General features: G+C 41.1%; 2 protein-coding genes and 1 pseudogene across 3 annotated transcripts in view; 2 read left to right on the plus strand and 1 right to left on the minus strand.

Moving 5' to 3' along the window:
* Positions 1-346: 346 nt before the first annotated feature.
* On the minus strand, positions 347-8,729 carry LOC131395285 (solute carrier family 22 member 10-like; annotated as a pseudogene).
* A 10,203-nt stretch (positions 8,730-18,932) lies between these two features.
* Positions 18,933-74,674, plus strand: LOC131394921 (steroid transmembrane transporter SLC22A24-like). Of its 2 annotated transcripts, XM_058526618.1 has the most exons (11): positions 18,933-19,334; positions 20,155-20,258; positions 25,783-25,937; positions 26,038-26,197; positions 27,669-27,677; positions 32,830-32,953; positions 44,698-44,813; positions 62,670-62,884; positions 72,923-73,031; positions 73,497-73,696; positions 74,610-74,674. In XM_058526618.1, the coding sequence occupies exons 1-11, from the start codon at positions 18,933-18,935 to the stop codon at positions 74,672-74,674; spliced, it is 1,659 nt and encodes a 552-aa protein (XP_058382601.1). The 2 variants fall into 2 exon arrangements, with proteins under 2 accessions (XP_058382601.1, XP_058382602.1); XM_058526619.1 differs by lacking the exon at positions 27,669-27,677 and having other exon boundaries at positions 26,038-26,211; positions 32,835-32,953.
* A 43,929-nt stretch (positions 74,675-118,603) lies between these two features.
* SLC22A8 (solute carrier family 22 member 8) overlaps positions 118,604-125,200 on the plus strand; it is a 17,780-nt gene continuing 11,183 nt past the window's right edge. Inside the window, exon 1 of the mRNA XM_058526621.1 lies at positions 118,604-118,963. Within this exon, the coding sequence (XP_058382604.1) occupies positions 118,631-118,963 (333 nt within the window). The 5' untranslated portion in view covers positions 118,604-118,630. The remainder of the gene's footprint in view (positions 118,964-125,200) is intronic.

Below are 125,200 nucleotides of genomic sequence, written 5' to 3' on the forward strand. Positions count from 1 at the left end.
TTGCCCTGATTTTTGCAGATTTATGATAGAGTTCATGACATGCTGCTCCATACATCAACCAGCTACATTCTAATTACGTGGTCTTCCTTGTTTCTGAATTATCTTGTCTATTAATATTTATTGATAAATTTGAAAATTTTTCAACTACTTCCCAAAATTTTGGATTGTTCATAGAATTGCATGTTCCCAGAAATCTTTTTAATTGCAAATTAGTGCCATAAATGTAAATGAGATTGATTTTTCCAGTGTATTGTCTTGGTAGTTTGTAGATATAAAGGAAAACTTCTGGGTTTTTTTTTTTCTTTCATATTTTTCTTTCCCTCACTAGTTAGCTCAGGAAAGCACCTTAAAATTTTGTCATTTTTATGTAGGAATCTTTTTTCATTTACTTTTCTTGAGAATTTTTTGCTGGAAAAACAAAACAGAAACAACCAATCAACAAACAAAAACAAACACTAAAAAAACAGAAAAGATAAAGATAAGGTTATCCTTATCCATGCATGACTATGAACTGATCCTCTAACCATCGGCTTTTTATAATCCAGTAAAATCCATGAGGGATTGACACTCATGCTGGAAAAGGCCTTACTGCATGTGCAGACCCAACAAAGCATTTTGAAAGTTGCGACTCTCACTGGTCTCTTTAGACCTCTCGTCAATGACACCTTTTGAAAGTCAAAACGTAGATTGAAAATCTTAAGGGGACTGCCCATTTGTTTTTGGTTGAATTGTGTCCCCCCAAAATTCATATGTTGAAGTCTTAACTCTCAGTATCTCAGAATGTGAGGTTACTATATTTGGAAATAGGGTTGTTGCAGATATAATTAGTTAAGATGAGGTCATACTGGAGTATGGTGGGCCTCTAATCTGATATGACTAGTGTCCTTATAAAAAGGGGAAATTTGGACACAGAGGCATGCCAGGGAGAATGCCATGTGAAGACTGGAGTTCTGCTGCCACAAGCCAAGGAACTGCCAGAAGCTAGGAGAGAGGCCCGAACAATACTTCTGTAGAGCCTTCAGAGAGATCGTGGGCCTGCCAACAACTTGAGCTCAGACTTCCAGGCTCCAGAGCTGTGAGAAAATAAATTTCTGTTGTTGAAGTCACTTGGTTTGTGGAACTTCATTATGGAAGCCCTAGGAAACTTATATGCCATTTGAATCACTTAAAAACACCTTTTACTGGTTTCTCATTTTCCCTATCCTCGATCTTTCCATTACTTGTGGCAGCAAGGCTACCTGAACTCACATTCACCTTAACAAGATTTATTTCCTTTGCTATGTTTTCAAAGAAAGTCTTTAACTCTATGTAATCTTACTAACATTATTCCTTCATTGGCTAACTCATTTTCCTCCCCTTTGTATCCCAGGTTCTTATGGATCTGAGAATCATGAAATACCATCACAAATGTGTGTCTCTCATGAGGGCAGGTAGTATGTGCCATCACAACAGAGCTAATTTTCATCTCTTCACCACTAAAACTACACCCTTCCTTCCAGGGGATGTCTAGAAGGTTTACTCACCCTTTTTCCACATCCCGGATGGTGTCAAGCAGAGGCTGATTCCTAGTTTCAGGCAGAAAGAGGACAACAAGACCACCAATGATGGGAAGGATTCCATAGATGATCCATGGCAAAGTGGGAAGATATACCATGAGGATCATTAAGAGGGGAGCCAGTGCTGCCCCATTCCTTCTGGTCACTATACCTAATCCTGAAGCTCTTGCCCTGAGGGGTAAACAACAATACATAATAATCTGGTAAAAATTCACACATGTAATTTGTGATATGTTGTTTTTACTTGATTATGAAAGACAATAGAACACAATTGTTAAATACATGGTCTTTGAGACAAACACTTGTTTCTGAGATTTGATCTATGATTTTCTAGCTGCTTTTGTTAGGTTGAAAGTGTGTTGAGACTCATTTTCATAATTTTAAACAGAATGTTACATATTGCAAGAACCATGATAAGTGGTCCAAAAGATTAATGAGATGACGCATTAAAGTACTGCTTGGCACAGTGCATGGCATAAATCAGCTTTCAATAAACCTTGGCTATAATTGTTGTTAGTATATTATTACCACTACTATCACAAATAATTGCTGTTATAATATACATGTCTTACTGTGTTTATACCCGCAATGTGTCAATTAGCTGAGGAAGTCCTGTTTTGGCCCTGGCAGAGCATACATAAACTCATACCTGAGGATGGAGGGGATTAGTTCAGCCAAGTGGACAGAAATACTGGAGGCAGAGGCAGCAGAAGAGCCGATTCCCACATTTGCCAAAGCCACAAGCAGGGTTTGCATTTCTGGAGACAGGAAGAACAACGAGACTAAGAAATCCTGGCTGAAGAAATCTGCGTCCACCAAATGTAGTCAGAAAAAAGACTATAGGTTATTTGTATGTTTGAAATATATTGTAGAAAATTTTACAGTGGCAGAGAGCATGGAGTAGTTGATAAACTGAGAAATTTGGAATTTCAACTTGGGTGGTAAAAAGCACTTAAAATTATCAGATTAATTGCAGCAGATCTCTTTGCATATCTGGGATTTGCCAGAGGAGAACAATTGGTAAGTCTGGCAGAAATGCACTTTTACTTATTCTGTGCAGCACTTGTTATATCCTTATTGTAGAAGGTAGCACCATCATGTGGACAATTACGGAGTCTAAGACTCAGCTCTAAACTCGAGGACTTTACAATTAAAGTGCGCAATTGAAAGTGATCAGCCACCCTGGTTTCCTGGGAATTAGAGGATTTTAGCAATGTGGGATTTTCATTCATAAAAGCAGGAAAGTCCCAGGTAAAACTGGATGATTCAGTCAACCTAGTGTAGATACAACATTGTCATGGGATGGGTATGGCATGATAGAGTAATCAAAGGACAGGACTACTCTGCTAGTGGACAGGCTGAAGAGAGGCTAGATCTAGAAGAATGTTGACCAAAATGGAAATTCCCTCCAGGAACATGAAAAGCATCTGGGTTATTCGACAGCCCCTATGATTCAGTGTTAAAAGTTCAAGACATTGGGCTGAGACAGTGAGAGCTCAAAGACTACCTGGAATAGGAAAATATTGCTCCCAAAGTGCTGTAGATTGATAAAGATTCCATAAAAGGGTATTGCATTTGTAAATCTGTAGTGAACAAAAGAGGAAAGACACGTGTCATAAGATTTAGAGCCTACATGCTGCAACTGATGATCATATTGACCCAGGCAGCCAATGATCAATGTACAGAATAAAGGCACACTCTGATTTGTATAATACTTCATTTTAAGGTGATAATTTCAAGTTATTGTAAATAATTGCACGACAATATATGAAAACGATACTCTTCCTGTCGTTCTTTAGTCTGAGTCCCTAAGAGTTACCAGTGACAGGGAAACATAACCTGACCCAATCACCAAACTGGATGGGATATAGAAGTTGAGTATAGAAGGATTAAAACTTGGAAATTAGGGAAAGAATTTTTCTGAGGGTTGTCAGTATGCTGGGAGTCCTCCCTCTTCTCCCTCAACCCCAATACTGTGAAGAAATTTCCCTTTGCTCAACTAGTGATTGAAGCTTCAAAGAGATTATCTATGTCCCCTTGATTTGTAAGCACAGTGTCCAGGGATATGACTCAATTCTAGGAGACTTAAAGTTCATATCTGACATCCTATGGTTAAGAGAAAATGTAAGAATTCAAGCAGACAAACATGCACCAACTGTACCATAGGAAATGGATCAAAGGTTCCCATTGGGGATTTACAGTTTACCCAGAAAACATCTAAAGGAAAGGAGTCCATTTGAGTAATCTACATCACCCAGAAAGAGCTAGATTTCAAATTTACAGCAGAAGAAACCACCATAGACCACAGTAATCCCAAGGCAGTAAGTCCTTTCTTCACCATTATCTCTTCTTTTTCTTTCTACTCTGATTGTCTATGATTCAGAAACCTGAGCCTGTAACCTAGCGAATAGGGGAAATGTGAAAAGCACAATGCAGTTAAGTGAGGAACAGTCTCCTAGGGTATGCCTACAAAGAGGGAAACAGTGCCATTTGATAGTAATTTTCTTAAGCTTGGCAGTGGGTGTATATTGTCCTGTGTGTTTTTTTTTTAAGTCTTCAAAATTTCCCCTCCTAATCCTACCAAAGTAAGTACTTATATTCCCCAAGAGATAATGGACAATGTTTTCTACAGAAGTCCCAGTGCTAACACTCCAGATTGGAAACAAATACATGTCCACCAACATTGAAGTACATGAGGCAATTGTAGTGTATTCATCTAATGGAATACTAAAACAGCAGAGAGAAAAACAACCTACTGCTACATAGAACAAAATGGATGAATCTTGTATGGATAAACTTGAGGAAAAGGGGCCTGTCACAGAACCATTTTATCATTTACATTATGTGAAGGTCAAGATCAGGCAACATTCCTCTTTGGTGATGGTGATCAGAACAGCTGTTAAGTTTTATTTGGCCAGAGAGTAGGCAGTGAGGAGGGAATGAGAGTGGGGCAGTGGTGGTGGTGCCGGCTGTTGTCATAGGGGATACATGAGGGGACCTTCTGGGGAATTAGGACTTTTCTATCTTGATGGGAACATTGGCTACATTTTACACATTGAAATATTCATTGAGCTATATATATTTATGAGCTCTTCACCTTACCGTTCGCATGATGTCCTTCAATTAAAATTGAAAGAAAAATATGAAGAAAATTAAATGCCAAAATGTATACTGTGAGGAAAGTTCTCAACATCAATCTCCAGTGAAGAGACTAATAGAGTGATACGACATAATAAAGTCTTCATTGTATAATCAGTCCCATGTTAGTCTTTTTATAACACTTTGATCATCTCCAAACCTAGCAATTATTTTCCTCTTTTTTTTTAATAATTTTATTTATTTATTTATTTTTCCCCCAAAAGCCCCAGTAGATAGTTGTATGTCATAGCTGCACATCCTTCCAGTTGCTGTATGTGGGACGCGGCCTCAGCATGGCCGGAGAAGCGGTGCATCGGTGCGCACCCAGGATCCGAACCCGGGCCGCCAGCAGCGGAGCACATGCACTTAACTGCTAAGCCACGGGGCCAGCCCTATTTTCCTCATCTTTTATGTCCAAATCAGCATCTCCCCCCACAACATTGTTATAACCTTTGAAATAAATAAATTCATATCTCTACTCCTTTAATGTTGTCATGCACTGTGTAAAGCCCACCTCAAAAAGAGCAGGAGACAGGTCCTTTTACACAAGTTGAGTGTGCGGAACAAGTCACACATAGTAGTTTCGGCCTGCGCTGCCTCCAGCTCCTCCTGCATGGTGGATCTCAAAACCTTCAACAACACCAACAAACATGTATCATTCATCAGCAGAGTGCCGGGCATTTAGTACACATGCAATCACGCATGTGAAAGTGACATGAAGGAAGATGTAGGGAGGTAAAGGAGACTCGAGGTAATTATTCAGCAACAACGATTTTTTGCAAATGAGGCCATAGGGGGATGCAGGGCACCCACGAGAGTGCATAGGTTATAGATTCAGATCAGGAAGTGAACTAAAGCAAGAGGTAGTTGCACAGCGCTCAGAGCTTCTCCTATCTGAGATCCCCATGAGAGACAGAAAACTGAGCTTGCGTTCTCAGCTAGCCGCCCTTGTTAGAGATGCGGTTTGTCTATCTCAATAAGGAGAAGGCAGATGTCAGTCTTCCCTCCAACCCAGTAACCGCCTTCCCCTTCTTGCTCACCTCCATGTTCAGGGTTTCTTCAGCATTCTTCACTCCATTTCTGTGTGCAGCTTTTCTAAGTTCCTTTAAGCCCTCATCTGGTTTGAGAGTGATAATCAGCCACCGGGCAGACTCTGTCAGCCACCTGATGAAAGAAGAGCTCACAAGTGCAGCCCACTCTCTCTTACTTATTTGTCACATGATTATCAACTACAGACGCTTTTTGCTTTCCATCTAATATGCACCACTTGTTGGGTTAGAAATAGAAACACATGTTCTATTATACAAGTACTAGGAAAGTACAAGAATGACCACCCCATGCAGTAGACCTTCATGGTTAGGAACACAGACTTTGGAGTCAAATTGCCTCTCTGCTTACTCAGCAAAAGAGTTTCCAAGAAGCTTATGAAGCTTAAACTTGAGAATCCCTCATATGCCTAATTCCCTTCCAAAGCTAGGCATGAGTTCTAGCAAATTTCTGCTCATAATATATATTATTTTAAAAAAAAAAAAAAAAGGAGGCCTCAAATTATGAAAGCTTAAATCCCAACAAAGACTGGAAGCACTCCTGCCACTACCAGCTATGTTGGTGACTTACTATACGAGTGAGTCACTTATTTACATCTGCCTCAGTTTTCTCATCAATAAAATGGGGAGATAGTGCCATCTTCCTTGTAGGGTTGTTGAGGATAGAGTGACACAATGGATGAGTCTGACATGGATTACACTCTCCTCTCTGAACTCATCTCGTTGTATTAAATCTGTAGTAATTTCTCCATGATTGATAAAGCTGACTCTCCCCTAGACTTGTTTTAAGTGTAGGGATGAAGTTATCCAAAAATAAATGTTTGTTAAAATTATTTAAGGGAGGAGGGAATGCTGAACACATGACGTAAATCACCCAATCTGCATGCTAGTTTTTAGTACTAGAGAAAATATGCTGCTACTTTTTCAAATAGCTATATGAATACATTTACTGCCTCTTCCTTTTATCCAATTTCATCTACAAAGATGAAAATTACCAAAAACTTCACCATAACTTGATTCATTCCAAAGCCAAAAAAGAATTAAAGGCATTTCTTTTTGAAATATTTGAGTCTATGTTTTATATTAAGGAAAATAATATTGGAATAACTCTATGAGCACTATCCTGGGTAAGACTTAAGAAGAAAGACAGTAAAAAATACCTAGAACTCCCAGACAGAAAGGTCAGTGCTACTCCATATTTTGCTTCTCAAATTGCACAGTGAAAAGATGAGAGACATGGGTTTTAGCTCCAGACAATAAGAAAGGACCCAAGGAATAATAAAATCAATATGTCCAGATTCAATATTCATTTTCATCCTGTGTTCCCATAATATACAGTGAGAGAGATGGCTCATACCTTGAGGAGAGAAAGATGACGAAGAACGGTACAGACACCACAAGCTGCAGGGTGCACCACTCTTGAAAGACAAAAGCCAGTCCTCCCAGGATTATCTGTCCCATACTAAAGGCACAGGACACCAGTGTTATTACCATGGCTTTAGACTGAGACCATGTCTACTATACAACTGAAAGAAAACCCAATTGGGATATTGATGTCAGGTAAAGGTGGAATTTATGGTCAAATTTAAGGCTTGGAAAATAGAGATCAAAATTATTGACTTACTAAACATACTGTTATTTGTGATGATGGCCATGGAGCAACAACCTGACTAGAAGCATAGTAAGCAGTAAATGATGAAAGTTGGAGCAAAGGCTGTGCGGGTCCCAGAGACGGTGAGCTGGAGCAAACAATATCTGAGAACCAACTTTCGGCCAAACGTAAGAAACAGAGAGTCAGGCTAGATTATGGGAGCAACAATAATTTGTTGTAAAAACTTAAGGCAATGAAAGCATATTCTGAAATTTAGACAATGTTTTAACAAGTGATTCTTTGTACCTGAAAGTCTGAAAATTCAAGAGCTAAATCAACAACAGATTGCTCCTCAAAAGTAATGCTCCCTCTTTATAATATAGGCTGACAATATCAAAACTTCATCATCCAATCACCGGGAGGTCTCTGACACCAAGTGACACCATATAAAAGAGACTACAGTGCTGGAAATTGTAATAGACCATAAGCATGCATTGCACTAACATATGTGTTTAGTACAGTAGAGAGTCTGTATAGTGTGTAGAACACAAGAAAGCTAAATGTGTACTTGAGTCTCTAGGGCCATACAGGCTAAGGCTGAACTGAGGCAGAAGAAACATCAGTGGAACAATGCATCAAAGTTTCATAAGGGTTGTGTAAGAGTGTTTCTTTGTTGAGTCTGGGTTTATAGGCCTCAAGCAGTGTGCTTTATCTAGAACAGAATATATGAACGCCACAACCCAGAGAGAGCAAATTATAGAAAGTTCTCAGAAGAAAGAATTATGTAGGATGGAGAATGAAAGGGAAAGAAGATGAAGGACAAATAAGAGAAAGGGAATTCTGTGTTTCATTTGATGTCAAGAAAAGAGGGCCTTGGTGAAGATGACTTGGAGTAAGCAGGATGTGCTAATCTATATACCCAGTCATGAAAACAAATGGACAAAGTTTGAAGGAGCAGACAACTCTTTCAGTCTTTACAAATGGGTTTTGGCAGGTAAAGACCTGCTTCTGGGTCCTCAGACTGATGGGACTGCCTCCAGGATCACAGTTGAGGGAGGGTGCAGCCGGGTCATAATGCCTGCCTCTGGGTCCATAGTCAGGTCTGGTCAGTGGGCCTTTAGTGATGGTATGGATGGGTGTGGTTCCTGCCAGGTCCTTGGAATGACAAGACTGCCTTGAACCCTGGTCACCACGGTTTGAGCATGGTCACAGGGTTATGTCAATGTCTACAGTAAGGTCTAAGAACAGTGGGTCTATTATCCAGGGCTTCAATGGTTGTGGCACCTCCCAGGCCCGTAGGTGGATGGAGCTTGTCATAGGATTGCAAACAAGTGAGGCTGGAACTGAGTCTACTGGGGGGTGGGCTGCTTCTGGGTCTGCAGCCAAGACCATGGTCATCGGGCCTGCTACTGACGTGCAGGCCTGCCTCCTCATCTCTGCCTTTCTTGATCTTGGGTTCCATTGACCTTTTGCAATCTTTAACTGGAATCCCAAGACTCCCACAAAGGCATTTTTGTCTATGGATGTCTGCCAAATCATTGTTTGTACATGGGGATGAGGGCCAGGGTCTTCCTATTCTACCATCTTGCTGACGTCACTACCCCATTTTCTTCTTCTTTCTTTTTCTGAGGAAGATTTGCCCTGAGCTAACATCTGTGCCAATCTTCCTCTATTTTGTATGTGGATCACCACCACATTATGCCCACGGAGGAGTTGTGTAGGTCTTCACCCAGGAACCGAACCTGGGCCGCTGAAGCAGAGCATAACGAACTTAACCACTAGGCCACAGGGGTGGCCCCTCTTCTATTTTAATGTAGATGTTTACAGCTATAGATTTCCCACTGAGCATTGTCTTCACCACAGCCCATAAGTTTTGGTATGTTGAGTGTTTGCTTTAATTAATCTCTGAATGTTTTCTAATTTCCTTTGTGATTTCTTCTTTGACTCATTGGTTGTTTAAAAGTGTTCTGTTTTATTTTCACATATTTGTAAACTTTTCAGTTTTCCTTCTGCTATTGATTTCTGTTTTCATTCTGTTGTAACCAGAGAAAATACTTCATATGATTTTGATGTTTTGAAATTTGATTCTTGCTTTAGAGTCTTGTATATGATCTAAGTCTGGAGAATTTTCCATGTGCGCTTGAAAAGAATGCATATTCTGCTGTCACCAGGTGGAGAGTTCTGTACACATCTGTTAGTTCTAGTAGTTTGTAGTGTCCCACAAGTCCTCTATTTCCTTATTGTTCTTCTGTCTGGATGTTAAATCCATTATTAAAATTGAGGTATTGAACACACAGAGACAGAGATTGGATTGGTGGTTACCAGAGGGGAAGGGAGGAGGGAGGAGAGCGAAAGGGATACTTCGGCACATGTGTGTGGTGATGGGTTGTAATTAGTATTCGGGTGGTGAACATGATGTAATCTATGCAGATATAGAAGTATAATGATTTACACCTGAAATTTATACAATGTTATAAACTAATGTTACTGCAATAAACAAAAAATTTTTTTTAAAAATTGAGGTATTGAAGTTTTCACCTGTTATTAGAGAACTATTTTGCCCTTCAATGTTGTCAATGATTGCTACATAGATTTGGAGGCTCTATTCTATGAGGCATATATGCTTATAATTGTTATATCTTCTTGATGAATTGACCCTTTTATCAACATATAATGTACTTATTTCTTGTAACAGTTTTTGACTTACTGTCTATTTTGTCTAATTTTAGTATAGCCATCCCAACTCCCTTTTGATTACTATTTGAATGGAATATCTTTCTGCATCTTTTCACTTTCAATCTACTTTCTGTTGATCTAAATAAGTCTCTTGTAGACAGCATATGTTTGAACCATGTTTTGTTATGGTTGGATCATGTGTTATTTTTCCATTCTGCAGATCTCTGGCTTTTGTTAGGAGGATTTAATCCATTCATATTTAAATCAGTTTTTCATAAGGAATTACTTACTTCTGCCATTTTGCTATCTGTTTTCTGTATGTCATACATTTTTGTCATTCACTTCTTCCATTACTGCCTTCTTTTATGTTTAGTTGATTTTTTTGTTGTGAATCCTTTTGAATCTTTTATTGCTTCCTTTTTTGTATATTATGAGATATGTTCTTTGCGGTTACCATGGTGATGACATTTAACATCCTAAATTTTAAACAGTCTAGCTTGAATTGATGCCAACTTAAATAGCATACGAAACTCCGCCCCTAAGCAGCTACCCCCCTTACGTTGTTGTTGTCAAAAATTACATCTTTACATATTCTGTGCCCACTAATATACATTTATAATTATTTTTAATGAATGTCTCTTTTAAAGCCTGTAGGAAACTAAAAATGGTGTTACAAATCAAAAATAGAGTAATACTGGCTTTTATGTTTGCTCACATATTTACCTATACAGATTATCTTTATTTCTTTTTGTGTGTGTGAGGAAGATTAGCTCTGAGCTAACATCCATTGCCAATCCTCTTGTTTTTTGCTGAGGAAGATTGGCCCTGGGCTAATATCCACGCCCATCTTCCTCTACTTTATATGGGATGCAGTCACAGCATGGCTTGACAAGTGGTGCGTTGGTCCACACCTGGGATCCGAACCTGCAAACCTTGGGCTGCCGAAGAGGAATGCATGAACTTAACCCCTACACCACTGGGCCAGCCCCCAGATTATCTTTATTTCTTAGTATAGCTTTGAGTTACTACCTGGCGTTATTTTATGTCCACTTTAAGAAGTTTCTGTTGTATTCTTTGCAGGGCAAATTCGGTAGTAACAAATGTCCTCAACTTTTGTTTATCAGAGAATATCTTAATTTCTCTCTCATTTTTGAAGGACAGTTTTGCCATAGATAGAATTCTTGGATAACAGTTGTTTTCTGTCAGCACTTTCAATATGTCACCCCACTGTTTTCTGAACTCATGGTTTCTGATGAGAAATAGATTGTAGATCTTATTAACAATTTTTTTATATGTGACAATTCACTTTTCTCTTTCTGCTTCCAAGATTTCTATCTTTGGCTTTGGCTTTTAAAAGAGTGATTATGACAGATCTAGGTGTAGAGCTTGTCGACAATACAATAAACATAGAAAAAAGCACCTCTCAGAATTCAACAATCTCTTATGATAAAAATAACTCAGCAAGAGAGAGGAGGTCAAGATGGCGGTGTAGGCAGCTCTGAACTCACCTCCTCCAGCGGACACAGCAAATTTACAACTACTCGTGGAAAAATTAACCCTGAGACAGAACTGAAAACTGGATAAGAGGAACTCCTGCAGCAAAGGACAATCCAAATTGAGGTAAAAGAGGCAGAAACTCCCTTCTGGAGAGGAAAAATGCCACCTTCACAAGCTGCAGCACCTCACGGCTGCCCAGGAGCAGCCCAAAGGTACACAGCCCTCCCTGGAGGTGTAGGGCCATGAGCCGAGGAGCGCCCCCGCTGTGGGCATTTTGTGGTCCCGGAACAATCGAGATGAGTGGCATAACATCTGACTTTGCCTGCTACTAAAACAATGGGGACTACCCCCAGAAAAGCTGGTTCACAAAGAAATTAAAACCAGCTCTTAAAGGGCCCACATGCAAACTCACCCATTTCAGAAAGCAACTTAAATCAGCAGAAAGAAAGGTGCAGAGTGCTTTCGTGTAAAGAGGCTCACCTAATGGGCCCTGAGTGCATATCGGTGAGAGGTGAGACCTCTCCAGGAACTGGGACACTGACAGCGGCCATTGTTGTGGCCTGGTGAGGGAGTGCTGATACAGACACCATTGGAGTTCTCCCTGGGGCCTGCTGGCCTGGGGTCTGCCCCACCCGCTAGAGCAGCAATTTGGTCCAGCTTGGCCAGGGACAGCAGCCCACCCTGGAGACTGGCCCCACCCAACAGCGGGCCCTCAGGCAACTTGTGGGCCTGCATAGATTGGTGACTGGATTCTCTGCAGCCTGGTAACTGAGCTGACTTCGGTGGGGCAGGGCGTGCACAAGGAGCAGGTGGATAGTGTAGGGCAGTGGTGGAGTGTGTGGGGCTCTGGCAGTGGAGAGACTGGGTCCGCTTCGGGGGGTCGGGGCACGGAGCAGGACTGTGTTGACTGTGTACCTGTGGACCTGTGGGCAGCGGGGCTTGTCAGCAGCAGAAGACTTGTGCTTCTCAAAGACCCACATAGGGGGTTTGCTCTGCCTTCCAAAGCCTGAAACAATTGGGTGCTCCCATGCCTGAGGCCAGCCCCACACAGCTGCAATCCTCAGAGAGCTGACAAGAGACCTAATAGGCTAGAGGCTTACAGCAATTGTAAGGCCCTGAGCCTAACAACCTGCCACACTGGTGGCCTACTCACTTAAAAGAAGTACTGCAACACAAATGTGGTATTAGAATTTGCAGCCAATTGTGCTGGGGCTCCCCACACCTGGTAAAGAGATTGAAGGGCCCACAACAACTATAAGCAACTGAGCATTACAACAGCTGGCCAGGAGCATAACTCGGCCTCCCTGGGCGCATACAGGGAGAGCAAACAGGCCACAACAGAAGGACACACGTAGCCCACATAGCGCTCACCCCTGAAACATTGAGAACTGAGGGAAGCACACAGCAGGCCCCCTAAGCCATCACTTACATAAGGTCACCTATCCAAGAGCAGGAGACATAGCTTACCTACCTAATACATAGACACAAGCAGAGAGAAAGAGGCAAAATGAGGAGGCAAAGGAATACATTCCAAGTAAGGGAACAGGACAAAACCACAGAAAAGGAACTAAGTGAAACAGAAATGAGCAACCTACCAGACAGAGAGTTCAAACAAAGAGTGTTAAGGATGCTCACTGATCTGGGGAGAAGACTAGATGAACTCAGTGAGAATGTCAACAAAGAAATGGAAGATATAAAAAACAACCAATCAGGAATGAAGAATACAATACTGGAAATGAGAAATTCACTAGAGGGACTCAAAAGCAGAGTAGAGGATATAGAAGAGTGGATCTGCGAGGTGGATGAAGACTAGAGGAAATTACCCAAGCTGAACAGGTAAAAGAGAAAAGAATTAAAAAGAGTGAGGACAGTCTAAGGGACCTCTGGGACAACATCAAGCGCACTAACATCCGTGTTATAGGTGTCCCGGAAGGAGAAGAGCGAGATAAAGAGGTAGAGAATCTATTTCAAGAAATAATAGATGAAAACTTCCCTAACCTAAGGAAGGAAACAGACATCCAGGTACAGGAAGCACAGAGAGCCCCAAACAAGATAAACCCAAAGAGGCCCACACCAAGACACATCATAATCAAAATGTCCAGAATTAAAGATAAAGAGAGAATCCTAAAAGCCACAAGAGAAAGTCAAGTTACATACAAAGGAAACCACATAAGACTATCAGCTGGCTTCTCAGCAGAAACCTTACAGGCTAGAAGAGAGTGGCACGGTATATATAAAGTGCTAAAAGGAAAAAACTTACAGCAAAGAATACTCTACCCAGCAAGGTTATCATTCAAAATGGAAGGAGACATCAAAAATTTCCCAGACAAGCAAAACTTAAAGGACATTGTCACCAAGAAACCAGTGCTACAAGAAATGTTAATGGGACTGATTTAAGGGGAAAAGAGAAGACCACAAATAGGAAAAATTATCTATTTCCATGATAAGAGGGTAATGGATACAAATGCACAAAAAACAGGTTAGATATGATATCAAAAACATAAAAGGAGGGAGGAGGGGAGTTAAAGAGTAGAGCTTTCAGACAGAGGTCAAACTAAAGAGACCATCAATTCTGTATAGAAGAAGAAAGGAACAGAAAAGGACTACTAAAACACTGAGAAAAAAACAAAGTTAAAAAATGGCAGTAAGTACATACTTATCAATAGCTACTTTAAACGTCAATGGACTAAATGCTCCAATTAAAAGGTATAGGGCGGCTGATTGGATAAAAAAAACAAGACCCATATATATGCTGCATACAAGAGACACACTTCAGACCTAAAGACACTCACAAACGGAAAGTGAAGGGTTGGAAAAAGATACTCCACGCAAATGGCAATGAAAAGAAAGCTGGGGTAGCAGTACTCATATCAGACAAAATAGACTTTAAAACAAAAACTGTAAAAAGAGACCAAGAAGGTCATTACATAATGATCAAGGGAACAATCCAACAAGAGGATATAATACTTGTAAATATCTATGCACCCAATGTAGGTGCAACTAAATACATAAAGCAATTATTAACAGACAAAAAAAGAGAAAGAGACAGTAACACAATACTAGTAGGGTACTTTAACTCTCCACTTACACCAACCGATAGATCATCCAAACAAAAGATCAATAAGGAAACATTAGCCTTAAATGACACACTAGAACAGATGGACCTGGTAGATATATACAGAGCATTCCATTCAAAAACCGAAGAATACACGTTCTTTTCAAATGCACATGGACCGTTCTCCAGGAATGATCACATATTAGGCCACAAAACAAGTCTCCATAAATTTAAGAAGATTGAAATAATACCAAGCATCTTTTCTGACCACAACAGTATGAAACTAGAAATCAACTATAGGAAGAAAATCAGAAAAGCCACAAATACTTGGAGATTAAACAAAATGCTACTGAAAAATGACTGGGTCAAGGAAGAAATCAAAGAAGAAATCAAAAAATACCTGGAGACTAATGAAAATGAAAATACGACATGCCAGCATTTATGGGACACAGCAAAAGCGGTTCTAAGACAGAAGTTTATAGTGATACAGGCCTATCTCAACAAACAAGAAAAACCTCAAATAAAGAACTAACAATACACCAGAGTAACTGGAAAAAGAAGAACAAACAAAGCCCAAAATCAATAGAAGAAGGGAAATAATAAAAATCAGAGCAGAAATAAATGAAATAGAGACCAAAAAAAAATAGAAAAAATTAATAAAACCAAGAGCTAATTCTTTGAAAAGATAAACCAAATTGACAACCTTTAGCTAGACTCACCAAGAAAAAAATAGAGAAGGCACAAATAAGTAAAATCAGAAATGAAAGAGGAGAAATTACAACAGACACCTCAGAAATACAAAAGATTATAAGAGAATACTAGGAAAAGCTATATGCCAACAAATTCGACAATCTGGAAGAAATGGATACATTCTGAGAATCATACAACCTTCCAAAACTGGACGAAGAAGAAGTAGAGAATTTGAATAGACCAATCACCAGTAAGGAAATTGAAACAGTAATCACAAACCTCCCCAAAAATAAAAGTCCAGGACCAGACAGCTTCCCTGGTGAATTCTACCAAACATTCAAAGAAGACTTAATACCTATCCTTCTCAAACTCTTCCAAAAAATTGAGTAGAGGGGGAAGCTCCCTAACTCATTCTACGAAGCCAACATTACCCTGATACCAAAACCAGACAAGGACAACACAAAAAAAGAAAATTACAGGCCAATATCACTGATGAACATCAATGCAAAATTCCTCAACAAAATACTAGCAAATCGCATACAACAATACGTTAAAAAGATTATACACCATGATCAAGTGGGATTTATTCCAGGTTGCAGGGATGGTTCCACATTTGCACATCAATCAAGGTAATACACCACATTAATAAAATGAAGAATAAAAATCACATGATCATCTCAATAGATGCAGAGAAAGCATTTGACAAGATACAGCATGCATTTATGATAAAAACTCTGAATAAAATGGGGATAGAAGGAAAGTACGTCAACATAATAAAGGCCATATATGCAAACCCACAGCTAATATCATCCTCAATGGTGAAAAACCGAAAGCTATCCCTCTAAGAACAGGAACCAGACAAGGATGCCCACTGTCGCCACTCCTATTTAACATAGTACTGGAAGTCCTAGCCAGAGCAATCAGGCAAGAGAAAGAAAGAAAAGGGATCCAAATTGGAAAGGAAGAAGTGAAACTCTCACTATTTGCAGATGACATGGTTTTATATATAGAAAACCCTAAAGAATCCACCAGAAAACTTTTAGAAGTAATAAACGAATATGGTAAAGTTGCAGGATGCAAAATCAACATACAAAAATCAGTTGCATTTCTATACACTAACAACGAAGTCGCAGAAAGACAAATTAAGAATACCATCCCATTTACAATTGCAACAAAAAGAATAAAATACCTAGAAATAAACTTAACCAAAGAGGTGAAAGAGCTGTACACCGAAAACTATAAAACATTGCTGAAAGAAATTGAAGAAGACACAAAGAAATGGAAAGATATTCCGTGCTCTTGGATTGGAAAAATTAACATACTTAGGATGCCCATACTTCCTAAAGCAATCTATAGATTCAATGCAATCCCTATCAAAGTTCCAACAACATTTTTCACAGAAATGGCACAAAGAATCCTAAAATTTATATGGAACAACTAAAGAGCCTGAATAGCTAAAGGAATCCTGAGGAAAAAGAACAAAGCTGGAGGTATCACACTCCCTGATTTCAAAATATACTACAAAGCTATGGTAACCAGAACAGCGTGGTACTGGCACAAAAACAGACACACAGATCAATGGAATAGAATCGAAAGCCCAGAAATAAACCCACACATCTACGGACAGCTAATCTTTGACAAAGGAGCCAAGAACCTACAATGGAGAAAAGAAAGTCTCTTCAACAAATGATGTGGGGAAAACTGGATAGCCACATGCAAAAAAATGAAAGTAGACCCTTACCTTACACCATACACAAAAATTAACTCCAAATGGATTAAAGACTTGAATGTAAGACCTGAAACAATGAAACTTCTAGAAGAAAACATAGGCAGTTCGCTCTTCGACATCAGTCTTAACAACATATTTTCAAGCTTCATGTCTGACCGGGCAAGAGAAACAATAGAAAAAATAAACAAATGGGACTACATCAAACTAAAAAGCCTCTGCACAACAAAGGAAACCATCAATGAAACAAAAAGACAACCTAACAATTGGGAGAAGATATTTGCAAACCATACATCTGATAAGGGCTTAATCTCCAAAATATATAAAGAACTCGTGCATCTCAATAACAAAAAAACTACCAACCCAATTAAAAAATGGGCAAAAGACCTGAACAGATATTTCTCCAAAGAAGATATACAGATGGCCAACACACACATGAAAAGATGTTCAAAATCATTAACTATCAGGGAAATGCAAATCAAAACTACAATGAAATATCACCTCACACCCGTCAGAATGGCTATAATTAACAAGACAGGAAACAACATGTGTTGGAGAGGATGTGTAGAGAAGGGAACTCTCATACACTGCTAGTGGGAGTGCAAACTGGTGTAGCCACTATGGAAAACAGTATGGAGATTCCTCAAAAAATCAAGGATAGAACTACCATATGATCCCGCTATTCCACTGCTGGGTATTTATCCAAACAACTTGAAAACATCAATGCATAAAGATACATGCACCCTTGTGTTCATCGCAGCGTTATTCACAATAGCCGAGACTTGAAAGCAACCTAAGTGCCCATCAAGGGACAAATGGATAAAGAAGATGTGGTATATATACACAATGGAATACTACTCAGCCATAAGAAACGATGAAATCCAGGTATTTGTGACAACATGGATGGACATTGAGGGTATAATGCAAAGTGAAACAAGTCAGAGGGAGAAGGTCAAATACCGTATGATTTCCTTCATTAAGTAGTAGATAATAACACCAATAACCAAACACATAGAGACAGAGATTGGATTGGTGGTTACCAGAGGGGAAGGGGGGAGGGAGGAGGGTGAAAGGGATAATTCGGTACATGTGTGTGGTGATGGGTTGTAACTAGTATTTTTGTGGTGAACATGATGTAATCTATGCAGAAATAGAAGTATAATGATGTACACCGAAAATTTTTACAATGTTATAAACCAATGTTCCTGCAATAAACAAAAAATTTAAATAAATAAACAAATAAATAAATAAAATAGTAAAAAGAAAGAAAAAAAATTGTTACAGAAAAGTACTATTTCCTTCCTCCCTTTTGAAATTTCCTCATTTCAAAAATCTTAATGTCACTCTCACCGGTATGATTTGAACTGAAGTGGAACTTCGGTTACCAAAAGTTAGTGTTTATGCACAGCATTCTACTTTGCTTTAATTTAACGAATGATAGTTTTCTTTTACTTTTAATCAAAAACCAATCCTAACCAAGAAAAACCCCTGTTCTCTGCTCTTTGCAGCAGAACATAATAAAGCAGTTTACTTTTGAGTCTCCAAACATTCCTTTTCTGAAAATACTAGCAGATCATCGAACAGGTGTATTTTAGGTTGTGTGGAGAACAGGTATATTTCTGCCTAAAGTACTGTTGACATCTCAGGTGCCTTTAAGGTCAGGATCATGCACTGAGTAGTCTTTTAAGCAGGTTTAGTTGTCAACAGCTGAAAGTATCTTTGCCAAATAATTATATCTGTGACGTTATTGAAACTATCTAGTTTCCTAACCTCAAAAGACTTGGGGGAAACTCCTCCCACCACTCTTCTGTAGTGGTGAGGTGCGGCCCCTGAGGAGAAAGTGATGTCAGGATCAACATGAACTTAGTTGACATAGTAAAAGGAAATAGTTTCTCCCTTTGAACTTATCTCTGTGAAGTCATTGTGCCTTCTCTTGGAGATCACTTGTGCAGCCTTGATGGCCTTTCAGGACCTCCTGGATCAAGTTGGAAGCCTGGGGAGATTCCAAGTCCTTCAGACTGCTTTCTTTTGTGTCTGCATCCTTATAGTATACCCTCATATGCTATTGGAGAACTTCACTGCAGCCATCCCTGGTCACCGCTGCTGGGTCCACATCCTTGACAATGACACTGTCTCAGCTAATGGCACTGAAATCCTCAGCCAAGATGCCCTCCTGAGGATCTCCATCCCACTGGACTCAAACTCAAAGCCAGAGAAAAGTCGTCGCTTCCTCCATCCCCAGTGGCAGTTCCTTCACATGAATGGGACCTTCCCTAACATGAGTGAGCCAGACACGGAGCCCTGTGTGGATGGCTGGGTGTATGACCAAAGCTCCTTTCCCTCCACCATTGCGACTGAGGTAAGAGGTCTCATTTAAGCCTTCTACTTATATGATCAAAGTGTTTAGAGCTAACACAACAGATAGACCTGCTTTATACTTTTAGTTCACAAGTGGATACTGTAATCAGGCTTTTCTTCATTTCTTCAGCAGATAGTAATTGCTTGTCTATACTCTGACAGTCAAGAGTATTAGTATTGAGTTTAATGAATTGAACAAACTAATCATGAACCTGTTATTACATCGTTTAATCTAGTGAGAAAGACCTATGATTTAAAAAGTATTGATATGCTAGGTCAGTGGTTCTCAACACTTATTGAAAAATTAGAACCTCTGAGCAAAGGATCCAGGCATCAGTACTTTTGAAGCTTTTCGAGTGGTTTGATGTGTGACCAGACATGAAGGTTACTGTAGAATTTGAATATAGACTGCTAAGTGAACTCAAAGGCAGAGCCCTTATGTTACCTGTCGGATGAAGGAAGCTTTCTTGGAAAAATGATGCTTGAGATAATATCTGAAGAAAGTGTGCAAGTTAATGCAATAAAGACAATTGGTGGTCTAAGAGGAAAATGAATAAAGATATATAGACACTTGGATACAGAGGTGTACAGATACAGATACCAAGGATCTAAGCAAAGAGAGAGTGAGCCAGCTGCATTTGCAGTATTGACATAAGTTCGGTATTTTTAGTGTGCGAGATGCTAGGGGCGAGTGGTTGGAGAGGGAGGCAGGACCCACACAGCAGAGGATCCTGTACATCATGTGTAGGAGTCTGGAGTCAGTTTCCACTAAAGGGTTTATACTCTTCTAAAAGTGCTGTGCTGCTTTCTTTCCCTTCCAGTGGGACCTGGTATGTGAATCTCAGTCACTAATATCAGTGGCTCAATCCCTGTTTATGGCTGCCCAGCTGCTGGGAGCTCTGATATTTGGCCATCTTTCAGACAGGTGAGTGTCGTCTCACTTTCTTCTGGGCTATTTATCAACTGCTGTATTCAATCCTTTATTTTAGAAATCTTTGCTGAGCTCTAACTGTGTGTTTTGCATTGTGTTATGTGCTGACATCTGTCTCTGACTCTAGGGAGCTACAACATCATAAGAGTGCTTGATACATGAACAGAAGTTATAGTCTGGTGTGTTAAACCTGCTCTTGTATTGCATGAAGGAGGGCAGAAAAGAACATCTAAATCAGACGCAAAGAAATTTCAGGGAGGGATTTTTAGAGCAGATGCCAGGATTTGAGGTTTACAACTAGGAGTTAGTTCAATGCAGGGAAAAGAGGAGGTTTTGAGGCAGAAAGTACCTACAGGTTCAAAAGTACAAATTTGGGAAACAGTATTATTGGCCTTGGCAATGCTCAGAACCACTTAGTCCCTGTAACATAAATGATTATGGACATTTCTAGACTGGTCAACATTGCATACCTGCAATGTACGTGCACATGTGCAGTGGGTAATCATCATTACCAAATCTGTGGTTTGCATAGCAATGTGGCAAGGATGGTATGGTAAAACATTGCACCTGCAACCTGGATGCTGATCCTTGCGAAATGGCTTTAATAGGTAACATTTGTAACCATGTAAAGTAAATCATACTAAGAACCTAAGATGACCTGGCTTGGGGAATGAGAGGTTTGGGACTTCCTGTGTCCTGGCAGGCCTCCTTCTGAAGGAGGCAGTCAACCGTTCTTGTCACCCAAGCAGGTTTCCCATGAGGGTACTGAGGGGATTTGTATGTCACCAGACACTCCCAGTCCAACTGAAAATTATGACCTTTGAGTTTGTCACAATTAAATATTATCTATATAGGTCTTTGGATCAGAGAGTTCGTTTCTCTCAGTGTTCAGACTCAGGCTTCTATACCATTAATTCAAATAGCACAATGAATGAATGTATAACGAATTAATGAATGAAGCAATCTAATGAAAAAAAATGTGTATAAACAAGCTTTCTTGGAGCAAAGGTGCAGGTTAATATCCACAGTAGAATGAAAAAGTAAATTGTGGTAGATTCATGTAAATTTATATTCAGCGATGAGAAAGAACAAACAATAGCCTCATGCAACAACATGGAAAAACCATTATACGACATAAGGATTATGTCTTATGCTGTATGATTATGTCATACACTGCATGTCACATACTGTATGTCACATACTATATGATTCCAGTTTTTACAAAGGTCAAAAGGAGGCAAACTAATCTGTAGTATTAAAAGTCATGATATTGGATAACTTTGGTGGGAGCGGTGATTAGGAGGAGGCACAAGATGTGCTTCTTGTGTGATAGCAATGTTCTATTTTGACCTAAAACTGCCTAAATGGGTATATTTATTTTGTGAGAATTAACAAACTTTTATGCACTGGATACGTGCACTTTTTTTATGTATCTTAAACTTCAGTGAAATGTTTAACAAGAAGTGTGAGAATGATGAGGATGTGACAGTTGGGTTGGGAAGACAGTTACGTAGGAGATAATAGTGGCAGCCAGAAGATGAGTTGTAAGAGGATTGATTTCAATGCCCAGGGCTCAGATTTGTCAAATGATCCTATCAGATCTTAACTAGTAAAGGATACTTTAGAAGATATTAAAAGAACCTTAGAAATTATCAAGTTCATCTCTCTATCAAATGAAGACAGCTCTGCAATTTTGACAACCACCTAGTTTCTGTTGGAAAACTTTTGAGAAAGGGTAGCTCACTCCTTTAAAAGGCACCACCTGCTCATATTTGATTCTTGTTAATGTGACACATTTCATCCACATACCGAGCTTATCTGTGCACTCTCAAACTTGAATATTTTTCTGTCTCTCTTACCCCAGGACCCAAGTGACACTCCAATGATATTTGTATGTACTTAGAATAAAATCTAAGTCCTGCGCAGATGAGATCTGGCCCTTGCATCCCTTCTCACTTCTTCTCCTACCACTGTCTGCCATTCCCTCTAGACTTCAAAACATCAAGCTGGTTCCACCACACAGCCCTTACACTTGCTCTTCCTTCTACTCCAAATACTCCTTTCCCTGCACATGGCTCAGCCTATACCTTCAGTTTCTCAAGTTCCAATATCACCTCCTCAAAGAGCTCTTCCCTGACTTTCTATCTAGTGATACCTCACCCAAGTTATTCTCATTCCATTTCCAAGCCTTTATTTCCACCCCCCCCAAAGCCCCAGTAGATAGTTGTATGTCATAGCTGCACATCCTTCTAGTTGCTGTATGTGGGACGCAGCCTCAGCATGGCCAGAGAAGCAGTGCGTCTGTGCGCGCCCGGGATCCGAACCAGGGCCGCCAGCAACGGAGCGCGCACACTTGACCGCTAAGCCACAGGGCCGGCCCTCCCAGCCTTTATTTTTTAAGGGAAAATTTATAACATGGCTTTTTAAAGGTCACACTTCTACATTGAGGAGTAGCAGGGTCCAGCTAGGAGGCTTTTGAAATAGTCCAGAGGAGAGGTGATAGGAGTAGAAATTGAAGAGGTATACGTAGAGATGATAAGATGTAACTGGATTTGGGAAATGTTTTAGAGATAGAGGCAATAAGACTTGCTGGTGGTTTAGATTACGTTTTACTATTGGGGGATGTCTACTGAGAGAAATAGATGTCTTCAACGGGAATATAGGCTTTTGGACTGAATGAATGAGTAAATTCTGATACCATTATACAAGGTGGGAGAGGACTAGGGTGGAAGAAAATTGGGGGAGAAAATAAACACATCTCTCTGGACTTCCTGACGTGGAGTTGCCTACTAAAAGTACATGTGGAGATGCAGGTAGACAGGTGTACATATGGATGTTAAGGTCACAGAAGAGGTCAAGGCTGGATATTAACTTAGGCTTTATTAGTGTATAAATATTTTTATAGTTATGAGGTTGGAAAAGGTAACTCAGGAAAGACATGCAGCTAGATACCAGTCACATCAGGTAGATTCAACCCCACCTAAAGCAGTAACTCACCAGGTGATCACCATTGTACATACCACGACTGGAGCTGTCCTTCTCTTACCTGGTTGCTCAAGTTTTCCAGGCTTAACTTCTTTCTTTGTCAGATTGCAAATCCACCCAAAGTTGTTCATTATGCATTCTGTATCGGTCTGTGCCTTCATTTCTTTTTCAGTAGCATCCACTTTTGCCCTAACCTAAAGTCTCATCATTAAATCATATCAAGACTGACACATCTTTTCATCATAGATGTTCTCCTTGCCTCCTATCCTTCCTCCTCCTCCAATCAAAAATGCACATGAAGCTTTTCTACTTATATTTATCAAACAGCATTTTCATCACGGCACTGCCATATGCTACCCCAAATGTCAATCAGTTGCCATCATAAAAGGATAGTGCTCACTGATGTTTCAGTCAGATAAGGTAGACTGAACCCCCTGGGTATTCATCTTTCAGGCAGTGGCTCACAGAACCAGCTCTATCCATGGTAGGACTCTAAAATCTGTGAGCGTGTGTAAGACCACAATGGACATCTTATGGTCAGGCCTGGAATTGGCATTACACTCTCTGCCACATCCAATTGACCCAGGTATAGGACCTGTGGTAACTACAATCAGCTTTAGGAAGCGTTGTGTTTGTGTGCCCTGAAGGAAGGAAAGGGGTGGTAAGACTGTACCAACTGTATTTTTAATGAATCAAAAAAGTTCAGTTAATCATCCTCATCATTCATGATGTAGTAACCTCACTAGCTTGGGCAAGGCTTCTTTCTTATATGTACATCTGTTAGTATGTATTTCCACTTGTCTCCATTCCCATGCTTCACCAGAGACCATTCTAATGTGTTTACTATTTATCTCTTATTTGTATATGCTATTATAAAACATGGACTATCATTGGGTATGCAGGTACAGATCTTCCTCAACTTATGGTGAGGTTACTTCCTAATGAACCCATCTTAAGTTGAAAATATTGTTAAGTCAAAAATGCATTTAATACTCCTAACCTACCAAACATCATAGCTTAGCCTAGCCTACCTTAAATGTGCTCAGAACACTTACACCAGCCTACAGGAGGACAAAATCATCTAATGCAAAGCCTCATGTATATCTCTCATGTAATTTATTGAATATTGTACTGAAAATGAAAAACAGAGTGGTTTTTCCGTTACCATGACAATTTTTTTTACTAGTAGCCTTTAATTTTTAGAGCAATTTTAGGTTTACAGAAATATTGAGTAGAAAGTACAGACAGTTCTCATATACCCCCTCACACACACAGTTTTCCATGTCATTAATGCCTTCCATTTGTGTGGTACATTTGTTTCAATTGATGGACCAATATTGATACTTTATTGAATAAATCCATTGTTTGCATTAAGGCACGCCTTTTGTGTTGTACCATCTTCAGGGCAAGTGGCTAACATCATGTATCCACCATTAGAAGAGTATCTCCCTAAAAGTGCCCTGTGCTCCAACTATTCATCTCTCCCTCTGAACCTCTGGCACCAGTACCGTAAGGATTTATTTAGGATATATAGACTCTCATTATACTTATTGTATTTTCATTTCTCAGTTTCCTAAATGTTCCCTTTCCATCATGTCCTCATGTCCCCATGTTCTGATTGTCCTTTTAAAAAAACAATTGATTCTATCATGAGTTCTCTGACACAAATATAGTAATGAAATATATGTTGTAGAAATACTCCAAAAGTAACATCTTTTACAAGACGTATGACTTAAATATACTATTACTAAAGTAACAAATGCTTCAGAGCAGGTGTCCAAAACCAAGATTTTTCCATATGTTAATACTACCAGGAATTTAGCATTAGCACATGTAGTTTTGTTCAAGTTGACTCCAGAAGGAGCCCCTTCCTTCCACTCTCTGACACATAAAATTCCCTTCCTTTTGTTTATTTTCCTTTCTTTATTCCTTATTCTCTGTCTCATCTCATCCTCTCCCCTATGAACTTTCTATCAGTTCCTGCACTGAATGCAATGGTTGCTGGGTTATCTTCTGTTTGAGCTGAAACATATTTCTCAAGGCCTTTAAACCCAGACACAGCTGAGAGTGGCTCTTATGCAATCTCTCTGCAATTTTGATGTGTTGTAATCCCACTCTTCCTCTCAAATACATTTAGCCTTTACCTTGATAATGTGGACCCAAGTAGAGATCTCTTGATTTCACTCCTCAGTGCTCTAAACACAGCACACAAATCCACTAACCTCAATGCATGTATTTTATGATAAACATTTGTGACAACTTTCCATTTTTCTTCTTTTATATGTGTCACACGGCCCAAGAGGCCTCCTGGTGATAGGTTGGTGAGAGAGTTTTGACAACGGTTCATTTTGACAAATAGGGAGGGTTACATCTGATTTCTGCTGTTGACTAATATAATTACTCTTCCAGGTCTCAAGTGCAATGTTTCACTTGTTAAACATTTACTCTAGATTTCAAGATGTGTCAACTTTTGTCAAGTTTTCCACATATTATCTTTGTTCCTGAATAATCCATCTGGTTCACTATTTCTTAGGTTTGGACGGAAAATGGTGTTCAGATGGTGCTTGCTCAAGTTCGCCGTTGTTAACACCTGTGCAACCTTTGCTCCCACCTTCCTCGTTTACTGCTCATTACACTTCTTGGGAGGGATGTGTATCATCACTATTGTGGCAAACTGTTTCATTATCAGTAAGTCAGAATTTTGAGCTTTTGTTCTCTTCATGCCTTTAGTTGACCTTGAAATTGCCCTTTGTCTGAAATTATAATTATTGTCCATGTTTTCTTCCAGTGTCAGAGTGGACAGGGCCCAAATCAATAGCTTTGATGGCAGGGATAATAATAAATTTCTGCAGTGTTGGACAGACACTCCTGGGAGGACTGGCTTTTGCCATTCGAGACTGGCGCACACTGCAACTGACAATGTCTATACCCTTTTTCGTCATCTTCTTGCTCACCAGATATGGACAATCTCCATATTAATTGCCTGTAATGGAGGCTGTGGTTAGAACAGAGAGGAGAATTCTGACACTTGGGATCTGTTTGTTCCCAGGTCCGGTCCTGAGCTATGGTCTTCATTAGTACCCACTGTGACACTTGAGGGGGAAAAAAAGGAATGTAATGACATGCTACCTAGGCGGTTGGCATTTTTTGGTCATCATTGTTACATAGTAGACACAGAATTATCATGAAATCATTTTTTTTTTTTTTTTTTTGTGAGGAGATCAGCCCTGTGCTAACATCCGCCAATCCTCCTCTTTTTTTGCTGAGGAAGACGGCCCTGGGCTAACATCCGTGCCCATCTTCCTCCACTTTATATGGGACGCCGCCCAGCATGGCTTGCCAAGCAGTGCGTCGGTGCGCGCCCGGGATCCGAACCAGCGAACCCCGGGCCGCCGCAGCGGAGCGCGCGCACTTAACCGCTTGCGCCACCGGGCCGGCCCCATGAAATCATTTTTTTTTTTTTTTTTTTTTTTTTTTTTTTTTTTTTTTTTTTTTTTTTTTTTTTTTGTGAGGAGATCAGCCCTGAGCTAACATCCGCCAATCCTCCTCTTTTTTTGCTGAGGAAGACGGCCCTGGGCTAACATCGGTGCCCATCTTCCTCCACTTTATATGGGACGCCGCCACAGCACGGCTTACCAAGCAGTACTTCGGTGCGCGCCCGGGATCCGAACCAGCGAACCCCGGGCCGCCGCAGCGGAGCGCGCGCACTTAACCGCTTGCGCCACCGGGCCGGCCCCATGAAATCATTTTTATTAATAGAAAATAACATACCCACTTATTTATGAAGCAAATATACTATTTTCTTAACTTTGGAAAGCATTGTGCAATTGAAATGATTTGAGGGCTTTTGTTGTTGTAAGGAAGACTGGAGAAAAGTAAAAGACAACAAATTTATCTTCATAAATATTTGAAATTAGAAGAGCATATTTTCTCTAGCACTAAGAATTGGCATGGGGGTAATTTCTGCAAAAATGACAGAATAAGGACCTCCAAAAATCAGTTGCTCCATAATAGGGAAAAACAACTGGCAAAATTTGTCAGAATAAACATTGTCAGAACTGTGGAAATGAACTAAAGACTTGTAGGAAATCATGGAATCTTTTGTTCAAGAAAAGTGGATAAATTCCAGTAAGAACTGCGAGTGTTAAAATGTTTTAACATATCCTAGTCCCATTTCCTACTCCCCAGCTACGCTGCAACCTTGAAAAATGATGACTTACATTCTTAGTAAAAGAGAGAGAAGAACAAAGCTTGAGTTATTTCAAAGCTTCATTCACAAAGAACTGTCACTATTTGACCTGCCTGCTGGTTTCTCTAAGATCCTATTTGGAAAGCAGTCTGTATTTGACCAACAGGAAAGGCCTCTCCCCACGGGGCATTTGCTGTGAATATGTACTGGCAAGTGCTTTGAGGTCACAGGACAGCTGAGTTGATGGATACAATTAGGGAAACAACAAACTAACAAAAGTTAAAATGAGAAGCTGAGGAACAAAATATCTATAGTGGCTTTGAAAACTCCAACTATTCCTTGGAGTCTAGAAGGTCATGTGCATGTGTAGGGCTGTGTGCATGAAAGTCTAGGGAATGCCCTAAGCTCTCTCCTCTGGATGACCTGGAGGCTCTGTACAAGCAGTAAGTGAAGGCAAAGTCAGGGACCAGATGCCTGGCTGAGTGTTGAAGGCATGCCCCAACATGTGTTCAGAGCCTCTCAGGAAAGTCTGAGACCTTTATTGGTTGCAGGTCACTAATTCATTAGCTGACCACTAAGCTAACCAAGTGCTGACTTCGGTGGCCATACATGAAAAAGGATACAGATTTTACACAATTTTTCACAAAAGGTCATTAAACAAACTACAACAAGCAGCGGCAACAATAACAAACACTGAAAAAGGGGGAAGAATCTGATTTCCAGAGTTGCCACATCATATTCTTTAAAAGATCCAGTTTTCAACAAAAGTTCTGAGCCATGCAAAGAAACAAGAAAGTGTAATTCTTTCACAGGAAAAAGAAAAGCAATCAACATAAACTGTACAGGAGAAAACCTAGATGTTGGCTTATTAGACAAAGGCTTAAATCTGCTATATTAAATAATCTGAAGACTTAAAATAAAATATTAACAAAACTTAAAGAACTAAAGGGAAGTATGAGAAGTATGTCTCATCAAACACAATATGAGGGAAGTTGGAAATTATAAAAAGGAACAATTGAAATTCTGGAGTTGAGATGTACAATAACTGAAGTATAAAATTCACTAGAGGGTCTCATCAGCAGATTTGAGCAGGCAGAAAATAAGCAATAAATTTAAAGAGAGGTCAGTTGAGATAATCCAGTTCAAAGAACTAAGAAAAAGGAAGAAAATGAACAGAACCTCAGATACCTGTGGGACTCAATCAGGTGTACTGACATATGCATAATGGAAGTCCCAGAAGGAGAGGGCAGAGAAAAGGTTAGAAATATATTTGAAGAAATAACGACTGAGTGATTTCAGTAAGGTGGCAGAATAGGAAGACCCAGCCCTTGATCTCCCCAAGAGAAATGCCAATTTAACAGCAATATATGGGCCAAAAGACCTTTATGAGAGGTCCAGAATCCAGTTGAGAGTTTTTAGTACCCCAGATGAGCACAAAACTGAGAACAGCCACAATGAAACAGGTAAGAAGGACAATTTCACTTTACTGGCATCCACACTCACCCAAAGCCAACATGGCTCAGCACTGAGAGAGAACACCTCAGCCTGTGATTTCTCCCTCAGGGGAAAGAGAAATGGGAGTGTGCATCCAACACCCCACGCCTTTCAGGGAACTGGCTAACCTCACATGGGCACTGACAGAAACAGCATAGTTCAGACACCTAGGGGCAGATAAGAACAAAGAAAAGTGGTGGATTATTGCTGCTGCCACAGCACTGAGATATTGAGAGAAGGCGCATAATCCTGAGGCATCTCCCATGGGGGGAAGGTAAAAGATGGAGCATGCACATCCATAGAAAATGTTTAAGAGTCTCCCAGAATTTCTAGCCAGGCTGATTAGTAAAGATATTTCCTTGTCAAAGTCAGTCCATACAGACTGAGATAGACGGCTCTTTCTTCAATGCAAAACTCCAAGGAATACAAAGAATAATGGAAATAAGACACAATCAAAGGAATAAAAAAAAACTACAGTAACTGAACCTAAAGAAGTTTAAATCTATGAATTTCCTATATAACAGTTCAAAATAATCCTCCTAATGGAGCTTAATGAGTAAAGATTTCCTGTTACATATAGACAACTAAATGAAATCAGGAAAACAATACATGAACAAAACCAGACTATCAACAAAGAAATAGAAAACAAAACAAAAGAACCAAACAGAAATTCTGGTGCTGAAAAGTACAATAACTGAAATGAAAAATTCGAAGAGCTTCAAGAGCAGACATGACAAATTGGAAGAAAAAATTGGCAAACTCAAACACAAGCTACTTGAAACTATCCAGTGAGAGGATCAAAAAGAAAAAGGAATGAAAAAGAGTGAAAAATGCCTAGTGGACTATGGGGCATCATCAAATGAACCAATATATGGATTGTGGGAACCTCAGAAGGAGGAGAGAGAGAAAAACAGAAAACTTATTTAAAGAAATAATAACTGAAAATTTCACAAATCAGGGAGGCAAATGGACATCCAGATCATGAGGCCAAAAGGATCCCAAATATTAAAAATCCAAACAAGTCTACACAGAGACACATTGTAATCAAATTGTCAAAAGTCAAACACAAAGAGGCAATTTTGAAAACAGCAAGAAAAAAGTGTCTCATCACATACAAAGAAGCCTCAATAAGGCTATACACAGATTTCTCAGCAGAAATCTTGGAGGCCAGAAGGGAGTGGAATGATATAATCAAAATGCTGAAGCGAAAAAAACTGCCAACCAAGAGTAACATACCCAGCAAAACTGTCCTTCAAGAATCAGAAAAATAGAAACTCTCCCAGACCAGCAAAAGCTGAAGGAGTTCATCACCACTACACCTGCCTTAAAAGAAAGGCTAAAGATACCTTCTACTACTTGAAATAAAACAGCACTAAACAGCAACACAGAAGCATTGGAAAGTATAAAACTCACTGGAAAGGTAAATACAATAAAAAATACAGAACTTTAATACAATAATTTTGGTGTGTAAATTACATTTCATTTTCATTTAAAAGTAAAAAAGAGAAAATTTTTGTTTGTTTGTTTTAAAGTTTGAAAGCCCTGAAAACAGTTTTCTAATTGTTTTGTTGAGGTCATATTGGCTTATACCGTTGTATAAATTTCAGGTGTGCATTATTATATTTAATTTCTATATTTCTGTATAGATTGCATCATGTTCACCACCAATAGTCTAGTTTTCATCTGTCGCCATACATATGTGCCTCTTTACCCCTTTCACCCTTCCCCTTCTCCCTTCTCCTCTGGTAACCACTAATCTGTTCTCCTTACCTATGTGTTTGTTTATCTTCCACACATGAGGGAAATCATACAGCATTTCTCTTTCTCTATCTGACTTATTTTTCTTAGCATAATATCCTAACAGTCCAACCATGTTGTCACAAATGGTGCAATTTTGTCTTTTTTATGGCTGAGTAGTATTCCATTGTGTGTGTCTGTATATATGTATATATATATATATATATGCCACATCTTCTTTATCCATTCATCCATTGATGGGTACTTGAGTTGCTTCCACATCTTGGCTATTGTGAGTGATGCTGTGATTGTACATAGGGGTGCATATATCTTTTTGAATTATTGATTTCATGTTCTTTGGATAAATACCGAGTAGTGGAATAGCTGGATCATACAGCATTTCTATTTTTAGTTTTTTTGAAAAATCTCCATACTGTTTTCCATAGTGGCTGCACCGGTTTGCATTCCCATCAGCAGATATCAGATAAGGGACTTGTATTTGGCATACATTATGAAAACTTACAAACCAACACTAAAAATCAAATAACCAGATTAAAAATGTGCAAATGATATGAATGACATTTCTCCAAAGAAGATATATAAAAGGCTAATAATCACATGAAAAGTTGATCAACATCAACAGTCATTAGGGAAATGTAAATCAAAGCTACAATGAGATATCACTTCATATCCGCTTGACTGGCTATTAGAAAATAACACGCGTTGGTGAAGATGTGAAGAAATTGGAACCTCATACTTTTCTGTTAAGAATACAAAATGATTGGGAAATAGTTTCACAGTGCCTCAGAAACTGAAACATAGTTACCATAAGACCCAACAATTCTACTCCTACAGCCAAAGAGTTAAAAACGGTGTTCAAACACAAAAAATTATTGAATGTTTATAACAGCATTATTCATAATTACCAAAAAGTGGAAACAACCCAAAAATGTCAATCAACTGACAAATGGGTAAGCAAAATGTTGGAATGTTACTCAACTATAAAAAGTAATGAAATACTAATACATACAACCACATGGATGAACCTTGAAAACATTATTTTCAGTGAAAGAATACAGCTACAAAAGATCATATATTGAATGATTCCACTTGTATGAAGTATTCATAATAGGAAAATTCATAGAGAAAGAAAGTAGATAAATGGTTGCCATGTGCCGGGGGAAAGAAGGAATGAGGAGTGAATGCTAACAAGTATAGAGGGGTTTTTGAGGGGATGATAAAAATGTTCTAGAATTAGGCACTGCTGATGGTTGCAGAACTTTGTAATTATACTAAAAACTACTGAATTGTGCACTTTAAAATGATTAATTTATGGTATGTGAATTTTATATCAATAATCAAAAACTGGAATGCAAATGGATGATTTATACCATTTGTTCATTACTCAATGTTCTCTATAATTCCTTTAACAAACACTTATTGATGGCCAAATACATCCTTCTCCTTAGGACGACCAGCCCAGTGGAGGAGGCATATTTGGTTAGACACGACTCTACTACAGGGAAATGGCTAAAGATTTAATACAGTAAGATGAGTTAAAGGGGAGAGTATATTCCATGTCAGGTTTATCCATTATCTCATTTTGTCCTCATAAGAATTCTAAAGGTATATGACACTTCTGTCTCTGTTTTCCAGCTGATAAATCTGAGGCAGACACAGGATAAGTAACTTGCTCATGTAGGAAGTTTCCAAAATACACGGCAGAAACAGAAGTTCAAAGTTTGTAGGACAGACACTTACATAACTTGGAGGCCCTTCTTTAAGAAAAATAATACAAATTATGAATACAAATTTACTACGGCTCCTCTCCCCTTGAAAGGGGCCTACAAACATGAGAGATGTTCCAAATCCACCTTCATGTGCTTTTTGATAAATCTAAATGGGGTAAGTGGTGGAGCTGCTCTGACCCTGGCTCCACAGCCACATTCCTAATCACGCCCCGTACACTGCCTGAGGATGTCTCCTGATGTTGTCCTGTGATTATTTGTTTTTCCTAATGAAAACATGAGTTTCCATTGAAGAGTAAAACTCAAGCATTGGTCTGTATTAAATGGAAGGGGAAAGGAATCTCAGGTTAAAGGTCATGTGAAAGATAAGCAATTGAATAATTACTGCACTTACGTTGTCTTTTTTCATCAGGTGGCTGGTGGAGTCTGCACAGTGGCTGATTGTTACCCACCAGCTAGATGAGGGCTTAAAGGAGCTTAGAAGAGTTGCAGATATAAATGGAAAAAAGGATGCTGGAGAGACCCTGACCATTGAGGTAACCTGGAAAGGGATCTGGTTATTGGGGTGAAATGAAGATACGATCTGACAATCACGCTAGTCTGGGTTCCTGTGGTGACTACCAAGCGAGAACTAGAATGCTGTGAAGGGGTCTTAAACTCTCTCCTGGTTCCCTATGGATTCACCATTGCAGAGGGAGGGGCATTGAAAAAAAACTTATCTCACCTTTCTCATGGATTTGGACACAGATATTGCAAGTCCCTGGCAGCAGAAGTGCACTTATTGGTAAATAACAGTCAGTTGCTCTTACCCTATTCATGTAAGGGAAAGCAATCAAACATAATTCATTTCTCACTATTTCACTAACTCATGGTCTCCTTTAGGGAAAATAAGAATGGGGGAGGGAGAAGGGCAAAAGGGATAATTTGGCACATGTGTGTGGTGATGGGTTGTAACTAGTATTTGGGTGGTGAACATGATGTAATCTGTGCAGAAATAGAAGTATAATGATGTACACCTGAAGTTTATACAATGTTATAAACCAATGTTACTGCAATAAACAAAAAATTAAAAAAAATAATAATAAAAAAAGTAAAACTCACATCAATATACACTAAAAAAGAAAAAAAGAAAGTCAATAAAAGGAAGTTAATTCACCATGCAGAAGATAGCATTAAAGCATAATATTTTAACTTTCATGCATTTATTCAATAATTCAATAAATATTTATTGAGCAACAAATATAAGCCAAATACTGTTCTACACAGTGTGGATATGGCAGTGAAATAGATAAAAGTCCTTTTGCTTTTGGTATTTACAATCTCTTCATTAGAGAGTACCAAGATTGTGCCTGAGTAGGAAAGCTTCTGAGAAGTCTTTATTTTTTTGAAGTTTCTCTCCTCATGCTGGAAGCCAGCTTCTGACATGGCTCATTCAAGCACTTTCTTACTCATTTAGAAATACTTATGTACCTACAGTGTACCAACATGGTGCTAGGTATCAACAAGGAAATAAATCAGAGACTCTGCCCTCACGAAACTTACATTTTACTGTGAGACACAAAAATTAAGAAATCGTAATATACAATAGGTGCTCTGACAAAGTTGTATGCACAGTGTTGTTGAGAGAAGATAGAAAAAGTATCTACTCTAGCTTTAGTGGGCCAGGAAAGGATTAGGAGCTAGCTGGTAAAAAGGAGGAGGAAAGGCATTTTTCAGGCATCACATGAACTGGTTGGTAGAGGTACAACTGACAGAAGCCCATATCAGCCCAGCAGGAGAGACAATGGCCTTTGGAAGAAAATGTTAGTAAAGACAAACCAAAACTTTCTACCTTCTGGCTCCAAATGATTCCATTTCTCATATGCAAAATAAATCGACACCTGCCTGATGTCCCCAAAAGTCTTATTGCATTATAGCATATGCTCTAAGTCCAGAATTTTAACATTTAATTGTGGTCCAAGTGTGCAGGAGACTCTTTATACGTAGCTCTTTAACTATAGCACCTTTTATTTATAGATCTGTGAAACTAAAGAGACAAGACACCTGTCCCCAACACATACAATGATGATACAAGCATGGGATAACTACTGTATACCTTCTTCAAAAATAGGGGAAATGGGGAGTGACGTCAGCATCATGGCGGAGTGAGCTTTCCCGTGAATTCTTCCCCCACAAAATACAACAAAAGTAACAGCCACAGACCAACAATGGAATCCCAGACAGTCAAAAGCTGGAGCGGAGGGATCCACACTGCCGCACATCTGAGAGCGGAACGTGCTGGGCCCCCGGAGGAAGTGGGGAGAGGTAAGGAGAACTCCGCTCCCTCCCCATCAGATCAGCAATCCGGTCCGCGCGGCTCCCAGAGAGGGGGGAGGGGCGGCCCTCGGCGGGAAACTGTAGCTCTTCGGGCGCTCTCAGCCAGTGGGAAACTCCCGCACAGAGGGCTCAGAGGAGCCACAGGGCTACCATCAACATCTGAGCAACCCAGAGAGCGGAAAAAGAGGGGCAAACGAGAAGCCTCCCACGTCAGGGACCCAGAGGGCAAAAGAGAGAGCTCCCCCCTCCCCGCAACCCGGAGTCTGCAGCTCGACCAGATCTAGCGGTCGGAGGCAGACCTGAATAAACTGGACTGGACCCGTGGATCGCAGTGGGGAAAAGAAATAAAACAAAACAAAACAAAACTGCGGATCGCAGCAGAAAAACTGGGGCAGAGCGCAGGGGGCTTAGACTACACAGCCCTTTACCACCACACAATGGCGGCAGGTGGAAGTTGCAACCAGAGACTTCCAGGATGAGGAAAATCAAAACCAACACAGGAACCACAATGCAAAAATATATGAAATCACCAGACCAGAAACAAAATGACAAGCACCCAGAAATCAACCCCGAAGACACAGAAATCCATAAACTAAATGACAGAGATTTCAAAATAGCTATCATAAAAACACTCAACGAAATACGAGACAACACAGACAAACAATTAAATGAGATTAGGAGTTTCTTCACAAAAGAGATTGAAATCATAAAGAAAAACCTATCAGGGCTGATGGAGATGAAGAACACAATGGAGGAGATAAAGGAGAATCTGGAATCTTTAAAGAACAGAGCTGACAATATGGAGGAAAGAATTAGTACTTTAGAGGATAGGAATACAGATATACTCCAGATGGAAGAAGAGAGAGAACTAAGACTAAAAAGAAATGAAGAAAGACTCCGAGAAATATCGGACTCTATTAGAAAATGTAACATAAGAATTATAGGTATTCCTGAGGGAGAGGAGAGGGAAAGAGGAACAGAGAGCCTATTCAAGGAAATAATAGCTGAAAATTTCCCAAATCTGGGGAAGGAGCAGGAAATACCAGTAAGCGAAGCCAACAGGACTCCTATATATATTAACAGACAAAGGCCTTCACCACGACACCTAGTGGTAAGGCTAGCCAGGGTCAACGACAAAGAAACAATATTAAGGGCAGCTAGACAAAAACAAAAAATAACGTACAAAGGAACTCCCATCAGGCTCTCAGCGGATTTCTCAACAGAAACTTTTCAGGCTAGAAGAGACTGGAATGATATATTCAAAATACTAAAAGACAAAAACTTTCAGCCAAGAATACTCTATCCAGCAAAAATATCCTTCAAATATGATGGAGAAATAGTAACTCTCCCAGATAAACAAAAGCTAAGGGAGTTCATGGCCACGAGACCGCCACTACAAGAAATACTCAAGAAGGCCCTCAGGCCTGAAAACAAGAAGAGAAAGGGAACACAAAGCTTGGAGTAAGGAGAAAAGTAGGTAGACAAAATCAGAGAAATAGTAGATCTTTACCGGAATAGGTTAGCAACCACTTAAATACTAAACTCAAAGATCAAAGGAAGAAATTCACCAAAAATAAATTTAACCTCATCACTGTAAACACACAGCCACAACACAAGATAGAATAAGGTATAACAAGAGCAACTTAGAAGGGGAAGAGGAAAGTGACTGAATTGACTTAGTATAAGGAAATAGGAGGCTATCAGATAATGGACTATCTCATACAGAAGATTTTTCGCCCAAACCTCAAGGTAACCACTAAACAAATAATCAAATTAAAACCACATATGATAAACAAAGAGAAAACTAGAAGAATCATAAGACAGAACAACCAAACTGAATTGGCAGTCCAAAACAAATGGGACAAGAAACAAAGGAAATGCAAAAGAACCAGAAAATAAGTGACAAAACAGCAACATTCAACCCTCATATTTCAATAATTACCCTAAATGTAAATGGATTGAACTCTCCAATCAAAAGATACAGAGTGGCAGGATGGATTAAAAAGCAAGACCCAACAATATGCTGCCTTCAGGAAACACATCTTAGCACTAAAGACAAGCACAGGCTCAGAGTGAAAGGATGGAAGACAATACTCCAAGCTAATGGCAAACAAAAGAAAGCAGGTGTTGCCATACTCATATCAGACAAAGTAGACTTCAAGATAAAACAGGTTAAGAAAGACAAAGAAGGGAAATATATAATGATAAAAGGGACACTCCATCAAGAAGACATATCACTTATAAATATATATGCACCCAACATAGGAGCACCAATGTACATAAAACAACTATTAACAAACCTAAAAGGAGAAATCAACAACAACACAATAATAGTAGGGGATCTTAACACCCCACTTACAGCAATGGATAGATCATCCAGACAAAAAGTTAATAAAGAAATATTAGACTTAAATGAAAAACTGGACGAGATGGACCTAGTAGACATATACAGAGCACTCCACCCAAAAACAGCTGACTACACATTCTTCTCAAGCACGCATGGAACATTCTCAAGGGTAGACCATATGTTGGGAAACAAAGCAAGCCTCAATAAATTTAAGAAGATTGAAATCATAACAAGCATCTTTTCAGACCATAAGGCTATGAAACTGGAAATGAACCAGGAAAAAAAAAACTGGGAAAGTGACAAAAATGTGGAGATTAAACAACATGCTACTGAACAACCAATGGATCATTGATGAAATTAAAGGAGAAATCAAAAACTATCTGGAAACAAACGAAAATGATAACATGCCATATCAAACCATATGGGACGCAGCAAAAGCGGTCCTGAGAGGGAAACTCATAGCGATACAAGCCCACCTTAACAAACAAGAAAAAGCCCTAATAGGCAACCTTAAATTACACCTAACAGAACTAGAAAAAGAAGAACAAACAAAGCCCAAATCCAGCAGAAGGAGAGAAATAATAAAAATCAGAGCAGAAATAAATGATATTGAGACCAAAAAAACAGTAGAAAGAATTAATGAAACAAAGAGTTGGTTCTTTGAGAAGATAAACAAAATAGACAAACCCTTAGCCAGGCTAACTAAGAAAAAAAGAGAAAAGGCTCAAGTAAATAAAATTAGAAATGAAAGAGGAGAAATTACAACGGATACCATGGAAATACAGAGGATTATAAGAGAATACTATGAGAAATTATATGCCAACAAATTGGACAATCTAGAAGAAATGGATAAATTCTTAGACTTATACAACCTCCCAAAATTGAACCAAGAAGAAATGGAGAATCTGAATAGACCAATCACAAGTAAAGAGATTGAAACAGTAATCAAAAACCTCCCAAAAAATAAAAGTCCAGGACCAGATGGCTTCTCCAGTGAATTTTACCAAACATTCAAAGAAGATTTAATACCCATCCTCCTCAAACTATTCCAAAAAATAGAAGAAGATGGAACACTTCCTGAATCATTCTATGAGGCCAACATCACCCTGATACCGAAACCAGACAAAGACAATACAAAGAAAGAAAATTACAGGCCAATATCGCTGATGAACATTGATGCAAAAATCCTCAACAAAATATTGGCAAACCGAATACAACAATATATTAAAAAGATCATACACCATGATCAAGTGGGATTTATACCAGAGACGCAGGGATGGTTCAACATCCGCAAATCAATCAACGTGATACATCACATCAACAAAACAAAGAATAAAAACCACATGATCATCTCAATAGACGCAGAGAAGGCATTTGACAAGATACAACATCCATTTATGATAAAAACTCTCAATAAAATGGGAATAGAAGGAAAGTACCTCAACATAATAAAGGCCATATATGACAAACCCACAGCTAACATCATACTCAACGGGGAAAGACTGAAAGCCATTCCTCTGAGAACAGGAACGAGGCAGGGCTGCCCACTCTCACCACTCCTGTTCAACATAGTACTGGAGGTTTTGGCCAGAGCAATTAGGCAAGAAAAAGGAATAAAAGCAATCCAAATAGGTAACGAAGAAGTGAAACTCTCACTATTTGCAGATGACATGATTGTATATATAGAAAACCCTAAAGAATCTGTTGGAAAACTGTTAGAAACAATCAACAACTACAGCAAAGTTGCAGGGTACAAAATCAATCTACAAAAATCAGTTGCATTTCTATATGCTAATAATGAACTAACAGAAAGAGAGCTCAAAAAGATAATACCATTTACAATTGCATCAAAAAGAATAAAATACCTAGGAATAAATCTTACCAAGGAGGTGAAGGACCTATACAATGAGAACTACAAGACATTATTGAGGGAAATCTACGATGACATAAAGAAATGGAAAGATATCCCATGCACGTGGATTGGAAGAATAAACATAGTTAAAATGTCTATATTACCTAAAGCAATCTCCAGATTCAATGCAATCCCAATCAGAATCCCAATGACATTCTTCACAGAAATAGAAAAAAGAATACTAAAATTTATATGGGGCAACAAAAGACCCCGAATAGCTAAAGAAATCCTAAAGAAAAAGAACAAAGCAGGAGGCATCACAATTCCTGACTTCAAAACATACTACAAAGCAATAGTAATCAAAACAGCATGGTACTGGTACAAAAACAGACACACAGATCAATGGAACAGAATTGAAAGCCCAGAAATAAAACCACACATATACGGACAGCTAATTTTCGACAAAGGTGCTAAGGACATGCAATGGAGAAAGGAAAGTCTCTTCAATAAATGGTGTTGGGAAAACTGGACAGCCACATGCAAAAGAATGAAAGTGGACCATGTGCTATCGCCATTCACAAAAATTAACTCAAAATGGATCAAAGACCTGAAGGTGAGACCTGAAACTATAAAACTCATAGAAGAAAATATAGGCAACACACTATTTGACATTGGGTTTAAAGGAATCTTTTCGGATGACATGCCTACCCAGACTAGGGAAACTAAAGAAAAAATAAACAAGTGGGACTTTATCAGACTAAAGAGCTTTTATAAGACAAATGAAATCAGAATCAAGATGAACAAACAACCAACCAGCTGGGAGAGAATATTTGCAAAACATACATCTGACAAGGGGTTGATCTCCATAATATATAAAGAACTCACACAATTGAACAACAAAAAAACAAACAACCTGATCAAAAAATGGGCAGAGGAAATGAACAGACACTTCTCCAAGGAAGATATACAGATGGCCAATAGGCACATGAAAAGATGCTCAACATCACTAATCATCAGGGAAATGCAAATCAAAACAACACTAAGATACCACCTCACGCCCGTTAGAATGGCTATAATCACCAAGACAAAAAACAACAAATGTTGGAGAGGATGTGGAGAAACAGGAACCCTCATACACAGCTGGTGGGAATGCAAATTGGTGCAGCCTCTATGGAAAACGGTATGGAGATTCCTCAAAGAATTAAAAATAGAGATGCCCTATGATCCAGCCATCCCACTACTGGGAATCTATCCAACGCACCTGAAATCAACAAGCCAAAGAGGCTTATGCACCCCTATGTTCATTGCAGCATTATTCACCATAGCCAAGAAGTGGAAGCAACCTAAGTGTCCCTCGACTGACGATTGGATTAAGAAAATGTGGTATATATATACAATGGAATACTACTCAGCCATAAAAAAAGACAAAATCGTCCCATTTGCAACAACATGGATGGGCCTGGAGCGTATTATGTTAAGTGAAATAAGCCAGAAAGAGAAAGACAAACACTGTATGATCTCACTCATATGTGGAATATAAACCAACACATGGACAGAGAAAACTGGACTGTGGTTACCCGGGAAGTGGGGGTGGGGGGTGGGCACAAGGGGTGAAGGGAGTCATATATGGGGTGATGGACAAACAAAAATGTACAACCCAAAATTTCACAATGTTAGAAACCATTAAAATATCAATAAAAATCAAAAAAAAAAAATAGGGGAAATGTGTGACACAAACTAGTCCAGGGATATTCTGAAATCCAGCTAAGCAAATGTTAGAAATTACTTAAGTCTTAAGGCATGGAGATGCTTCCATTTCATAAAAAATAGAAAGCAATTCGCTCTCAGATCCACCCTCTTTGCTGTTGAATCCAAACCCTGAGTTTTCTTTGCTCTTTCATGAAAGATAGAACACATTTGCAGCTGAATAGTATTCTCAGCCAGCTTCCCACCAGTTGAATAATGGGGACTCCACGGCCTTTATCCTTATATACTCTGTCCTTTTCGGTCAACTTGGCAGTTTCTTTTTCTGATAAAGATTTCTCAAAAACGTTGTGGACCTCCTGTGAATCTCATTGAGGTTTATTTTATCAGACAAAACCTCCACCAACAAATATCCTTGACATAAGCCCTTCTCTACCTTGGGCTCCTGCTGAGATGGCTGAGAGACAATGCACCTCAGTATCCTAGAGGCCCTATTGTTTGGTTGAGAGGCACATCCTTAATCTCTTTAAAGGGCCCTTTTTGTTTCTGAATAATACACTGGCCCTTTGATCTTTCTGTGATCTTGAGAAGAGTTACACAGTCACGTGCTGGACTTGATCTCTAGACCAAGCTTTATCTCTAGGCCCTGTTTTACTGACAGTGCTCCAAAGCCACTTCTTAACCTAAGCATCATTTGCCATCTGGAGAGGCTGAGAATATTCAAAACCATCAAGTCCTAGTTCCTTTTTGTTTAAAAGTTTTTCCTCAATTTATTTTTCTTCTCTTGCATTTTCTTATTAACATCAAGAAGAAATCAAGAGGTAACTTCAATACTTTGATTGGAAATCTCCTTAGCTAGAAAATCAAGTTCATCAAGTACAGGCCCGTTTTCCACAGAACTGCAGATGATGATGTTGTTAAATTTCTGCTGCTATGTAGCAAGAATTCCATGCCCTCCAGTTTTTAATAACAAGTTTATCGCTTACTACTGGGCCCTTAAAACACCCTGCTCGAAGTACAGATTTTTTTAACTATCTTACAAAGCAATATAGGCTTTCTCAAACACAGTTCTCAAAAACCCTCCCAGCCTCCATCCACGGCTCAGTTCAAAATCCACTCTCAAATTTTTAGCCATTTGTTAGAGTAGCACTCCATTCCTAGTACCAACATTAGAATTAGTAATTGCTTGCTATGGAACAAATTACCTCAAAATTTAGTGACTTAAAACAGGAATCTGGGTAGGGATTAGCTGGGTTTTCTGCTTGAGGGTCTCTCACAGTTTGCAATCAAGGTCTTTGCTGGGGCTGTGATATCATCTGAAGATTCCACTGGGGAAGGATTTAGTTTAAAGCTCACTCATGTGATTGTTGTAAAAGATGCAGTTCCTCTTAGACTGTTGCTCATATGTGTCTCTCCAACAAAACAGGTGTTTCTTTAAAGTGTATAGACCAAGAAGGCAATACAGGGGATCTAGCAAGACAGAGATCACAGTTTTTCATAACCCACTCATGGGAGTGGCAGTGCATCATTTCTGTTGTATTCTATTTATTAGAAGCAAGTCACTACATCCAACCCATACTCAAGAGGAGGGGATTACATAGGAGTATAAATACCAGAGGTGAGGATCAGCGAGGACCATCTTTCAAAGCTGCCAACCATAGCTTTCCTATGAAAAAAAAAATCTGCTTTATTCAACTTTATATTCTGTTCACCGTGATCTGGGACCCTTAGAATCTAAACCCATATATACTCTCCTGCTGGGATATATTAGCTTCCTATTTAAGTACTTTGTGCATACAGGCCCCTTTCCTACTTTAACAGACCAAACACTTCCCAAGCAAGATTATATTTTTTCTTAAATCTAGTTATTAGTCTGGTAGGAAACAAATGGTGACAGATCATGGGAGTGGGGGGCATCTATTTATTTGCAAAGCATAAACCTCTGCAGCATTTTAAAGCAATGCAGAAGCACTAGCTTTTAACAGGGAGGAATGGTCTACTTTTCAGACCAAGAAATACAAGGGAATGTGAGGATTTCAAAAAGATCAAATGCCTCAACTCAGATATACCCATCCCAATATTAGAGTCCTACTTCCTCTCAGTTGGGGCCATGACCTTGGCAAAGGAAACCAGCCAAGTTTCAGATTTTCAGCTTCCCTAAAGCTACTCTTAAAATAAATCCTGGGGCTTGATCTTTGGTGTTTTCTACCCCCACCTGTGGGAGATGAGGGTCTCTTTATATGCATCCTCTGGGTTTTACGTTTCATTGTATATCGGTAGCCAATCACCATCAGTCTTTCATTGTCTCTCTTAAATGCATTGATGGCCCCTCACAACAGCCATCCAATTCCAAAGTCCTATTAATTATTATTTTTCTTTAAATCCTCAACATCATGAATCACACACATGCCAGTGCATTCTCTTCCACCAGTATTCCACCATTCTCTTCCACCTGTTCACCACCAGTGAAATTTTTAGTAATCATATCACAACTGCATGCTCCAACTACCACTAGTTATAGCATATTCATTGGATGATCTAGTTCTAAATTCTCATTGTAGCATTGACTTATTTGATCACTCCCAGCCGGTAACAGTGGAGCTAAGGTCCAGTTCCTCAGGAACTGGGAAATCTGAGATTTGTATACAGGAGGTTTATTGGGGAGTGCTGTCAGGAACAATATCTGTGATGAGTGAGAGCACAGGAATGGGCAAAAAAGAGAAGTCAAAATCCAATGCAATTGCAACAGAGGCCCCAGATGATCCTGGAAGGAGCTCTGGGGCTGGGATAGCCCATCAGATTTTCTCTGCCTCAAGGTAAGGAGGCCTGGCTTTCATGTGCCTGAGTTTGCCAGCCATTGGATGAGGACAGAGGTGTGGCCTGGGTGAAGAGGATATCTTCATCTAAGGGCAGTTCCCAGAGAGGGCCACAACTGAGAGACATCAGCCATCAACATTCCTAGAAGTTGGAGAAGTGAGTGCCTTAGTTCTGAATGGGAAATCTTAGCAGCATACAACAGCATCCACTAAATCAGGGATTAGCAAACTTCAACCTGTGGACCAAATCCAAACTAACACCTGTTTTTGTAAGTAAAATTTATTGGAACATAGCCAAACCCATTTGTTCATGTATTGTCTATGCCTGCTTTTGTGCTACAGTATCATAATCCAGCAATTGTGATGGAAACTATTGCCTGCATAGCCTAAAATATTTACTTACTGGAACTATACAGGAAAAGTCTGCCATCCTCTGCACTAAATCACTGAGGTTTGGTATAAGAAATCATTTATTTTGAAAAATAATAAGCTCCTATTCCTCTGCTGGATACATTTAATATCTACATGTGTGACTTCAGGCAATCCTTAGATAATCCCTGTGAGAAAAGTGCTAATTTCATTTTTTAAATGATAAGGAAACTGAGGCCCTGAGATACTAAGTAACCTATCAAGCAGCAGGGCAAAAATTCCAAGCCAGGTTTGTCCAACACTAAAACCAACTCCTTTCCAACCACTCTACTACACCTTTCATAGCATCTGGCCCAGGCACAGATCATACTCCGACAACATATCCCCTGCTATTTTCTCTGCCTTTAACATTATACACTCCAATCATGAAGGGAGACAGCATGCCTGGCATGCCTACAAAAGATTGCTCTGAACAAAACCATAAAGTGGACCCAGTTTTCAAGAAAGGCTTTGCCTTAGAAAGGTGGACAGACTCTACCTCTAACAAGGGTAGGACAAGTCTTTCATGTCCTGTGGCTAGGAAAGAAACCTCTCCTTAACAAGTACCTTTTCATTGGTTCCATTTTAGAATGTAAATCATTTTGTCAATGTTTTTTCCTCTCCCCAGCTCAGTATTTAAAGCTCCCCGCCTCCATCTTGTATAATCTCCTGAGTTCCTATTTCTCCCTATGCCTTTTGTAATTCTCCACACACAATAGATTGGTTAATGCCCATGTTTCCCGCTAGATGGAAGCGTCCATCTCATCCTTTAATACTTACCACCATACCTAGTACTTATTGGCATCTCATAAATACTTATTGTTATTTTTGTTGAAGTTTGTGAAATCCACCATGAGGGAGGAGTTGGATGCCAGCCAGACCAAAGCATCACTTATTCATTTGTTCCGTACACCCAAACTGCATTTAAGAGTCTGTTGTTTGTGCTTTGTGAGGTAAGCTCCATTTGGTAATGGTTAATTTTTTTTACCTTTTTATTTATTGCGGTATAATTGACATATATTATATTAGTTTTAGGCATACAACATAATGATTCTATATTTGTATATATTGCAAAATGATCACCACAGTAAGTCTAGTTAACATTCGTCACCATACACAGTTAGAGAATTCTTTTTTCTTGTGATGAGAACTTTTAAGATCTGCTCTCTTAACAGCTTTCAAATATGTAATACAGTATTATTAACTGTAGTCACCATGCTGTACATTATATCCCCATGACTTATTTATTTTATAACTGGAAGTTTGTACCTTTTTATGCCCTTCACTTATTTGACCTACCTCCCACCCCCTACCTCTGGCGACCACCAATCTATTCTCTGTATCTATGAGCTTGGCTTTTTTTTTAGATTCCACGTGTAAGAGAGATCACACAATATTTGTCTTTCTCTGTCTGACTTATTTCACTTAGCATAATATCCTCAGAGTCTATCCATTTTGTTGCAAATAGCAAGATTTAGTTCTCTTTTATGGCTAAATAATATTCCATTGTATGTATGTATATATATATACCACATTTTCTATATCCATTCATCCATCGATGGGCACTTAGACTGTTTCCATATCTTGGCTATTGTAAATAATACTGCAATGAACACAGGAGTGCATATAGCTTTTCAAGTTAGTGTTTTGTTTTCTTCAGATAAATACTCAGAAATGGAGTTACTGGATCATATGGTAGTTCTATTTTTAATTTATGAGGAACTTCTATACTGTTTTCCATATTGGCTGCATCAATTTACATTCCCTTGGTAATTATTAACTGTAAAATACTAGAGATGCAAATTCATTCCTTCTTTCAAAAAAATCAGCAGCAGCATTATGGAGGATAGATTAATATGTAAGGGAAGAGCAAATGTTATAAAAGGATATGTTTTTAAGTGCCACATTTTAAGACAGCCTAATATTAAGAGAAGACTCAATGGGACCTAACTACATAGACAGAAGTTATGAAGATCATATTCCAGCACAAAGTTCATCCCTGGAGATATTGATGCTGAAAAGTTTTACCAAGAAACACACTTTGACTTTTTATCTTTTTAACTTTTTACTGCTGGAAAATTTACAAAACAATGCACTAATCTTAAGTGTTCAGCTAGATCAATTTTACAAATGTATAAACCTATGTAACCAATACTCAGACAAGCACAATTCCAGCATCCCTAAATGATCTCTCAGTCTCCCTCTCCCCCGAGTTAATACTTGTCCAAAGGTACCAACTATTTTTAGCTCTATCCCCATAGATTACTTTTATTTGTTCTTGAATTTCATATAAGTGGGATTATACTATGTGTACACTTTTAATATATGTGAAATTCATCCATTTTGTTTTTTTAATTATTATTTTATTGAGGTTATATTGGTTTATATCAGTTTCTTACAGACTGCATTGTGCTCACCACCAATAGCCTAGTTTTTATCTGTCACCATACATATGTGCCCCTTTACCCCTTTCACCCACCCCCCCAAACCATTCCCCTCTGGTAACCACTAACGTGTTCTCTTTATCCATGTGTTTGCTTAACTTCCACATATGAGTGAAATCATACACTGTTTGTCTTTCTCTGTCTGGCTTACTTTTCTTAACATAATACCCTCAAGGTCCATCCATGTTGTTGCAAATCGGACAATTTTGTCTTTTTCCTTGGCTGAGTAGTATTTCATTCATTATATACATATATACCGCATCTTCTTTATCCGTTCATCAGTTTGTGGACACTTGGGTTGCTTCCATGTCTTGGCTGTTGTGAATAATGCTGCAATGAACATAGGGGTGCATAAATCTCTTCATATTCTTGATTTCTTGTTCATTTGATAAATACCAAGAGGTGGGTTAGCTGGATTGTGTGGTATTTCTATTTTTAATTTTTTGAGAAACCTCCATACTGTTTTCCATAATGGCTGCGCCAGTTTGCAATCTCGCCAGCAGAATATGAGGGTTCCCTTTTCTCCACATCCTTTGCAATGTTTGTTTTTTGTCTTGGTAATTATAGCCATTCTGGAAGGTGTGAGGTGATATCTCATTGTAGTTTTGATTTGCATGTCCCTAATAATTAGTGATGTTGAACATCTTTTCATGTGCCTGTTGGCCATCTGTATATCTTCTTTGAAAAAAATGTCTGTTCATATCCTCTGCCCATTTTTATTTTTTTTTTATTTTTTTTTTTTGTGAGGAGATCAGCCCTGTGCTAACATCCACCAATCCTCCTCTTTTTTTTGCTGAGGAAGACGGCCCTGGGCTAACTTCTGTGCCCATCTTCCTCCACTTTACATGGGACGCCGCCAGAGCATGGCCTGCCAAGCAGTGCGTCGGTGCGCGCCCGGGATCCGAACCAGCGAACCCCGGGCCGCCGCAGCGGAGCGCGCGCACTTAACCGCTTGCGCCACCGGGCCGGCCCCCTGCCCATTTTTTGATCAGGTTGTTCACTTTTTTTGTTGTTGAGTTGTGTGAGTTCTTTATATATTTTGGAAATTAACCCCTTGTTGGATATGTGATTTGCAAATATTTTCTCCCAGTTGATGGCTTTTCTTTTCATTCCGTTCATGGTTTCTTTTGCCTTGCAGAAGATTTTTAGTCTGATGTAGTCCCATTTGTTTATCTTTTCTATTGTTTCCCTTGCCTGAGTAGACATGGTATTCAAAAATATGCTGCTAAGACCAATGTCAAAGAGTGTACTGCCTATATTTTCTTCTAGGAGTTTTACGGTTTCAAGTCCTACATGCAAGTCTTTAATCCATTTTGAGTTAATTTTTGTGTATGGTGTAAGGTAAGGGTCTACTTTCATTCTTTTGCATGTGGCTGTCCAGTTTTCCCAACACCATGTATTGAAGAGACTTTCCTTTCTCCATTGTATGTTCTTGGCTCCTTTGTTGGAGATTAGCTGTCCATAGATATGTGGTTTTATTTCTGGGCTTTCAATTCTGTTCCATTGACCTCTGTGTCTGTGTTTGCGCCAGCACCATGCTGTTTTGATTGCTACAGCTGTGTAGCATATTTTGAAATCAAAGATTGTGATGCCTCCAGCTTTGTTCTTTTTTCTCAGGATTGCTTTGGCTATTTGGGGTCTTTTGTTGTTTCACATAAATTTTAGGATTCTTTGTTCTATTTCTTTGAAGAATGTCATTGAGATTCTGATTGGGATTGCACTGAATCTGTAGATTGCTATAGGTAATATGGACATTTTAACTATGTTTATTCTTCTAATCCATGAGCATGGAATATCTTTCCATTTCTTTATGTCTTCTTCAATTTCTTTCAATAATGTCTTATGGTTTTCATTGTATAGGTCATTCACCTCTTTGGTTAAGTTTAGTCCTAGATATTTTGTTCTTTCTGTTGTGGTTGTAAATGGGGTTGTATTCTTGACTTCTCTTTCTGCTAGTTCATTGTTAGTGTACAGAAATGCAGTTGATTTTTGTAAGTTGATTTTGTGCCTGCACAAACCAGCTCTTAGTTTCGCTGATCCTTTCTACTGTTTTTTGGTCTCTATTTCATGTATTTCTGCTATAACTTTTATTATTTCCCTCCTTCTGCTGCCCTGCCCTGTAGTTGTTGATTATTTCTAATAGTTTTATGGTGGATTCTTTAAGGTTTTCTACATATAGAATCATGTTGTCTGCGAACAGCGAACTTTCGAACTTTCGCTTCTTCCTTTCCAATTTGGATACATTTCTTTTTTTTTTCTAATTTTTTGTTTATTGCAGTAACATTGGTTTATAACATTGTATAAATTTCAGGTGTACATCATTATACTTCTATTTCTGCATAGATTACATCATGTTCACCACATAAATACTAATTACAACCCATCACCACACCACATGTGCCGAATTATCCCTTTTGCCCTCCTCCCTCCCCCCTTCCCCTCTGGTAACCACCAATCCAATCTCTGTCTCTATGTGTTTGTTTATTGTTGTTATTATCTACATTTCATTTCTTTTTCTTCCCTACTTGCTCTGGCCAGAACCTCCAATACTATGTTGAATAAGAGTGGTAAGAGTGGGCACATTTGTCTTGTTCTTGTTCTCAGAGGGATGGCTTTCAGTTTTTCCCCATGGAGTATGATGTTTGCTGTGGGTTTGTCATATATGGCCTTTATTATGTTGAGGCGTTTTCCTTCTATAACCATTTTATTGAGAGTTTTTATCATAAATGGATGTTGGATCTTGTCAAATGCTTTATCTGCATCTATTGAGATGATCATGTGATTTTAATTCCTCATTTTGTTAATGTGTTGTATCACATTGATTGATTTGTAGATGTTGAACCATCCCTGTGTCCCTGGTATAAATCCCACTTGATCATGGTGTATGATCCTTTTAATGTATTGCTGTATTTGATTTGCCAATATTTTGTTGAGGATTTTTTGCATCTATGTTCATCAGCAGTACTGGCCTGTAATTATCCTTCTCTGTGTTGTCCTTGTCTGGTTCTGGTACCAGGGTAATGTTGGCCTCACAGAATGAGTTAGGAAGCATTCCATCTTCTTCAATTTTTTGGAATAGTTTGAGAAGGATAGGTATTAAATCTTCTTCAAAAGTTTGGTAGAATTCTCCAGAGAAGCCATCTGGTCCTGGACTTTTGTTTTGGGCGAGGTTTTTTATTACTGTCTCAATCTCTTTGCTTGTGATTGGTTTATTCAGATTCTCTATTTCTTCTTGATTCAGTTTTGGGAGGTTGTATGAGTCTGAGAATTTATCCATTTCTTCTAGGTTATCCAATTTGTTGGCATATAGTTTTTCATAGTATTCTCTTATAATCCTTTGTATTTCTGTGGTATCCATTGTAATTTCTCCTCTTTCATTTCTAATTTCTTTTATTGAGCCTTCTCTCTTTATTTCTTAGTGAGTCTGGCTAGGGGTGTGTCAATTTTGTTCATCTTTTCAAAGAACCAGCTCTTAGTTTAGCTGATCCTTTCTACTGTTTTGTTTTGTTTTTTTTTTTTTGGTCTCTTTCATTTATTTCTGCTATAATTTTTATTGTTTCTCTCCTTTTGCTGACTTTGGGCTTTGTTTGTTCTTCTTTTCCTAGTTTTCTTAGGTGTAGTTTAAGATTACTTATTTGAGATTTTTCTTGTTTGTTGAGGTAGGCCTGTATTACCTCTAATTTCCCTCTTAGTACCAATTTTACTGCATCCCATAAGAGTTGGTATGTTGTATTTTCATTTTCATTTGTCTCCAGGTATTTTTTTATTTCTCCTTTGATTTCTTCATTGATCCAATGGTTGTTCAGTAGCATGTTGCTTAGTCTCCACATATCAGAGTGGCTTTCCCGGCTCTTTTCTTGTAATTTATTTCTAGGTTCATAGCATTATGGTCAGAAAAGATGCTTGATATGATTTCAATCTTCTTAAATTTGTTGAGTCTTTCCTGTTTCTCAACATATGGTCTAACTTTGAGAATGTTCTGTGGGCGCTTGAGAAGAATGTATATTCTGCTGTTTTTGAATAGAATATTTTATATACATCTATTAAGTCCATCTGGTCTAGTATTTCATTTAAGGCTACTGTTTCCTTGTTGACTTTCTGTCTGGATGATCTATCCATTGATGTAACTAGGGTTTTGAGGTCCCCTACTATTATTGTGTTGGAGTCAGTTTCTCACTTTAGTTCTGTTAATGGTTGCTTTAAATACTTTAGTGCTCCTGTGTTAGGTGCATATATATTCATAAGTGTTATGTCCTCTTGGTGGAATGTCCCTTTTATCATTACATGGTGCCCCTCTTCGTCTCTCCTTGTCTTTTTTATCTTGAAGTCTACTTTGTCTGGTATAAATATGGCAATACGTGCTTTCTTTTGCTTGCCATTTGCTTGGAGTATCGTCTTCCATCCCTTCACTCTAAGCCTATGTTTGTCTTCAGAGCTGAGATGTGTTTCCTGTAGGCAGCATATTGTTGGGTCTTGTTTTTTTATACATCCAGCTGCTCTGTGTCTTTGATTGTAGAATTCAATCCAGTTACATTTAGAGTGATTATTGATATATAAGGACTTAATACTGCCATTTTATCTCTTATTTTCCAGTTGTTCTATATTTCCATTATTTCTTTTCCATTGTATTTCTGACTGCCAGTTCAGTTTGGTGGTTTTCTGTGATGGTTTTGTCAATTTTCTCTTTGTTTATGAGTTGTGGCTCTGCTCTGATTTTTTGTTGAGTGGTTATCATGTGGTTTGTATGAATGTTCTCATAGATGAGATAGTCCATTTACTGAGAGCCTCTTATCTCCATTAGCCTAAGCAGGTTCCATCCCTTTCCTCTTCCTCTTCTGAGTTATTTTGTCACAAATTGTTCTTTTTTGTATTGTGAGTTTGTGACTAAATTAAAGTGTTTATAGTTATTTTTGATGCTTTCCTTCCTTTTATCTTTTATGTTGTAATCAAGTGTTTACTAACCTATTCTGATATAGAGCTTCAATTTTCTGATTCTATCTATTTATCTCCTTGCTCAAGGTTTTGTAAACCTTTACTTTTTAGTTTCAGATGGGAGGGCTCTTTTCAACGTTTCTTCTAAGGCAGGCCTAGTGGTGATGAACTCCCTCAGCTTTTGTTTATTTGCAAAAGCTTTTATTTCTCCATCATATCTGAAGGATAGTTTCACTAGATACAGTCTCTTGGCTGCAAGTTTTTATCTTTCAGTATTTTGAATATATCATTCCATTCTCTCCTAGTCTATAAGGGTTCTGCTGAGAAATCCACTGAAAGCCTGATAGGAGTTCCTTTGTAGATTATTTTCTTCTGCCTTGCTGCCCTTAATATTTTTTCTTTGTCATTGACTTTTGCCAGTTTTAATATTATATGCCTTAAAGAAGGTCTTTTTACACTGATATAATTAGGAGTTCTATCGGCAAGTCCAGTTCCTTACCCAGGTTTGGGAAGTTCTCAGCAATTATTTCTTTGAACAAGCTCTCTGCTCCTTTCTGCCTCTCTTTTTCCTCTGGAATAATTATAATCATTATGTTGCTTTTCCTAATTGAGTCAGATTTTTTTTAAGAATTTCTTCATTTTTTATCAATCTTAGTTCTCTCTCCTCCTCTACCTGAAGCATTTCTATATTTATGTCCTCTAAATCACTAATTCTGTCCTCTATAACATCAGCTCTATTTTTTATGGTTTCTAGATTATTTTTTATCTCATTAATTGTGTTCTTCACATCCAGAATTTCTGTTTGGTTTTTTTTCAGAGCTTCAATCTCTTTGGTGAAGAATTCTTTTTGCTTATTAATTTTATTCCTGAGCTCATTTAACCATCTTTCTGAGTTTTCTTGTAACTCATTGAGTTTCTTTATGACAACTATTTTGAATTCTCTGTCATTTAGATTGTAAATTTCTGTGACTGCAGGATTGGTTTCTGGAGACTTGTCATTTTCCTTCTTCTCTGAAGTGTTAACTATAGTTCTTCATGTTGTTTGATGAATTGATCCTTTGCCAGTGGCACATTCCACCTGCAGCTGCCGGGGCATGGGCAAGAGCTGTGTTTTCTGAGCCCACTCTGTCTTCTAGAAATTGTGCCAGTAGGGTTGCTCAGCATTTGCACAGGCTTGCCTCAGCTGCTTGACAGGTCATACATGCACGTGCAGGCAGGACCTCTGTGCTCCATCAGCAGGTCACTCTCTACAGGTGGGACCACTGCACTTGGCAGGCAACCAGCTGAGCTACTGCACTAGGTGGGAGGGTAGGGGTGCTTTCGCTCATGCACGGGCTGGCTCTGCACTCACAGGCAGCTTGGCTGAGCTGCTGTGCTTGGTGGGCGGGGTTCCCTCACAGGGGCTGAGCTGCCACTACTCAGTGAGGAGCATTCCCAAGGGTTGGGCTGCTGTAGCATGGTGGGCACTCCCGTGACACATGCCACCATTCTAAAAGTGTTGGTGCACAGGCCAAACTACCCCTGCCTCCTCTTACACTCACACCGGCCACTGTCTGAGGACCTGCAATCAGGATCAGTGCCGCTGGAAAGGGGGAGGGGTCCACTCACCCAGTTCCACCACTTCCCATGGATCCGATCCACCCACCTTCAGCTGCCTGGATTTCTCAGGCCTCCCATTGTGCTATGTATGGAATCCTCTGTTGTTTAATGAATGTCTATTTAGTTGTAACTTAGAGGGGTGAGACAAAGGGAACAACTCACTCTACCATGATGCTGACATCACTCTCCCCATTTTGTTTTGCATAGCAGTGATTTATTCTTTTTCATTGCTGATCTTTTTCCCTCATATGAGTATACCATAAGTTATTTATCCATTCTGCTGTTTATGGATTTGGATTTTTACCACTTGTGGGCTATTATGAATTCCTGGGAGTAAGGCATGTGTATATTTGTATGTTGGCTACAAACAATATTCCAAAGTGGATATACAGTCCTACTTCTGTATCCTTAGAGGAATGGTTCCAGGACCACCACCTCCCCACTGTGAATACCAAAATTATCAGATGCTCAAGTGCCTTATATAAAACACATAGTATTTGCATATAACCTACACACATCCTCTGTGTACTTTAAATTATCTAGAGATTACATATAATAACTAATACAATGTAAATGCTATGTAAATAGTTGTTATACTGTATTGTTTAGGGAAAAATGACAAGAAAAAAAGTCTGTACATGTTCCATGCAGACACAGCCATTGTGGGTCTTTCAATCCACAGTTGGTTGAATCCCTGGCTGCCAAACCCATGGATACAAAGGGCCGACTGTACAAAGACACACTCCAATAAGCAAGTATAAGAGTTTTGGTTATTCCATATCCTTGCCAATCCTAATTATTCTGAATTATTTGAATTTAGCTATTTCAATGGCAGTATATGGCATCATATTGTGATTTTAATTTGCATTTTCCTAATTGCTAATGATATAGAACATCATTTCCTGCCTGGATTTTGTCCATTTTTATTAAGTTGTCAATTTTTTTCTCATTTATGTCTTTTTTAGATATAAATTCTAAACTTCTTCCCAGTCTATAGATTACCTTTCTACTCCCTAATGGTGTGTTTTGATGCACTAGAGTTTTTATTTTTCATAAAGTTCTATTTATTAATCTTTTCTTTTATGGCCAGTGAGTCTGGAATCCTGTTTAAGAAATTTTTGCTACTCCAAATTTATAAAGATAGTCTCCTATGTTTTCTTTTCAAAACTTTTTTCACCTTTCTTGTTTAATCCTATGATCTGTCTCAAATTAATTTTTGTATAGGATTTGAAATTTGAAAGAGGTTAAGGTTCCTTTTTTCCCAGATGGATTGTCAATTGATTGACCATGATTTATTGAAAAGACTGTCCTTTCCATATTGAATTTCAAAGATACTTTCATTATAAATCAGATGACTGTATGTAGGTAGTTTCTGGACTCTCTATTCTGTTGAATTGTTACTATTTTGGCCTTAAATGTTTGTAATAATTCAAGAGTGAATCCATTTGGGTCTGAAGTGTTTTTATTGATATATTGTTAATTATAGATTCAACTTCTCTAATGAGATAGGAATACTGAGAATTTCTACTTCTATTTGTGTTAATTTTGTCAACTTATTTTTTCAAGAAAATTGCCCATTTGATCCAGGTTGTCAATTTTTTTGGCATAAAATTGTTCACAATATTGTCTTTGTATCTTTTAGAAAACTGTGAAATATAGAGTATTATCCTTTTTTTATTCCTGATATTGATAACAAGTGTTTGATTTTTAATCCACCTTGCTACGAGTTTCTGAAGTTTAATCATTTTTCCCTCATATGTACTATTATATGCTTTCTATTTCATTGATTTATGCTTTTATCTTTAGTATATCTTTGCTTCTACTTATGGGGTTTCTTTGCTTGCGTGTGTGTGTATCCATAATATCCTAAGGTAAGGAAGCTTAGTTCATTTCTTTGCAAGCTTCCATCTTTTCTAATAAATGCATGTAAAATTATAAAGCTACCTGTTAACATTACTCATATGTTTTCAGATGCTGTTTTGTTTTCACTCTAAATCAGTTCAAAATAATTTCTGATTTACAATTTGATACCTTTTGAATTTACAATTTGATACCTGCAATTTGATCCATGGTTATTTACAAATGATCTACTTACTTTCCAATTACCTGTGGACATTCTAGTTATTTTTGCTATTGATTTCTACTTTCATTCCTCTCTGTTTGGTTCTACCTTAAGTCCCCCATATGATTTTATTCATTTGACATTTATTGAGAATTGATTAATGACCCACAATATAGTCAATTTTGGTAAATATTCAATATGAAATTTTTTATTGATGTTTTAATAGTTTATAACATTGTGATATTTTGGGTTGTACATTTTTGTTTGTCTGTCACCATATAGATGTCTCCCTTCACCACTTGTGCCCATCCCCTACCCCCATTGCCCCCTGGTCACCAAAATACAGTTTTCTCTGTCCATGTGTTGGTTTATAGTCCACATATGAGTGTGATCATACAGTGTTTGTCTTTCTCTTTCTGGCTTATTTCACTGAACATACCCTCCAGGCTCGTCCATGTTGTTGCAAATGGGATGATTTTGTCTGTTTTTATGGCTGAGTAGTATTCCATTGTATATATATACCACATCTTCTTGATCCAATCATCAGTTGAGAGACACTTAGGTTGCTTCCACTTTTTGGCTATAGTGAATAATGCTGCAATGAACATAGGTGTGCATAAGCCTCTTTGGATTGTTGATTTCAGGTTCGTTGGATAGATTCCCAGTAGTGGGATGGCTGGATCATAGGGTATTTTTATTTTTAATTCTTTTAGGAATCTCCATACCGTTTTCCATAGAGGCTGCACCAGTTTGCATTCCCACCAGCTGTGTATGAGGGTTCCTGTTTCTCCACATCCTCTCCAACATTTGTTGTTTTTTGTCTTGGTGATTATAGCCATTCTAACAGGTGTGAGGTGATATCTTAGTGTTGTTTTGATTTGCATTTCCCTGATGATTAGTGATGTTGAACATCTTTTCATTTGCCTATTGGCCATCTGTATATCTTCTTTGGAGAAGTGTCTGTTCAGACACTTCTCAATATGAAATTTTTAAAAATAAGTTTTCTACAGTTGTTGGTTGTAGTGTTCAATATATGGAAATTAGTTCAACTTGGTTAATGATCTTGTACAAGACTTCTAAATCCATATTGAACTTTCATCCTCATCTTTTGTCAGTAACTTAGAGAGATGTTTTTAAATTTTCAACTATGATTGTAGATTAATCTATCGTTCATATTAATTTTATAAACATTTGCTTCAAAAATTTTGCAGCTATATTATTAGGTGCATATGAATGTAGACAATATATCTTCATGTTGGACTGAAGATTTTTAATTTTGCCCCACAAATTTTAAAAACTGAAATAACTTGTCCTCAGATGATAAAAAGTAAATTCTTATAACATCATTATCATTTGTCTCTATAATACTTTTATTCATGGGAACTATTACCTATATAGAACAGTGGAATAATTACTCTGAAAAACTATCCTTTCATTTCTGCAATCCACTTCAGCTTCTACCACTTCAGCTGGGGAGAAAATAGAGTGGATAAAGCAGCTATAGTCATCTGGTCCTTGATAAAGTTTCTACATCATAGATTAGAAGACTACCAACCAGGCTGCCTTCATGCACTAAAGGCTGGAGTCCCTGCCAGTGGTAATATTATAGTCAACAGAAGAAACTAGATGAGTTTTGTCCATGTGTGTTTGCAGGGAGAATAATCATTGGTCATGGCACCATTATGATAGTACAATACTTATCCTCATCATCATCATTGCCATCATCATCATCACCAGATTCTTAGTAAAAAATAATAAAATGTGCAAAGGCATTGTGCTATATGTAGAGGATACAAAAGGCATTGAGATCTGCTCTCTGCACTCAAGAAACTTAAAACAGAAAAGGGAGCATTGGGTTTTTGTTTGCTATTTCTTTATCTCTCCATATATTGTCTTCCTTTTCATTCAAAAACTTTATATAAACTGACCTTTTGCCTCAAGTGAAAACTGGCTGGCAAAGAAGATTAAGAAATCAAGAATATTCATTATTGAGTGACATCATCAAGATGGCAGAATAGGAGTCTTAAGTCCTCATGCACTCTCGGGAACACCAATTTTGAAAAACACCCCATGGACAAGAATACCTTTGTGGGAGCCCAAGAGGCCAGCAGAAACATCCAAGGACTCCATTAGAGCAAAAAAAAATCCAAGAATAGATGCATGGAAGAGAACAAGAAAAATAGTTTCACTTTATCTGTGTCACTCCTCCTCAAAGCATCTCAGCTTAGTGGCCAAGAGAAAACTCCTGAGCCCGTGATTTCTCTCTTGGGGGCAAGTGAGAGTATAGTGAGTGCCAAGCTTCCCTGGCCATGCAGGTTTCTGCCCAAGAGACCCACTTCTTCCTTGCCCTATCTCAAACACTGCAGAGATTGGCATGGCTGAATAGTCTGGGGCAGCTAGGAGCACAAAGAAGGGGTAGTGGCTCACAGCAACCAGAGCAAGGAACTCAGCAAAGGACCACAGAGTTATCTAACCTCCTTGTCAACTCCACCAAGAGGCCCACCCACAAACTGAGTAGAATGCACCACCTGCAGAGCCCTCCAACTAACCCACATGCTACGCTAGCACTGTGCATGTCCAACTCTCCCTTGTAGTCAACACCTCATGTGCACCACTGCAGACAGCACACATGAGCCTCTGCCAATCATGCATGAGCACATACAGACAGCAAGCTTGACTCAGATGAATTGAGAGAGCACACAACCTTGACCATTTCAGGGAAAATAAACACTTCAGGGAAAATAAACTCTCAGTATCTGGCCTGGCTTTTCAGGAGCAATAGAAGGCGTATGAGCCTAAAATTAAGCAGAGAATGGCAGAATGGAAAAAAAAATAAGATCTAACTATATGCTGCCTATAGGAGACTCATTTCAGCTTTAAGGACACAAATAGACTGAGAGCAAAAAGATGGAAAAAGATATTCCATGCAAATGGTAAACAAAGAAGAGTCTGGGTGGCTATATTTATGTTAGACAAATAGACTTGAAGTCATAAACTATTTAACGAGACAAAAAAGATAATTTATAATGATAAAGGGGACTATTCATCAAGAAGATAACAATTGTAAATATATATGCACCCAACATTGAAATACCTAAACATAAGAAGTAAATATTAACAGAATTAAAGGAAGAATTAGACAGCAATACAGTAAGAGTAGAAGTCTTCAATACGCTGCTTTCAACAATGGATAGATCATCCAGACAGAAAATCAATAAGAAAATAGTGGACTTGAATAACGCTATGTATCAAATAGACCCATAAGACATATACAGAATAGTCCATCAAACAGGAACAGAATACACATTCTTCTCAAGCACACACTGAATATTCTCCAAGATAGATCATATTAGGCCATGAAAGAAATCTTAAAAAATTATAAAAGATTGAAATCATATCAATTATGCTTCCAACCGTAATGATATGAAACTAGAAATCAATACAGGAAGAAAACAGGAAAATTCACAAATATGTGGAAACTAAACAGCACACTCCTGAATGACCAATGTGTCAAAGAAAAAATCAAAAATTATCTTGAGACAAATGAAAGTGGAAACACAGCATACCAAAAGTTATGGGATGCAGCAAAGGTAGTTTTAGGAGGGAAGTTTATAGCAATAAATTCCTATGTTAAGAAAAAAGAGAGTTCTTAAATAAACCACCTAACTTTACATCTGAAGGAACTAGAAAAAGGTGGACAAACCAAGCCGAAAGTTAGTAGAAGGTAGGATATAACACAGAGCAGAGCACAAATAAATGAAATAGAAACTAGAAAAAAATTTTTAAAAAGATCAACAGAACTAAGAGCTGGTTTTTGAAAAGATTAACAAAACTTTAGCTACAAGAAAAAAAGAGAGAAGACTCAAATAAATAAAATCAGAAATGAAAGAGGAGGCATTATAACTGATACCACAGAAATATAAAGAGTCATAAAGGGCTATTATGAACAATTACACGCCAAGAAATTGGATAACCTAGAAGAAAAAGATAAATTCCTAGAAACTTACAACATACCAAGACTGAATTATGAAGAAATAGAAAATTTGAACAGAACAATGACAAGTAAGGCGATTGAATAGGTAATCAAAAATCTGTCATCAAAAATTTCCCAGGATCAAGTTGGGGGGTGGGCACAAGGGGTGAAGGGGTGCATTTATATGGTGACTGACAAATACTAATGTACAACTGGGATCTCACAATGTTATAAACTATTATGACATCAATACAAAATTTTTTAAAAATATTTCCCAGGATCAGATGGCTTCACTGGTGAATTCTATTAAACATTTAAAGAATTAACACCATTTCTCAAACTATTCCAAAAGACTGAAAAGTAGAGAATACTTACCCTGGTACCAAAGCCAGACAAAGACACTAGAAGAAAAGAACTACAAGTCAATATCCCTGATAAACATATTCAAAACTCCTCAATGAAATATGTGCGAACCAGATTCATCACATTAAAAGAATCATATATCATAATCAAGTGGGATTTAAACCTGGGATTCAAGGATGGTTCAACATATGCAAATCACATAATGTGAAACACCACATTAACAGAATTAATAATTAAAATCATACAACCACCTCAATAGACACAGCAAAAACATTTGACAAAACTCAGCATCCTTTAGTGATAAAAACGCTCAACAAATTAGGTATAGAGGGAACTCACCTCAACACAGTAAAGGCCATATATGATAAGCCCTCAGCTAACATCATACTCAGTGATGAAAGCTGAAAGGCTTTCTTTAAGATCAGGAACACGATAAAGATGCCCACTCTCACCACTTCTAATCAACACAGTACTGGAAGCCCTAGCCAGAGCAATTCAAATCAGCAAGAAAAAAAAGTACATACAACCTATAGAATGGAAGAAAATATTTGCAAACCATATATCTGATAAGGAGTTTATATCCAAAATATGTATGAAAATCAAAAAACTCAGTAGGAAAAAAAAAATAATAATAACCTGATTAAGAAATGAGTAAAGGACCTAAATAGACATTTCTCAAAAGAAGACCTATAAATGGACAATAGGTGTATGAAAAGGTGCTCCATGTCACTAATCATCAGGGAAATGCAAATCAAAACCACAATAAGATATCACCTCATACGTTAGAATGGCTATGATCAAAATGACAAAAGACAATAAGCGTTGGAGAGGATTTGAAGAAAAGGGAACCTTTGTGCACTGTTGATAGAAAAGTAGTTGGTATAACCATTATGGAAAACAGTGTGGAGTTTCATCAAAAAACACAGCCACCTTATGATCCAGCAATCCCATTTCTGGTTACATATCCAAAAGGATTGAAATCAGTATCTTGAAGAGATATCTGCACTCACTTTTTATTGCAGCATTATTCAAAATAGCCAAGACATGGAAACAGCCTAAGTGTCCATTGACAGATGAATGGATAAAGAAAATTGGTATATATATACAATGAAATATTATTCAGCTTTTAGAAGGAGGGAAATCCTTCCATTTGCAACAATACAAAGGAACCTGGAAGATATTATGCTAAGTGTAATAAGCCAGACACAGAAGGACAAATACTACATGATCTCACTTATATGTGGAATCTAAAAGAGTAGGACTCAAAAGCGGAGAATAGAATGGTGGTGGCCAGGAGCTGGGGGGAGGAGGAAATAGGGAAATGTTGGTCAAAAGTTAAAAAGTTTCAGTTATGCAAGATGAATTATGTTGTAGAGATCTAATGTACAACATGGTGACTATTGTTAACACTGTACTGTATACTTGTAATTTGTAAAGGATATAGATCTTAAGTGTCCTTACCACACACAAAAAAATGATAACTATGTGAAGTGATAGATATGTTAATTAGCTTGATTGTGGTAATCATTTCACAATGTATGTGTATATCAAAACATCACCATGTACATCTTATGTATATACAATTTTTGTCAATTATACCTCAATAAAGCTGGAAAAAGAGAATACCCATTATTTAGCCTAGTATTATTTAAAATTTTTTAAATATAGATGGATTATTTAAGGCATACAAAAATAATAAAGTTATAGTAATAATAATCAATAAAATAAATATCTATCCACTTCCAAGATTAAGAAATACAATCTAACCAAGACAATTGAGGTCTCCTGTAATCCTCCTTAGGCATATATCCATCACTTTTTTTACTGGCATACTATATTTTATCACTCCCAAGCCTTTCATTATACTTTTCTACATTGGTATTTATCCCTAAGTAATATGTAGTATTCTTTCTTTCATATTTATAAAATGTACACATAAATTGTATCTTTTTCTAAAACAAACTTTTTTTAAATTTTGTCTATGATTATTATCACAATAATTCATGTTGAATAATCAGAATACAGAGGTCATACAAAAAAGCATAATCCTCTCCTCAAACCTCCTCAACTTTCTTTTTAAAGCTGCTCTGTGGCGCTTTCCCTATCCCTAGATGAAACCTCTGACAGGCCACATAATGCATACTCTCCTCATCAACGAAAACCTCCCATCCTTTCACTCACAAGAATAGCCTCATTTTAGTAATTAATGTATTTCAGCCAAGTACAAAAATTAAACCTCAGATCTTCATTCAGAATTATAGCCTCTCTATCTCCCTAGTTCAGGCCTGCCTTGGAAGGCTTGGGGGTTGAGAAGGCAACAGGGAAAGATACTGTTGACTCTTCCTCCATTTAGTTGTGTTGTGGTTCCTCTCCACCCCTCTAACTTATGGCCCAGGTTTCTGAATTCCACATACTCGGAGTTGGGGAAGGAGACGAGTTAATGGGAAGGAAAAGTCTGAGCATTGCCAAATGTTGGAAGCTGGACATGGTAGATGATCACAGCAGACTCCTTTCCTTGGAGTGCTTGTATGTAGGTTCTCTTGAGGCTTCCACTGGAACCATTTGGCATTTCACTCCATTTCCTGTGATGTAAGAAATGCATTTTTCTCTAGCTCCTACATACATTTTCTCTCTAGGCCCTGCAAATTTTGTCATGCATTGCCCTATCCTTGGTCACTTGTCCCATCCCAAGCCCTGTCGCCTTCCCTCTTCTCACACAGAAATTAAAATGACCCAGACCCACTCTCTCTTCTAAAGCCTAAACTAATCTGTGAGCAAATTCATGCATCCTTGCCTATGTTACTGGAGGTATACTTAGATGCCAGCCTCTTTATTATAATAGCCAATTGCTTATAGCTCTTAGATTACTCAGGGAAATTGGGCCACTGTACTCTTAAATCCAGGAAGCACATGTCGAGCTCTCCCCTTTAGTGTCCTTGAAATCTCACTTACTCAGATTAGGTGAAGAAGAAGGTCTCCACACTGGAGAGCAAAGAAGAGAGGCTCACACAATGCTGGACCTCTGCAAAGAAACTATTCCCTGATTTCTAACATCTATGCTATCTACATTCAACCCTTTATACCCTGCGGTTGAGTGACAAGCTCAGATTTCACATTACTTTTTTGCATGGGTGGTTTTCTAACTTTCACTAGAATATGTGTGTATTTGCCATCTTTTCTTGAGACCTCAGTAAAAACTACAATATAAAGAGCCCATTTTAACATCATGTTCCACAATAATTTTATGTTAATTGAAGATCATTGCCTTAAAAATAAATGTTCTATGAACAGGATGAACTTTTTTCTGTAACACTGACCACAGGCCACCTGGGCCAATATTGTCATCAATTGTAGGACTTGTCCTAGATATCTGAGGGAATGTGTCTTAGGCTGTATATCTTATGAAATATGTCTTTACTCCATTTATTCACTGCAGAATGGCAACCTCTTTACCATTTTTTGGCCTGCTGCTCAATCTGCAGCACTTGGGGAGCAACATTTTCCTGTTCCAGATTATCTTTGGAGCTGTCACCTTCGCAATCAGATGTGCTGTTCTTTTAACAATGAATCATATGGGTCGTCGAATGAGCCAGATGTTGTCCTCGTTCCTGGTAGGAATTTCCATTCTGGTCAACACCTTTTTGTCCCAAGGTGAGAGAGACAGGGGTTTGGAGAAAGGAAGTGGTTTCCCCCCATTCCTCAGGAATTACATTGGTCTTACCAACCTAATGCCAAAATAATGGCGGTATCTACTGAAAGCCAAAGGATTTCCTGAAGTCAATATGAGGGTTTAGAACTGATTCTGACAAAAAGTTGTTAGCAGGACTTAGGTTCTTACAGAACAAATGTCAGCAAGAAGTGGTTCAGACACATGCTTCTCTACATCACATCCAAGATGAATCTGGGCATCAGTTCCAATTATTCCTAAAGTTTCTTTAGAACAAGAACTGACAGGGGCGAACTCAAGATGGCGCCGTAAGCAGAGTCGGAAGTCACCTCCTCCCATGGACACAGCCAATTTATAACTACTTGTGGAAAAATTACCCCTGAGACAGAACTGAAAACTGGATAAGAGGAACTCCTGCAACAACGGACAATCCTAATTGAGGTGGAAGAGGCAGAGACTTCCTTCTGGAGAGGAAAAACACCGCCTTCACAAGCCACCAGCTTCACGGCTGCCGGGAGCAGCCCAGAGGGACACAGCCCTCCCTGGACGTGCGGGGCCCTGAGCCAGAGAGGGCCCCCACTGTGGGCATTTTGTGGACCCAGAACAATCGAAACCAGCCGCATAATATCTGACTTTGCCTGCTACTAAAACATTGGGGAGTACCCCAAGAAAAGCTGGTTCACAAAGAAACTAAAACCGGCTCTTAAAGGGCACGCGCGCAAACTGACCCGTTTCAGAAAGCATCCTAAAATCACCAGAAAGAAAGGTGCACAGTGCTGTGGTGAAAAGAGACTCACCTAATAGGCCCTGAGTGCATCACAGTGAGAGGTGAGACCTCTCCAGGGACTGGGACACTGGCGGCGGCCATTGTTGTGGCCTGGTGTGGGCGTGCTGACACAGACACCATTGGAATTCTCCCTGAGGCCTGCTAGCCCAGGTCTGCCCCACCCGCTAGAGCACCGATTTAATCCAGCTCAGCCAGGGCAGGCAGCCCACCCTAGAGACTGGCCCACCAACAACAAGCCCTCAGGCAGCTTGTGGGCCTGCATAGATTGGTGACTGGATTCTCTGCAGCCTGGCAACTGAGCTGACTTGAGCGGGGCAGGGTGTGCACAAGGAGCAGGTGGAGAGTGTGGGGCGGTGGTGGAGTGTGTGGGGCTCCCGCCGTGGAGAGACTGGGTCCGCTTCGAGAGGTCGGGGCGCACACACGGGGCAGGACTGTGTTGACTGTGTGTGTGGACCTGTGGGCAACAGGGCTTGTCAGCTGCAGAAGACTTGTGTTTCTCAAAGACACACATAGGGGGTGTGCCCCACCTTCCAAAGCCTGAAACAATTGGTGCTCCTGTGCCTGAGGCCAGCCCCACACAGCTGCAATCCTCAGAGAGCTGACAAGAGACCTAATAGGCTAGAGGCTTACAGCAATTGTAAGGCCCTGAGCCTAACAACCTGCCACACTGGGGGCCTACTCACTTGAAAGAAATACTGCAACACAAATGTGGTATTAGAACTTGCAGCCAACTGTGCTGGGGCTCCCCACACCTGATAAACAGACTGAAGGGCCCACAACAACTACAAGCAACTGAGCATTACAACAGCTTGCCAGGAGCATAACTCGGCCTCCCTGGGCGCGTACAGGGAGAGAAAACAGGCCACAACAGAAGGACACACGTAGCCCACATAGGGGTCACCCCTGGAACATTGAGAACTGAGGGAAGCACTGTGGAAGCCTCGTAAGGCATCACTTACATAAGGTCACCTATCCAAGAGCAGGAGACGTAGCTGACCTACCTAATACGTAGACACAAGTATAGGGAAAGAGGGAAAATGAGGAGGCAAAGGAATACATTCCAAGTAAGGGCACAGGACAAAAGCCCAGAAAAGGAACTAAGTGAAACAGAAATGAGCAACCTACCTGACAGAGAGGTCAAACAAAGAGTATTAAGGATGCTCACTGATCTGGGGAGAAGAATAGATGAACTCAGAGAATGAATAGAGAATGTCAACAAAGAAATGGAAGATATAAAAAAAAACAATCAGAAATTAAGAATACAATACTGGAAATGAAAAATTCATTAGAGGGACTCAAAAGCAGAGTAGAGGATACAGAAGAACGGATCTGTGAGCTGGACGAAAGACTAGAAGAAATTACCCAAGCTGAACAGGTAAAAGAGAAAAGAATTAAAAAGAGTAAGAACAGTCTAGGGGCCTCTGGGACAACATCAAGCGCACTAACATCCGTGTTATAGGTGTCCCGGAAGGAGTAGAGCGAGACAAGGGAGCAGAGAATCTATTTCAAGAAATAATAGATGAAAACTTCCCTAACCTAAGGAAGGAAACAGACATCCAGGTACAGGAAGCACAGAGAGCCCCAAACAAGATAAACCCAAAGAGGCCCACACCAAGACACATCATAATCAAAATGTCCAGAATTAAAGATAAAGAGAGAATCCTAAAAGCCGCAAGAGAAAGTCAAGTTACATACAAAGGAAACCCCATAAGTCTATCAGCTGACTTCTCAGCAGAAACCTTACAGGCTAAAAGAGAATGGCATGATATATTTAAAGTGCTAAAAGAAAAAAACTTACAGCCAAGAATACTCTACCCAGCAAGGTTATCATTCAAAATGGAGGGAGAGATCAAAAATTTCCCAGACAAGCAAATATTAAAGGAGTTTGTCACCAAGAAACCAGTACTACAAGAAATGTTAAAGGGACTGATTTAAGGGGAAAAGAGAAGACCACAAATAGGAAAAATTATCTATTTCCATGATAAGAACGTAATGGATACAAATGGACATAAAAGAGGTTAGATACGATATCAAAAACATGAGGGAGGAGTGGAGTTAAAGAGTACAGCTTTCAGACAGAGGTTAAACTAAAGTGACCATCAATTCTGTATAGAAGAAGAAAGGAACAGAGAAGGACTACTAAAACACTGAGAAAAAAACAAAGTTAAAAAATGGCAGTACGTACATACCTATCAATAGCTACTTTAAACGTCAATGGACTAAATGCTCCAATTAAAAGGCATAGGGTGGCTGATTGGATAAAAAAACAAGACCCATATATATGCTGCATACAAGAGACACACTTCAGACCTAAAGACACTCACAAACTGAAAGTGAAGGGATGGAAAAAGATACTCCATGCAAATGGCAATGAAAAGAAAGCTGGGCTAGCAGTACTCATATCAGACAAAATAGAATTTAAAACAAAAACTGTAAAAAGAGACCAAGAAGGGCATTACATAATGATCAAGGGAACAATCCAACAAGAGGATATAACACTTGTAAATATCTACGCACCCAATGTAGGTGCACCTAAATATATAAAGCAATTATTAACAGACATAAAAACAGAAATAGACAGTAACTCAATAATAGTAGGGGATTTTAACACTCCACTTACACAAACGGATAGATCATCCAAACAGAAGATCAATAAGGAAACATTGGCCATAAACAACACACTAGAACAGATGGACCTAGTAGATATATACAGAGCATTCCATCCAAAAACCAAAGAATACACGTTCTTTTCAAATGCACATGGAACATTCTCCAGGATTGATCACATATTAGGCCACAAAACAAGTCTCCATAAATTTAAGAAGATTGAAACAATACCAAGCATCTTTTCTGACCACAACGGTATGAAGCTAGAAATCAACTATAGGAAGAAAATCAGAGAAGCCACAAATACATGGAGATTAGACAAAATGCTACTGAACAACGACTGGGTCAAGGAAGAAATCAAAGAAGAAATCAAAAAATACCTGGAGACAAATGAAAATGAAAATACAACATGCCAGAATTTATGGGATACAGCAAAAGCGGGTCTAAGAGGGAAGTTTATAGCAATACAGGCCTATCTCAACAAACAAGAAAAATCTCAAATAAACAATCTAACAATGCACCTAAAGGAACTGGAAAAAGAAGAACAAACCAAGCCCAAAATCAGTAGAAGAAGAGAAATAATAAAAATCAGAGCAGAAATAGATGAAATAGAGACCAAAAAAAAATAGAAAAAATTAATAAAACCAAGAGCTTGTTCTTTGAAAAGATCAACAAAATTGACAAACCTTTAGCTAAGACTCACCAAAAAAAAAGAGAGAAGGCACAAATAAGTAAAATCAGAAATGAAAGAGGAGAGGTTACAACAGACACCTCAGAAATACAAAAGATTATAAGAGAATACTATGAAAAGCTATATGCCAAGCAATTCGGCAATCTGGAAGAAATGGATAAATTCTTAGAATCTTACAACCTTCCAAAACTGGATCAAGAAGAAGTAGAGAATTTGAATAGACCAATCACCAGTAAGGAGATCGAAACAGTAATCACAAACCTTCCCAAAAATAAGAGTCCAGGACCAGGCGGTTTCCCTGGTGAATTCTACCAAACATTCAAAGAAGACTTAATACCTATCCTTCTCAAACTCTTCCAAAAAATTGAGCAGGGGGGAAGCTCACAACCTCATTCTACAAAACCAACATTACCCTGATACCAAAACCAGACAAGGACAACACAAAAAAAGAAAATTACAGGCCAATATCACTGATGAACATCGATGCAAAAATCCTCAACAAAATACTAGCAAATCGCATACAACAATACGTTAAAAAGATTATACACCATGATCAAGTGGGATTTGTTCCAGGTATGCAGGGATGGTTTAACATGCACAAATCAATCAACGTAATTCACCACATTAATAAAATGAAGAATAAAAATCACATGATCATCTCAATAGATGCAGAGAAAGCATTTGATAAGATACAGCATCCATTTATGATAAAAACTCTGAATAAAATGGGGATAGAAGGAAAGTACCTCAACATAATAAAGACCATATATGACAAACCCACAGCTAATATCATCCTCAATGGTGAAAACCTGAAAGCTATCCCTCTAAGAACCAGACAAGGATGCCCCCTGTCACCACTCCTATTTAACATAGTACTGGAAGTCCTAGCCAGAGCAATCAGGCAAGAGAAAGAAAGAAAAGGGATCCAAATTGGAAAGGAAAAAGTGAAACTCTCACTATTTGCAGATGACATGATTTTATATATAGAAAACCCTAAAGAATCCACCAGAAAACTTTTAGAAGTAATAAATGAATATGGTAAAGCTGCAGGATACAAAATCAACATACAAAAATCAGTTGCATTTCTGTACACTAACAACAAAGTAGCAGAAAGAGAAATTAAGAATACCATCCCATTTACAATTGCAACAAAAAGAATAAAATACCTAGGAATAAACTTAACCAAAGAGGTGAAAGATCTGTACACGGAAAACTATAAAACATTTCTGAAAGAAATTGAAGAAGACACAAAGAAATGGAAAGATATTCCGTGCTCTTGGATTGGAAGACTTAACATGGTTAAGATGTCCATACTTCCTAAAGCCATCTATAGATTCAATGCAATCCCTATCAAAGTTCCAACAGCATTTTTCACAGAAATAGAACAAAGAACCCTAAAATTTATATGGAACAACAAAAGACCCCGAATAGCTAAAGGAATCCTGAGAAAAAAGAACAAAGCTGGAGGTATCACACTCCCTGATTTCAAAATATACTACAAAGCTATAGTAATCAAAACAGCATGGTACTGGCACAAAAACAGACACACAGATCAATAGAATAGAATCGAAAGCCCAGAAATGAACCCACACATCTATGGACAGCTAATCTTTGACAAAGGAGCCCAGAACATACAATGGGGAAAAGAAAGTCTCTTCAACAAATGGTGTTGGGAAAACTGGATAGCCATATGCAAAAAAATGAAAGTAGAGCCTTACCTTACACCATACACAAAAATTAACTCCAAATGGATTAAAGACTTGAATGTAAGACCTGAAACTGTGAAACTTCTAGAAGAAACCATAGGCAGTACGCTCTTCGACATCACTCTTAGCAACATCTTCTCAAACACCACGTCTGACCGGGCAAGAGAAACAATAGAAAAAATAAACAAATGGGACTACATCAAACTAAAAAGCTTCTGTACAGCAAAGGAAACCATCAACAAAACGAAAAGACAACCTAACAATTGGGAGAAGATATTTGCAAACCATAATTCTGATAAGGGCTTAATCTCCAAATATATAAAAAACTCATGCATCTTACCAACAAAAAAACTACCAACCCAATTAAAAAATGGGCAAAGGACCTGAACAGACATTTCTCCAAAGAAGATATACAGATGGCCAACAGACACATGAAAAGATGTTCAAAATCATTAACTATCAGGGAAATTTAAATCAAAACTACAATGAGATATCACCTGACGCCCGTCAGAATGGCTATAATTAACAAGACAGGAAACAACATGTGTTGGAGAGGATGTGGAGAGAAGGGAACTCTCATACACTGCTGGTGGGAGTGCAAACTGGTGCAGCCACTATGGAAAACAGTATGGAGATTCCTCAAAAAATCAAGGATAGAACTACCATATGATCCAGCCATCCCACTGCTGGGTATTTATCCAAAGAATTTGAAAACACCAATTTGTAAAGGTACATGCACCCATGTGTTCATTGCAGCGTTATTCACAATAGCCAAGACTTGGAAGCAACCTAAGTGCCCATCAAGGGACGAATGGATAAAGAAGCTGTGGTATATATACACAATGGAATACTACTCAGCCATAAGAAACGATGAAATCCAGCCATTTGTGACATCATGGATGGACATTGAGGGTATAATGCAAAGTGAAATAAGTCAGAGGGAGAAGGTCCAATACCGCATGATTTCCTTCACTAAGTAGTAGATAATAACAACAATAAACAAACACATAGGGACAGAGAGTGGATTGGTGGTTACCAGAGGGGAAGGGGGGAGGGAGGAGGGTGAAAGGGATAATTCAGTACATGTGTGTGGTGATGGGTTGTAATTAGTATTTGGGTGGTGAACATGGTGTAATCTATGCAGAAATAGAAGTACAATGATGTACACCTGAAATTTTTACAATGTTATAAACCATTGTTACTGCAATAAACAAAAAATTAAAAAAAAAATTGCAACAAAAGGAATAAAATACCTAGGAATAAACTTAACCAAAGAGGTGAAAGATCTGTACACTGAAATCTATAAAACATTTCTGAAAGAAATTGAAGAAGACACAAAGAAATGGAAAGATATTCCGTGCTCTTGGATTGGAAGAATTAACATAGTTAAGATGTCCATACTTCCTAAACCCATCTATAGATTCAATGCAATCCCTATCAAAATTCCAATAACATTTTTCACAGAAATAGAACAAAGAATCCTAAAATTTATATGGAACAAAAAAAGACCCCGAATAGCTAAAGGAATCCTGAGAAAAAAGAACAAAGCTGGAGGTATCACACTCCCTGATTTCAAAATATACTACAAAGCTATAGGAACCAAAACAGCATGGTACTGGCACAAAAACAGACACACAGATCAATGGAATAGAATCGAAAGCTCAGAAATAAACCCACACATCTATGGACAGCTAATCTTTGACAAAGGAGCCAAGAACATACAACGGGGAAAAGAATGTCTCTTCAACAAATGGTGTTTTGAAAACTGGATAGCCACATGCAAAAAAATGAAAGTAGACCCTTACCTTACACCATACACAAAAATTAACTCCAAATGGATTAAAGACTTGAATGTAAGACCTGAAACTATGAAACTTCTAGAAGAAAAGATAGGCAGTACGCTCTTCGACATCGGTCTTAGCAACATCTTTTCAAGCACCGTGTCTGACCCAGCAAGAGAAACAATAGAAAAAATAAACAAATGGGACTACATCAAACTAAAAATCTTCTGTACAGCAAAGGAAACCATCAACAAAACGAAAAGACAACCTAACAATTGGGAGAAGATATTTGCAAACCATACATCTGATAAGGGCTTAATCTCCAAAATATATAAAGAACTCATGCATCTCAACAACAAAAAAACTACCAACCCAATTAAAAAGTGGGCAAAAGACCTGAACAGACATTTCCTCAAAGAAGATATACAGATGGCCAACAGACACATGAAAAGATGTTCAAAATCACTAACTATCAAGGAAATGCAAATCAAAACTACAATGAAATATCACCTCATGCCCATCAGAATGGCTATAATTAACAAGACAGGAAACAACATGTGTTGGAGAGGATGTGAAGAGAAGGGAACTCTCATACACTGCTAGTGAGAGTGCAAACTGGTGCAGCCACTATGGAAAACAGTATGGAGATTCCTCAAAAAATCAAGGATAGAACTACCATATGATCCAGCTATTCCACTGTTGGGTATTTATCCAAAGAACGTGAAAACACCAATTTGTAAAGGTACATGCACCCCTGTGTTCATTGCAGCGTTATTCACAATAGCCAAGACTTGGAAGCAACCTAAGTGCCCATCAAGGGACGAATGGATAAAGAAGCTGTGGTATATATACACAATGGAATACTACTCAGCCATAAGAAACGATGAAATCCAGGCATTTGTGACAACATGGATGGACATTGAGGGTATAATGCAAAGTGAAACAAGTCAGAGGGAGAAGGTCAAATACCTTATGATTTCCTTCATTAAGTAGTAGATAATAACAACAATAAACAAACACATAGAGACAGAGATTGGATTGGTGGTTACCAGAGGGAAAGGGGGGGAGGGAGGAGGGTGAAAGGGATAATTCGGTACATGTGTGTGGTGATGGGTTGTAATTAGTATTTGGGTGGTGAACATGATGTAATCTATGCAGAAATAGAAGTATAATGATGTACACCGGAAATTTTTACAATGTTATAAACCAATGTTACTGCAATAAACAAAAAATTAAAAAAATTAAAATAAATAAATAAATAAATAAATAGAACAAGAACTGACCACTTGCCCTTTGGCCAATCACAGTTTTAATAGGTATCATGGAGGGGCTAGGCCTTGCAATTATATCCCACATTGGGGACACAATGTTCTTACTTCCTCTGTCTAGGACTCACTGATTTTTAAGGCTTCTGTAACATGCCTACTTCCTCATCCCCATACATTCACTTTTGAGGCTGGCATTAATTCACCCTAAATGCAAAACCTTTTTATGAGACGCTTCTTGACTTCAATGAAATAAAAATCACTTGTCTTCAGGCAAAGAAGTGCACAGTAGAAACCAGGGAAGAGGCTAAAATTAATATGTCTCTTCATCTGCCCCTAAACAAGGAATAGATTAAGAGGCTAATCCAGCCTCTCTTAGAATCTATTTTACTAAATTAACAGAATGATCATAGGTAATGACCTTGGGAACTTGAATGGTCACCATGCTTCACCTGTCTCCCAGAGTAGGAATGTAATTTGCAGGATCCCAGATCGGGGGATGCCAGTCCTCCTCCTGAAGCAAGTCTGCTGCCCTATAGGCAAGCCCTTTCCATTGTTATAAAGTCCTATGTGCATTGTTTTTATTGAATAAAAAGTGCCTTTTTGAATTTTCAGTGTCAGTGCTTCCCAGTATGACATGATTTACTTCCAAACGGAAGTCCTAATGCTGTTTTTTAATCCTGAATTATTCTAGAGCTTGTTTCTCTTCACACTGTCTGCTCCCAAATAAGTCCAGTCTTTTTATTACTGTATGGTGGAACACCTGTCACTAGTCAAAAATTGTTCCTACGTCTTTAATTCTAAACTTCTCAAGACATAGGTCATAAACTCCTCAGTTATTATCCACATATAGTCCTATGTTCTGTAGAGAGGGCACACAAAATATTAGACAGAAAAAATAATATTTCCTGACTCTCCCTACCCACTCCTTTACTGGCAATACTCAAATGTGCAAGGAGAGTTGAAACAACTGGTTTGATCCTTTCATTCAGTGTTGAAGCCCTAACATCCTACAATCTGCATTTCTCAGTTTATCAACCATTCTATCATCTCTGGCATGTCACAGTTTGTCTACCATATAGTTCACACTTGCAAACCCTTCCAATAGGATGTTTTTATGGTTATTTGGGGTTGATAGATTTATTCAGCCAAGATTTCCTGACTCTCCCTGGTCTTCCTCTCCAGAAATGCAGACACTGCGTGTGGCTCTAGCAGCATTGGGAATTGGCGCTGCTACTGTCGCTTTAACTTTTTCTTCCATCCACCACATCGAACTTTCTCCCACAGTGATCAGGTACACGAGCTAATAGATCATCTGTCTGGTTGCAAAACAACTTTCTGAACTAATTGACATTTATTGCGGGGGTAAAACTGAGGCTGCTTAGGTGTCAGAAGAACGAGTTGTAATAGGGGAATCAAGACAGCAACTGAGAGCCAACAATTATGAAAGATGACTTTATGCCTGGTACTGTGCCAAGTCCGTTCATTCATCGCCTCATTTAATCTTAAGAACCACTCTATAGGATTGGTGCTATAGGTACCCCTATTTTAATAAGGCTGAAACTGAGGTTTAAAACAGTTACCAACATGATACTGTCAATCAGAAAACAATAGAGGTAAAACTTAGGGTTTGCCACCAAAGCCCATGTGTTTAATAACTCTGCTGTATTGTCCCCCAGAATAAAGTGAAAACGATAAATAAGAACTTACATGGATAAATTTTTTCAATATTTTCTTCATGTCGTTATTTGCACCCTAGGTCAATAGCTGGAGGGGTTAATGCAATGTTCAGCAGGATTGGGGGAGCCCTGGCTCCCCTCTTGGTGATCCTAAGGGTGTATTCCCCCCACCTGCCCTGGATACTCTATGGAGCCTTCCCCATCCTTGCTGGTCTTGTTGTCCTCTTCCTTCCTGAAACCAGGAATCAGCCTATTCCTAACACCATCCAGGATGTGGAAAAGAAGTGAGTAAACCTTCCAGCTGTCCCCAGAGAGGGGAGGGGCTCTGTGATAAGGAAGACAAAGGACCATTTGGGGCCCTCTGTCCTTCATGCAGGCTCAGACCTGGGCTATTTCCACTTGTGTCCATATCCTTTAGTTCCATAGAAGCTTCACAATGGTGTCAGACTCCTCTTTAGGCTCTCTAGATCCCACAGACCTCCTAGCACCAGTAGGTTCAGTGGTGAAAAGGCAAAAATTAGTCCTATTGTGAATGGTACATACTCTCTGCCTCTCATGGGAGACACAGACTCCCGATGTTTTTTCATAAATCTGCTGAGACCCAAATGCCTCTTTCTCATCTGCCTAGTTTTATCACCAATCATCCCAATGAGTGCCTGATAAAGTATGGTGAAGGGAATGAGATTGCTTCATAAATACAAACCTGAGTATTGCTTTGGTCAAGGAAGAATTTTGGGACTGGAGCATAGAATAAGATCCTTCTTGCAAAGATGACAGTGTATCTAGAAGCAGTGGAACTTGCTGGGATACCTGTGAGATTGAGTTAAATTTTCTGCCACAGGTAATGGAAGTTTTGAGGAGAGAGGGAAATTAAGAAAACAGGAAAACCGAGTTTGAAATGAGGAAAAATGAGAAAGCACCCTTAAAAATTTCAATTCTCCCTTTGAATTTCCTAAGATGTCATTGGTCAGAGGTGTAAAGAGACAACGTTGAGAGTAGCAGGATCCCATCTGCTTTCCCAGGATGCCCGGGTCTCAGGGTCTTTTCCAACACAACAGTGTCAATATCTCAGGGGTCCTGGGTTACAAAGCTGGTGGGTAGAGGATCACCTTGTCCTCGGGCATGCAGTCTGGATACACTTATTCTATATCTTCTTTGCTTCTGATTTTCTTATTTTTTGTATTTCTTTTTTCACAACAGAAGAGTTTCAAGAGAAACAAAGCAAAAAGATATTTCCATGAAAGTAACCCAATTTTAAGGAGTTCCCAAGAGCTAATCAAAATCAGAGCAAAATCAGGGGGAAAAAATCAAGATTTCTCCTTTATACCTGAAAAACTAGCCAAAAATATATTACACTATTAAAATTATAGCACTAAATATCAATTTTCCTAAAACAATTTATGTGTTTAAGTAATTTCACAAACAATCGTTTCGTTTGGGAATAAGTTGCAAAATGAGTTCAAGATTCATCCAAAAATTAATAATATTCAAGATAAAGATTTAGAAAAAGGAGGATCGTGGAGAGACAGTGGAGCTGGCTGCTACGTGATGAAGCATATGCAGGACTTTATGTAAAACTGCAATCATCAAACAGCAACAGCGGATGCACCCACAAATCAGAATAATTCCGTAGACACATCCAAGTCTGAATAAACACTTAATATATGACCTTCTGGTACCCAAATCACTTAACAAATTGAAAGATTATGTAATAAATACCATTACTTTGTTCTTTAGAAATAAATTCACAAAATTTTATTGCTTTTCCTTTGCATTTTCTCTGGCTTCATATTTTAAACAATTAACATGAATCATTTAAAAATACTATAACTACTGTGAAGTATTAAAGGGCAATTGACATGATTAATGATTTCAAAATGTATATGTATAGTGTACATACGGACACTGTTTGATAAATATCATTATAAATAAGACTATACTTCAATACAAAAATGAGCAAAGAGCAAGAACACATAATTTTCAGAAAAGAAAAGCCACATGAATAGTAATTACATGAAAAGATGCTCAAATTTAATAGTGATCAAAGAAATATACACTAAAATGAAATACCAACTTTGATTAGCTAAAGCCGCGAAGACTTAAATGCACTATTCATTCTTGGAGTTGGTGAAGTGCAGTGAAATGGATACTAATTCAGAGCTGGAGGAGGTATAAAGTAAACCATGTTATAAAGCTGCTAAAAAACTGTGGCATTCTTATCACAAGCTTCAATACAATCTTTATTCATTCAACAAACAGTTATTGAGCTTGTACACCCTGCAATGCTAGTTCTCGTCATCTGTCAATAGAGAAAGTTTCCTTTTCATTATGGATGCCCTTTTTTTCTTTGCCTTATTGCCCTGGTGAGAAATGCCACCACAATATAGAATAGAAGTGGCGAAAGTGGAAATGTTTGTCTTTTTCCTGATCTTTGGGGGAAAGCATTCAGTATTTCACTAATTACTATGATATTTGTGAATTTTCTATAGATTCCTTTAAACAGTTTGAAGAATTCCCTTTTATTCCTACCATGCTGAAAGTTTTTATCAAGAACAGATGCTGTAATTTTCCAGACATGTTGAGATGATCTTTTTTTTTGCCTTTGTAGTGTCCTAATATGGAAAATTATAGTGATTCATTTTCAAATGTTAAAGCACCTTTGTGATTCTGGGATAACTTCTGTTTGGTCATGATGTATTGTTCTTATACAACGTTAGGTATGGTTTTCTAAAATTACGTTGAAATATTTTGTATCTATATTCATGAGGGCTATTGGTCTGTAGTTTATTTTTCTTGCAATATTTTCATCTCATTTTTGTATCAGAATAATTCTGGCCTCACAGAAATAGTCTCAAAGTGTTTTCTCCTCTGAAAGAGTTTGTGTAGATTTGAATTTATTTCTCCTTTAAATTTTTGTAGAATTCACCTGTGAATCTATCTGGCACTAGAGGGTTGGTTGGTTTCTTGTTTTGTTTGGTCTTGTTTTTTTAAGAGGGTAAAGGGAGTTTTTTAACTACAAATTTCATTTCTTTAGTAGATGTGTAAGGCTCTTCAGGTTACCTATTTCTTCTTCAGTAATTTTTCTTCTCATTAAGTGTCATATGTTCCTACTTATTTGCTTGCCTGGTAACTTTTTATTTCATGCTTGACATTATGATTTTATTCACTTAGATGCTTGAATTTTTTTGTATTCCTACAGATATTCTTGAACTATTCTGGGATATGTCTCAGTTACTAGGAAGTAGTTTGATTCTCCTGGGTCTTGTTTTTCAGCATTCTTAAGCAAAACATAAAAGCATTTAGTCTATGGTTAAACACCCCTCACCACTACTGAGCTAAAATTCTTGTGAATACTTTATTCAACGATCCCTGAATGATGAAGTTTTCTGTTCTGCCTAGAAGGAATAGGCACTATTCCCATTCTGATGTGAAATCCAGGCACTTTTAGCTCTAAACATTTAAGTGGGTCTTTCCTCAGCCATGGATATTTTTCTCACGTACATGTGCCAATCACTATTCAGCTGGATACTTGAGGGGGGCCCTCTGCTGAATCCTTGTGATGGACCCTATGCAGATCTCTGGAGCTGTCTCTTTGTGTAGGTCTCTCCTTTCTGTAGCTGGATGCTCTACTTCTAGCCTTGTGAACCTCCCAAGGCATGAGCAAAAGTTTTCCTGACAATGAATTTCCTAACTTTAGCGTCTTTTTCAATCTGGATAGGCTGAGAATTCCCACAGTTATCAAGACCTGGCTTCTTTGTGTTTAATAGTCATTCCCTCTATTTATCTCTCTCCTCTCACATTTTATTACGAGCAGCAAAAAGAAACCTGCAAGTAACTTAAACACTTGGCTTGGAAATCTCCCCATCTGTATATCCAAGTTTGTCATACAAATACTGCTTTCTACATATGATGGGACACAATGCCACTAAGCTTTCTGATACTACATATGAAGGATCCTCTTTCCTTCAGTTTCCAATAACATGTTCCTCATTTCCTTCTGAGTCCTCATCAGCAGCGACTTTAATGTCTACATTTCTACCAACAGTCTGTTTATGAAAATTTAGGCGTTCTCCAGAATTGCATAGGTTTTTCCTACCATGCTCTTCACTTCCTTATGATTCCTACCATAAGTATCATTAACATCCATATTTCAACTAACACATCTAGGCTTTTTCCATCATGTTTCTCAAAATTCTTGCAGCCTCTGCCCACTGCACAACTAAAGCAAGAATATTTTTAAACAAATTGATAAAACACTAATTTAATGCAATATGAAGTGCAATATGTTAAGATGTCTTACACTGATGTTGATAAAAGTATGTGTGGAGCACAAAAAAGGGTTAGTTGGATAAATTTACAGAGCTGGTGAAAATGTAAGATATTTAAAGCTTATGACTGGTAATTTTATTGCTTATAGCAGGAACTTTGCAGAAAATATTTGAATCTATTGGGTGTTGTTGAATTAGACTTTCTCTACCATGTGCTAATTTTACAAAGGCTGATCTATGTATTATCATGATAAATCAATTTCATTAAAATTTTTTGAGCTCAGGGCCAAGACTGAAATTTTTCTGAACGAAAAGAAAAACATCCTCTATTATCAAACACCATATAGCTTTGGAAGTTAGCTTGTCCTGAAGACTTGGTAATGTTTATTAATTAGTTCAACCTGAAATTACAAGGTGAAACATCACTTATAGGTAAATTTTATACTGTAATAAAAGTAGAGTCACTGTAGTGATAACTAATGTTGGTTGAATCACAAGCAATGCCAAGCTACTTTAGGTGCTTCCTGTGCTGTCAAACGTTAAAGCACGAAACAAAAACCGTATTTCCACACAAATTTGCAGCAGATGTATTTTCCAAATTTAAAGTATAACTCAGTAGCATTTTTCACACCTTGTTGCAAGTGCTAAGGAAATTTCTATATTTAAATATCCATTTAACTGTGAAATTGAGGAGGAGCTTCCACCTAATCTAATATCAAGAAAACACTTGAATAGAATTGTATAAGTGCCTTCCAAGAAATACATATGCTCAATTAAAATCATACGCTTATGGATTAGTATCAATATTTAGCAGTATCTACCTGCGTGAAAAGACAGTTTCAAGATGAAACACACTAAAATCTCATTACAGATCATCGTTAATAAATAACAGTTGCAGGACTGGCCTGGTAGCATAGCGGTTGGATTCCCATGCTCCACTTCGGCGGCCTGGGGTTCTCCGGTTCAGATCTTGGCTGGGGACCTACTCATCGCTCATCAAGCCATGCTGAGGTGGCATCCCACGTAGAGCAACTGGAAGGATGTATAACTATGACATACAACTATCTACTGGGGCTTTGGGGAGAAAAAAGGAAAAAAGGAGGAAGATTGGCAACAGATGTTAGCTCAGGGCCAACCTTCCTCAAAAAAATTTTTTTTAATAAATAAATAACATTTGCAGTTGATTTTGACGATAGGTAAAACTAACTTTGAAGCCTAATTAAGTGAAATGTTACCTCAAAAAAAAAATAAAGAATTCCATTCTTCTCATTGTAGACCTGTATTACAAACACTTGTACTCAATTACTATTATTATATTTTGAACTTTGTCAATCTAAAAATTTGGAAATTTGTTTTATCTCTAGTTATATAAGTACCTATATAATATCTTCAATTTTGCGTCTTGGCCTATAAATCCTAAGCTATTTACTACAAAAGTACATTTGCTACACCTTACAGGAGACACTTGCCGGTCCCTGGTCTACAGCAGTGACTCTTCAAGTTTGAGCTTTAAATCTCCTACCTCAGAATCACTTATTGAACAGAAGCTTCATTATAACTTGTTCCACAGGTGATTATTATGAAACTAAAGAATGAGAACTTCTTATTTGCAAGATAAAGTCCAAATTCTTTTATATATTTACTTTTTAAAAATCCTCTCTTCTCCGGTTACGTATGCCCTTAAGTTTCTAGCTATGTTAAATATGTAGTAATTCCACAATCATTCCATGTTCTTCTATTCTTGTAGCCATAATTGTGTACTTGTTATTTACTCTACCTAAAATTATCTTTTTCCACTGCTTACTCCCACTATCCCTCCTTAACACATGAGGATCTACACATTCTCCATATCTGACTGAAATCTCATCTCTGCAGTTAAGACTTCCCTGCTTTTATCCCGTTTTCTCAGTAGCATTAAGCACTCTCATTGATTCTTCCACAGCACATTGGGCATCCTCCATATGTGACACTTATGATATTAACTCTTTCTCTTTTAATGGAGTAGGAGACCAGTAAGGACACTCAACATGTTCTGTATATCACTGGGTTCCTAGCACTAGCACAGATGAGGTTCTCAAAAAATGTTAAATAGGGGCCCGCCCCATGGTGTAGCAGTTAAGTGCACGTGCTCTGCTGCTGGCGGCCCAAGTTCGGATCCCAGGTGCACACAGATGCGCCACTTGTCAGGCCATGCTGTGGCAGCATCCCATATAAAGTGTGGAGGAAGATAGGCACAGATATCAGCCCAGGGCCAGTCTTCCTCAGCAAAAAGAGGAAGATTGGCATGGATGTTAGCTCAGGGTTCATCTTCCTCACAAAAAAAAAAATGTTAAATAAATGAAAAGTAAAACAGAAGATATACATTGTTTCATCTGAAGAAGTATTTCTCCATTGCCTCTTTTCCTTTCCCCAAATCCATTCCCCAATTTCCAAAAACATAAAATCCTTCTGAACACCTGATTAGATCTCCATTGCAGTAGATCTTCAATTACCAAAATTACTGTTTTATATACAAAATTCCACCTTGATTTAACTTAACTCAGGGTTGTTTTAACCAACTCTTTTAACCAAATAGAACACTAACTAAGCAAAATATTTTCTCTTCATTCTTCCTACAAGAAAATCACATAGCAGTTCAAATGTGAGTCAAAATTCCATTTTAGGGAGAAATTACTACATACTATTAAACAAACATATTTTAGTTTATTTAATTAGTACATTTAACTGCAAGTCCACGCTGTCTTCTGGTGTCCCCATTGAGGTCAGAGACATTTCCAGAGGAAGTGGTTAAGAAGTGTATTTTTCAATAGTTGGAAGTAACATATTAAATAATTACATCTGTGACTTTATTGAAAAATGTGTTTGCCTGAACCAACAAAAACCTAGAGAAACTGCTAACAGCACTTTGCTAAAATGGTAGGGAAGGGAACATTCAGGAATAAGCAGTGTTAGGCTCAACATTGATTTAGTCTGACTTAGTGGCGAGAAATTATTTTCTGTCTCCATAAAGTCATTCTGTCTCACCCGGGATCACTTATTCAAAGTCAATGGTCTTTGAAGAGCTCCCGAGTCAAGCTGCAAGCCTAGGGAAATCTCCAATCCTTCAGATGATTTCCTTATTACCTCAAACATGATAATAGACTCTCATTCTGTTGGAGAACTTCATTGAAGCTATGCCTGGTCATTGCTGCCAGACGCACATCTTCAACCATGACACCCTTTGCTAATGGCACTGGTATCCTGATCTCAAATGCTCTCATGTGAATCTCTATCACACAGAACACAAACCTAAGGCCAGACGAGTGTCATCATTTCCTCCACCTGCAGTGGCAGCTCCTTCATCTGAATGGGATCTTCACAAACAGGAACACGTGAGATCTGTTAAATAAGAAACCAGACAACATCCCACCCAGATCAGTTAAATAAGAAACTCTGGGCATGGGGTCAGAGATTTGGATTTTTTTAATTTACCTAGGTATTTGATGTATGCCAAAGTTAAGAATCATTGTGCTAAATAACAGATAGAAACATAGCAGGAGTCCTAAAATAATGTACATGGATTGGAATGGCTTCCTGGAAAAAGTTACGTTTAAGCTGACATTTGAAGGATGTTTATCCATTATTAAAGTATTGAGAGTTGGTTGGGTAAAAATCAACAGGAATGTTATTCAGATAAGAGACCCATGTTTTTTGAAGGTTCATAGGCAGGAGACAGCCTGGAGCATTTGAATAGTGTATAGAAGTTCAGTATGTTCAAAGTGTGGGATGACAAGGGAGAGTGGCAGGAGATGGATGTGGGAGCTCTAATGTATCCCACCTGCCTCCTCTGTGACCTCACCACATCACACACTCCCTCACTCCTTGTCTACCTCTGTCTCTCTTCTCAGTCCTTTCCCTTAGCCTATAAACATTCTTATGAGTATTTTGTTCTAAAAACAAAATAAAAATAATGATGTAGATGTGCTTTGACCCTCTCTTTCTTTTCTCACCCAAACTTAATTAGAATATTAACCTATGCCCTCTACCAGTTAACCTAGTAACAGCTAGCCCTGGGAACATATTATCTTAGGAATAGGGCTGTTCTAGCCAACAGTGCTGGGGCTCCCCACATCTGATAAAGAGACTGAAGGGCCCACAACAACTACAAGCAGCTGAGCATTACAACAGCTGGACAGGAGCATAACTCAGCCAATCTTGGTGCCTACAGGGAGAGCAAACAGACCACAACAGAAGGACACACGTAGCCCACATAGGGGTCACCCCTGGAACATTGAGAACTGAGGGAAGCACACAGCAGGCCTCCTAAGGCATCACTTACATAAGGTCACCTATCCAAGAACAGCAAACGTAGCTGACCTACCTAATACGTAGTCACAAGCACAGGGAAAGAGGCAAAATGAGGAGGAAAAGGAATACATTCCAAGTAAGGGAACAGGACAAAACCCCAGAAAAGGAACTAAGTGAAACAGAAATGAGCAACCTACCCGACAGAGAGTTCAAACAAAGAGTGTTAAGGTTGCTCACTGATCTGGGGAGAAGAATAGATGAACTCAGTGAGAATGTCAACAAAGAAATGGAAGATGTAAAATAGAACCAATCAGAAATGAAAAATACAATACTGGAAATGAAAAATTCACTAGAGGGACTCAAAAGCAGAGTAGAGGATACAGAAGAACGGATCTGTGAGCTGGACGAAAGACTAGAAGAAATTACCCAAGCTGAACAAGTAAAAGAGAAAAGAATTAAAAAAGAGTGAGGACAGTTAAGGGACCTCTGGGACAACATCAAGCGCACTAACATCCGTGTTATAGGTGTCCCGGAAGGAGAAGAGTGAGACAAAGGGGAGGAGAATCTATTTCAAGAAATAATAGATGAAAACTTCCCTAACCTAAAGAAGGAAACAGACATCCAGGTACAGAAAGCACAGAGAGCCGCAAACAAGTTAAACCCAAAGAGGCCCACACCAAGACATATCATAATCAAAATGTCCAGAATTAAAGATAAAGAGAGAATCCTAAAAGCCGCAAGAGAAAGTCAAGTTACATACAAAGGAAACCCCATAAGGCTATCAGCTGACTTCTCAGCAGAAACCATACATGCTAGAAGAGAATGGCATGATATAATTAAAGTGCTAAAAGGAAAAAACTTACAGCCAAGAATACTCTACCCAGCAAGGTTGTCATTCAAAATGGAAGGAGAGATCAAAAAGTTCCCAGACAAACAAAAATTAAAGGACTTTGTCACCAAGAAACCAGTGCTACAAGAAATGTTAAAGGGACTGATTTAAGGGAAAAAGAGAAGAACACAAATAGGAAAAATTATCTATTTCCATGATAAGAGGGTAATGGATACAAGTGCACAAAAAAGAAGTTAGATATAATATCAAAAACATAAAAGGGGGGAAGGGGGAGTTAAAGAGTAGAGCTTTCAGACAGAGGTCAAACTAAAGAGACCATCAATTATGTATAAGAGGGGAGGAAAAGAGAAGGACTACTAAACCACTGAGAAAATAAAAGTTTAAAAATGGCAGTAAGTACATACGTATCAATAACTACTTTAAACGTCAATAGACTAAATGCTCCAATTAAAAGGCATAGGGTGGCTGACTGGATAAAAAAACAAGACCCATATATATGCTGCATACAAGAGACACACTTCAGACCTAAAGACACTCACAAACTGAAAGTGAAGGGATGGAAAAAGATACTCCATGCAAATGGCAATGAAAAGAAAGCTGGGGTAGCAGTACTCATATCACACAAAATAGACTTTAAAACAAAAACTGTAAAAAGAGACCAAGAAGGTCATTACATAATGATCAAGGGAACAATCCAACAAGAGGATATAACACTTGTAAATATCTACACACCCAATGTAGGTGCACCTAAATATATAAAACAATTATTAACAGACATTAAAACAGAAATAGACAGTAACACAATAATAGTAGGGGACTTTAACACTCCAGTTACACCAACAGATAAATCATCCAAACAGAAGATCAATAAGGAAACATTGGCCTAAACGACACACTAGAACAGATGGACCTAGTAGATGTATACAGAGCATTCCATCCAAAAACTGAAGAATACACGTTCTTTTCAAATGCACATGGAACATTGTCCAGGGTTGACCATATATCAGGCCACAAAACAAGTCTCCATAAATTTAAGAAGATTGAAATAATACCAAGCATCTTTTCTGACCACAACAGTATGAAACTAGAAATCAACTATAGGAAGAAAATCAGAGAAGCCACAAATACGTGGAGATTAAACAAAATGCTACTGAACAACGACTGGGTCAATGAAGAAATCAAAGAAATAAAAAAATATCGGGGGACAAATGAAAATGAAAATAAGACATGCCAGAATTTACGGGATAGAGCAAAAGCGGGTCTAAGAGGGAAGTTTATAGCAATACAGGCCTATCTCAACAAACAAGAAAAATCTCAAATAAACAATCTAACAATGCACCTAAAGGAACTGGAAAAAGAAGAAGAAACCAAGCCCAAAATCAGTAGAAGAAGGGAAATAATAAAAATCAGAGCAGAAATAAATGAAATAGAGACCAAAAAAATAGAAAAAATTAATAACCAAGAGCTGGTTCTTTGAAAAGATAAACAAAATTGACAAAGCTTTAGCTAGACTCAGCAAGAAAAAAAGAGAGAAGGCACAAATAAGTAAACTCAGAAATGAAAGAGGAGAAATTACAACAGACACCTCAGAAATACAAAAGATTATAAGAGAACACTAGGAAAAGCTATATGCCAACCAATTCGACAATCTGGAAGAAATGGATACATTCTTAGAATCATACAACCTTCCAAAACTGGATCAAGAAGAAGTAGAGAATTTGAATAGACCAATCACCAGTAAGGAAATTGAAACAGTAATCAAAAACCTCCCCAAAAATAAAAGTCCAGGACCAGACAGCTTCCCTGGTGAATTCTACCAAACATTCAATGAAGACTTAATACCTATCCTTCTCAAACTCTTCCAAAAAATTGAGGAGGGGGGAAAGCTCCCTAACTCATTCTATGAAGCCAACATTACCCTGATACCAAAACCAGACAAGGACAACACAAAAAAAGAAAACTACAGGCCAATATCACTGATGAACATCGATGCAAAAATCCTCAACAAAATATTGGCAAACCGAATACAACAATATATCAAAAAGATCATACACCATGATCAAGTGGGATTTATACCAGAGACGCAGGGATGGTTCAACATCTGCAAATCAATCAACGTGATACATCACATCAACAAAACAAAGAATAAAAACCACATGATCGTCTCAATAGACGCAGAGAAGGCATTTGACAAGATACAACATCCATTTATGATAAAAACTCTCAATAAAATGGGAATAGAAGGAAAGTACCTCAACATAATAAAGGCCATATATGACAAACCCACAGCTAACATCATACTCAACGGGGAAAGACTGAAAGCCATTCCTCTGAGAACAGAAACGAGGCAGGGCTGCCCACTCTCACCACTCCTGTTCAACATAGTACTGGAGGTTTTGGCCAGAGCAATTAGGCAAGAAAAAGGAATAAAAGCAATCCAAATAGGTAACGAAGAAGTGAAACTCTCACTATTTGCAGATGACATGATTGTATATATAGAAAACCCTAAAGAATCTGTTGGAAAACTGTTAGAAACAATCAACAACTACAGCAAAGTTGCAGGGTACAAAATCAATCTACAAAAATCAGTTGCATTTCTATATGCTAATAATGAACTAACAGAAAGAGAGCTCAAAAAGATAATACCATTTACAATTGCATCAAAAAGAATAAAATACCTAGGAATAAATCTTACCAAGGAGGTGAAGGACCTATACAATGAGAACTACAAGACATTATTGAGGGAAATCCACGATGACATAAAGAAATGGAAAGATATCCCATGCACGTGGATTGGAAGAATAAACATAGTTAAAATGTCTATATTACCTAAAGCAATCTCCAGATTCAATGCAATCCCAATCAGAATCCCAATGACATTCTTCACAGAAACAGAAAAAAGAATACTAAAATTTATATGGGGCAACAAAAGACCCCGAATAGCTAAAGAAATCCTAAAGAAAAAGAACAAAGCAGGAGGCATCACAATTCCTGACTTCAAAACATACTACAAAGCAATAGTAATCAAAACAGCATGGTACTGGTACAAAAACAGACACACAGATCAATGGAACAGAATTGAAAGCCCAGAAATAAAACCACACATATACGGACAGCTAATTTTTGACAAAGGTGCTAAGAACATGCAATGGAGAAAGGAAAGTCTCTTCAATAAATGGTGTTGGGAAAACTGGACAGCCACATGCAAAAGAATGAAAGTGGACCATGTGCTATCACCATTCACAAAAATTAACTCAAAATGGATCAAAGACCTGAAGGTGAGACCTGAAACTATAAAACTCATGGAAGAAAATATAGGCAACACACTATTTGACATTGGTTTTAAAGGAATCTTTTCGGATGACATTCCTACCCAGACTAGGGAAACTAAAGAAAGAATAAACAAGTGGGACTTTATCAGATTAAAGAGCTTTTCTAAGACAAATGAAACCAGAATCAAGATGAACAAACAACCAACCAGCTGGGAGAGAATATTTGCAAAACATACATCTGACAAGGGGTTGATCTCCATAATATATAAAGAACTCACACAATTGAACAACAAAAAAACAAACAACCCGATCAAAAAATGGGCAGAGGAAATGAACAGACACTTCTCCAAGGAAGATATACAGATGGCCAAAAGGCACATGAAAAGATGCTCAACATCACTAATCATCAGGGAAATGCAAATCAAAACAACACTAAGATACCACCTCACGCCCGTTAGAATGGCTATAATCACCAAGACAAAAAACAACAAATGTTGGAGAGGATGTGGAGAAACAGGAACCCTCATACACAGCTGGTGGGAATGCAAATTGGTGCAGCCTCTATGGAAAACGGTATGGAGATTCCTCAAAGAATTAAAAATAGAGATGCCCTATGATCCAGCCATCCCACTACTGGGAATCTATCCAACGCACCTGAAATCAACAATCCAAAGAGGCTTATGCACCCCTATGTTCATTGCAGCATTATTCACCATAGCCAAGAAGTGGAAGCAACCTAAGTGTCCCTCGACTGACGATTGGATTAAGAAGATGTGGTATATATAGACAATGGAATACTACTCAGCCATAAAAAAAGACAAAATCGTCCCATTTGCAACAACATGGATGGGCCTGGAGCGTATTATGTTAAGTGAAATAAGCCAGAAAGAGAAAGACAAACACTGTATGATCTCACTCACATGTGGAATATAAACCAACACATGGACAGAGAAAACTGGACTGTGGTTACCCGGGCTGTGGGGGTGGGGGGTGGGCACAAGGGGTGAAGGGAGTCATATATGGGGTGATGGACAAACAAAAATGTACAACCCAAAATTTCACAATGTTAGAAACCATTAAAACATCAATTAAAAAAATATAATAAAAAAAATCCTCAACAAAATACTAGCAAATCGCATACAACAATACGCTAAAAAGATTATACACCATGATCAAGTGGGATTTGTTCCAGGTATGCAGGGATGGTTTAACATTCACAAATCAATCAATGTGATACACCACATTAATAAAATGAAGAATAAAAATCACATGATCATCTCAATAGATGCAGAGAAAGCATTTGACAAGATACAGCATCCATTTATGATAAAAAAAAAAAACTCTGAATAAAATGGGTATAGTAGGAAAGTACCTCAACATAATAAAGACCATATATGACAAACCCACAGCTAATATCATCCTCAGTGGTGAAAAACTGAAAGCTATCCCTCTAAGAACAGGAACCATACAAGGATGCCCACTCTCACCACTCCTATTTAACATAGTACTGGAAGTCCTAGCCAGAGCAATCAAGCAAGAGACAGAAAGAAAAGGGATCCAAATTGGAAAGGAAAAAGTGAAACTCTCACTATTTGCAGATGACATGATTTTATATATAGAAAACCCTAAAGAATCCACCAGAAAACTTTTAGAAGTAATAAACGAATATGATAAAGTTGCAGGATACAAAATCAACATACAAAAATCAGTTGCATTTCTATACACTAACAACGAAGTAGCAGAAAGAGAAATTAAGAATACCATCCCATTTACAATTGCAACAAAAAGAAAAAATACCTAGGAGTAAACTTAACCAAAGAGGTGAAAGAGCTGTACACGGAAAACTATAAAACATTGCTGAAAGAAATTGAAGAAGACATAAAGAAATGAAAAGATATTCTGTGCTCTGGGATTGGAAGAATTAACATAGTTAAGATGTCCATACTTCCTAAAGCCATCTATAGATTCAATGCAATCCCTATCAAAGTGCCAACAACAATTTTCACAGAAATAGAACAAAGAATCCTAAAATTCATTTGGAACAACAAAAGACCCCGAATAGGTAAAGGAATCCTGAGAAAAAAGAACAAAGCTGGAGGTATCACACTCCCTGATTTCAAAATATACTACAAAGCTATAGGAACCAAAACAGCATGGTACTGGCACAAAAGCAGACACACAGATCAATGGAATAGAATCGAAAGCTCAGAAATAAACCCACACATCTATGGACAGCTAATCTTTGACAAAGGAGCCAAGAACATACAAGGGGAAAAGAAAGTCTCTTCAACAAATGGTGTTTCGAAAACTGGACAGCCACATGCAAAAAAATGAAAGTAGACCCTTACCTTACACCATACACAAAAATTAACTCCAAATGGATTAAAGACTTGAATGTAAGACCTGAAACTATGAAACTTCTAGAAGAAAACATAGGCAGTACGCTCTTCGACGTTGGTCTTAGCAACATCTTTTCAAGCATCATGTCTGACCGGGCAAGAGAAACAATAGAAAAAATAAACAAATGGGACTACATCAAACTAAAAAGCTTCTGTACAGCAAAGGAAACCATCAACAAAATGAAAAGACAACCTAACAATTGGGGGAAGATATTTGCAAACCATACATCTGATAAGGGCTTAATCTCCAAAATATATAAAGAACTCATGCATCTCAACAACAAAAAAACTACCAACCCAATTTAAAAAATGGGCAAAAGACCTGAACAGATATTTCTCCAAAGAAGATATACAGATGGCCAACAGACACATGAAAAGATGTTCAAAATCACTAACTATCAAGGAAATGCAAATCAAAACTACAATGAAATATCACCTCACGCCCATCAGAATGGCTATAATTAACAAGACAGGAAACAACATGTGTTGGAGAGGATGTGGAGAGAAGGGAACTCTCATACACTGCTGGTGGGAGTGCAAACTGGTGCAGCCACTATGGAAAACAGTATGGAGATTCCTCAAAAAATCAAGGATAGAACTACCATATGATCCAGCTATTCCACTGTTGGGTATTTATCCAAAGAACGTGAAAACACCAATTTGTAAAGGTACATGCACCCCTGTGTTCATTGCAGCATTATTCACAATAGCCAAGACTTGGAAGCAACCTAAGTGCCCATCAAGGGACGAATGGATAAAGAAGATGTGGTATATATACACAATGGAATACTGCTCAGCCATAAGAAACGATGAAATCCAGGCATTTGTGACAACATGGATGGACATTGAGGGTATAATGCAAAGTGAAACAAGTCAGAGGGAGAAGGTCAAATACCGTATGATTTCCTTCATTAAGTAGTAGATAATAACAACAATAAACAAACACATAGAGACAGAGATTGGATTGGTGGTTACCAGAGGGGAAGGGGGGGAGGGAGGAGGGTGAAAGGGATAATTCAGTACATGTGTGTGGTGATGGGTTGTAATTAGTATTTGGGTGGTGAACATGATGTAATCTATGCAGAAATAGAAGTATAATGATGTACATCTGAAATTTATACAATGTTATAAACCAATGTTACTGCAATAAACAAAAAATTAAAAAAGAAAAAAAAGAAGAAATAGAAAATTTGAATAGACCAATCACCAGTAAGGATATCAAAACAGTAATCAAAAACCTCCCAGAAAATAAAAGTCCAGGACCAAACGGCTTCCCTGGTGAATTCTGCCAAACACTCAAAGAAGACTTAATACCTATCCTTCTCAAATTCTTCCAAAAAATTGAAAAGGAGGGGAAGCTGCCTAACTCATTCTGCTAAGCTAACACTACCGTGATACCAAAACCAGACCAGGGCAACACAGAAAAAGAAAATTACAGGCCAATATCACTGAGGAGCATAGATGCAAAAATCCTCAACAAAATACTAGCAAATCAAATACAATAATACATTAAAAAGATTATACACCATGATCAGGTGGGATTTATTCCAGGGATGCAGGAATGGTTCAACAACCACAAATCAATCAACATGATACATCACATTAACAAAATCAAGAATAAAAATCACATGATGATCTCAATAGATGCAGAGAAAGCATTTGAAAAGATATAGCAGCCATTTATGAAAAACACCCTGAATAAAATGGGTGTAAAAGGAAAGCACCTCAACATACTAACGGCCATATATGACAAACCCACAGCTAATATCATCCTCAATGGTGAAAAACTGAAAGCTATCCCTCTAAGACCAAAAACTAGATAACTTCCAATTTCCCCACTTTATTTAACATAATATTGGAAGTCCTGGCCAGAACAATTAAGCAAGAAAAAGAAATAAAAGGGATCCAAATTGGAAAGGAAGAAGTAAAACTGTCACTATTTGCAGATGACATGAATTTATATATAGAAAACGCTAAAGAATCCACCAAAAAACTTGTATAAATAATAAATGAATACAATAAAGTTGCAGGATACAAAATCAACATACAAAAATCAGTTGTGTTTCTATACGCTAACAATGAAGTAGCAGAAAGAGAAATTAAAAATACAATCCCATTTACAATTGCAACAAAAAGAAAAAAATATCTAGGAATAGACCTAACCAAAGACGTGAAAGATCTGTACACTGAAAACTATAAAACATTGTTGAAAGAAATTGAAGAAGACCCAAAGAAATGGAAAGATATTCCATGCTCTTGGATTGGAAGAATTAACATAGTTAAAATGTCCATACTTCCTAAAGCAATCTATAGGTTCAATGTGACCCCTATCAAAGTTCCAACAACACTTTTCACAGAAATAGAACAAAGAATCCTAAAATTTACGTGGAACAACAAAAGATCCTGAATAGCCAAAGAAATCCTAAGAAAAAAGAACAAAGCTGGAGGTATCACACTCCCTGATTTCAAAATATACTACAAAGCTATAGTAATCAAAACAGCATGGTACTGGCACAAAAACAGACACACAGATCAAGGAAACAGAATTGAGAACCCACAAAAAAACCCACACATCTATGGACAACTAATTTTTGATAAGGGAGCCAAGAACATACAATGGAGAAAGGAAAGTCTCTTCAACAAATGGTGTTGGGAAAACTGGATAGCCACACGCAAAAGAATGAAAGTAGACCATTATCTTACACCATACACAAAAATTAACTCAAAATGGATTAAAGACTTGAACGTAAGACATGAAATCATGACACTTCTCGAAGAAAACATAGGCAGTACGCTCCTCAACGTGGGTCTTAGCAGTATATTTTCAAGCACCATGTCTGACGGGGCAAAAGAAACAATAGAAAAAATAAACAAATGGGACTACATCCAACTAAAAAGCTTCTGCACAGCCAAGGAAACCATCAACAAAAATAAAAGACAACCTAACAATTGTGAGAAGATATTTGCAAACCATATATCTGATAAGGGGTTAATCTCCAAAATATATAAAGAACTCACACATCTCAACAACAAAAAAACTAACGACCCAATTTAAAAATGGGCAAAAGACCTGAACAGACATTAGTCCAAAGAAGATATACAGATGGCCAACACACACATGAAAAGATGGCACATCACTAATTCTCAGGGAAATGCAAACCAAAACTACAATAAACGATATCACCTCATACCTTTCAGAATGGCTATAATTAACAAGACAGGAAATAAGTGTTAGAGAGGATGTTGGAGAGAAGGGAACTCTCATACACTGGTGGTGGGAGTGCAAACTGGTGCAGCCACTATGGAAAACAGTATGGAGATTCCTCAAAAAATTAAGACAGAACTACTATAGGATCCAGCTATTCCACTGCTGGGTATTTATCCAAAGAACACGAAAACATGAATGCATAAAGGTACATGCACCCCTATGTTCATTGCAGCATTATTCTTATTCACAATAGCCAAGACTTGGAAGCAACCTAGGTGCCCATCAAGGGACAAATGGATAAAGAGGATGTGGTATATATACACAATGGAATACTACTCAGCCATAAAAAAGGATGAAATTTGGCCATTTGTGACAACATTGATGGTCCTTGAGGGTATTATGCTAAGCAAAATAAGTCAGAGGAAGAAAGTCAAATACCGTATGATCTCACTCCTAAGTAGAAGACAAAAACAACCACAAATAAACACATAGAGACAGAGATTGGATTGGTGGTTACCAGAGGGGAAGTGGGGAGGGAAGAGGGCGAAAGGGGTGATTAGGAACATGTGTATGGTGATGGATTGTAATTAGTCTTTGGGTGGTGAACATGATGTAATCTATACAGAAATTGAAATATAATGATGTACACCTGAAATTTATATAATGTTATAAACCAATGTTACCACAATAAAAACAAATCTTTTTAACCACAGTGGTATGAAACTAGAAATCAATAAGAAAGAGAAAGCTGGAATCTTCACAAATATGTGGAATTAGACAGCATACTCCTGAACAAACAATGAGTCAAAGAAGAAATCAAAAGAGAAACCAAAATTTATTTTGAAACAAATGAAAATGGAAACATGACATGCCAACCTATGGGATTCAGCAAAAGTAGTTCTAACAGGAAAGATTATATCAGTTAATGCCTACATTAAGAAAAAAGAAAGATCTCAAATAAGCAACCTAATTTTACACCTCGAAGAACTAGAAAAAGAAGAACAAACTAAGCCCAAAGTTAGCAGAAGGAAGGAAATAACAAATTATACAGACATGGAAATTATAACAAATTATACAGACATGGAAATTATAACAAATTATACAGAGCAGAAACAAATTATACAGACACAAAACAAAACAATAGAAAAGATCAATGAAACTAAGAGCTGGTGTTCTGAAAAGATAAACAAAATTGACACAACTTTAGCTAGACTAAACAAAAAAATAGAGATGATTCAAATAAAGAAAATCAGAAACAAAAAATTACCTTACCACTGATAACACAGAAACACAAAGGATCATAAGAGACTACTATAAATAATTATACACCAACAAATTGGATAACATAGAGGAAATTGATAAATTCCTAGAAACATACAACCCGCCAAGACTGAATCAAAAGAAATGGAAAATCTGAACAGACTAATAACAAGTAAGGAAATTGAATCAGTAATCAAAAATCTCCCAACAAAGAAAAGCCCAGGGCCAGATACTTTCCCTGGTGAGTACTACCAATCATTGAAAGAAGAACTCATGCCAATTCTTCTCAAACTCTTCCTAAAAATTAAAGAGAAGGAAACACTCCCAAAACTCATTTTATGAGACCAGCATTATCCTGATACCAAAACCAGAGAAAGATAAAACAGGAAAAGAAATTACAGGCCAATATCCGTCATGAACATAGATGCAAAAATTCTCAACAAAATATTAGCAAACCAAATTCAACAGTATATTAAAAGGATCATATACCATGATAAAGTGGGATTTATCTCTAGGATGCAAGAATGGTTCAATACACACAAATCAATAAATGTGATACACCACATTAACAGAATGAAAGAGAAAAATCATATGATCATATCAATAGATGCAGAAAAAGCATTTTACAAAATTCAACAACTTTTCATGATAAAAACTTAACAAATTTGATATAAAAGGAACATACCTCAGCACGATAAAGGCTGTATATGACAAACCCACAGCTAACACCATACTCAGTGGTGAAAGGGTGAAAGCTATCCCTCCAAGATCAGGAACCAGACAAGGGTGCCCACTCTCACCACTCCTATTCAACATAGTACTGGAAGTCCTAGCCAGAGCAATCAGAAACCAGTGCTTCCAAATCAGAAAGGAAGAAGTAAAATTGTCTTTGTTTGCAGATGATACAATCTTACATACAAAAAACTCCTCAGGATTCCAACAAAAAAACTGTTAGAACGAATCAAAAAATTCAGTAAAGTTGCAGGACAAAAAGCAATATCCAAAAATCAGTTGCATTTCTATAAACTGACAACAAAATATCTGAAAAAGAAATAAGGAAAACAATCCCATTCACAATAGCATCCAAAATGATAAGATACTTAGGAATAAATTTAACCAAGGAGGTGAAAGATCTGTACACTGAAAACTATAAGACGTCAGTGAAAGAAACTGAAGACACAAATAAATGGAAAGATATCCTGTGTTCATGGATCAGAAGAATTAATATTGTTTAAATTCTCATACTACACAGAGCCATCTATACATTCAATGCAATCCCTGTCAAAATTCCAATGGCATTTTTCACAGAAATAGAAAAAATAATCCTAAAATTTGTATGGAACTACCAAATACCCTGAATACTCAAAGAAACTCTGAAAAAGAAGAATAAAGCTGGAGGCATCACACTTTGTGATTTCAAACTGTAAAACAAAGCTATAGTGATCAAAACAGAATGGCACTGGCATAAAAATAGACACACAGACCAATGGAACAGAATAGCGAGCCCAGAAATAAACTCCCACATAAACAGTTAACTAATGTTTGACAAGGGAGCCAAGAATGCTCAATGGGGAAAGGATAGTCACTTCAATAAATGGTGTTGGGAAAACTGGATAACCACGTGCAGAATGAAATTGGACACCTATCTTACACCACTCACAAAAATTAACTTGAAATGGATTAAAAATTTAAACAGAAGACCTGAAACTGTAAAACTACTAGAAGAAAACATAGAGAAAATGTTCCTTAACATTGATCTGGGCAACAATTTTGTGGATATGCCACCAAAAGTACAAGCAACAAAAGCAAAACTAGGTAAGTGAGACTATATCATGTCTTCTGCACAGCAAAAGAAACAGTCAACAAAATGAAAAGGCAACCTACGGACTGGGAGAAAATATTTGCAAGTCATATATCTGATAATGCATTAATATCCAAAATATACAAGGAGCTCACAGAACTCAATAGAAAAATAAAGTCCAATTAAAAAAAATAGGCAGAGGGACAAACAGACGTTTTTGGAAAAAAGACATCCAAATGGCCAACAGGTATATAAAAAGATGCTCAACGTCATTAATCATTAGGGAAATGCAATTCAAAACCACAATAAGATATCACCTCACACCTGTTAGAATGACTATCATCAAAAAAACAAAAGATAACAAGTCCTGGCAAGGATGTGGAGAAAACGGAACTCTTATGCACTGTTGGAGGGAATGTAAATTGGTACATCTACTATGGAAAACAGTTTAGAGGTTTCTCAAAAATTAAAAATGCCATTACTATATGATCCAGCAATCCCACTTCTGGGGATAAATGCAACGAAAATGAAATCACTATCAGATATCAAAGAAGTGTCTGGACTCTCACGTTCATTGCAGCATTATTTTCAATAGCCAAGACATGGAAGCAACCCAAGCATCCACTGAATATTTTGAACAATTGACCTCTTTATGAGCAAATCACAAAAGGTAAACACTATGTGAGTTTCTAACCTTAAAAAAGGAATATCTTTTCCAGCTTTATCACTAAATGTTGCCCAACAACAACAGCACTTTTGCCCACCACAAACACTCACGTGCACTTTCTAACCCCAGACTTTAATCATGAATACTGTTCTCTCCGCTGAAAGGAACCAGGGCTTATCAAAGAAAGTTTATGTTAAGTTTGGAAACAGGAAAAATCCAAGATAAGTTGCTTTGATCCAAAAAAGCCTTTTGTTGCCAGAAAGCAATGATGCTGTGAAAAATACTAGGGCAATGCTTAAAGAACCAAGAAGCCAGTTTATAGGGGCTCTCTTTTGCAGTGTTGAAATAATTTAACCTCAAGGAGAGGCATAAGGAGGCATAAGAAGAGAAGGAGGGAGGAGATGGAAAGAATAATGGGGAAAGATGGTTAATTGAAAAAAGATGAGTGTGCAAAATTTCAAGAATTTATAATAACATTCAAAAGACGAAAGTTAATACAAAGTGTGCAGGAAAAAGAAAAGGGAATTAAAACAAAAAAACCTGAATGATTCATTTGTGTTGATTTTTAACAAGTAGAAGAGTAGTTATATATTAGAGCTTTTTGTTTCTTCTAGCAAGTATATGCCTGTCTGTAAGTAATTAATATGCATTTTTTTTCCATTTGTGTAAGTAGAGAAGGAGTAAGCCAAATCATCTGGCAAGGGTATGAAGTGTATGAAGAACATCAACGGTCAATCACGTAGATCAGAGCTCCAACAGTGAACCAGCCCTGGCAGTGACACAAAATGGCCAAATACAAGGGGTAGGGGTGAACAGTGTGTTCGAAAGTCATCCATTAGCCAGATGTAAAAAGAAGAGAACTGACTACTCAGGCTTCATCACTCATCTCCTAGGAGATGAAATTTCCATATGGCCCTACTAAATACAATAAGATGCTAACCGTGCAAACAAAAGTTTTTAATAATGCTAACCGGTTCAGTATAATCATAATGACAGGACACCAGGCAAAGAGGATTCTAAAAAGAACCTCCTGGGGGGAGGATCCAGGTTGTAAAATCCAAAAATCTACTTAATGTGACAAATTAAGTTAAACTGTAAACAAAGAAGGAAGCTAAACCTGATGACCGGTTGCTTAGATCTGAATCACCTTGAGTGTCCCCTGCTCTAACTAAAAATCAGTCCGTTTATAACCCAGATTATTTAACCTCAGCTGGTTTGAGAATTTGTGGTCGAAACTGCCAGTTAACCTCCAATATACATTTTTTTTCCCTTCTTCCACAATATAGAATTTGGGCCACTCAGAAGAAAGACTGCACATTTCACAGCCTCTCTTGCAGAAAAACATGGCCATGTGAATCCTTGGCAGCAGCGTTTTCTGGACAATGGGATGTGAGCAGAAGTAATGTGCACAGCCTCTAGGTTGTCTTTAAAGGGAAGAGATGTGCCCTCCCCTGCCACTTTTAAACCTAGGCAGCCAACCTCCAAAAAAAAAGCAAAAAACAAAAACCTACGTTCTTAACCATTGTATTATATCTGTTATATTGCCACTGGCTCCAGCTTGCTCTTCTGCCATCCCTTGGGCGTTGCATTCATGATCATGATCCAAAATGATTCACTTCCTCATCTGCACTCGACTCTCTCGCAAGGAGAGAGGCAAACCTAAGAACAGCCTTCAGATCCTAAACTCTTAACACTGTGCTCTACTGCCCTCTAGTGGAATGATCTGGTACTTGACATTGGCAAGGCTGAGGGCAGTATGTGAAAAGGGCCACTAGGGCACCAAAGGTCAGTGCAGAGCAAGAACAGTATCGTGATACGCAAAACGGTATCAACAGAATCTACAACAGGAGAAATCCCAATCATTCCCCATACCACCTGGCTCAGGACTCGCACCACTTCTTTAGTGAAAAGGACTGAAACCCAATGTCAGAACTGAGTACAGAATAACCACGGTTTCTCGCCTAATTCCTGTTTATGTCACCTGCATTGTAAACAGGGTGACTGAGCACCCGGAGTGCCAGGCGCAGTTCTGTCTCTCATGATCCAGACAAACAAGATCCTTGCTCTCAAAGATTTACATTCTAAGGGGAGGAGGAGGGCAGGGGAAGGAAGAGATGATAACAAGTGAGAAATCAATTAATACAAGTGGTGTCAGATGAAGGTAAACAGGGGCCAGATAGTGTATGACTTTGAACGCCAGTGGGAGTGAGTGGAGGGCTTTAATGCGAGGGCCACATGCTTGGATTCAGGTTTCTAAAACACCACTCCGAACTTCTAGGTGGAAGATGAATTGTAGTGGACAAGGATGGAAGCAGGAAGACCAATTGGAAGATAACTGCCGAGGTCCAGAAGAGAGGGGAAGGTGGCTTGCAGTAGCAGAGAAGCAGCAAAGGACCAGCAGTGGAAGGATTGGGCTGCACTGTGACGGTGAAGCCAACAGGACTTATTGGTGGAGTTGATGGGGGAGGGGGAGTTAAGGAAAACGGGGGAAAGTCCAGGATTTATTATAATTCTCATTTCAGACCAGGGGTCTCATCATTCTCAATATATCCTCTTGTTTTCTTAACAAAATCCCGATTTAAGGAACTGTCCAGGTGACCGGACTGAACAGATCCCATCTAACACTAAGATAATTCTTGATCCAAGAACGGGCAAAACTGGATAAAAAGCCCTCTTCTAGGACCAGCTTATTTTTGCTGTGCAAGCTATCCATTGAGCTTATATGGTCCCTGGCCCGGAGCAGAGTGAGATGAGCCAGCTTCTGCAGTGTTCCAGCACCCTCCAGGCATATAGGGGCTCTCAGTCCCTCATCCAAGAAGGCCACTACCCAAGAAGCTTTAGAGATGCCTTGGAAGAAGCCCTTCCCAGGAGTCCTAGGGACATCGTATCCTCCCGGCCCCAGTCAACAGCTTAGTATTTTGTGACAGGAAGACTTGCTAAAGGAAATATACCTCCAGCCTCTAGGCCCCTGTCCCATACCTGAGGGCAAAGAAGAGATCAAGTAGAATGGTTGCCACATGTGGCAGCCCGATTAAATACCTCCTGTGGCTAAAATTGGGACAGCCTTTAACCTCTCAGGCAAACCCTAGAGTCAAAAGTTGTTTTTGTGTGTGTGAGGAAGATCGGCCCTGAGCTAACATCTGCCAGTGCTCCTCTTTTTGCTGAGGAAGATCAGCCCTGGGCTAACATCCATGCCCATCTTCCTCCGCTTTACACAGGATGCTGCCACAGCATGGCTTGACAAGCAGTGCGTCGGTGCGCCGCCGGGATCCGAACCGGCAAACCCCGGGCCGCTGCAGCGGATCACAAGCACTTAACTGCTTGCGCCACAGGGCCGGCCCCCAAAAGTTTTTAAAAACATCAAGCTGAATGAGCAGCTTCAAACACCTTCTTTAATTTGGTAAAATGAAAGTAGTTTTTCTAACTAGCTTTAACCTGAGTCCAAATGTCCTAAATTCTACTCTTTTCAGTTCACTGGGAATCTGTTATGGGTTGAATTGTGTCTCCCCAAAAACGATATGTTGAAGTCCTAGCCCCCATCACCTCAGAATGTGCCTTTACTCTGAAAGAGGGTCGTTGCAGATGTAATTAGTTAAGATGAGGTCATACTAGAGTAGGCAGGGGCCCTACTCTAGTATGACTGGTGTCCTTCCAAGAAGACACACACAGAGAGGATACCACGTGAAGACGGAGGAGTGGAGTGAGGCATCTACAAGCCAAGGAAGGCCTGGGGCTACCACAAGCCAGGAGAGAGGCGGGGAATAGATTCTCCCTAAAAACCTTCAGAAGGAACCAACCCTGCTGACATCTCAGTTTTGGACTTCCAGCCTCCAGAACTGTGAGACAATTTCTGTTGCTTGAAGCCACACAGTTTGTGACACTTTGTTACAGTGGCCCTAGGAGATGAATCAAACAGAGTCAGCTGACTGGAGAAGAAGCTGAGAGCTAAGAGGCCACTTAAGAGGCAGCCGAGTGTCCCTCCTAAAATCCGCTCTCCCTTCGAGAAGCATCGTGCCCCAATGGAAAGGGCGCATCTAGGATGTGGAACTCAGTAGACCTGGGCTGAATGCTGGCTCACTGGCTAGATTTACTTCAGAAACATTTTTAACTTCTCTAAGCCCTTCTTCACCTAGAAAAACAAAGAGAGGAGGAGATAATGCAATCTAACTCAAAATCCTACTGAGGCATTTCATGTTGGTGTAACCGATGATTCAGGACCATAGACATTCATTTTAAGATGTTTGAGTCGATTATCGTAAATTAGGAAACAAATCCACTATTAACCATAAAGTTAACTAGATTCACTCTATGTCTTATTCCTATTAGATTTTGGAGACTATTGTACGCAGCCTCTAAGATGCCTCCAATGATTCCCACCTCCTGGTGTTGGCACCCTTGGGTAATCCCTCCCCCTTAAGTGGGGGCTGAACTTATTGACTTACTTCTGACAAATAGAAGACAACAAAAGTGACAAGCTGCCACTTCCGAAATCAGGTTATGAAAGGACTATGGCTTCCATCTCGAGCCTCTCTCTGTCTTTCTCTCTCTTTCTCTCTCTCAGATCACTCATTCTGGGAGGCCTACATGGTGAGGGACTGAGGCCAGACAACAACCACATGGACTCAGACCCCCTGCCCCCAATAGAGCCTTCAGATGAGACCCCAGCCCTGGCCAGCAGCTTGACGGTCACTTCATAGCAGACCTTGAGCCAGAGGCACCCAGCTGAGCAAGGTCCAGAATCCCGGCCCACAGAAACTGTGAGCTAATAAATACGTGTTGTTTTAAGCCACTAAGTTTGGAGGTAATTTATGACACAGTAGTGAGTAACTAATAGAGTATGTTCCACAGGAATCTGTTTGTGCAAGGATCCGGAATGTGTATTTTGGAGACTGAAGTTTAGATTTTCCTCTAATGACATGGAAATTAAGGGGGTGAGGCTGGCCCCGTGGCTTAGTGGCTAAGTGCGAGCGCTCTGCTACTGGCGACCTGGGTTTAGATCCCGGGAGCGCACTGACGCACTGCTTCTCCAGTCATGCTGAGGCCGCGTCCCACATACAGCAACTAGAAGGATGTGCAGCTATGACATACAACCATCTACCGGGGCTTTGGGGAGAAAAGGAGGAGGATTGGCAATAGATGTTAGCTGAGAGCTGGTCTTCCTCAGCAAAAAGAGGAGGATTAGCATGGATGTTAGCTCAGGGCTGATCTTCCTCACCAAAAAAAAAAAAAATTTAAGGGAGTGGACTGAGCAGCAGGGCCAATTTCAGCCACATGATGAAGCATGCCTTTTGAGGCTGCGTGCTTGCCTCCATTAAGGAAGGTTCCCAGATCACATTCATGACAGCCATCCAGTGGCTTCATGACAAGCCTACTCCCTCCTGATCTCTCCTAGCGCCTGCTCACTCACTCACCCATCCTCTCTCTTTCCACCTTTACAAAATTGAGCTAGGTAAATCCAGTTTTCCAAAATCCACTTGTAGAGGACTGCATGGTGGCTCCCAGAAAGATACATCTACAGCCTCACCCTCAAAACCTGTGAATAGTGCCTTATAAGGTAAAAGAGTGAATATTACCTTATATGCTAAAAGATGTGATTAAGTTAAGGATTTTGAGAGGACAGGCTTATCTGGATTATCCAGGTGGGCCCTAAATTCAATGACAAGTGTCCTTTTAAGAGTGAGACAGGGAAATTCCACTGAGAGAAGAGAAGGAGGCAATGGGACCATGGAGGCAGAGACTGGAGTGATGCGGCCATAAGTGAAGGAATGCCAGGAGCCACCAGGTGCTGGAAAAATCAAAAAACTGATTCCCCCTGAGAGCCTCTGGAGGTGGTGTGGCCCTGCCAACACCTTGATTTCAGACTTCTGGCCTTCCAAACTGTAAGGGAATAAACTTCTGTTGTTTTAAGCCACACAGTTTGTGGTAATTTGTTATAGCAGCCTCAGGAAACTAATACACCATTCTATTTCCATGCACGGACATCCTCTTTGGTTCCTGTATGTTACAAGCTGAAAGTTTGTGTCCTCCTAAAATCATATGTTGAAGCCCTAACTCCCACTGCGGTGGTATTTGGAGAGATAATTAGGTTTGGGAGATACTTATGTTTCGATTACGTCATAAGGGTGAGACCCTAATGATGGAATTATCACCCTTATAATGAGAGGAAGACAGTGAGATCTCCCTCTCTCTACACACACGGAGGAAAGGCCGGGTGAGCCTACAGCGAGAAGGCAGCTGTCTACACGCCAGGAAGTGGGTCCTCACCAGACACTGAATCTGCCAGCACCTTGATCTTGGACTTCCCAGCCTCCAGAACTGTGAGAAATAAATTTCTGTTGTTTAAACCACCCAGTCTATGGTATTTTGTTACAGCAGTCCAAGCAGACCAGGACACTGTGGTACACAGTGGAAATGGCCACAAATCCTTGTCCCCGCCCTTTGCATCTATACCTTTGTAATAAGATACGATCTTCCCATCAAGAAGTGGAGTCTGGCTTCCAGGTTGGAGAACCAGAACACTTCCACATGCCACAGTACCAAGCCCCAAACTCCACGAGGACAGAAGTCTCTTTATTCAGAAGCTCGTCCTATGTATCTCTCCTTCTGGCTATTGATTCATATCCTTTAATATCTTTTGTAATAAACCGGTATTCTGGTACAAAAAAAAAAGGGGGACTCTATGGCTCCACCCCTTGGCTGTGTGACTTGCTTTGGCCGAGGAGACATTATCCATCACCATACAAGCAGAAGCTTGAAAAGTACCTGCTCACAGGGCTTTCCTCTCTTGCTGCTCTTTGGCAGCCCAGGCTAGCTTGCTTCCTGTGAGAATGAGAGAATACTGGAGCAGAAAGGAGCCAGACCAGCTGAGGGGCCTCCCACCAGACCAACCAGCCTATCAACTGACCCACCAGCTGACCATATACATGTGAGCAAGCCTGACAGAGATCGGCTGAGCTGGCCCAGACCAGAAGGACCCACAAATTCATGAGCCAAATAAATGACTGTTGATTTAAACCACTACATTTTTGGGGGTCATTTGTTACATATCAATAGACAACTGATATAGTTCCTCAAGGTCATCTCTATTACATAGTAAATGTTGATATCCACAGAGGCTCAAGCTCTGAGTTCAGTGAGGAGATAATAGCCTGGGCCACTTCCTGATTTCTCCTAAACTCTGGAGGGAAAAATGAATTTTCATGGACTTGCTTCAGACGGACCTATGCTCCAAGAGGACTTTCGGTCTGCCCCACTGTTCCTCTCTGGACGACTTTGGCCATGTCCCTCTCTCTCTGGGTCTTGGTTCTCTCATCTATACAATTAAGACAATGGATTTGATAGTCATTCTCAAACACTGATTCATGGCAAAGTTTGCACCTGGGTGCAGTAAAATGAGAAAGAATAGGACACTAAAAATTCCTATTTAATCTAAAATTCCTCGGTTTAAAGAACTGTTCTTCATTTTCAGATCATATCCTTCTTATGTTTGTAATGTTAAATTGTCCTTTTAAAAAGTGATAATAAATTGGGGAGGATATAGGTGAAACAAGATTTGCAAAATGTTGATAAATGTTGAAACTGAGGGATCTTAGTGTGCGTTTGACTCTATCCATAAGCAAAGGTTTTAGTAAATGATGGTACAAGTCAGAGCTGGTGTTTGTGCGTGTGTCTGATATGTGTTTTAATTTCAAAGTGACAAAAAAATGGCCATTCTGAAAAACAAAAATAGAGAAGAAGGAAGAGGAGGAGGAGAATGAAAAGATGAAGAGTCGCTGAGGAAATAGATAAATGCAGACAGAGGGCTTCATAGCAGTCGTAGGCGCTCAGTAAATGCCCATTCATTTGCCAGGTAATATGGCCTCTTTATACTTCCCTCCACAATGTCTCCCACTCCCCTACTTCTCCCCTGGGTCCTAGAAGGGAAGCTTTTCCACCCTGACTTCCAAGTGAGCAAAAGCCATATCCAGGATCTCTATTTCAGAGATGGGAGGTCAGATGAGATGGTGGTTCTGAACAGGCTGAGGGAGGGGATGGTGGCCTACCCTTGTCTACCCTCCCACCTGTTGAGCAAAGCAGGTGGATTGACTGACTGATGGCCCTGGCCACATGCCCCTTCAGAAGTCCTGTGGATACAGAGACGGACAGGGACTCACTATCCTGCCACCACACCCTCCTCCCATACCCGTGGCAGACTGGCAGAGACTGTCAACACCCTGACCGCATCCTGTTGGCCTTGACCATTTTAGTGATTGATGGCCTGAATTCTTGTTGCCAGGACCTGCATCTCTTTGCCAACAGGCTTTCTCTGGCCACCGGAGCCTGCTCTGCCCAAGCACGGCAGGCTAAAAGTACAGGGACATGAACTACGCACACAACAGCCCTCGACCCATGGCTGACCAGAGTTCATGTAAAAACACCCCAGATCCCCCGGCCCGCGTGCAGGGATAACCCGGAGGCGTGTGCTCCGTGCTGTCTCCTGCAGTTCCCCAGCAAGGTTCAGTGCCAATTACCCACAGGGGTATCTGGCTTGATGACGCACCCTTTACTGGTCCCCTCTCTTCTCTGTCCCCGGTCCCCAGTGCCCTACTGTGTGTCCTGAGATCACCTCCTAAATAAACCACTTGCACTTAAACCTTCGTCCCAGGATCGATATGCTGATGGAGGAACCCAAACTAGGATACAGACATTGGTAACTGTGCTGGACGGAATAATGTCGCCTCAAATGGTGTCCACACCCTAATCCCTAAAACCTATGAATATGTTACCTTACATGGCAAAAGGGATTTTGCCAATCTTGAGATGGGGAGATTATCCTGGATTATCTGGGTGGGCCCAATGTCATCTCAATTGTCCTTACGAGAGGGAGGCAGTTGAGTTAGAGAAGATGCGATGGTGGAGGAAGCAGATGTCAGAGTCAGGTGATTGCTGGAAGGGAGCCACAAGCCAAGGAATGTGGGCAGCCTCTAGAAGCTGGAAAAGACTAGGAAACAGATTCTCCTCTAGAGCCTCCAGAAGGAATCAGCTCTGCTGACACCTTGATTTAAGCCCAGTGAACTCCATTTTGGACTTCTGACCTCCAGAACTGTAAGATAATGAGTCTGCGTTGCTTTAAGCCACCAAGTTTATGGTAATTTGTTACAGGAGCCATAGGAAACGCATACAGTAGTCAATCAGCCACTCTTTCCGACTGAACCCAGACACAGTCATGGAATCCTTCCCAATATATGGTAGTCGACAGGAAGTGGTACACAAGGAATCATCCATGTACCAACCCTGTGCCCTGGAGCCGGAGCCTCTGGACACGTCAGACAACCCACTCCCTTGGGTGGGTCCAGCCCTCCCTTGCCTGCGTTCGCAGGGTCCACCCCATGGCACAGTCAGGAACACCACCTCCCTGACTCTCCATGTGAAAGGTGCTCCCTGGAGCACACCAGGAATAACGCCCGGCGGCCCCATGAGTGCCTGACCTTGCCACGCAGCCATTTCTGCTTTGGTGCCCAGGTGGGGATCAGGCAGAAGGAGGGATCAGGGATGCCCGTTGCATTATAACTCATTGGTGTTTAGGAAATGTTAGATGATAGCTCCAATTTTTTCCAATTGGTTGATCAAGCCCCCAGCTGCCTTATTATCCTTCTTTTCCCCCAGAGGCTGATGCTTTCCAGAGGGCAGCAGTCCGGCTTCCTGGCGCGGGCAGGGAGAGAAGCAGCTGTCCCGCCGCTGTCTCCTCTTGCGGCCACACGGCGTCGCTGTCGAGCCAGCCCTCGGGCGGCGCGCCCTCCCCAGAACCCCACTTTGGGCCCCCAGGCTGCGGCTCTCACGACCCAGCTGCCGCGACTCCACACGCGGATGCTGTCCAGGGCCCCAGCGGGATCTGAGGCGGGATCTCCCGCCTCGTGGACCCCGAACCACCCCCAGGGTGTGCCCTCTTTCCCTGGGCGAGGAGCCCCCTCGCCCCCTTCTGAGAGAGGCTGACTCCAGGATGGCTGGCCCAAGGAGGCCTCCGTGGTCCAGGGGGCCCAGGCCAACTGCGAGACGTGCTGCCACATCTCTCCAGAAAGCATGCACACGCATGCACACAAACACACACAAAAAAAAAATCTCTGGAGGGCGTTTCCACAGACACCTGCTGTGGAAACACAAATTAAAGACGAAATCTCCTGCCAACCCAGAAAACCTCTCCACTCAAGTGCAAGGGAAAGAAAACAGTTTTATTATTGAGTAAGCATTCAACCAGAATGTGCTGAGCATCACAGGCAATCCGTAGAGACTGCAAAGAAAGGACTCTCACCCTTTTATACAGCCAGGCAGATAACAACCTGTTACATAAGTGTTCTCGAGATAAACGATGACTAGTGCTCCAGCAAGAGGACTTAACGGCACCATTTGTCACACATCGTTCGTGCTAAATTTACCTGGTAATTGTGGCGGCTACCTGTGTTTGCTAATTGCTTGTATGCAGAGGAAAAATACCTTCCTCGTGTCTTTATGACAGGAGGTAGGTTTGCAACTTGGAGCCAGGCACCAGCTGAAGATAGGCTGCTATTCTCCCACAGAAAGTGGGAGGCGGGGCACTTTCTTCCCCGGCAAAGAGATGGCTTCCAGGTCCCAGAGGAAACATTCCTGGGATGCAAAGCTGGTAAGAGGCTCCTTTAGCTTTTGAAAAGATTTACATACATTTCAAAGAGGCAGAACTTACAATTTCAAGGTTTCTAAACTAAATGCTCTAAAAAGAGGATGGGGAGTCTCTTCTCTTTTTTTCCGTCAAGGAGAATTAAACTTTTTTCTCTTATTTTTAATTTGTCTTTGCCCTTACCCACGCGAGGCAAACACTGATTACCCCGCAAATCCACCACATCTGCCCGCCCCGGCACAGACCCTGCAAGCTAGCCATCATACGTGCACACACGGGCACACACAAACGCTTATGCACACACAGGCACATATGCATTTGCACATGTACACAAACCTGTGTGCACACGTGCTCTCACCCACTCTCTGCTTATCCTTTGCTTTCTGGACTATTTTCTTTTCCAGGTTAACCCTCCAGGTTGAGCTGACTCAACCCAGCAAAAGTTAAGACTGAGGCTGGCTGGTTCTGCGAGGGTGGGAGGAGCAGGGGTGAGGCTGAGCCTGGACAGGACCAGGGATCTGGGCCCACCTGCTTCTGCACCGTGAACTCCTTTTTTTTTAAATTTATTTATTTATTTGTTTATTTTTCCCCCCAAAGCCCCAGTAGATAGTTGTATGTCATAGTTGTACATCCTTCTAGTTGCTGGACGTGGGACGCGGCCCCAGCATGGCCGGAGAAGCGGCGCGTCGGTGCACGCCCTGGGTGCGCACCCGGGGTCCGAACCCGGGCCGCCAGCAGCGGAGCGCGTGCACTTAACCGCTAACACCGTGAACTCTTGATTCGTGCATCCTGCCTCCTGCCCTACTGGAGCCCTGGCGGCTGTCTGGCTTCACCTTCCACCAACAGACCACAGTGATAACAGTACTGTGATCTGTGCCGGCTTTCTGCAGAGGCTGCAACAAGTAAACGGAGGGGGCGGGACCTCGAATAGGACCTTGTCTGCCCTCAGGGCTCTCTGCTGAGGGCCCAGAGCTGAGAGCTACTTCTACTGGACTTACTGTGAGGTAACAACACCAAGCCCTTGACCCCTAGCCCATCACCACCCCCAGTCTCTGTAAAAGAGGTTGAGAAATTCAGAAGAGACTGTTCTGAGTGAGAATTTCTTCCTAGATAGTTGTCATCCCAAGAGGAGGAAAGGAGTGGTGTTTACACACACCCCAAAAAAAACCACTCCTCAAGCCAGATGAGGGGGACTCAGGAGCACTACTGTGAAGGGCGGGTGTTGCCACAGGGGACCCTGGCACCTCGTCCCCACCCTCACTGCCCTGGGTGCTGGCTGAGCCTCTGACTCTCAGGGACACTCTGGGTACCTGAGTGTAGGGGATGGTGCAAGCAGAGTTCCTGAAGGGACAAACCCACCCATGACAACAGCATAACCAAGGAGCCCTCACCCTTCTCTTTTCATCCCTCCTCCCCTCTGGACCCTGAAGAAGCCAGAAAGCAGCTGCTAGCCGTGGGAAAAGATGTAAATCAGAGGGTGAAGACACAGACCACGACCACACATCCACCGCCCCCACACTCCCCACTGCAGAAATCCTGGTCAGCTTGAACAGGAGAAGCTTATATTGGATGGGAGATAAATATTTTTATTTAGATAGGACTAGGCTTCTTTTTCAACTTAGCAGAACAGTTTCTTTTTTGCCCAACTTTTAATAAGAATTTTCAAACACACAGAAAAGTTGAAAGAATAGTGCAATAAACACCCTTATACTCATTACCTAGATTCAAAAATTGTTGACATTGTGGTGTGTGTGTGTGTGTGTGTGTGTGTGTGTGTACATGGTTTGGCTGAACCATTTGAAAGCAAGCTTCAGACATCAGGGCACTTCACTCCTAAATCCTTCAATGTACATCACCTAAAAGAATTAGACTTTTTTTTTTTTTCCTGAGGAAGATTAGTCCTAAGCTAACATCTGTGCCCATCCTCCTCTATTTTGTATATGGGATGCCGCCACTGCATGGCTCCATGAGTGGTGCATAGGTCCCCACTCAGGATCCGAACCTGCGAACCCCGGGCTGCCAAAGCAGAGTGTGCGAACTCAACCACTATGCCACGGGGCCTGCCCCCAAGAACCAGACTTTTTAATGCCTGAAATTGAAATTAATCTAATACCTGAAAGAAATTGGTAAAGCTATACACAGCTGAAAGATTTTCAAGAAGAGAGAAGCAACAGAGCAAATGCCACAACGGTGGTGGGAAAAATATTAAACTATTTCCTGCTTGCACCCTGAAAAGTCCAGCCAGTTGAATAAACCAGTTACATAAAGAATATAAAACAATTTCAGATAATGACAGGTGTTATGAAGAAAGAAAATAAAACAGAGAGCCAGCCCTGTGGCCTAGTGGTTAAGTTCAGCACACTCCACATCGGCGGCCCAGTACAGACCTACACCACTCATCAGTGACCATGCTGTGGCGGTGACCCACATACAAACTAGAGGAAGATTGGCAGAGATATTAGCTCAGGGCCAATCTTCCTCAGCAAAAAAAGAAAATAAAAACAGGAGAGAGGTGACAAGACAAGACTAGGAGGCAAGGCAACATTGGAGCAGGTGGCCCGGAGTGAAGTGACGTTTGAACTGAGACCTGAATGACGAGAAGCTGGCATACAAGACAATGGGGAGAACGGTTCAGAGCAGAGGAACCAGCAAAGCCAGAGGCCTGGAGGCAGAAAGGAGCTCAGATAAATAAATAAACCTTTAAAAAAAAAAATCGGGCCGGCCCCGTGGCTTAGCAGTTAAGTGCTAGTGCTCCGCTACTGGCGGCCCGGGTTCTGATCCTAGGCGCGCACCAACGCACCGCTTCTCCGGCCATGCTGAGTCCAAGTCCCACATACAACAACTAGAAGGATGTGCAACTATGACATACGGCTATCTGCTGGGGCTTTGCGGAAAAAAAAAATACATAAATAAACCTTTAGAAAGGAGCTCAGAGTGATGGCTTGGGGAGAAGGGAAGACGGAAGACCTGAGAGAGGAGAAGTTGTCAGGGGCCAGATCTTGGCAGCTAAGGGGAGGAGTTTGCAGAACATTTTAAGCAAGAGAGTGACTTGATCTGACTTCTGGTTTTAGATACTCTGGCTGCTTAGTTGAAAAAGATTTGGGCGGGAGGACAAGAAGGGAAGCCTGGAAACCACTGAAGAGGCTGTTTGCAATCCTCCAGGGGAGGGAGGATGGGGGCTTGGACTAGGATGATGGCAGTGAGAAACGCATTATTGCCCTCCATTTCACAGATGAGGAAACCGAGGCTCACAGAAGTTAAGTTGACCAAAGTTAAGTGTGACTTGACCAAAGTCACACAGCCTTTAAGTGGCAGGTCTGGGATTTTTTTTTTTTTGGTACTTTTTTAATCGTGGTAAAGTATACATAAAATTAACCATTTTAACCTTGGTTAAGTGTACAATTCAGTGGCATTAAGTACATTCACAATGTTGTGCAACCATCACCACTATCCATTTTCAGAACTTTTTCATTGTCTCAAACAGAAACTCTGTTTCAAACAGAAACTCTACCCAAACAATAGCTCCCCACTCCCGGCCCCCCTCGGCCGCTGGTAACCTGTAGTCTCTATTCTACTGTCTGTATATATAAATTTGCCTATTCTAAGTACTTCCTGTAAGTGGAATCATATAATATTTGTTGTTTTGCGTCTGGCTTCACTAAGCATGTTTTCAAGGTTTAACCATGTTGTAGCATATGTCAGAATTTCATTCCTTTTTAAGGATGAATAATATTCCATTGTCTGTGTATATCACACTGTGTTTATCCATTCATCTGTTGATGGAGGCCCACATTTTTAATAAGATGTCTGATTCCAACCCTATTCTGGTTGGCTCTGCTCCAAGACCTTCCACGGAGCCCAGCGCAGTGGCCCCCTGCTGCCACCAGAGGGCGCACAGGGAACCCGAGGGGGGCGTGCTGCAGGCGCAGGGTGGTTTGTGGGAGGAAGAGGCACCTGGCGCCCATTCTTTTGCACACACAATTGTACACCCAAAACATGCAGATGAGAGGGAAGCTGGCTGCGGGGCAAGCAACTGATCTATAGGATCAGCCTCAAATGGAGGAAAGGGCGAGGTCAGGGTGGGAGGGGCCGCCTCTGTAATTCTGGTCCAACGGCCACACAGGAGACAGACACCGCCACGCACAGTTCCCTGCCAGATGTCCTCCAGCGTGAACAAGTCCGGAGCTGAGAGCTCAGTGGGGCAGGAGGGGGACTGAACCCAGCGACGCTCAGGCTCCCATTCCTGCCCTTCTCCAGCAGCTAAGTGAGCTCCAGCCTGCAGCTTGCACATTTTATAGCTGAGGAAACTGAGGATGGTCCAGAGCTAGCGGAAGAGGCAAGATCTGAACGCTGCCACGTGGCCCTTGGGAACTTCTCTTCTCCCAGCTCAGAGCCCTGATTTCTTCAACCATACCTGAGCATGAGTGGTCTTCAGGCCTCATTCCCCCTTCATCTTGTTGACAGGCATTCCACTGGGGTAATGAAGAAGGGTATGTGGCTCTTGTGGCTGGTTTAACCACGTGGCCTCCCTCCTTCTGAGCACTGGGCCTCTAATAATGCCACCCGAGTTTGCCCTGGCTGGTGTTGGCAGCCACCTCCTGTTGACCAAAACTTCCATCAGCTTCAATCCCTCGACTTTTCTCACACGTGCTGTCTGTTGCTAAGCCATTTCCCCCCCACACTGAATCCCTGTGCAGCTGGGTCTTTGGATCCGAGTCCCGGAACTGACATTTATCCCTGTCAAATTTCATCTTGTTCATTCATGTGACAAACATTTGTTCGGTGCCCACGCCGTACCAGGCACTGGGGATACAGCACCGAAAGACTTGTCCCCTGCCCTTACAGAGCTCACACCATCGTTCATCAGAGCCGCAGCCGTCAGTTAGCACCCATGCTGGGCACGGCATGTAGGTCGTCCCGTTAACCCTCTCAGCGCTGCAGGGTAGGTAACATTGCTCCATTTTGCAGATGGGGAGACCAAGGTTCTAAAATTATGTGACTTGGCTGAAGTGGCAGGCTCAGCATTCAACTTTCCAATCACTTTGGACTCTGATTCTCTCCTCCTACTTAGCTATCCTCTATCCCAGCTTTGATTCTCTGCAAACCTGGTAAACTTTATCTCTCTGAATTTCATCAACAGCACTGATGAAACAAAGATGAGGTCAGAGCCTGGGGTGGGCCACCAATGCCCCCTACCCCAGATGGACAGCTGTCTATGATTCTGCACCTTGTGGGTTCAGCAGGTTCAAATGCACCTGACAGTAAACCACCTGACTGTTCTCTCACCCCCACCCCCAGCCCCAGGCTCACTCCGCTGTCCAGGCAGCTATGTATCTGGCTATTGGCATCTTTACAAACCGGTCCCCACTGCCAAGTCCTCTACACTCAGGAGCCTGGCTGTGCTCATCCCTTGCCTGCAACATGGTAAACTTCTTCTGCCAATGTCCCTCCCCAGGAGGGAGACTCGAAGCCCAAAGACCAGGAGAGGGCATCTGAGTTGGGATTTCTCAGGCTCCCAGCATGCCGCCTTGCATCTGTGGCTTCTTCTCTCCTGCACCGTCTGCTCCCGGAGGCTCAGCCCATCTTTTTCACTCAGCTCTTCTGCCAAGCTGAGGGAGACCAAATGCAAAGCAGGCCTGTGCAAGGGCTGTGGGCAGGAAACAAGGCAAGAAGAATAAATGCACTGCTCGGTGCGGGGAGGAGGGTGTAAGATAGGCTCCAAGCTCCCAGCCAGGACCCAAGGACACCAGACCCATGACAGGGTTAGGGCTTACCAACCTCACAAGACCATATGCACCCACTCTCCTCACAACCCTATAGGGTTGGATCTATTATCATCATGCCCATTTTGCAAGGGAGGAAACTAAGGCCTGGCAAGTGGGGTCCAGGGCTGAGCACCACCTCTGCTAAGACTGCTTCCTGAAAAGTGGTCTTGTGGACAGAGTGCATCTGCTGAACATGAACTCACCAAGCTCTTACCATAAGCCCAGTCAGCAGCAAATATTTCAGAGCCAGGCCCCGCCCTCATGGCCTCATAGGCGGGGGCAGGGGAGATAGATAATAAGCAAGAACATAATTTCAGGCATTAAGAGCATAAAGCCAGGTAGAGAAGGCGTTACCAGAGTTGGGGCATTACTCTAGCTAGCGTGGTCTGGGAAGGCCTCCCTGAGGAGGTGACATCTGAGGAGCCAAGAAGGAGCTGGCCTTGGGAACAGTGAGTGGAAAGATGCTGAAAGAGAGTGAGTGCAGCATGGTACCAAATGCCTCCACCTGCATCATGGATGATTACAGAGAGGTAACATAGGCTCTGACATGAGGCCTCATTGGGGAAGCATGTGGGACAGTGCCTCAGGTGCCTGACACCTGGCAGTGGCTCCATGGATGACTGTCCCCTCTACTCTCCTTCCTGGGGTCTGTGACCCTCCTCCCCCCAAAGCAATGCTCTGTGTCTTCTTCATTTCCTCCCATCTTCAACACCTTTCTGCCCAAAGCCCAGGCCAGGTGCTGGATAACTGTTTCCCCAACGAGCAAATTCCTGAAGGATTGCTCACCAAATCCCGAGGTCCAGCAAGGAGGAAGTGTGAGGACAGACCCAAGGAAACTCTACCTTATTCTACAAGGAATCAGTTAATGTAGCCTATGGCTCCTCTAGGTGGGGGAAGCAGAAAAGACAAAGGGATTCCAGAAGGTGGGAGGAGGGGTCGCCTACACAATTGGAAAATTTCACACAGAAGTCCAGATTTCAAGCTATTTTTAAAATATCTGAAGATCTGGCAACCCCGAGCCTGCAGATCCCCATGGCAACACCAGCTGGTGCCAAACAGCCCCTGCCCCCATGAGACTGGACATGCGCTCTGCACTTCTCTGCGGACACGGGCATTCGCTATTGCCCACACCTGGCCCACCTCACTCGTTCACATCACCTAGCCCCGTGGGCATTTGAGTCAGCCAAACCTGGGTTCAGACATTTGATGAGCAAGAAAGTCTTGCCTGGGGACATGGGGACCATGGCATCTGTCCCATCATCCTGCAGCTAAGGAGAGTCAGATTGAGGTCCCTTCCCTCAAGTTCTTACGACAGTGGTCCAGTGCGCAGGCGTGTGGACGGGGAGGACCTCCAAAACTCGGCCACTTCGTCCTGAGGCGAGAGGTGCAGTTCCCCGTGTGCACCAGCAGGGGGAGACTCTCCCCCTCCATTCCTTCGGAGCTGCCGGCAGCGCCATTGCCGGCCTTGCCCCGGGCCGCCCGGCTCCGGGACCACGGCCCCTCAGTCGTCCTGAGTCCTTGCCCTTTCCCACTTGGGATGACAGCTGAGGTCCAGCCTGCCTGGCAACATGATGAGCTCGGCAGTGATTGGCTGAGCCGGGACACCCATCAACCCACCTAGAAGCCCTTCCAGCCTATGACTGGGGGGCCGAAGGGCACCCCTCCTGTCCTCCCTTCACCCAGCAACCTTCTCTTCCTCCTCCTCTTCAGGGACTGCTCCGCCTTCCTGAGGCCAGCTCCCTCAGGGCTGACCCTCAAATTAGGTATCATGTGCTTGGCACTGTGTTCAGGGCTTTATATACTTTAAAATCCCAACAATCCTATAAGGTGGGTATTAATCCCCATTTTACAAATGGGGAAACTGAGGCTTAAACAGGTGACATCACCTGCCCAAGGCCACACAACCAGCAAGTGGTGGAGTCAAGATTCAGATCTAGGGCTGGCCCCGTGGCTTAGCAGTTAGGTGCGCCGCTCTGCTGCTGGCGGCCCTGGTTCAGATCCCAGGCATGCACTGACGCACCGCTTCTCCGGTCATGCTGAGGCGGCGTCCCACATACAGCAACTAGCAGGATGTGCAACCATGACATACAACCAGCTACTGGGGCTTGGGGGAAAAAAAAAAAAAGGAGGAGGATTGGCAATAGATGTTAGCTCAGAGCCGGTCTTCTTCAGCAAAAAGAGGAGGATTAGCACGGATGTTAGCTCAGGGCTGATCTCCCTCACAAAAAAAAAAAAAAAAAAAAAGATTCAGATCTAGGCCTGTGGAACCTCCCTTCCCTGGACTGCCTTTGTTCCCATGAAGACTTTTTTTTTTTTTTTGCTCAAGTCACCCCACACAGGCCACCTATTCTGTTGGAGCTGCCCGTGGACAGGGGCTGAATCAGGCTGATGATGAAAGCTTAGGGCTTCAGCGTGGCCACCAGGGAGGAATACCTCTGGGCCCTTGCGAGTTTATTGAACACCTCACCATGCCCGCCTACAGCCACAGTCTGAGCAGCAGGACAGGGCCCCACACATACTACAGCTTCTGCCTTGAATCTGAGGGGGTGGTGAGCAGGCAGCAGCCAGTACCAGGACCAGAGACACCAGAATGGCTCAAATAGCCCACTCAGCTGGATGGACCTTTATGAGGAGCAAGAGACCAAGACTCTGCACAAAGTGAGTTCAGGCACCACTGAACATGACATAGTTGGCGGTTGAAGCCTTGGAGGTTCCCCATTCCCACCTCCAGGGGAACTGAGGAGCCCAGGGCATCTTCAGCCCCTCTGAGACTATCACAGCCACATCCCAGCCCCTGAGACCAAGGCCACCACACTGGGTGGGAAGAGAGGTTCCACCCACACTATTTCATCCAGTTTACCTCCCATTTCCCCAACATCCCTGCACTCACACCCCTGAGTCACAAGTCTTTCCCCACTTCCACCTGTTGACCCCCTTCCAATCAAAGCCCAGTGTAAATACCACCCTCTCTGGGTAACCCACCCTGATCCAATCTCTCAAACCTGGTCATTCTCTCCCTCTCCTGGGACCACGGGAACTGCATGGACCTCTCCTGTGGCATTGAGGTCACTCTCCTTTGTGCTGTAATCCTTTCTGGGCTGCTGTCTCCTCTGACAAGCAGATGGAGGGTGGGGCAGACACCACAGCTCCTAGCATGGAGCCTCATACATACAAGGCATGGGGCATACTGCATGAATGGAAGGATGACAGGAAGGAGGGAGGAATGGATGGATGGATGGATGGATGGATGGATGGATGGATGGATGGGGAGGTGGATGGATGGGGAGATGAACAGTTGAACAGATGAGCAAATGAATGGGTAGGAGAGTATCTGGCCCACAGAAAGTTCACTGAGGCCCCTGTAATTGACCAGAATGCCCAGACTGCCCCACTGCTCCTGGATAATAAGATTCCTCTGTTTCACTTGTCAGAGATCCTCTCATGCCCCAATGAATTTAAGATTTGGAAAGACTGTACCGTGTGGAGAAGCAAGGGAAGCTGGGAGTCAGATCTGTGTTCCTTCTTTCACTGGACCTCAGTCTCCCCGTATATGATGAGGACATTGGATTAGCTGAGTCCTTGGGCCCTTCCAGCTCAAAACACGCATCTGTGCTGGGACCCAGCAGAGAACAGGGGAGACTGACTGGACCCGGTTCAGCTTAAAGGAGATTCAAAGAGTTTAGACCAAAGACGAAAGGAAGGAAGAGGAAAAAAAAGAAAGGAGGGGGAAAGGGAGAAAGGAAGGAAGGGAGAGAGGAAGAGAGGGAGGAGGGAGGGAGGAAGAAAGAAAATCAAATTTCCATGTCCCAAATTAAAAATGCATTTAGCATGTAAGATTTCCCAAATGTATCATTTATTTTTAAAAAGTTAATTTCAACATAATGAATTTAGGATCACAGGCTGTAAGAAGTGATGGATCCTCTAATATCGTGGAGATGCCTCAGGCAGGGGTGGCCTGAGGCAGAAGATGCCTAAGGGAAGGATGGGCTGGGGGAGGGTTGGGGTGTGGAGGGCTGCTCTTCTGGCCACTTTGTCTCCACCCATCCCCTTCCCCACTTTAGCCAGACTACCTCCTCCAGTATCTGCTTAATATATTGCTCTTATGAACCCAATATATTGTTTGAATAAAAGATTTATGGTGTGTTTTTTTCCTTTAAAGCCACTTAACTAATGAAGGGAAACAAGAGGCCCAAAGGGAGGTGACTTGCCCAAGGTCACACAACAGGTGCATCGAAACAATCCCCATGAGCCTGGCTAATAGCCCTCCTTAATTCAGATCCCATGAATCCAAGCACATCCATTGGGGGCTGGGGGACGCTGACCCTGACTGGGCAGCTTGGATGTCTCCACTCTGGCTCACCTCCAGCAGCCTCTGTGGGAAGTCACCAGGCTCCTCTAAACAACATTCCGCTAGGACAGAAACAGACAATAACCCAGGCCCAATTAGGAACCAGAAAATCACACAGAGGGCGAAGACCCAGAACAGGGGAGCTCAGGGCGGCGGCCCAGCTCTCTGCAAGCCTCACAGTCGAAAACCTTCCTAAAACAATCCCTTGGCTGCTTCAGAGCATAATTTAATCTGCCTTTGATGACTCCGGATCTCGCCCTGCCTCAGGCCACTCTAAGAACATCAATTACTGCTGGGCCCAGGTGGTGGAGCAGAGAGGAGGGGCTGGACCTGGGTGACCAGTTGACCCTGTCCTGGGTTGGGGGAGAGAGTGGGAGGAGACTTCAGGGGGAGGAGCCCAGCAGGAGCCTGGGGAGCTGGATGCTGCCTGGGTGGAGGAGGGGGCCAAGGAGGAGAATGGGGAGCCCTAGATGGGCCCCCTCTGTAGCCCCAGAGCAGGTGAGATGGGGCAGTTCCCAGGGGTCCCTGGAGGTAGAACCAGAGAGTTCAAGGCAGGCAGAAGTGATGCTGAAGGCCAGGCTAGGTGACCTCGCTAAGGGAGAGGCAGGATAGTACTGTACCCCCTAGACTTTGCAGAAAATGTTGGCTCCAAGGGATGGAAGTGGGCTTAGAACCACACTTCCTGGCTGGGGGACCGTGGGCAAGTTACTAAACCTCTCTGTGCCTCAGTTTCCTAATTTATAATGCTAGAGTAGTAACAGGGCTTCTGTGAGGGTTAAACTAGCCTCATGTTGGCTGTGAGAAAATGGAGGCTTAGACTCCCGTGTCTGAAGAGGAAAGGGCTAGAAGAACGTACGTCAGAATACTCCCAGGATTGGCTCTCAGGTGAGGCTGGATGTTTTGTTTTGTTTGGCTGGTTTGTATTTCCTATGCAAGAAACACATTATTATATAATTAAAATAATAGAGAAAAAAACAAAGCAATAAGCACCAAGATTTGGCCCCAAAGGGAAGTGGCCAGTCAGAAGAGGAGCCTGTCCATCAAGAGTGGGGCTGGAAGGGGTGTTCCCTTGGGTCCGAGGCTCAGACAGGGGAGACCTGGCTGCCCCCAGGGGCCCAAGAGGTGACATCCCTGAGCCCTCAGGGACTGATGCAGGTGACATTTTCTGCCTGGTCGTGCCCTACCATTTCCCAGGAGGCAAGTCTCCAGGCCCTGTCTCAGGAGGCACCGGGCAGGGGAAGTTGGTGCCCCGGAGAAGGTGTCCTGCTCACACAGCAGCACCCGTCACGTTGACTATTCTCAGCTCCAAGTCCTCAGACCATTGGCTTAAGAGACGACCCTGGGCCCTCAGGACTCAGAGCAGACCTCTCCCAGACTCCTCCTTGGGCAAGCCTACCCGGACCCCTCATTCATCTGTCCGGCCAGCAGCCCCGCTAGGCTCAGCCACACCACCACCCCAGCCTTTGCTGAGACAGCCCTTCGAGGAAAGATGGGCTTGGTGGGTCCACAGCACCCTCCCTGTCAGTGCCATTAATCCTCAAAACAGAGTCAAACATTAACCCAGGAAACAGCTTATGCCTTATATAAGCCCCCCTGGGGAAGGTACAAACACAGCTTGTTGGAGCTCAGCTGCCCAAGTACAGCAGCTGCTGGACCCTGGGACAGAGCGAGGGCTTCAGCCACAGCGCCCACCAGCCCCACCGGAGGGAGCCAGGCCCAGCTACCAGGTGAGGAAGGATGGAAGCCCCCCCAGGCCCCGGCCCCCAGGGACCCCTGGGAAGCCCCCAAGTCCAGGCCCCGCTTCCACACTGTGACTCGCCAAGGCCCTTATGCCCTCTGGAACTTGCTTGGGCCCTTTCTGCTGCCTGAGTCTGGTGGGTCCAGCCCCAGGGGGGCAGCCAAAAGCCTGGAGGCTCTGGGCTTGGGGAGACCTTCCCAGCAGGCCACCTGGGTTCTGCTAACCCTGTGTGCCTGCTTGGGGTGACCAGGGACCTCTTCCACCTACCCCCACCATCTGTCTTGCGTGGCCATCATCTAAGACCAGGCTCCTTGGTCCCAGCCGTGTGGCCTGCACTGCCCCATGCACGCAGCAGGTGTGACCAGCCTGGCTGGGCACACACATACTCATGCCTACAAGTCCACACACACACAGCGACACGCCCAAGCTCACACAGCTGTGCCCTTACACTCCAGCCTAAATACACGCACCCCTGTAAACGACCACCCACACACCACACCTGTGACCCCACATCTCTACATGCAGCTGGGTACATCCTCAGGCACCCACAAGTAAATCTGTCAATACACACACCTGAGCCCCACGTCCTTACACATTTATACATGCACTGTTCCACATGCTTGCTTCACACCTATCCACCTGCTCACACATCACACGTGCACACATACTTCTCTCCAGCCTGGTGCCTCGCCTGCAGGTCTGGCTCATCTTGCCTGGCACCATGACCTTCTCCGAGCTTATCGACCGCGTGGGCAACAAGGGCCCCTTCCAGTTCCTGAACGTGGTCCTGCTAGGCCTCCCCGTCTTCGGCATAGCCAACCACAACCTGCTGCAGATCTTCACGGCTTCCACCCCCCAACACCACTGTCGCCCACCTCCCAACTCCTCCGCAGGGCCCTGGGTGCTCCCCATGGGCCTGAACGGGAAGCCTGAGACCTGCCTCCGTTTCGTGTATCCACCCAACGCCAGCCTGCCCAACGACACCCAGGGGGCCACCGAGCCCTGCCTGGATGGCTGGGCCTACGTCAGCACCAGGGACTCCATTGTGACTGAGGTACGCCCAGAGGCAACCCCTCTGCCTCCGCTTACAGCAGGCAGGCCTCATCCTGCAGCACTCGCAGACAGGAGAGTGGGCTGGGGCCTGGTCTCCCTAGGTCCCGGGGATGGGGCGCTGGGCAGGCAGAGAGGAAGCAGCTGGGTGCAGATGCATACCCACCAAGGGTGTGGTTTCTTCACACTCGGAGTGCAAACATGTCTTCAACAAGCAGCCCATCTGGGACAGGCACAGTGCTAAGCTCTGGGGACACAAATGCTCCATCCCCGCTCCCACGGAGCCCACCACCTAGTGGGGGTAACATCAATTAATGAAAGTACCACACAAAGAAATGCAAAATTACAACTTCAAAGTACTTAGGGCTGTGACTTTAGCCTATGGCCCACCCCTGGACAGGGTGTGGAGGCAAGGGGGCAGGCCCTGGAGGAAGCTTCCCTAAGGAAGTGACCCGGGAGCTGAGATAAGAATGTGCAGCAAGAGTTAGCCGGGCAATGATGGAAAGGAGGAAAATTCCATCTTGTGCAAAGGTGGAAGGGTGTGTGGAGGGACTGGACAGAGTGGAGAGTTGAAACACACCTGAGCAGACCAGAAAACATCTCATGCACTCCTGCGGTCGCTCGGGGGCTCCCCTCCCGTTCGTTCATGCCTTCATTGATTCACTGACTCGTCCACCTGCCGTCTCTGGGAATTACAGAGTTAAATCAGACTCTTGAATGAATGACAGGCCAGTCAGGAGATCACAGTGGATTGGAGAGGTGGAAATGGGGATTGGCGTTTACTGAGGACTTACAAACAGCCAGGCACATTTTGGTGTTTTGTAGACGTTGTCTCCCACAATTTGATTCCCACAGTGATATTCTGTTGAAAGCGATTTTATCTCCTCTTACAGATCAAAAAAACTAAGACTCAGAGAATGGAAGTGAAGGCCCAGTGCCACACAGCTGGTCAGTTTCAGAACTGGAATTTAAAGCTAAAGCCCATAAGAGGCACAGGGGACAAGTGTTTACGGCAGTTCAAGAGAGGGAGGAACCATAGGATGCTAGGGAGGCTTCTTGGAAGCGGTGGCATCTGAGTAGTGAGCAGAGGCAATGTTTTCATTCTCCCCTCGGGGACCATGAGCCCCTCAAGGGCAGGAGCTTGCTTTTGCCTCGTTAAAAGAGCTGCAGTTCAAACTCTTTACCCGGTGCCAGTCCTGCACTGGGCATACTATGTGCGTGGGCTCCTGAAATCCCAGGAGACGGCATCTCAGCAAAGGAAGTATTATTAGTATCTCCAGTTCACAGAAGAGAAAACTAAGGCTCAGCCTGGTTCCATGACTTTCCCAGGATGACATACGGTTAGGACCTGGCAGAGGTAGACTTTGAATCCAGGATATCTATGTTCAGATGCTATGTGATTGTTATTCATTTGTTTAATGAATATTTATTTCATAAGTGCTTACTATGTGCCAGACACTGTTCTAAGTGCTTTATAAATACTAACACTTTTACCTTGCTGACAACACTGTAAGGTAGTTAGTATTATAAGCCCATTTTTTCAAATGGGAAACTGAAGCACAGAGAGGTTAAGGAGTTTGATCAAGGTCACAGCGCTAATAAGAGGCAGATTCAGGATCTGAACACAGGCATCTGGCCCCAGAGCCCTGCTCCTCACCATTACATTTGCTAGATTGTATTTCCTCCCTGTCGTATGTGCTTTTTCTCCCCAGCACCAGCACAGTGCCTGAAATGCATGCAGTATCCAACAAACATTTATTGACAGCTGCGTGCATAGTATTGAGGACGCAGAGTCGAAGGACACGTGAGCCCTGCCAGCCCTCCAGAGCTCACCTCTGGTGAGGAGACAGACCCATCCCCCAGGACTACGGGCAGGGTGGTGGGATTTTCAGCCGTTTTGCTGTATCCCCAGCTGTTAGAACAGTGCCTGGCACAGAGGAGGTGCTCTGTGAAATAAATATTTGTGGAATGAATGGATATGAGCTTTATAAACTCAGAGCGCTCTGGGATCCCAGAGGAGGGGCAGCTAACCAGCCTGGAGGGGCGACCCAGGAGGGCCTTTTGGAGTCGGCAATGCCTGCACTGGGTGTGAAGGAGGGGAGAGTCAGCGAGCAGGCTGAAGAGGGCAAGTGAGCCCCAGGCAAAAGGAACAGTGTGTGTGGAGTCAAATGCACAGAAGTATGAAGAGAGCAAGACAGTCAGGGTCACAAGAAAGAGAGGAAGGCTGGAGGGGTGAACAGTGGGGTATGGAGGCTGCCAGACGTGGGGCTGGAGGGGACAACCTTAGCTTGGATGCTAAGGCAAAGGTGTGGCCTCTGTCCCGAGGGCGACAGGGAGCCATTGCTAAGCAGCAGAGTGGCATGCTCAGGGCACCTTCTAAGGATGGTCACTGTGACTGCAGGGTGGAGAGTGGCTTGTGGGGAGTTTTCGTCCTGCGGCAGGGACACCAGTTAGCAGGTTGCCACAGGACAAGGATGACAGACAGAAATGGCAGTTGGAATAGGTGCCAGAGAGGTTAGGGAGTCAGAATCTATGGGACTAGGGACCTGAGTGGACGTGGGGGAGTGAGGGACAGGGAGGGAATCGAAGATGCCTCAATAACTGTAAATAAGTTTCCAAATGTACGGGTGACTTGATGTAATCTGGTCCCTGGGAAGACAGAAAGGAGCAGTGAAATCTACCACAACATCCTCCAAAAACACAGAAGCTAGTTGAAGAAACAAATATCCTACAGGGAGCGATTAAATAATAATCGTCACTACCACTCACTGCATGCTCACCCTGTGCCAGATGGTTCTAAGCACTTTGCCCATATTAACTCATTTAATCCTCAGAACAACCCTCTGAGGTTAGCACCTTTATTATCCCATTTTTACAGATGAGGAGACTGAGGGACAGGTCACTGGCCCAAGGCACCACATTTCGTAGGTGGTGGAATTGGGAGTCAAACCTGGGCCCCCGACACATGATCCGTGAGACTGACTGTGCGCCCTGAGACTGACTGTGCACGCTGCAGCCCCAAGGAGGCTATTGTTCTTGGATCTGCCTCCCTGCCTGATGGCGGCTCCTCCAGGGCAGGGAAGGTGTCTCTCCCACCCATCTCTATCATCTCAGGGCCAGGCGCATAGTGAGTGCTCAGTTAGTGTGGAGTGAAGGCCATGCCCCCTCAGAGTCGGGCATGGGGGGCTGGGGACATTGCTGACTGCTGGGAAGTGGCTTCCCCTGCAGGGTACACCTCGGGATCCGGGAAGCCTGGCCAAGAGCAGAGTTTGCAGGTCTTGTACCCGGTCAAGCATTAGTTCGCATCTGTGCCAACCAAGCTCCCCCGTCACCATTCCAGCAGTCGAGGCTGTGTGATTCTGCATCCCAGCCTCGGGGGACTGCACTCTTCTCCGGGTCGCGTCTGGTGCAGGCCTGGGTCCCTGAGGACTCTCAGCCGTGACAGCCCATAGGAGGGGTCTCTGCCCAGCCAGGGATGTGTCAGTGGCCGGGCCCAGACGGACGCTGGTACCAGCACAGCAAGGGCGAACCCCTCTGATTTTTCTGTTTGTGGTTCAGTCCGTGGCAAATCCTTGCTCCGTCTGCTCGGGGTGGGGTGGAGTGGGGTTCCAGTCCCCCATGTGCTGCAGGTGGAGCAGTGGCTGGGCCTTAGCTAGGGGTAGGTCTCTAGAGCAGAGGCAGGGCAGTGGGTGCACCGGCCCTGGTGGGGAGGGTGGTAAGGAGCGCGGCAGCATCTGGCAACCAGCTCGGTCCAGGTGACCCTGGTTAGTAGAGGCAAAGGTCATCCTCCACGTGGGATGGTGAGCCAGGGTCAAGTAGCAGAGTTCACATCCTGACTCTGCCATTTACGAGGGATGTCACGACCCCAGAAGTCTCGGTTTCCTCATCTGTGAAATGGAGTAAGAGCAAGTGTGAACAGGAAAGGAGATCACGCGAGGACAGCGTTGGCGCAGGGCCTGGCACCCACAGAGCATTGGACGAATGCTGGCTGCCACTGTTGTTGTTGTTACTGGTATTGTTAATAGAGATGTCCCGAGAACTAAGGGGATTAGTCTCCACCAGAAGAGTCGGGGGACCCTCATTAAAATTAGACTCAGCTGTCATAGCTTCTCCCAGCCCACCTAGGCCCCACCTGGCCCTCCTCTGGTGGAAACAGCACCGGCCAGAGCGCGGGTCCCAGCTCAACCCCCACAGCCGGTGACCTGGCGAGTCACCCCCGCCTCCACTTCAGTCCGCTCATCTGTAGAGTGGGATAAGGAGGAACTTCCCTCCCGGAAGGGAGAGTGTGGGAGGACCGCACTGATGTGTGAGTGAGCACAGCACAGGGTCCAGCCTGCAGCACAGGGAGCTTCCCTCCCCCTTCTGACTCCCTAAGCTCTCCTGGCAGAGGTGACCACACATTCCTTTCTCTGGGTTCAGCAGAGACGAGGTTGGAATTTTTCAGAAGGAGCTTTAAGAGGAAACAAAGGCCTTTCTTTTAAGTCTGGAAAGTGCGGGGAGCATGGATTGTGGGCTCTGGGTTCCCTGGAGAGGAGCCACAGCCCATAGTTCCCATACCACAGAACCTCAGCCCTGTGGGTACCCAGCTAAAACCGAACCCCGTGGCCCTTAGAGGCCTGAGCCTGGCCCGGGGTGGGCAGGCCCTTCCCTTGAAGGCCCCTATGATTCCTCTCTGGGCTTTGAGACTTCCTGTCCTGTCTCCAGGACCACAAGAATCCTGTCCCCCCGACACAGGTCTCTGGTGGCCCCAGGTCAGCTGCTGCAAAAGCAGAGCCAGTGGATCCTTCTGGAAGCAGGTCTCCACCCTGGAGAGGTTCCCCTGCCAGGTCTCTGGCCTTCCCCCACCCCCATCCGCAAATCCTCGGGCTGCCCACCTCCCAGGCCACCTGTCCATCTCTTGTCTCCAACTCTATTCTTGCTTCACATCTCCACTTGCTCACCCTCAGCCCTGCCCTGGGCACCCCTCCTTATCTCCCCTCTCCTGGCTTCCACTCTGACTCCTGGGTAAGGACCAGGGAGCCCCTACCCCAGCCACGCTTCCAGCCCAGCCTGACCCCCAGTGACAGCCCTCACCTAGAAAGCCCTGACGATGTGCACAGGAGGGTCCTGGGGCCGTCCTGTGGGTCCTCCAGGATCAGGAACTCATTCAGTGAGCACCTACTGTGTGCAGGGCCCTGGCCTGGTGCTTTGCATTCCTTCTTTCATGATCCTGCTAATCAAGCACTGCAAATATCGCCCCTGTTTTACAAAGGAATACAGTGGGCTCAGATCCAGAAGGTTCCCCTCCCAGCCATGACAGTCAGGTCAAGCTTCTTTTTTTCTCTTTTTTTTTTTTTTTTTTTTGCTGAGGAAGATTCGCCCTGAGCTAACATCCACTGCCAGTCCTCCTCTTTTTTCTTTGAGGAAGATTAGCCCTGAGCTAACATCTGTGCCAGTCTTCTTCTACTTTGTACGTGGGACACCGCCATGGCATGGCTGGTGAGTGAAGTAGGTCCGCGCCTGGGATCCGAACCCGTGAACTCGGGCCACCGAAGCGGAGCGCGCAGAACTTTAACCACTTGGCCATGGGGCCAGGCCCAGTGAGGTCAAGATTTTATAGGGGGTGGGACAAGGGGTACTGACTCCAGAATCCATGCCCTTTCTACTGCATCACGTGGCCCTGTGAGCACAGGCCCCATGACACATGTGACAGTAATAATGAAACAGCTACCGTGTGCAGTCATGCGTCATAACGACGGGGACACGTTCTGAGAAATGCATTGTCAGGCAATTTCGCCACTGTGCGAACATCAGAGAGTGCACTTACACAAACCTAGATGGTGTAGCCTACTACACACCTAGGCTGTATGGTACTAATCTTACGGGACCACTGTCCTATATATGGTCCGTCATTGACCAAAACGTTATTCGGCACATGACTGTATTGAGTGTCGATTGTTTTCCAGGTATAGTGCTGGGTGCTTTTCATTCCTTATGCTATTTACAATCCTGAGAAGCAGGTACTAGTATTACCCCACACTACAGATGAAGAGACTGAGCCACAGAGAGGTTAAGTAACTGGCCCAGGAACACACAGCTACTCAGTGGCAGAGCTGGAGACTTTTCTGAATCTCCCCAGGTCCCTGCCTCATCCTCTCTGGCCCTTGTGCCCCAGCACAAGTTCCATCAGGGTCCCAAGAGTATGCACGGGCTGCAGCAAGGTCTGACCTGGTTCTAAAAGACCCCCAAGCCAGGGAAGGTT

The sequence above is a fragment of the Diceros bicornis genome, chromosome 31 (genome assembly GCF_020826845.1).
Source record: "Diceros bicornis minor isolate mBicDic1 chromosome 31, mDicBic1.mat.cur, whole genome shotgun sequence".
NCBI lineage: Eukaryota > Metazoa > Chordata > Mammalia > Perissodactyla > Rhinocerotidae > Diceros > Diceros bicornis.

Bases quoted from the DNA above. Each gene is read 5' to 3' on its own strand.
- LOC131394921 (XM_058526619.1), top strand. From the start codon at position 18,933: ATGGCCTTTCAGGACCTCCTGGATCAAGTTGGAAGCCTGGGGAGATTC. The intron at 62,885-72,922 runs GTGAGAGAGACA...CTTCCTCTCCAG, and splicing joins CAACACCTTTTTGTCCCAAG to AAATGCAGACACTGCGTGTG. The intron at 73,697-74,609 runs AGAAGTGAGTAA...ATTTCTTTTTTC, and splicing joins CACCATCCAGGATGTGGAAA to ACAACAGAAGAGTTTCAAGA.